Consider the following 144,179-nt stretch of genomic DNA (forward strand, 5'->3'; position numbering starts at 1 on the left):
CAAATAAAACATTTTCAAGCATAAAAACATATATTAAGTTAAAGTTCTCTGGGTGTCATAGAAAAGAGATACAATTTCAAGGGGAAAAAGAACAATGTAACATTTCTAAAGAAGAGCTTGTTCCTGACACTTTAAAATGGGCAGTAAATGTTCTATCACTGTCAGCATTTCTGTTATATTGGACACATTTTAAAAATTATTTAATAGGTTATTTTTTAATGTTTTTTTATTTATTTCTGAGAGAGAGAGAGGCAGTGTGAGCAGGGGAGGGTAAGAGAGAGAGGGAAGTACAGAATCTGAGCTGTCAGCTTAGAGCCTGACGAAGGGTTCAAACCCACGAACCATGAGATCATGAGCTGAGCCGAAGGCGGATGCTTAACCGACTAAGCCACCCAGGCGCCCCTTACAGGCTAATTTTTTTTTTAATGTTTTATTTATTTCTAGGAGAGAGAGAGAGACAGCGTGAGCAGGGGAGGGTCAGAGAGAGAGGGAGTCACAGACTGAAACAGGCTCCAGGCTCTGAGCTGGCAGTCAGCACAGAGCCCGACGCGGGGCTCGAACCCACGAACCACGAGATCATGACCTAAGCGAAAGTCGGACGCTTAACCGACTAAGCCACCCAGGCGGCCCATAACAGGCTAATTTTTAAATATCACTTTTATAAGATATAGAAATCATATCTGTTAACAATTATAACTATTTAACCTTAAGGTGCAAAATACGTGCTGCCAAGTTAAATATGTAAGGAGATACATAGTTTTTCAAAACCCTTATGGGAATATATGAGCAAAAGCTGTGACACCTACTGGTCTAGAGAAAAGTGTTGGGAGTGCTGGCGGGGGAAGGAGCCATGTTTGGAATCAGGCAGAGGAGCCTTGGTAAAATTGCCAGCATCACCCAACATTTAGAGTTAAGCTATGAAGTACCTGGCACAGAGCCAGCCAGTGCTCCCTTCCTTCCACCAGGTCCTGCCATGTGCCATGAGTGTGTGAGGCACTGGGCATACTATAGGGCTTCGACACCAGTCCCCACTTGCACAGAGCTTACATTCTGGTGGACATACCTGTATTTGATCTTCTGCTTCTGTGTGGGTACGTGCTTGCTGCATTCCTTTCCTTTGTAAATTTTTTATGTTTGTTAATTTTGAGAGGGAGGGAGGGGCAGAGAAAGAGGGAGAGACAGAGAGAGAGAGAGAGAGAGAGAGAGAGAGAGAATCCCAAGCAGGCTCCAAGCTGCAAGCATAGAGCCTGACTCAGGGCTCGATCCCACACCTGTGAGATTGTGTCTTGAGCTGAAATCAAGAGTCAGATGCTGAACGGAGTGAGCCACCCAACTGCCCAAGCTTGCTGCTTGTCTAAAGAGTCTCTTAATGGTCTTATCTCAGGCAGCTTTTAGGAGCTGTATTGATAAAGAAATGACTCATTTTTTTATATTCTAGAAGGGATCTTTCTAGATTCCATTGTTCTTATTAGAATAGTCACCTCGGAAGCATACAGTTATTTTAGCAATGGGGCCACTACTCAAAAGTCTTTAGGCCTCTGCTGTGGGATTGACTTCAAAGCATACAGCACAATCTTCTGAACATCCTTAATACTTATAAATATTTATCTTTCGGGGGGGGGAGGGAGCACCTGGGTGGCTTAGTCAGTTGAATATCTGACTCTTAGTTTCAACTTGGGTCATGATCTCATGGTTGTGGGATTGAGCCCCGAGTTGGGCTCCATGCTGAGTGTGAAGCCTGCTTGGGATTCTCTCTCTTTCTACCTGTGCCCTTCCCCCTGTCCGAAAGTAAACACATTTAAAATATATATATATATTTGTCCTTGAAATACAAATTTGCTGTTTGGGGGAACAGAAGTTATTCACACAAAGGTCTGGTGACCACAGTAGGTGGTCAGAATGGGGCAGGAATATTTTATGTGACTAACTCTAGGAGGGCATCAAGCAGGCAGTCTGGGCTTTCTCGTGGTAAAGAAGAGTCAAGAGGTGCTGTTTGTTCCCTTTGCACCCAGCCTGAAGGGAAAATCCCACCCATGTCAGGGCCACTAGACTGTGAAGTCGCTTGAAGACTATGGTTTCAAACTTTAGGGAGAGAGCTTCCTGAGCTGTAGGAAGCCTGTGGCACCTGCTACCTTACGGCTGCTGATCCTGCCGCAGCAACCCCACTCCAGGCCATGCCCCTGGGGCCTGCAGCTAGCAGCCTGAGGGCAGACATAGCTGTCTCAAAGGGCCAGGACTGAGGGAGCAAGGCTGGGCCAGTGTGAGGGCACCATGTGGGTAGAGGAAGTGCACAAAAGCCTTGTCTGAATTGTGTTGGGGTATTTATTGGGTCTGTCTGTGAGGCCTGACCATCCAGGTATTAATCACTGTCCACTGAGAAAATGAGTCCAGTGAGGGCAGAGGGCATGGAATATAAGATGGTGAGGCCAGGCAAGGATTGCAGAACCTGGCATGTGTATGGCCATCTGTCTGTCCACTTTGCCTATCATATCTATCACTTACACGTGGCCACAGAGCACTAATAAAATCTCTGTATGGATCCTATAAGGGTCCTCAGTTCTCAAAGGAAAACTATTTTTTAAGTATAAACTTGAACTGTATTTTACTACTTCCTTATTCTTATGCAGTGTTTCTTTGGTATTTTACTTAGCAGACACCAGTTCGTCCCTGTGCCCAGAACTGAACGAGGTGCTGTGGAAGACATTGTCTCAGTCCTTAGGCAACTTGAATCTCCTAGGGAAGATATGCGTACATGCTGTAGAGTAATGGCCAGCAGATTTCAAATGTCAGCTCTACCTAATTGGTGATTTCATGGAATATTTCATCAAATCTAAGACACTGTCAACTTTAAGATGTTGTTTTACGTGCTTTTGGGAAAGAAAAATATGCTGCCAATGAAATTGTGAATGACTGCTTTCTTTTTATTGAGAAATTTTATACTTCTTGAAAGATTCTTTTTGGACTTGCTTAGACATAGTGTTTTTTTTAACATGTATTACTCTCGTTCACTCATAAAGTAGAACATAAGAGAAATAAACTGGCTTTGGTTTTTCCAAGCTTCTTCACATTCAGGGTACTGCTCATCTGAAGTATCTTTGACCTGCTGTGGTCAGTGTGTGTGTTTCTCACGCAGTGCACTTCTGTTCCCTATGCCAATGGAGAGTGTTGGTGAGGCAATATTCCTTCGAGTGCTCTTGACTTTTCTCCCAAATCTCTGGCTCCTATTGTGCAAATTGATGTGCATATAATGACAACCACAGCGCAAGTGCCACCTGGCAACAGTGACCGTAAGACACATATCAATTTCCAAGGCACCGATAAAAATACACTGTAGGCTCAAAAGATGGATTCTGAGACTCAGTCAAAAAGACTGCCATGATTGGCTACCCATGTCTGCCCTGGGAATGGTGCCGGCACTGGTGCTACATTCTTGTCATTAAGCAGTAATTTGCAGAACTGGATAGTGGAGTTCTCTGTGAGCTAACAGGACCAGGAAAGCATTATGCATGAAGTAGTTCTAAAAAGGTGTGATTTCAGGGTGCCTGGGGGCTCAGTCAGTTAAGAGTCCAACTTCAGCTCAGGTCATGGTCTCGTGCTCCGTGAATTCAAGCCCTACGTTGGGCTCTGTGCTGACAGCTCGGTCTGGAGCCTGCTTCGAATTCGGTGTCTCCTCTTTCTGCCCTTCCCCTGCTCACACTCTGTCTCATTCTCAAAAATAAATAAATATTTTTGGGGGGCACCTGGGTGGCTCAGTCGGTTAAGCGTTCGACTTCATTTCAGATAACAATCTCATGGTTTGTGGGTTCAAGCCCTGCATCAGGCTCTGTGCTGAGAGCTAGCTCAGAGCCTGGAGCCTGTTTCAGATTCTGTATCTCCCTCTCTCTGACCCTCCCCTGCTCACACTGTCTCTCTCTCTCTCTCAAACATAAAACATTAAAAAATTTTTTTAATTAAAAAAATAAATATTTTTTAAAATTAAAAAAAATAATAATTTAAAAAATTAAAAAATGTTTTTAAGGTGAGATTTTGCCTGGACAAAAGCAGACCACTTCCAGAGAGGGAAGAGCGCAATATAGGAGTGCAATTCTCGAAGGAATACCCTCAAGAGGGTAAATAAGCATGTCATGTGGAGGGGATGGTGGAGGGATCCCAGGCTTTGGTGGGGTTTGGTTAGGGAACTGTGGGATATAAAAGGCATGAGTTTTTGTTTTAGGAACAAATTAGTGTGTTTCACTTGTAGAAACATACTAATGGTTCTCATATTTCTATAACTTTTCTTTCTTTTCTTACTATAGGTCCTGATGTTTTTAGCTCAAAGAGCCTTGCCCTTCAAGCCCAGAAAAAAATCCTGAGCAAAATAGCCAGCAAAACCGTGGCAAACATGTTGATCGATGACACCAGCAGTGAGATCTTTGATGAGCTCTACAAAGTCACCAGAGAGCACACCCACAGCAAGAAGGAAGCCCACAAGATTATGAAAGACTTGATCAAGGTGGCAATCAAAATCGGAATCCTCTACCGGCACAACCAGTTCAGCCAGGAGGAGGTTGTTATTGTGGAGAAGCTCAGGAAGAAGCTGAACCAGACGGCCATGACCATCGTCAGCTTCTATGAGGTGGAATACACCTTTGACAGGAACGTGCTCTCCAGGCTCCTGAATGAGTGCAAGGACCTGGTACACGAACTGGTACAGCGACACCTGACACCCAGGACCCATGGGCGCATCAACCACGTTTTCAACCACTTTGCCGACGTGGAGTTCCTCTCTACCCTTTATAGTCTGGATGGAGACTGTAGGCCCAACCTCAAGAGAATTTGTGAAGGAATCAATAAATTGCTAGATGAGAAAGTCCTCTGAATTCCTTCTCTCCTCCTGGACTTTGCTGAGTTCCAGTTACAGCACCCAATGTGGTCCAGGTTAGAGAAGAGAAACCTGGAAACCCTTGTCGAAGACGCTCATGTTCTGTCCTATTCGCCCATCTGATATTGATGCCAGATTGCATTCAGGTGTGTTTATCCCCTGAGCTCACTGACAGGTCTGTTCTTCACATCCCTTGGTTTGCCAGCCCAAAGGACATTTCATCTGTTCTAAGCAGAAGGCTGCCATGCTCCTCAAGGTGAGCTCACTTCATCTTGGTGGAGTGGAAGGAGCCCTGGACCAGGAGTTGCAGGACGTGGATTTGGTTCCCAGCTTCACCAGTGCGACCAACCTCGGGATCCTGGAACCACAATGTCCTCCTGCCTACCTCCCAGGACTACTGTGAGGTTCAAATGAGACAATGTGTGTTCACGCTTTTGAAAACTCTAATGTAAGCTTTTATTATTTTCTCTCTGGGGTGTGAGAGGGATCAACCTGGATCTAGACTACTAAGCAGCAGAGAAGAAAAGAATAATAGTATCTAATAGGCCGGGTTTACAGTCTGTCCGTAGATGTGCTGCTTCAAACACGGCTGAATACAAAGGTGTGAAGAAGTGTAGCTGCAAATTGGAAAAATGTTTTCCAAGAGCTGTGTTTTTTAGGTCTTAGATGCAGGTGTATGATCCTGCAGAGGGAATCTTTCCAGTGGGGTGGGAGTGTGGAGAGTTTCCCACTCATAACGCAGGAGCAGGAAAGTGTGCTCCCTGTGAGACCAGCCTGAGGTGTGGGAGGGTTTATCCCAGCAGCACAGGAGAGCTGGGCAGAACGAACCCCTATCCATCTCTCTTGGCCTTTCACAGTCACATTGTGCTGTTTTCTTTGGTTCGTTAATAAACTGAAACTACCCTTCAAACAAGAGGTTTCGGAGTTGTGATTCAAAAATAAAATACCTTGGAGTTAGAGGCAGTGCTAAGAATAATTGAGGGACACCTGGGTGGCTCAGTCAGTTAAGAATCAGACTCTTTATTTTGGCTCAGGTCATGATTGCAGGGTGTTGAGATCGAGCCTGGCATTGGGCTCCATCATAAGATTCTCTTTCCCTCCTCCTCCCTCTCTGCCTTTCTTCTGTGCACGCTCGCTCACACACTTGTGCACATGCTCTCCCTCTCAATCTCTCTCTCTCTCTCAAAAAAAAAAAATGGGATTGAAAGGAAGACAATGAAGAGCGAGAGCTCTGCACTGAGACCCTGAGGAGCAGTGTGGGAGGCAGGAAGGGTGGGGTGCAGGCAGCTTGCTCATGGACACATGACCAACCGCCTTCTCTGAGCATCTCCCAGCCTCACTTTCACACTGTGGCTTCTGACATATTTTTATCAATCCTTAACAAACATCAGGACAGTGTATTTACTGCCTTCTCGTGTTGTCTGCAGGGCACCACATTAGGAAACTTGCTCTCCCTGCATCACCTCCCATGCTGCTCTGCTTCTTATACCTGATGATACTATGAAAGACCATATTAGCTCAGCCCTTGACTAATCCTATCCAGACATGGTTTGTGGGAGGGTGTGAAACGGCAGCCTGTGAACCTACAGTGGCCATTCAGCCTCAACCGGCTCCTGTGTCAACATCAGTGCAAACCATCAGTTAAGTTCTTCAGCTACCAGTACTCAACATTAGTTCATAGGAAGGGTGTCCGGTAGGGAATAGGGAACAGTTAAGTCAGCCCCCAGCCCCTCCTTGCAGACCTGAGGACTGACCAATGATGCCCTGTGCACATCCAGGCTGGAGAAGTCGTTGGTCTTTCTGGCAGTGGAAGCCACCAGCGGCAGGGTCCTGCCTTCCCACCTACCCACTAGGCAGCAAGCAGCCCAGGGGTAGCTGAATTTTCACATACAGGGTTTTCAGTGCCTGCCTTGGTGCACTTGTCTGATTGAGGGCTGCCCTCTAGTTTGAGGGATGGCCCTAGAAGCAAATCCTTTTCTCACTAAGTAGGTGGACCCACCAGGGAGTTCAGACCCACAAGGAATGTGTGGAACTATCTTCTGTTATCTGAGACACAGCAAGGAAGAAGGCAAGGTCCCCAGGTTCCCCCCACTCAGCCGGTCTTTAGCATACATTAGTATCTCACAGTCCACAAGCCCCTAAGGAAACTGAGTCCTCCTTGTTCTCATCACAGAAGGATCAGCACTTACACCAGCACGTATCGGCAGATGCAAAAGCAGAGTGTAGACCAAAACGTGTCCTACTACCCTGAACCGAGGCAGCCAAAGGGCTCTCTACTGCACGCCCAGCTGCGTGTCTCTCAAGCTTATCAACGAGGGATGGGTGGGGGGTGCCCTGGGCTACCCAGGACAAGTAACCGCACACCTCTAAAAATAGCCAAAACCAATCCCGTGTGTACATTTTAAACATACCACTGGCGTATAAACTCAAGTGATTATCGAGTTTCATCAACCAGCTGAACGCTTACAAATTTCAGATACTTTACATAACGATCTGGTGACCAAAAAAGAATAGGCGGCATTATTAGTTTATCTTGAGGACTCTAACCACATCACTCTGTGGCCCTGAAAGGCTGTTTGGGCTGAAAAGAAAATACGAAGGACACAGGCAAATGCTAGATGCTTTCAAAAATGGGACTCTGTACATGTGCACTTGTGCTCAGAACTCTACAAAATCTGCAATAATGAGAACACACAAAAGCAAAGTGAGAATATCTGCATTTAGGTGACACCAAAAAGAAAAATGATTATCAAGAGAAGCAATAATATAAAATCACTCAGTTGATCAAGCCCCACACAAAGAGCAGAGAGCAATGCCTGGCTCAGCAAATCAAAGACAGAGAGAGCACTCATTCTTTAAGAGGGGAGGGAGGCAGGAGCAGCCTGTCTCAGTTATCTGGAAACATCCCTAGGTCTTCAGCCATCTGTGAGCACTCAGCTCTGTCCCCTGGGAGGACGGCAGACTTATGCTGTAATCCCCAGCCCACCCCTGGTTATGTGGCCTTCTTCATGCATCTGAGCCCTGCAGAAACACATTTCCTGCCGGCTGCGCCTGCTGTGTGTCTGTGCTGCCCTTCCTCCCTGTGTTTGCATCTGTGAGTCTTGACACCCTCTGCAACTCCAGGTCTCTGCTCAGTGACAAATCAAAATGAAAAACTTCTCCATCTGTGCTTCTCCTCCGACTCCCATCTCCCCCATCTGTACATTTTTCACAAACAGATCAGTACATTTGCTGGCTACTCAATGAACGTCTTACATCCATTTACATTTTAAAAAGAAAGAGCACACATCAGGCTCGCATGTCCTCTGCCCCATTTTCACTGGGGGTTGTTTTGGGTTTTTTTGATTCATCACAGTCTCAGGTGTCAAGAGCAAAACTGATTGGTGAAAATTCTAGGTCAGCCAGCTTTGACTGTGGAGACACTGCATTATCAGGAGCTGTCCATTAATGGACTGGGATGTTGACAGCAGAGTCATGAATCAGATGGCATTGAAAGAGAGGGTCCCCAAGGCCCTCCCAACTCAGAATTGGGTAGCCACTTTCCCTTGTTTAGTCTGGCTGTAGTGGGGGGCACCACCAACCAGGCCCACCCTCTTGCTCTTTCTTTAGAAGGAGGCCTTTTTTGTTAGGGGGAAGACCTTTCTACAACCCTGTACTTCAAAATGGCACCTAGGAATCCCTGAGAGTTCTGGTGGCGTTGGGGGAGCATGGAAAGGAGGGTGGTATCCAGGTAAAGAGAAAAGCTCTCCCATGGGTTCTAGAGAGAGTTTGGGATTTTTTTTTCATTCTGACAACTTAAAAAAAATTAAATCAATATAAGTACCTTCTGAATCTTGTAGGGATGAAACTTTATAGCTGGGTGATGCCACCTAGGCTCAGGGTCTGAGTTTTCCTGTGTTTACATTGTCTTTCATGCTGAATGATCAACTCAAGTGAAATAATTTAACTGAATGTATTTCTTTTTTTATTCTTTTTAATATGTATTTATTTTTGAAAGAAAGAGCATGAGTGGGAGAGGAACAGAGGTAAGGGGGGCATCTGAAGTGGGCTCTGTGTTGACAGCAGAGAGCCCAAAGCAGGGCTCGAACTCAAAAACTACGAGATCATGACCTGAGCCGAAGTCAGATGCTTAATTGACTGAGCCACCCTGATGCCCCTAACTGAATATATTTCTGCAACTAGGTGGATCTCTAAGTCTTCAGGTCCATGGTTCTCAATTTTGAGAAATGTTAGACAACATGTGAAAGTGTAGGCTTGCAGAGAATGAATGTCACCCTGCCCTTGATGGTGCGCAATGGGTGCGGGATGAGCCAGTGTCTGGGGGACACACAGACCTGCTGCAAAAAGAGGTGGACTCCCATATGCCCTGTCTGCCCTTTGGAACTGGCCAGGACAATCCACCAGATATAAACCAAAGAAATGACCAACCCATTCTGGCAATCCTAATAATGAAACTCAAAGGTACAAGAGAAGCCATCACCAGACACACCAGGAACTGCTCCTTCCAAGGAAGGGAACAGAAGGGAAAGCCTTGCAAAGAAGAGAAGTCGCTTGTGTTTACTCACACGCTATCCCAGTTCTAGATTACCTAGAGTGAAGAATCCCAGGCGTCAAGAGTATGTGCTCTCAGGAGCTAATTCCTTGGCTGAACTTAAGTAAAAGGAACATGGCACTCAGGTACTGGTGGCATCGAATCCCCCCACCCCCGAAGGAGGAAGAACAATCCAGGGTAAGCATTCTTTCACAATGTACCCCCAGCACCCCCTCAGTGCTGCTGCTAAGCTATCATTTGCCTCCCTTGTCCTTCCTTTGCAGAGCTGGGGCAGGTCTCTACAGAGTAGGGGTCCTGGCCACCCACCCAGGCAGCCAGAGCTTGGGCAGCTGGGCCCCCCAGACTGTGGTATAAAGCTCCTCCTTGCCAACTGCCAAAGCCCTTCTGGACCAGTTCCTAGTACAAGAGAGTCTAGGGTTTGGCTCCCAAGGAGGGGGCTGGATGGATGCCAGAGCTTGGCACAGAGCAAATGCTGGACACTAGCCGGGGAGCAGCAATTCGTTATGTTGTGGAGGGAGAAAAGCACTTTTCCAGGCTCTGTCACTTGGGAGGAGGAGCCTGTGAACTGGTCCCCTCTGTGTGACTGGGCTCCTTCTACCTCCCAGAGCTGTGTTTCTCTGAGGAGAGGGTCTTATTCCTTCAGTGGTGGCATGGGGCTGCCCCCAATTTGTGATTCAGAAACAACTACAACTTGATTTTAAACTAGATGGTAGGTTTGGTTTTGGGAAGATAGGTGTTTTGGGGGTTTTCCGTGGCTTTCACAGACAGTACAAAGCACAGAACATGGGATAAGCCATGAGTCGGAAGGTTTAGTCTCAGTTCACTAGCTTACCTGGTGATTTCCTTGTACTTCACCTCTCTTGGGCTGTAAATGCAGACAGAGTTTGCACAAGATCTCCAAGAATCCTTCTAGTTCCATATTTCTGTGTTCTGAACATCACAGGAGAGAAGCTCTGGGCACTTCTTCCTTGTAGGGTTCTTAGAAGGGAGACTATTCATTAGTCAAATAACTGAGAAATAACTCCTTGATGATCCACTTCAGGACTTTTGATCATATATCTAAGTTCATGATTTCAGAGGGAAAAGCTTTAAGCTAGAAAATGCAGGGTAAAATGAAGACTCCATAAGGACCAGAGAACAGAGCCATGTGGGCCCAGTAGAAAGCCAGTCACCAGCTTAGCTGCAGCCCCCTGGCATGCAATGTCAGGACCAACCCTCTTTCGAGATACACATCTCAAATTGAGATGTATCAGACTCAGCAATGTATCTCTGTAGAGATAACAGAGTAATAAGCAACGTCGTCAATAAGTCATTACTGATTTCAGTCAAATGTCTTAGGGAATTATCAGTATTTTAAACTAAATTAAGATTAAAATCATTATTTTAATTTTAAAGTATATTAGGAGAGCCATCCCCCCAAGAATTAGACTATGGAGTTCTCAGACCTTTTCTTCCCTCCATTTATGTGGGAAACACACTGTGTCACTGACATAACATGATCTTTATTTGTATATACAAATCTTTAATGTGTGTCTTTAGAGAGTATATTCCATGTACCTCAGTGTAATGAACTTTTCCTTTACACAGCTTTATTGAGAAATAATTCATAAAACATCCTATTCACCCATTTGGAGTACACAATTCAATGGATTGGCACATATTCACAGATATGTACAACCATAACCATACTTACTCTTTTTTTTTTTTACAAATAGTTTATTGTCAAGTTGGTTTCCATATAACACCCAGTGCTCATCCCCACAAGTGCCCCCCTCCATGCCCATCTCCCCCCTCTCCCCCCAACACCCATCAGTCCTCAGTTTGTTCTCCAGAGGGGCTGCACCAGTTTACATTCCCACCAACAGTGTAGTAGGGTGCCCGTTTCTCCACATCCTCGCCAGCATCTAGAGTCTTCTGATTTACTCATTTTAGCCACTCTGACTGGCATCATGTGGTATCTCAGTATAACCACACTTACTCTTAGAACATTTTCACCTCCTCAGAATGAAACCTGGTACTCTTTAGCCATCACCTCCCTCCCCTACTCAGGCCTTACGAGCAATATAAAATTTGCTCTTCCCCTGCCAAAATTTCACAATAATAATTTCTCAAATGCAATACAGTCATAGAATCAGAGCAAGCACATCCCAATGGCATCATCACTAAGACTCATTGTGCTGAACTAGGTTGAGCCCCAAGCATCATTGGTGGTGTTCCCGTGAGAATAAGCATCAGCAGCCTTTTGACAGGTGGCCTCTGTGGGGAGGTGGGTCTGGCTAAGCGTGAGCACAGCAGGCTGACTGTGAGAGACACCTAAAGTTGGCAGCTCTCTCATCATTTTGTGTTGGGAGCCATTTCTGAATTCATAAGTTGAGGAAGAAACTCCTTGTGAGGTTAAGGTAAGTTGCACAGACTCTTACGGTTAGATGGTGACTGATATCCACCCCCACCCAATTGTTTCTGCTTGAGTACCGACCCCCAAGGCACCTTGCTGATTGGTATTAAGAGTGACTCATTCTGGCCTTGATATGCTGATTGCGCTTTGTGAAGGAACTTCTTTTGTGGTTATGGGTGCAACATTGCGTTCCTGAAAGACTTGTTTTTCTTAATACCTCCCAATAATCGATAAACAGGCTATTGACCCCTACTCACAAAGAACTAACTTTTGCCTTTACTATGCTAATGCCACCTCTGGGCTGTTCCCCTTACCCTTTTGTATATCAATGTTCTGGAGAATCTTTACTAATCAAAGGATTTATCATTAAAATGCCACTTCTGGGCTGTTCCCCATACACCTATGCATATCAATTTTCTGGGAAGTTTTTACTGATAAAAGGATTTATCATCAGAATGCCACTTCTGTGCCATCCCCTAAACACTAAATCATAAAGTAAAGTTGAGTCTCAGTGCGGAGAGGCCTGGCTGGTGCCCAGAATCTCGTGTGTCTCTCATCCCTCCCTCACCAACACTGCCCATCCTTCAGGGACCCCCGGACCTGGCTGGAGCTGGACTCCGGCAATTTTGCTGCCCCATCACTGGATGCAGAAGCCACATGCTGGGGTAATAGAAGGAGCTAAGTATCACGTGGGGCAGAGGTCCTCAAAGTGTGGACCATAAGCCACCTGCATCAGAATTCCAGGGGACAGGAAATGGTTCCTTTAAAAATGCGCAGTCCTTGGGGCGCCTGGGTGGCTTAGTCGGTTAAGCGTCCGACTNATGATCTTTAAATACATAAAGTTTGCTGACCCCAGTGTAAAGGGCTCAACTTGAAATCCATTGCATCTCTATGCTTCTCAGAGGATGTCATTGTTTTTACCTCCTGCCTCTTTCAGCTTTGAAACTGAGTCCATCACATTCTCCCTTTGTGTCCATGAGATCCCCCTGGACCCTTGTTCTTCTCGTGTATTCCATCACCCTAGGCCCATCACAAGCCCTGTCCTCACCAGTTGCCCGAAGGACAGCTGTTTTCACTGCAGTGGACACCATCAGTTAGCTCCAATGCCGAGAGCCAAGGGAACCATGGGGAAGGTGGCATGAGGTGGCCCATGCTGTCCTGGCCATGCTGTGAGTTTCATATTTGCCATCTTTTTTCTTTTCTTCATCTCTCAATTAATGAAGTACCTTCTAAGGTGACTCTCTGAAAATTTCCTCCTAAGGAAAACGACCTGGGAGGCTGGTCTGGACATAGAATTTCCAGAATTATATAGGTGCAGTTGCTTCAGGAAGAATAAGAGTCCCTTGGGGGCATGTTAAAGATGCATCCTCTGCTAGGCTCCTCTTGGGCCCTTTTCTTTCCAAGGTCCCCTCTCCAGTAATGTAGGATGGCCTGGAAACACCAGTAAGGGGCAGGGTTACTCCTGGAACCAGGGGCTAAAGGGAGCAGAAAGACCTGCCTTTCTTTCAGCTAGTGGAGAAATAAATGACCTTAAAGTCAAACATGGGCTCAGACCAGCCATGCATGGGACTCCCAGACAGGAAGGAATAAAAGAGCCAGGACACACAGACACAGGGGAGAGGCTCCCAGGCACATGGGCGTTTGGTCCCACGTGATTGAAGCTGATCAGGGTGAACCAACCCTTTCAGTGTTCTCTATCCAGATTCTCTTGTACCAGAGGGGAGCTGGTTTTTTGCCAGAGAAAAAAAGATGGAGTTTTCCTTTCAGAAAGGGAGTCTATAGCCAATGAAGCAGAAAAATGAATGAGGGGGCTCCAGATGTGGTGTGGGGATGAGCAATGACAGGCCTCCCCAAAGATCCATGTACCCCTCACTCTGGGGCCACTAGTACAGGGCAGGACCAAGGTGCTGGTGTACCAGACCTTTCCTGGCTGGGGTTGAGTAGGTTAAGCCCCTTGAATTGCATTTTCTTAGATAGATGGAGGCCACTTCCCTCATCATTTATCTGTCAGGGGCAGAGAGTTTAAAGTGTGTTTCCCTCTTGCTTCTCCACACCATGGCAGCCAAATTCACTTTTTTCCCTCATTTCTTTACTGTGGAAAAATAAACAAAACATAAAATTTACCATCTTTACCATTTTTAAGTGTACAGTTCAGTGATATTAAGTATAATCACACTGCTGGACAACCATCACCCCAATCCATCTACAGAATGCTTTTCATCTTGTAAAGCTGAGACTTTATACCCATTAAACAATAGCTCCCCATTCCTTCTCCCCCTGGCCCTTGGCAACCACCATTCTACTTTCTGTCTCTTTGATGTTGACTAAGTATCTCATATAAATGGAATCGTACAGTATTTGTTTTTTTGTGACTTCTTTCACTTACCATAGTGTCCTCAAGATGCATCCATGTTGTAGCATATATTAGAATTTTCTTCTCTTTTAAGGCTGAATATTACATTGTATATCTATATACCACAAATTGCTTATCTGTTCATCCACCCATGGACACTCAGTTGCTTTCACATTTTAGCTACTGTGAATAATGGTGCTATGAACATGGGTACAAATAGTTCTTTGAGACCTGCTTTCAATTATTTTGGATTTACCCAAAAGTGTAATTGCTGGATCTTATGGTAATTCTATTTTTAATCTTTTTGAAGAACTATCATTCTGTTTTCCATAGCCACTGTACCATTTTACATTCCCACCAACAGTGCACAAGGGTTACAATTTCTCCATATCCTCACCAACATTTGTTATTTACAGGGAGCTAGGGGGGGTGTTGATAGTAGCCTTTTTAATGGGTATGAGAGGGTTTTGACTTGCATTTTCTTTTTTCTTTTTTTTAAAAAATTTTTAATGCTTATTCATTTTTGAGAGACATAGCATGGGCAGGGGAGGAACAGAGAGAGAGGGAGACACAGAATCTGAAGTAGGCTCCAAGCTCTGAGCTGTGAGCACAGAGCTCAACCCAGGGCTCGAACTCACAAACTTTGAGATCATGACCTGAGCCTAAGTCAGACACTCAACTGACTGAGCCACCCAGGTGCCCCTTGATTTGCATTTTCTTAGTGACTAGTGATGTTGAGCATCTTTCATGTGCTTATTGGCCATTTGTACACCTTTGAAGAAATGTCTATTCAAGTTCTTTGCACATTTTTGAATTGGGTTGACTTTGCTATTATTGTTTTCTAGGAATTCTCTACATATTCTGGATATTAATCTCTTACCAAATGATTTGCGAGTATTTTCTCTGTGTTGGCCCTGTTGGTAGTGTTTTTGATGCACAATTTTTTTTGTAAATTTCATGAAATCCAGTTGTCTAGTTCATCTTTTGTTGCCTGTGCCTTTGGTGTCATAGGCCATTCATCATTGCCCAATAAAATGTCTTGAAGTTTTTGCCCTATGCTTTGTCCAAGAATTTTATAGTTTTAGGTCTTACATTTAGGTCTTTGACCATTTTGAGTTATTTTTATTAGCACTTTATTGCAGTCTTTCTGCAGTCTTTCACCTCCTTAATTCCTATTCTTTTTTTTTTTTTTTGATGCTACTGTAAACAACGTTGTTTCCATAATTTCCTTTTCAGATTGTTCCCTGTTAGTGCATAGAAATACAACTATGATTTCATCCATATGTAGAATATAGGGGAAGGAAAAAAAAAGGGAGTGAACCAAAAGATACTTTTTCTTTTATGTTTGTTTGTTTAGAGAGAGAGAGAGAGAGAGAGCGCGCACGAGCAGGAGAAGGGCAAAGACAGAGGGAGAGAGAGAGGGAGAGAGAATTCCAAGCAGGTTGCCCTGTTAGAGCCGAATGTGGGGCTCAAACTCACAGACCATGAGATCATGACATAAACAGAAACCAAGGGATGCTTAACTGACTCAGCCACCCAGTGCCCCAAGATACTCTTAACTACAGAGAGCAAACTCAGTTTTATGAGGTTGCTGGAGAAAAGGTGGGCAGGGGTTGGGTTAAATACGTGATCGGTTTTAAGGAGGGCACTTGTGATGAGCACTGGGTATTATATGTAAGTAATGAATCACTACCTGATTCTATCTGAAACCCATTTTGTCACACATGTTAACTAATTAGAATTTAAATAAAAACTGGAAATCAAAATGAAAGAGAGAGAGAGAGAGAAAGACAGAAAGACGGAAGAAGGAAGGAAGGAAGGAAGGAAGGAAGGAAGGAAGGAAGGAAGGAAGGAAAGAGAGGAAGAGGGGAAGAGAGGAAGGAAGGCAGACAGGCAACTGACTTTTGTGTGTTGACTTTGTATCCTGCTACTTTGCTGAATTCATCTATAAGTTCTAACAGGTTCGTGTGTATGTGTTGTAGAATCTTTAGGGTAGCTGCTACTTACTAAGAGCTGAAAAATTTACCAAAATTAACCATTCAAGCCTTCCCCTGGAATTTCAAGATAGTCTTATTCAATAGACTCCAGGGTTCTAAAATAGGTCAGACAGATTCTTCCAGTGTACTTGTTGTCTAGCTGAGGAGACAGATTGTCAGTGCTTCCTGCTCCTCCACCTGCCCAGCAACCTCAATGGCACATTGACTCTTGGGTCTCCTGCCTATTCACCCCATGCACTATCATGCCTATATATATATGACCTCCAGCTCTCAGGCTTCACCTGCATGGACATTAAGAATACTGATGAGGCTGTGAATTCTGCTCAGCAATGAATCTCCTGAATTCATCAGTCCAGGACAACCAAAGACCCACCTCTTCAAATCTAACTTCTCCTCCTCCTCACCTTTTAGCAATCAGTAATCTTTTCACTCCCCCCCTCCCCCACAGAGAGAGACAGAGAGTGGGGCAGGGGTAGAGGGAGACAGAATCTTAAGCAGGCTCCATGCTTAGTACAGAGCCTGACAAAGGGCTCTATCTTACCACCATGAGATCATGACCTAAGCCAAAATCAAGAATCAGTCACTCAACCAACTGAAACACCCAGGTGCCCCACCTTTTCACATTTTTGCCCAATTTTCTATCAATGTAATCAAAATGCCAAGAGAAGGAGAGAGATCTTCATGCCGTATGTATATGCATACTCATGTATGGGAAACAAGCACCTTCTTTTCAAATTCCCAAAACCAGAGGAAAAAAAATTTTTGCTTCCATTTTTTAAAGTCCAATCCAGTTGGCAAATTTCCCAAAATTCTCTAAGTTAGACAAAAGAATGCTTAAAAGATTCTTGGTGGATGTTGAGCTTTCCAAGAGCGTGAACAAGAAAAACCAGTCCATGAGCACACATGCTTGGTGCCTCCGAGCCTGGAGCAGGTCTTCTGCCCATTACTAGCGGAAGGAAGAAGTGGTGACACTTCACTTCCCACCTCTCATCCCACTGCCTCTCACCCTGAACGATACAGGTCTCATTGGTGGACTAATTAATGCCAGGTTGATGTGAGGGGAGACTGCAGCTTGACGGGGCTGCTGAAACCAGGCCTTTGTAGGGAATGGATTCCTCCTGACTCCCCTCCCCCACATCGTAAATGCCAGGAAGAAAAGACCCACAGGGGAGTGAGTGACCCTCTTGGTTGTGGCTGGCCAATTCCTCACTTGCCTGCAAGTTCCCAGAGGAAATGCAAACAAATCAGACCACACTTGGCTGCTGGCCAATGAATCTTTGAACTTCTTCAATAAAGTCTTTAAAACTTTGGTTCTGACCCAAATCTTTTGCTGCAGCATAAAAACTGCTAGGGCTCAAGTCTCTCTGTTTAGGGAAACAGTGTGTCTGTGGCATTTGAATAAGGGTGTTTATCTCAGAGATGGTTCCTTGAGTTCCACCAGGTTCTATAAAAAAACTCACTGTGCCTCACTTGCAGTCTTCGAACCTTCCTGAATATTTGGTGTGTTTCCCTCCCCCCCTTACCTGTTGGGTGTGTTTTACTTGTGACCGTTCCTAACTCCGTCCTCTTCCTATATAACCCCCATTTATGCTTTGTAAAAGGGCCCAGACCTTGTTGAATTTCCAATGAAAACAGGAAGAGAGAAAAAATCTCCAGCAGAGGGCAATGAAAAGGTATTGATAGCTGGTATTCACTATCCAAAGTGGGCCTTGAACTATACTGTTACAAAAAAATAAATATAAAGAAATGGTGAGATATACGATATAGTGTGTTTCTTTTATGATAAAGTGAACATTAGATTTTTTTTTCAATCCCCCTTAGTTGCTGCTTACTTCCGCAGCAGATAAGATGGCAGAGCCAAATGTCCTGCCCTTATAAACAGCAGTCTCAGGAGGAGAGAGAACCAAGTTTTCCAGACTGAGGCATTCCTCTTAGCCCCAGGTTTTCTCCAAAGCAATACCCTTTGCTACCTCCACTTCCATACCTTCCTGGAAATAATACGGAGTCCACTTGGAGCCTTTGAGAGGAAGTCTGGAGGAAGGGAGCTGCCAGCAAACCACTAAGCAGTGATGTTTTAACTTCCATCACCAATCTACCTACACAACATGGACATTCAAACAGCAGCCAAACCCTCCCCACTGGGTCCCGAGTACTAGGCTTGAATCACCTCAGCCTGAAATCTGCCTGCGCCAAACCTGCAGAATATCTGGGAATCAACGGCATCAAGTTCTTCCAGAGAATCTCAAGCAGCTGGGAAAGGAAAGCAGGAGAGAATTCCAGACTCCAGGAAAGAAGAATCACAGATCACACCGTAGGCCTATGTTTTAAGAAAACTGGAATGATCAATAACTGTTAACCTATTTCCATAATTGTTCTCTTTTCTTAAAAAAATTTAACATTTATTTATTTTTGAGAGAGAGAGAGAGACAGATGGTAAGCAGGGGAGGAGCAGAGAGAGAGAGACATAGAACCCGAAGCAGGCTCCAGGCTCTGAGCTGTCAGCACAGAGCCCAACATGGGGCTCGAACTCACAAACCATGAGATCATGACCCGAGCCGGAGTCAGACACTTAACTGACTGAGCCACCCAGGCGCCCCCATAATTGTGCTCTTAATTAACACCTTTGTAGAGTCAAGCTCAAACTGTTCATTTTCACCTGAATAACTTTTAGTGACAATTGATGGAAATCAACTCCATTTCAGAATTAATTTTCTCTTAAGGCACACTTCCAGATGTGTCACAGGGCATTAAGTGTCGTAAAATAGTATTTTCTGTTATTCTTTTTTTTAAAGAACTATTTTTTTATGTTTACTTATTTGTTTCAAGAGAAAGAGAGGGAGGGGCAGAGAGACAGGAAAAGAGAGAATCCCAAGCAGGATCCATGCTGCCAGTGCAGAGCCTGATGTGGGGCTTGAACCCATGAACCGTGAGACCGTGACCTGAGCCAAAATCAAGAGTCGAACGCTTAATGGACTGAGCCACCTAAGCTGCCCTTTGTTATTCTTAAAAATGTCAGTATAAATGTATACATACATAAATGTGCTTAGGACAGCACCAAATCATTTATAACACTGTACAGCATTAACTAGAGAAAAAGAGGCTCTAAAGAAAGAGGCTTGCTTCCCTATTAGGCATCCTTCCTTTTCGGACTAGTGGCAATACACATGTCATCTCCTCCCCACCAAACAGGCTTACTTTAGCCACCCATAAAACAATTTCATATTCTTTCATAATATTTGTGGATTAAATGTGATACTTGGCCTCGTTTTGTTCAATTTTCATGTTCTTCTTACCGTTATATTTATATATTTACATGGAAACTTCTAAAATTGGCCAGAACTCTGTTGGAGCAAATTCTGAGAGCAGATGAAATAACATATTCATAGATTATTTATGATGCTGTAACTTTCTAAAGTGCTATGAAATCAACTCCTCATATGAAGATAATATTGCTAGTGCTGGTATTTATGGCAAGTCATAAATGAATGTGTGGGATGCCTATTTTGGGTAATGGCAGCTTTTAGGGCTTTAGAAGAGTCCTTCACTGTAGTCACTTTGTTTGACATTATTCTTTCCTCTGAGGAATTTCTGGATGGCTGTTTAAGAGGAGGCTGACCCTGGTGGGAGGCCACCAGGGCTGCATATATAAGTGGGTGCAGTCACTGTCACTTGCCTGGGTAAAGAGTGGTTTCTTAGGTTGTAGCGTGTCCCATCTTGGGCCGCCTTGACTCTCACACATCGATGGCGGGAATGTAAAATGGTGCAACCACTGTGGGAAACAGTGTGGTAGTTCCTCAAAAAGTTCAACAGGGAGTTACCTCATGACCCAGCAATTCCACTCCTAGATATATACCCAAATGTATTCTCATAAATATCTGTTCACAAATGTTCATAGTAGCATTATTCATAACAGCCAAAATGTGGAAACAATCCAAATGTTTATCAACTGGAGATGATAAACAAATGCAGTATATCCATACAGAGGGATACTATCTGGCCATAAGAAGGAATGTAGTAGTGTCAAATGCTACAACATGAATGAACCTTGGATACATTAAGCTAAGTGAAAGAAGCCAGACGGGACACCTGGATGGTTCAGTCAGTGGAGCGTCTGACTCTTGATTTCAGCTCAGGTCATGATCTCACAGTTCATGGGTTTGAGCCCCATGAACTACAGAATGCAACTGATGATGACTGCAGGAAATTTTAAGAAAGAAATAAATCTTTTAATGCATTCTTCAGGAAAATACCTGTGACATCTTTTGGGGACAGAAATGGCTAAGAAATGTGAATATGTTACAACAAAAAAAAATTCTGCTTATGTTAATCTTTTAATAATCATATAATCAAGAAATTAACTTTTGCTTTGATATAAACATTTATATTTTTCCAAAAATTTATTGGAGAAACTTTTTATTTTATTAATTCACCAATATAATCAGCCAATTTATTGATCAATGAGTATGTCAAAAATTTTATAATTTAAATTATATATAAAGCACTCATTCACTTTCAAAAGGATCTTAGTTTCCACTATAAATTACATGGTCACCCTACTTAGAAATAATCTAGAACAGGGCACCTGTGTGGTTCAGTCAGTTAAGCATCCAACTCTTCTTTTTTTTTTTTTTTTAATGTTTTTATTGATTTCTGAGAGAGAGAGAGAGAGAGAGAGAGAGAGAGGCAGCATGAGCAAGGGACGGCCAGAAAGAGAGGGTGATACAGAATCCGAAGCAGGCTGCAGGCTCTGAGCTAGCTGTCAGCACAGAGCCTGATGCGGGGCTCGAACCCATGAACAGTGAGATCATGACCTGAGCTGAAGTCAGACACCCAACCGACTAGGCCACCCAGGCACCCCAAGCATCCAACTCTTGATTTTGGCTCAGGTCATGACCTCACAGTTCATGAGGTTTGAACCCTGCATCTGGTTCTGTGCTGACAGCATGGAGCCTGGTTGGGATTCTCTCTCCTCTCTGCCCCTCCTCTGTTTCTCTTCTTGCTCTCGCTCTCAAAAATAATAAACTAAAAAAATAATAATCCAGAGTAACAGGTAACAGCTCCTTTGTACCCTGAGGACCAAGACACTATACTCTCTAACTGGGAGAAGGTCCCTTCTGAACATCTTGCAGGCTCCTACAGATACCTATGTCCACACCCTCACTGCACTCTGCCACCCAGATAGTTCCCCAAATCGAGAATTCCCCAAGGACAAGGACCCGATCTCATTCTCCAGGACCTAGCACCATGACCGACCTATAAAAGAAAGGAAGGAAAAAAGGGAAGAAAGATCACCACTTTTTGTCAATGGTATTCTCTGTTCCTGCAGCCCCAGTCCTTCAGGGATAATGTCGCTAGAAAACGTGAGGCGGGAGAACCGTGATAAGCCTGGCATGATGATCGGGCTTGCCCCCTCTTCTCTGCGCTTCTGGGACTGGCAGCTATGGCCTCCTGGACCAGCCAGTAAAGCCTCACATTAGGCCTCAGTCAGCTGGCCCATCCCCAGTGTCCCCAGACATAAACCGCCTGAACTCTGGTCCTGCGGCCCTGGGCTTGCTCCCAGCACCGCAGACAGGAGCTGGCGGTCTGCTGATTCTACACGACACTGTGCTGGGCTGAGGAATTATACTAAGAGGGTCCTCCTCAAACCATGAGAGACTCTTGAACGGTGAGAACAAACTGAGGACTGATGGGTATGGGGAAAGGGGGGAGATGGGCATGGAGGGGGGCACTTGTGGGGATGAGCACTGGGTGTTATATGGAAACCAACTTGACAATAAACTATTTGTAAAAAAAAAAAAAAAGTTGATGTGGCTGAAATAATTTTTAAAAAGATCTTTCACATATATAAATAAAATAGTTAACTTCAAACATGTTTATATAATTAAATAATTATATATGTACCTCTGTGTGTATCTGTATATGTACACTGGATTAACCTGCTTATCATGTATTTTCGGTGGTGACTGTTTTCCAATACAAAACAATAAAAACAGTATCAGTCATCAATGGTTAACTTGTTGAAAATGGCTTTCCTCTGGCTTTATAATTACCTGCTTCAATTAAAGAAAATAATCACAGCATTATTTAATTTACTGACCTAATTGTCAAATTAAAATAAAAACAAATTACTGTCATTTCTTCATTGTCTTTGGACTAGGTGGGCTTTGAACATTCAGAATGGCTTTAAATCTGGAAGTAATCAAAAAAAAGAAAAAGCAAAGTATGTCTCTCTCAAGATAAAATCCCTCCCTGTGACAGGCTTGTCAATCTGCTCAAACAAGTTCTGGCACCCTCTAACTGGCACAACTCCCAAGGGGCCAGCTGCTCCTCACCAAAGCCACAAGGTGTAGAAGAAAAAAAGGAAAAAGGAAATAAGAAAATAGGCAGAGGACATTCAAGGGCAGTCATAAAATCCCTAAAGTCCTAAATCTATTGCAAGGTATCTTTGTGACCTCAGGCAAGTCACTTCAGCTCTCTGAGCCTCAGTTTCTTCATCAGTAAAATAGGAGATTAACTACATAATACTGTTTGCAATGTGACCCAGTGATGCTCAATAAATGTTACCTTGCTGTTGTGATGGCAAATTACTTTTCCTTGGAGGTCTTTTGGATTTAACTGGGGTTAGACAGTCACTGTGGATAGGAGATAAATCATATGACGAGGTAAAGCTGAGAGGTACTTGCAGTCTACAAGCTAGGAATCCCCTAATGTGAAGGAGGTTATTGTCAACTACATACTACTTAAGACAGAGGGGACAAATAGACTTAATTTTGAGTGGCAACTCAGGTTAACTAGTAGTAGATGCCTAAAGTGCTATGGTAGGAAGGATTCTGAAGCTGAGTCTTGAGTCGAGGGGCAGAAGCAATAGATTGCAACATCTGTCCTGATCTTAGAAAAGGGAGGGCAGGTGCCATTCCTGATCTTCTGTGCACAAAGGACCCACCTGCAACAACTCTGTACTTAACTTCAACACAAGCAACTCAGACAAGTAATAGTACTTCTTAAACCAAGATTTTAGTTGAGAATCACTTTGTTTAAAAAATGTAGGTGTCTAACACAGAAAACTGCCAGGACTGTTAAGATCCATGGCATCACAGGGGCAACTCTTGAGGGATGTCCTACTTCACTGACTTAGGCCCTTGAAATCCAAAAGAAGAGGGTGGGAGGGGCGACTCTGTTGGAGAGTCCGTGAACTGACATTTTCATTTAGAAGTTCAATGTCCACAGAAACAATAACCCTCTCGCCTGCCCACCCTCCCCAGACAAATCAGGACAGACAAATCAGCAGTTCAAAGTCTGCAGTATTCTCCCACAAGAACATTCCCAAATACCACTCCCAGGACTGTAGAGAGCTCTGCCTGGGGCTGCTCCAGGCAGAGGCTGAGGCTGGTGCCCTCCCGGCCTGTACGGCTGTGTCTGCGGACAAGTCTTCAGAGGCTTCACAATGATGGCAAGATTTAAGATCCTCTTCTATTCCACTCCACTTTCTTAACCAGTACTTAGCAGCCACAGTAAGGGGCTCTTCCTCTTAATGCTAATGACATCCCCTGTTGGTAGGAACACGATCTTTAATAACCTGGCCAAACCTAAAACACACACAGGAGTGTTCTGGTTCCATGTCTACACAGAGTGAAATGTGCTTCTTCCTTCCAAATTCTATAGTGAATTTGATCAAATGCCTCAGGAATTCTTAGAATAGGGTAGGAACGTGTCCTTCATAAAATTAAAACCTAATTAAGGTACTACTTCTGACCAAGAACAACAAGGGCTAGATTTACCCTCCTGCCTTAGATAACTGGGAAACTGGAGAGATTCTATGAAATCATGATTTTTAAGCATTGAAAACCAGCCAGGACAAGAATGATTTCCCAGAGAGAAGGGAGGTATGAATAAGGCAAGCCCAGTGATTGTCCCAACTTACTGCCTAGAGGCAGTTTCCAGGGCACAGGATAGGGAAGGAGAAGCCCTAAGAGATCAGCAAGGCCAAGATGGCTAGAATTTGGGATGGAAATAGTTTTTTACCAGCCAAAGTGCCCTCATGAGAAAGGTAGTATCCTCAGAAGGGTGTTGCCTTAATGGGGATAAATCAACTCTAAAGAACTGCTCTGTACTCAACCTAATGTAACTTAAAGGCAAGTAAAGGGGTGCCTGGGTGGCTCAGTCGATTGAGTGACTGACTCTTGATTTCAGCTCAGGTCATGATCCCAGGGTCCTGGGATACAGCCGTGTGTGGGACTCCACGCTGGGCATGGACCCTGCTTAAGATTCTCTCTTTACCTCTGCCCCTCCCGCTCTCTAAAATAAAAAAAATTTTTTTAAATCTTAAAAGCAAGTGTTGAAAGGATCAAACTGATTCCAAGCAACTTTGTACCAGAACACACTCCAACACTATTTAAAAGAACAAAGTAAAATCTGGCACCCAACAAGGTAAAATTCACAATGGCATCTAGTAAAACATTACCAGGCACGCAAAAAGGCAGGAAAATACGACTGATAACCAGGAGAAAATGCAATCGGTAGAAACAAAGAGGGGAGCCTGGGTGTTTCAGTCATTTGAGCGTCTGACTCTTATTTCAGCTCAGGTTGTGACCTTAGGATTGTGGGATTGAGCCCCATATCAGGCTCCACGCAGAGCATGGAGGCTGCTTAAGATTCTCATTCTAGCTCCCTCTGCCCCTCACAGTCACAGACTATGAGTCTGGAGTTCTCTCTTCATCCAGAGAATCTAACATCTGGGAGGAGACAAGAACCACAAACAGGGTCTTTGTCTCTGTATTTATTGAGCTCACAAGATATTACCCACATGCTGAACGTGAAGAAAACAAGATCTTACACATGTGGTGAACATGAAGAAAACAATCAGACAATAATCATTAACTTGTGTGTGTGAGAAGCAAAGTGTCTGGGGGTTAAGTGGAGTTTGTGATACTGGTGTCAGAGGGAAAGTACTTTCCTGCAGGTGATATAACAAGTTACTCATGATCCCGTTACAATATCTCGATAGCTAACCTCAGGCATTTTTGCCCCATGGTGACAGCTTTCCGCCCTAAGCTTTTTCCTAATCTATTTATGTGAGTAGAACCTATTTTCCCACACCCCCACTATTTTTTTATTTTAGAGAAAGAAAGAGACATGACAAAAATGCCAGAATAAGCCAACAAGGACATGACAACAGCCATTAAAAATATACTCTGGGTTGAAAAAAATACAAAAAACATGACCATGGTGAAGAAATTGAAGATATAAAAAAAATCCAGTGGAACTTCTGAAGATTCAAAAATATTATACATGAATTGAAGAACACATTAATAGTAGTTTAGACAAAGATGAATTAGACATAGGAAGGAGAATCAGTAATCAAATTCTTCCAGAAGTGGAGGAAAATTCTCCATTTTAAGATTTAATTCTCTCTGAATTGCCATTAAAGTTTAAGAATAATGGATTTAATATCAGAAGTAGCAGCAAGCAAGGGATAAAATAATCACTGTTTTTTCTAGATTTGGCCTTTATAAGGCTATAAATTGAGATCTTAGTTGAAAGTTAGATCCAAGGCAGAGCTGTCCAACAGAAACATAATGTAATCACATACAAAGCTTAAATTTTCTCATAGCCACATTAAAAATAAACAGGTAAAATTAATTTTGATAATTATTTGGTCTCATATATCTAAAATACAATTTCAATATGCTTAATATGTAATAATATTTTACTTTTGCACAAAATCTTTGAAATCCACTATTTATACTTAAAACACATCTCAATTCTGACTGGCCACATTTCAAGAACAGCCAGATGCAGATATACATGAGGCAAAGTCCAAAAGGATTCTGAGCACAGGAAGTTCTGTCCCCATGGAACTGGGGTGCTTCACCCACATGGAAGTCCATCAATCCTACTTAAGAGTTTTTCTAGAATTTAATCTCCAGACACCCTGCCTCTCCTTTTTCCCTTCCCAGAGGTAGGTGAATAGGGCTGAAAGTTCCAACTTGGGTCTTGCTGGTGAGCAACCCTGACCTGAGGCTCTGTAGGGATGCCACTGTAAGTCACTTCATGAGCATGGACTCAGATGTGCTCAGAAAGGCTTTTTATGAATAACAAAAGACACTTATCACTTCTGTAGATAAAGACTGGTCCAATATTTGGGTCCAAATCACTTCGTTTTTCCCATAGCTCACCATAACTCTTCAGTTTAACCCCAGCAACTATTCATCAGTCAACTAAGATGAAAAAATAAATTCTTAACTTCGATCTATCAGGTCTTATACCTTGATCACCAGTGGGGACCAGCTTGTTGCAGTCACTGGTTTTGACCTTATTCATTGAATTATATAGTGGCAATTCAGACCAAACACCTTTCCCTAAGAATGTATCACACCTTGCTTCTGTTACTTCCTACTTGTCACACAATATAAAGCAATTAAACGGATTTCCAAGTACTTTTCTCTCACTGAAATACAAAAAAAAAAAAAAATCTCTGGGCTCTAGTCTCCATCCATTTAGCACATGTCCTGCCAGACCTCATTAGGGAAAAACTTCTAAGGTCAGCTATTTAGTAGTATTGGCAGTATGCTTTAGGGAAGGAAAAGTACTCATCCACTTAGGAAAATAGTTTAAAATAACTAAAGAAAATTGATTCCTCTCTTGGAAAGAAGCCCACAATCTAGCTGCAACCACTTAAAAGAACTCACTACATTTGCAGCATTACAGAAGCTCTAGGAAACTCATGGTGTTTGACATCATCTGTCTTTCCCCTATGCCCAGGCCCATCCTTCCTGTATCCAGCTCACAATCTTTAAGTTCTCAGGGTTCTCTGGACCCTCCTGTCTTGGATCCATGCATCTACCATAAAGTTTCTCGCATGATGCATATGAAACACATTTCCTCTTAAGTAATTCTGCTTGCTGCTGCTTTATTCACACCTGATCTTTCCCCACTTTCCTGATGCTGTTGGCCTTATGAATGTATAGCTGTCCCTCCCATTATCAAAGTGCTCACTCTTCCGAAGAAACATGTAATACTAGCTTAGCTAGTAAATCTGCCTTCTCACATTCATTAGCTCTCTATCTTTAACTTCACTAGTCAAATGTTGACTGCTTTCTGTCCTCTAAAACCAGTTCTTTTAGATCATGAAAACTTCATGAACATCTGCCATTAACACAGAAAGGTCCTCCTCCTCCAAGTCATAGTATCTGTCTGTAATCACACTGTATCTGCAGAGAGATCTCTTAAATGGCATGGCAACTTCTCATAGGACTAACCTTCAGGCTGGTAAAGGTCTCATCAAGCAGTCATGCTTCCTCGCTTCCACCTGGTAGAAACTGGAACAAGCTATTTTCACCAGAACCCCTTTCTGCTCACTTATATCTAGAAACTAGAACTGATCACTTTTCTTTACTTCTAGGAGAGCCACACGATTGCTAAAGTCATTCTCTGGATATTACCCGGTCTCAGATTATTTACTTTGAAGGGACAAGTCTTTTTAGACATTCATTCAGTAAGCTGAGTCCCTATTACTGAGTGTCTATTACACATCAGGCAAAGAAACATAGGATAGAATATATGCATGGTTCTTAACCATAAAAAGCTCACAGTCTTTCATTATGCACACACATAAATAAGTAACTTTCATATAATCGTTAACCCTGACCACCAGGTTTGGCAGCAGGCCATCCCTCCCTTTAAGAGTCCCTTCTTGTCAATTACTGCAGTGGGTGTGCATTTAAACCTCCTTTACCATCAGTGTCCCAAAGATGGGGCTTCAAGTCTCAGAACTTTTTGCCTGCCACATTTTATAGCCAATAGTAGGCATAATCTGTGAGACTTAAATGGCATTTCTGATCTAGTTTTGTGTTTTAGGATACACACATAGAGATAGAGACTCAGAGCATTTGGTCACTAGGTCACTATTCAACTTACTGTGTTTCTTGCATCTTGAGGTGGCTGTAAGGAGAGGGCATCCTGGAAAAAAAGCACTTCTCTGAATGCTCTGGTCAGGCTAGGATACAAGCAGGGGGTGTGGACACACACCTGAGAATGAATCCATGCTCTAACCTGTATGAAGCCCACAAAGTTCTCACAGAATGTCACACAGCAACAGCAGTATCTTTACTTTTAACCAGTGAGGCCAGATTCGTTTCGGCAGTGAGTAAATCACTCTTTTCATCCCATTCCAGTTGCTTCTGCTCCTTTTCACTAACACTAACAAATTACTGAATAGTACAACTTATTAGCTGTTTAGATAATAAAGAATATACACACCAAAGAACAATATAGATCATTTTGTATTTATTACATATTTAGCTGAATTTTTTTTCAAATTACAGAATTCAACTCCAAAATAAAGTCATTAGTGCCTCTTAGGCTGTTATTCTCACTTGCATTTTTCCCTCCTAAAATTTTAATGCAGCAAAACACCTTAAAGATATGTGAATAGGTTCAGTGCACTTTCAGTGGCTCACAATTATGACACAAAGACCACATTCATCCATAAAAAAGACAAGGAACTCAGTATTTTACAATATTACTGACATGAAACAAAATAAAGGAAAAAAAATACAATACTGCATTTTCAGCACAACTGTTTTTGGTAGAGGATAGCAGGTTACTGTTTAAATGGTGCTCCTCTGCACAGCACATGCTGTGTGGACACGCTTGGCACATTAGCACTAGGTAAATGCTTCCACCTGCCCTCTCTTCAGAAGGACCCTTCCTCAGGGCCCCACTTTCCCCCGAGCCCCATCTGCCCGCCTCCACAGGGACTACTCTGGTGGGAGCCTGATCCTTCTTCCTTCACCTGCTCTTAAGGCTTTGTGTCTGCCCTTTACCCTCCCGCAGAGTCACACCTGCCGCCACCTGCACTCTCAGTGAAGGTGCCTGGCACAGAACTCACACGCTGGGCATCCCCACCACAGCTCTACTTCCGATGCTGCCCCTTCACTTGACTAAACCATGACCGTAAGGGAAAGAGGATCATCTGCCCACAAAAATCATGCTCCCTACTTTACAGTCACGTCTTCCTGCAATGCAAAAAGGGTTGGTGATGCCTGGTTTAGAACATAAAGCACTGAATTAACTTAGGCAGAGCATATCCAGCTCTAAAGTTCTTTAAAATTTACTCTTTCCTACTGTTGTTTTTAAAACAATAAAAATTTTAAAAATTGTAAACATTCTACTAAATGTTTCAGTGGAAACTCCGTTACTCTACTTTTTATTTAGTGAGTTCAGAAAGAACAAAAGTGACACTATGTTCCCTTTGACAGACTAAACTGATACTCCGGGCCCTAACCTACATTATACATCTCCCACCATCAGACAGCTCTGTTGGCCAAGCCATGTCTTTCATGACAACTGCTGCTGCTATTCACGAACAGCCTGTTAACAAAGAAGCAGAGTAGCCCACTGCAATCTCCTAAACAGTCATCCATCTGCTTGCTGGGCATCTTACACCCACCACTCCATACTCAGCCTAGCCTTGCTGATCATGCACACACACAGAGGTAAGTACACACAAAAAAATTGGAGCACCTCCTTTGCCACACACTGTATTTCTCTACAAAGTGAGAAGGTACTTCCTAATTCTTTGTCAGAGTAACAGCAGAATCGGGTTGGAGGAGAGGGGTGCTGTTCACAGAGGTAGAAATCAAGAAGCTGGTAAGTCTGGCCACCAGTGTCCATCACACCCCAGATAGTTCATTCCCTTCACCATGACCCTGCTGGGAGCATGAAGATGAATCTGACCTTCTATTCAAAAGGAGAAACCTACTCAGGAAACTCTAGTCACTTATCAATGCTTTCATAGCAAGGTTTTACAGCATGTTACTAAAAACATGAAATTAACAAGAAGTGACATTTTAAAAAATGAGTAACTTTAAAATTAATTTTTAAAAATAGTGCTTTTGTTTTTATGGAGAAAAATGCTAGACACAAAAAACTAATAAAACCTATTAGCTCTAGGAAATCCCTTTAGTATCTTCCTCAGTTATGATTAATGAGATAATTTAAACCAGAATTCCACACCTAGGTGATAAACAGTACAATTAACCAGAGTATTAACTGCAATGACTTAAAACTGCATTACCTGAACAGTCTCCACGGTGAAGTATCAGAAAAAGTGAAATAATAAATATTTTCCACAGCACCATAAGATTTTATAAAATACTTACTATTTCAGTTTTTAACTTTAACACACAATCTCAAGATTGTAGTCCATCATTCATATTAGGCCTAACCTCTTTTTACTGACAAGAATTCTGACGTAGGCCATAAAGGCACAATTATAACATGAAAATGATGTATCTTACTGAAGAACCTATATGGTATACTTAATCAGTCACTGCTTTGGTTGTATCCATTAAGTATTAGCAGATTCAAAAGCCAGGAAAGATAGTTTTGCCATTTACACTCACAAAATTTAGTCTGTCAAAAGGACCTAAATGGTAACTAAGATATTTGCCGTAACTAAACGGTTCTCTTATATCTGTTTGTTTTAGTACTCTGTGCTCTTATGGGCTGTGTTTCTATATGACAACACTTTGTAAATGGCTCTGGGTTTTTAAAATAAGAATACAGTGATTCATTTTGAATTTAAAAAATAAATTCAAGTGGAAAACAGACAAATTCTGTAGCCAAATTACCTGCAATTGTGTGTAACAAGTTATCTACAACAAAAACTATATCACAAATCGAATCCCCCCAAAATCCAGCATGCTCATGGATCTCCTGAACTGTTAGTGTGTGCTGTGCCAATTTATTTCAACACTGATCCAAGCAAAACATAATTGAAAGTAATGACTTCCCTATCAAAAAGCTTACTCTGCATTCCAAAGCCAAATACAAATTAGGTTTGGGATGATCAATGCCATGTCTCCTCCCCCCAACCCCTCCACTAATGCAGAGAACAGAGACTTGGCTTTACTACAAATCAGCTAGCAGTAGAGTAAATTTGCTATAAAATTATTTATAACAAAATAAATATTTTCAGTCCCTCTACACTAAGTGACATATAAATCATTAGCAGTTTATAACATTAGTTCCTGTCACTTTTGTGGGACACAAACATACTGTACAATCCTGAGTAAAATGTTAAGGATACAGTTTCTTAGGGATCTCTCTTGATCAGGATTCATAAGGAAAACACATAAAACCACAGCTTGCAATAATCCCCGTTTTCATTAGAAGTACCATGAGTTCTTTTTACTTTGGTAAAGTAAGTTTAGCTATGTAAACCATTTATTTGGATGGAGTAAAATAAAAGCAGAGCTTCTGCTAGGATCCCTCCATCACCTTTTGACACTGATACAGTAAATAGTCAGGAAGAGTAGAGCAAGAGGATCGGAACCATAGGGCTAATACATCACCATAAACTCGAAAATGCACCAAGCAGGGAATGGATGGGAGCAGCTGACAGGCCAAAAGCCCTTCGTGGCCTACGAGAAAACAAAAATTAAAAATTCTTTAAGACAAAAGGACTTAAACAGACATTTCTACAAAAAGATAGACAAATGACCAAGAAGCACATGAAAAGATATTCAACATCACTGATCAGTAAGGAAATGGAAATTAAAATCACAAGGAGCTACTACTATGAGATACACACACACCCACACCCACACCCACACTCATATACATAAAACAACTGTTGATGAGAATGTGGAGAAATTGGAACCTTTGGGCACTGCTGGTAGGAATGTAAATGGTGTAGACGCTGGGGAAAACAATATGGCAGTTTCTCTAAAAATTAATTAAAAATTACCAAATGATCCAGAAAGTCTACTTCTGGGTATATAACCAAAAGAACTGAAAGGCAGGGACTCAAACACAGGTACGTGTACACCCACACTCACAGCATCATTTTTCACAATAGCCAAAAGGTGGAAGCAACCCAAGTGTTCATCAACAGATGAACTGATAAACAAAATGTGGTACATTCATATAAGGAATAGTATTCAGGCTGCAAAAGGAAGGAAATTTTGACATATGCTACACATGAATGAACCTTGAAGAAATAAGCTAGTCAAAAAAGGACAAATATTGCATGACTCTGCTTATATGAGGTCCCTACAGTAGTTGAATTCAGAGAGACAGAAACCAGAATGGTGGTTATCAGGAGCTGGGGAGGGAGGGGGGATGAAGAGTTAGTGTTTAAAGGGCACTGAGTTTCAGTTAGGCAAGAGGAAAAGAGTCCTGGAAGTGATGGTGGCAATGGCTGCACAACAACACGGATGTACTTAAAGCCAATAAACTATACAGTTAAAACTGGGTTAAAATGGTAGATTTTGTTACATTTTACCACACAAAAAATTCTTCAATAAAGTCTGAACAACACACTCACTTGAAAGATATTCATAACAGGAAATAATAGCTCTAAGAAATCTGATACTTGTGAAAGTTGATTTGTGTTCTGACTGTGAGAAAGCCCCCATAAACACAACTCTACGAACCTATAATTTCAACAACATGAAGTCTTAGTTTTTGTTGCAGGGTCTTTAGGGCAGAAGGCAGAGCAGCTTGAGATTCTGACATTTTTACATTTTGCTTCACATCATTTGCGAAGGATAACCAGAGTTTGCCAAAGTTTTCAGTTGAGATTTTCAATGGTCTGAAAATAATTTTTAAAATTAGATATGTCCAAAAGAATGAAATTAATTCTAAACAAATACATTTCCAATGACTCATGGGATAAAACATAATCATTGTAAATCTGAGTCCCACAAAATTTATTTTAAAATTGACTATGATTAGAATTAGAATGCTTACCATCAACCTCTGAACGGAGGAAATACTAAAAGAAGATTTTATTAAAGCGTAAATGTCTTTCCAATAAGTCACTCAATTCTTTTTGTGAGCATTAGTGATTTCAGTAAAATTTTACCAAGCTATAAAAAATTTTACCAAGTAATTTCATGAATCACTCAAATATAAAACTTTCTTTCATGTATATTTTGAATTTAGGGACAACAAGACACTATCAACATTATGTATAGACTATGATTATGAAGATCTGGCACCTTATATAAGTTAGACTAAGAAAAGGATTTTAATAAATGTATTTTTTTTAATATTTTTTACTTATTTCTAGGAGAGAGAGAGACAGCGTGAGCAGGGGAGGGTCAGAGAGAGAGGGAGACACAGACTCTGAAATAGGCTCCAGGCTCTGAGCTGGTAGTCAGCACAGAGCCCGACGCGGGGCTCGAACCCACGAACTGCGAGATCATGACCCAAGCGAAAGTCGGACGCTTAACCGACTAAGCCACCCAGGCACCCCAATAAATGTATTTTTAAAAATGGTTCATGAGACTGAGATCAGATAGTTAGCACTGGGTCTCTGAGGGTGGAATTACAGGGAACTTTTATATTCTACTTATACTCTGCCATAGCATTTGAAGTTTTGTAATAATTATGCATTGATTTTATAATTGGGAAATATTTTTAAAAGATACATAGAATTTTACTACTACACACACAGAAGAACTGTTAATTATACACACTGTGCTTCTTCAGGTTACTAATGCTCACCATGGGATATATCTTTATAGTAAGAGAGTGTAAGTTTTTGGAAGGCTGGATTCTATGTTATACAGCACCAAGACCATAAAAACTCTGATGGACTGAGAGACATGTTCCTACTAAAAGATTTTAAAGAGTCGGCAAAAATTACAGCAGTGTAACACAAGTAAATGTTTGAAGGTTAAAAATCTTACATATATTCATTGGCATTCTGCATTTTTGGTTCAGGCAGCCTTCATTTAAAAAAAATACTTGAATATAATACAATATATTCATAAAACTAAATGAGACTAGAAAAGTAAAGAAGTTGTTTTCAATTATTTTGGTAACATGGCTTAGTGCCTAGTATAATGCTAAGTTCTGTATCTCTAATGAAAGTTTAATAACTGAGTAATTTTCTTGCAGATCTCTAAAGCTTAATAGACTTTATGAAAGAATTAATCAAATAAGTGAAATATAAATGAGAGAAACTTTAAAAGCTTTAAAAAAAAAAAAAGCCACCCAGAATCTTTGAAGTTACTTCAAGTTAAACATTAATATTACTTTCTCTCAGAAGTTTTCCAGAATTACTAATCAACCCCAATCTAAATCAGGTCCCATATTATAATCACTCATTGTACCATTTACTTTCTCTTCACAGTACAATTCAAAATTACATATGCATTTATGTGATTCTTCAATGTCTCTTCCCTAGACTGGACTCTCCCTAAAGGTAGGGACTGTATCTATCTTTGAATTATTATACTCCCTGGTGCCAAGCAGAGTGCTTCTGTCCAGAGAAAAGGCCTAATAAATATTTGCTGAATGAGTAACTTGAATTAACATTCCAGAAAATATTTACCTAATGAAATCTAATAGTGATAAGTTTACAGAAAATTCAAGCTGAACAGAATGAGTATCCATCATTTGATAATTTATAAAACCAGAAAGATTCCCTTCTGTAAAAGGTTTCTCCATCTGCACACTATATTGAAAGGTTTTGATGCTTTCTGTTTCTATTACAGGCAAGCAGCATCCAGGTTGCTCAGTGATCTGTAAATAAAAGTAATAAAAGTATTGAGGAAAAGATCAATACAGACTATTATATGAATACGAATTTTCTATTTAACTGAAGTGATACAAAAGCATACTATTCTGAGATGTTAGTAACAACCACAGTATAAAAATGACTGACAACTTCACTTGAGAAAAATTCACTAGCACAGATAATCAAGAAATAGTATACATGTAAAGGTTATGTGACAAATTACAGTGAAAATCTCTGTATAATTAACAATAACAAAAAGGTTATTAAACGTGTGTCTTTTGGTTCTCAATCCTGGCTAGCACCAGATCTTAAAACGAGGAGAGTTAAAAAACAAAAACAAAAACAAAAAACACCCAAAACACACACACACACACACACACACACACACACACACACGTCTTCTTTTCTCAACTACAGTATACCCTTACTCAATCTATGGGGGGTAGAGCCCAATTAACTGGATTGGACTTTGTTCTGTTTTGTTTTTTTAAGTTCCATCGGTGGTCCTAAGGTACACTTAAGAGTCATAACTTCTGCCCTGATCAGTGGCTCAGGTAATATCCCATTCAACACATTTTAGCTCATAGAAAAAATTGGTCAGTCTTGTGAATAACTATCTACTGGACAGATCTCATAACTCCAGCAAGGTCACCTATACAATAACGTAATTAGACATATTTCCAGAAATCAAAACAGCAATTCTCTAGGGAAGAAACAGAACTGATGCCCAAGCACTTAACATAAATCAATAAAATAAAAAGGCAGCAGACTGTGTACAATATTATCCTTCAATATTCTTACTCTTTCATGTTCTGCTTTGTTAAAATGAGAACTTTGTTTCAGTGTTTATGGCAAGAATGAAGAATGAAAGAATTCTTCATTCATTCCGTTCTGTGAGACATTTAAAGAGAGCAAAAAACACAAAATACACACTGAAAATAATAACACACTGACACCTACTTTGTGCTAGGTACTGCTATAAGCATTTTTACAGATATTAACTCATTTACTCCTCACAGTAACAGGCAGACACTATTAATATCTTCATTTTAAATGTGAGGAAACTGAAAGCCACAAAGCAGTTACATAACCTGATCGTGTAACACAGCTAATAAGTAGCAAAAGAAGGATTCAAAGCCAAGCATTCGGAGTCAAGAGCCTACATTCTTAACTACTGTGCTCTGTCAAAACTCACTTTACATTTATGCCCTTCCCCAGTATAGCTGGAAAATCTTTATTATGTGCCCTTGTCTCTTTTGAATAATTCGTCCCTACTCAAAATAATAAAAAAACCTGTCACACCTTTGGGTCTTTTTGCTAAAGAGGAAACGATGTTGATGAAATTTATAAACCATCAGAAGAACGAAGAACAGAAACACTAAATAAGCATTATCCCTTCAAGGCAGAAATAAGGAACCATTCGTTGTCTTACCTTGAAATTTTCTGCAGGTGAAATTTCTAAGTTAGCACTTTTCAATTCCAAACCACTCTTATTAGAAACTGACCAGACCACCAGTAAACAGTCATCTTTCCAAATTTTGTAGGAAGACACTGATATGGTTTCATTATCACAGACCTCCACAAGATCTGAATGCATGTGTTCAGAAGTTTCTTCCAACAAAGAAGAAGCTAAAGAGATTTCATTAGCAACTGAGGCTGCAGTGGATGGAGGAGAGTGAAGACCTTCCATATCATCAGTGAACAAAGAAGGTGTAGACTGCGTGCAACTGGAGAGTTTCTCAACCGAGGGCAGTTCTGTGAGTGACTCAGAATCTAAAAGTTCTGAGTTGAGAGAAAACTTATTTAATTCTTTGTCTCCTCTATCCTGCAAAGTATCCAAATAATAATCATCTTCATAAGTCATATCTGACGAAGAGCTAAAGTAAGAACAGGGCATATTCTGAGCACTGGTTGTTTCTCCACTTTTGGTTTCCTTGACTTTTGATTTCCTTCTGAACTTGTGAGATACGGTATCTGCTTTTCCTAGCTGCAAAAATAAAACATAATAACAATATCTAAAAAACCCATTCTACCAGTCATGAGTTTTAAACATTTTTCTATAATTTCAAATGAGCAATTTACTAATTTCTCAAGAGTCTGTGTATAAAGCATAGATTAACAAAAGAATCAGAGATGAATAAAATGTTAAAACCTAAAATTATGACAGTTACCTCACTTTGAACTATTAGCTAAATCTTATTTCTCATTAAATATACATAACATCAAAAAAAGAAAGTCAAAAAGTCATTGGTGAACAATTCTAAAAACTTGTTCAATTTCAGAATGCTAGAGTACAGAATTGCACAAATTAAGAACAGTGAGAAACCTAGCCGTTATTTGAGATTCCAGAGTTGTCCTGTAGAAGAGAAGATATCTTCATACACAGATGGCTCAAACTCTGTTCAGTGGTCTATGATAAGATTTCATGGCCCACAAGTCAAAAAAAAAGAGAAGAAAAACAGATTTTCCCTCAAGAACCAACTGGCAGTCACTGACACACCTACATCAGGCAAGAAATGACTAGTGATGTCTGCCACAGATTCCAGCGATGGGAATGGCAAATTTGCCATCCTTGAGCCAATACTCCTGGGGAGTGGTCTGCAAATCTATGTAAGAAGAGTGGAGTGGTAGCTCACAATTCTCCTTGCCTCCCAAAGTTGTCTAGAATCAGGGAGGCAGACTGACACTACTCTAAATCCACATCTCCATCCTCCTGGGGGCTTTCACACAGTGAGGCCGCCCTTCACATGATTCCAGCTAAGCAGAATTCTAGTCCCTCTGTCATACCCTCTCACTCCCTCAAGTCCCAACATCTCTTCCAGCTTTCAGCAGATATCTCCTATCTTTCGATTCAGAAGTCATCAAAGAGGAACTAAAATTCTACTAACACAAAAAATGAATATGAGTGGGTGGGTGAAGGACTTCCATTTCCAAGTAACCATGGGACTTGAATTAGACGTATATTATTACACTGTTCAATATCAAGTCACTGATGTTCTGAGGTTTTTTATTTGTTTTTTTCTCCTTTCTGTGCTTCATTCTGGGTAGTTTCTATAACTTTGTCTCCATGTTTAATTTTTTTTTCCTATACTGTCTATTCTGCTATTTATCAGAAGCTACAGAAGCCACAGGACACTAGAGTGACATCTTGGTTAATGTTAATATTTAAAGAAAAGAAACAGTTAACCTAGAATTTGTTATCCCAGAGAAAAGGAGTTTTAAAAATAAAGGTAGAAGAGGGGTGCCTGGGTGGCTCAGCTGGTTAGATGTCTGATTCTTGGTTTCGGCTCAGGTCATGATCTCACAACTTGTGGGTCCAGCCCCATGTCGGGCTCTGCACTGGCAGCTCGGGAGCCTGCTTGGGATTCTGTCTTTCTCTCTCTCTCTATCCTTCCCCTACTCGTGTGCGCTCTCTCTCTCAAAAATAAATAAACACTTAAAAAATCAAAGTAAAAGAGAGAATAAAATCAAGAAACAGACTCTTGGCTATAAAGAACAAACTGAGGGTTGCTGGAGGGGAGGTGGAGAGAGGGTAGTGGGTTAAATAAGTGATGGGCATAAAGGAAGGCTCTTGTTGTAATGAGCACCAGGTGTTGTAGGCCAACAGTGAATCACTAAATTCTACACCTGAAACTAATATTACTCTATATGTTAACTAAATTTAAATAAAAACTTAAAAAATAATAAAAATGAAGACAAAATAAAAAGCAACGATGAAGAAAAACAAAAAGCCTTGATCCTTAGAGTGAATTATGTTAAAAAATTAATGCAAAAAGGAGTTAGCATACCTTAAGCGGAAAAACATCCTACTGAAATTTCTGATTTCAAGGCCACCACAAAAAAAACCTGATAATGAATTTGTCACACTAAATGTTCTCTTGAGAAAGACTGTTTAGCTGAAAGCTTTGCACATTGTTCAAAGGGCAGGAATCCTTCAACATCAGCTATGGGGCTCACAATTCAGGGTTCCATAAGCCTGGGTGCACTGTGACCACAGAGAACTTGCCCCTTCAGTGCCAGGCATTCACTGGTACCCTTACCACAGCCAATTGGAACATCTCCAAGACCCAAGATAAGTCATTTTGCTGAACTGCAAATGCTGACTGAGACAGCATTAAGACACATTACTTATTTATAACTTTCAGGTTGAATTTTTTTTTCTGAGGAGGGGATCTCAAGTCTGATAGAAATAGGGGCTGAAAAGAGAGGAAAAAACAGGCAAAGAGTATTATAGGGATGGAAGAAAAATTCCACCAGGGGAGAGGGAGGATGAAAAAACTGGGATGATGTAAAACTGAAGAAAATCTAGCTCTAATCACTATTTTGTACCAGGCAGGTCCATCAGTCCACCAAATGGAAAATTACATGGAATTCTCAGACGCTCAAAAACAGCACCTATCCTTCATTCCAATTTTTCATTGCTTTCCTATGATAATAATATATCAGCATAAAAAGTTTTGAAACCCATCATAATCATAATGCCTGAGTATAATTTTCATCTTGTGTAATTCCTTTCAGTCTCAATACATTTTTTTCTTCTTAACAGTTATAAACAAAGTATAAGTAGATCTTTATATTCTTTTTTGCTTAACATATCACATGTATTCTTTATTTTACAAGGAAGTATTTATCATTTTTAATTGCTAAGTAATATTCTGAGCTTATACAATTTATGTGCCCATCTTCCTACTGTTAGACATCTAAATTGATTCCTCTCTTCTACTATTAAAAAATACCATTTTGAGAAGTACTTTTCCCAAAGACATATCAATACTGTTGAACTATTGTTATTGACAATACTTCCCACTGAGAACTGTCCTATCCACCCATGGGAGTAATACCCATGGTCATATTTGTAACTTTATTCGGACCCTGACCCTTGCTCCAGCTGACGGGACTACAGAGAACACCTGACTCAAGCTAAGCCAATTAGAATTTCTCTTTCAGGAATATATAAAGTGTGTCACTGGTGGCTCTGGAGCTGGGGAAGCCATTCCCATTGTGCATATAGATGACAGCCAAGAGCTTTCATAGAGCCAGGTTTTTTTTACAAGACAGGAACAAAAATTCTCAGAGGAATATAACAGACTACTTACCAAATTGATTGCACTTTCTGATCCTAGCCCGACAAATAATGATGATGCCAGCAGCTGTTTTTCTTTCTCCTCTTTAGATTGGGTAAGGACTTGAGACTGATCCTTTTTAATTATAGTTTGGTCTACACTCTCCATTATTATATTCTCTTGAGGAACAGGTGGAGCTTCAGTTTCATCCCCAGTTTTGCCTTCCTTCTTGGGAAGATAGCCCTCTTTCCCCCACAATTTCTTTACACCTTCCAGCTTCAAACTATTTGTCCTAAGGAGATTAATAATGAAATCAAATCAACTTAAATGCTAAAGAGTTACTTTTTTGAGACATTTTTAAAAACAATGCATTGCCATGACCTCTTAAAAACAGCTTTCATATGGGGCGCCTGGGTGGCTAAGTCGGTTAAGGGTCCAACTTTCGCTTAGGTCATGATCTCGCGATTCGTGGGTTCGAGCCCCGCGTTGGGCTCTGTGCTGCCAGCTCAGAGCCTGGAGCCTATTTCAGAGTCTGTGTCTCCCTCTCTCTCTGACCCTCCCCTGCTCACGCTGTCTCTCTCTCTCTCTCTCTCCTAGAAATAAATAAAAATATTTTTTAAAAAAACCCAACAACAACAAAAAACAGCTTTCATATTATATTCTCTATGTCAGGAAGTAAACCCTAGATCCCATGATGTTATTTTAGTTTCATCCAATGTCCCCACACCCTCCAGCTAAAGGATTTAAGGCAACACAACTCTAGACTTAGTTAAAAATTTCAGATCATTTAATCTTCACTTAATTGCTTGAATAAGTTGTCCAAAACCACTACAAATTAGCTCCACTGACTTTTCAAAAAATACCTTTAAGTCAGAAATGACTTTTTAAGTTTCTTGGCTATAACCACCCAATAAATTCTTTAAATAAAATCCTGTTGAAAGCAAAAACAAAAAAAGCAAAAAAAAAACACCCCAGAAAAACCCCAAATCATTCAAATCCACTCATAGGATTTAATCTAAAAAGTTTTCTTAATGTGAACACTAGCTACATATTCAGCTATTATAAATGTAATTTTATTAAAATGAAATGAGGTCTGATCTATAAAAGAAAAAAGATTTTTTTGAAAAAGCATGAAGATTATGTCTTTTAAACTGGAGATGAAGAACTTGAAACTGTGATTAGAATTTGGACTCACCTACTATTGTCCCAAAAGTTATTACATCTGTGACTCGTACTGACTAAGATAATCGCCAAGTACAGGCTGAAACAGCCAAAGATAACCTTTATTGTTTTCGTATAAGAACTCTGTCTCCTTTGCTCTTGGCTCATTTAAGCGTCCCTATCACGGCCCAAAATAGCATTTTAAAATTTGTACTACAAAATAGATCATAAAATGAATCTAAAAGAAAACCTCAGAATTATCTGTACAAGTTATTATTCTCTTCTAATTTGTTGGACTCATGATCAATTTGATTTTCTATACTATGCCAAAAACAGACAGGTGGTTACACTTCATACTGAGTGAATAACTAATACTATTAAATACCAATTGGCTGAAAGAAAATTTGAGTGTTAATAAAGAATGCCCTATAAGGAATCTGTCCAATCCTCCTCAGTGAATTTCACTGCTAAATGCTCCTTTTACGAATACCTTCATTTCTCCCTTTCATGTACCAAAAAAGCCTTCTAAAAAGTATTTTTAAAATAAAACTGTTATTTATCCACCAGACCTCTTAGAAGAAAACTGGTTGTCTCTGCAAGAGCAGACCCAAAAGTGGTCATGGGAACCACTAAAATTAACCCCAGCATCTCTAGGATGCTCAACAACAAGAACTCAAAGGGATTCATAAACGACCACAGTGTTTCTGTAACCCTGTTTATCAAAAAATATCCGTTAATTAATAAGAAAAATGGGCAACACACCCCAAGTTTTACTAATAACTTACTTAAATATCAGTTTAACAACAACAGCAACAAAAAGCCAGTGTGGCAGACACTGGGTTGTTCCATCCAGATCATCCTTCCATAAAGGACTTGGTGCCCGAACTGTTGGCAGTACGATGATGCTCTTCAGGATTGCCTCAGATGGAAAGAGCCACCTCACCTGAGATCACATCCCTTCCCAGGAAAGCCCACACCCAGTGATTGTTGGACAGAAGTCCTGGCCAGAGTCCTGACCACCCATTTGGGTCTAACTCAGGTCAACTATGAAGAAGGACCACTCTAACTTCAGAGCTCCCCATGGCGTCAATGGAGGCTGCTGTTAGCACTGCATTGCATCTTAACCTCCTTCTCTGCTCAAACCTGCTTCTTTCTCCTTCCTTCCACAGGTGTTGATCACAAAGGCACGGCCTTAATATTATGCATGCTAAACTCCATCATGGAATGCACTTCCCAGGGAATCCAATTCACAACAACAGATGAAATAGAAGAGGAAAAATAAGCCTAAAAGGAGTTTCAAACTACTTTAAAGATTTTCTTGCATATTTCATTTGCATATATGCCTATTATCAACATAAACTTTCTCTGTCATGCATTACATATTAAAAGTCTAAAAAGTAGGAAAAATGAATAAAAGCACAAAATGTGCTTTTTTATATGAAACCTACTGAAAAAGAATTGTTTTAAACACGTGTCATCTTTGCCTGGATTTTAACAATAATATAATTCATGATATTATGTAGTATATATACCTTTGTATTGTTTTAATCAGATCATTCAAACAAAGATGTAAATTCTGGCCAAGCAACCTTCAAAAGATTAGGGATACACTTTAACTCAACTCTAGAAATTCCCATTTGAGATAGACCCCAAATAGGGGTTAAGGTAAGAAATTCTAAACTGGGCTTGCTAGTTCTTTATTCTCAGTTTGCCAGAGATTGCATAAGAATGAGGGCACTTGGGATGAGCACTGGGTGTTATATGGAAACCAACTTGACAATAAACTATTAAAAAAAAAAAAAAGAAAGAAAGTAAGCAAGCACTCTTAAAAGTCCTCTTATACTGGGGCACCTGGGTGGCTCAATCAGCTGAGAGTCTGATTCTGGCTCAGGTCACAATCTCACAGTTCGTGAGCTGGAGCCCCACATCAGGCTCTGTGTGCTGACAGTGCCTGCTTCAGATTCTGTGTCTCCCTCTTTCTCTGCCCCTCCCCTGCTTGTGCTCTTTCCCTCTTTCTCTCAAAAATAAAAACATTAAAAAATAAAATAAAAGTTCTCTTGTACAATATCACACCTTAAAAGCAATAAATAGGAACAACTGAAACAAAAGCCTACGGACAATTTAGCTTTCAGGAATCCTTCTACATTTAAAGGTATTTAAATACTCCTCTAATGTTCTCAGTTTTAACAAGTAAGGAACTTACTCTTTCAGCCCAGTCTCTGCACTATTCCCAGATACATCTGAACCAAGAGAAATGCCAGCAGGAGACTGTCGTCCAGTGAAGCCAGATGAAGAAAAGGAAAGTCCATATGGTTCAAAATTAAGAACTAGAATTTTAAAACAATAACAGAAGTTCATATTAAAAACAAAGCAAAAGTTAGGGGGGAAAAAAGGAGATGTTATCAAAATTACCAGTCACTACTCAAATAAAATAATGGAAGACTAGAATCCAATGACAATTTTTTTAACTGGAAGGGGTGCAGGAGATGATCTAATCTAGTAATAATAAAAATGATATGATTTGTTGAAGGCCTACTACAGTCTTCACACTATTAGTTGATAAAAGACAGTGCTTCGTTTTATCTTTTCCCCTCCCTTAGAAGCTAATCTAGGAATTTCCAATTAGGAAAGACAACTGATAGACCAGGTCTACTGAAAAGTTGCTGCTCCCAGACAAAAATGTTTAATGAGCTATGAATGAAGAGTTTGCCACGTTTTTGCTTAACAAGATGCTCTTGGGCACATCCCTATACCAAATGGACTAATGGACCCCCCCCCAAAGTGAAATCTCCCCTTAACCGACAAAGAACAAGGTTTATTCAGATTCGGCTTCTTTTGACTCTGTATACCCAAATGAATTCAATCAGAGCCATAAAAATTCATACTGATATTGTGGTGGAGCAGATGCCAATATCCATTTTCCTCTTCTTTCTAAGTAATAGAACCCTGGATTCTTAGCTAGGCACCTGGCCACCCAGAAAGAAATAACATTTCCAGACTCCTTTGCCATGAACTTGAGTTCTGGCCAATGAAATTATGCATACATTCTGAGCACAACTTCTGGGAGTAATCTTCCTGGGGAAAAAAATAAAAACATCTTTCTTCTCTCCCTTCCTCCTTTACATTCATGAAGCCATCATCAATGCTAGGCTGCCTGCTTCTGGAATTTCTTTAAGGAAAAGAGCAGTAATCTTCTGTCTTGTATAAGGCCCTATATTGTTTTGTTTTCTAATATGCTATGTGGCTATACCTAATCCTAACTGGCATATATATCATTATGGACTATCTGGATTATACCATAAAGGACCTCCTTAAATCATAAAAAAAGTGCCTTATAAAATATAAATGTTAACTTCTGTAATTATTAGTTTCATTTTACAAATACATACACTGTGGCAGAGTTTGCCATGAACTTAACCAGGATTACAAAAACAGGAAAAACGATAGAGCCAGATAAGAAATCAAATACTCTGGTTCCAGAGCTCCCCTCTCAAGTATTATAATGTCTCCTGCAAAGGAAACAACACTTAATCCAAAGAGAACTACATAAATTTTTGTTAGCAAATGAATGATATAGAAGAGAAATCAATACGCAATGGAAAAAAATAATGGGCTAATTAATAATCAGAAGAACTGAGTTCTTGACGTGCATCAGCTATTAATTGGGTGCATGAACTTGGCCTTAATTTCTTTGTCTGTAAGGTGAAGGGTTCAGGCTAGATCAGCAGTCTCCAAATGCTGATTTGATAACCAGGATCAAGCTGACTTTGTAGAATCTCCCACAGACTTTTTCATCCATACAGCCAAGCTTTTAGAGATTCAGATACAAAAGATACAAGAATAGGGCTAAAAATCTGTATCATTTTTTAAAACTCTTTGTGACTCTGATTCATAACCATGTTTGGAAACCACTTGTCTAAACATTCCAAGGTCCTTCTCAGCTAGAAAATCCTCTCCTTTTAAGCTTTTCAGGGGTGCCTGGGTAGCTCAGTCAGTTAAGCGTCCAACTCTTGGTTTCAGCTCAGGTTATGATCTTGCATTTCGTGAGTTCAAACCCCACATCAGGCTCTGTGCTGACAGTGCAGAGCCTGCTTGGGATTCTGTTTCTCCCTCTCTCTGCCCTTTCCCTCCTCACTCTGTCTCTCTCAAAACAAATAAATAAACTTAAAAAAATTAAGCTTTTCAATCACCAAATTTAATTTTCTGTCCCACTTTGACCTCTTTTTAATAGCATATGTGATAGCCAGTTATCCATCCAGCCTCTGCATTAACAAAGTAACACTGAAGAGCTCAAACAATGTTTCCTATGCACAAGTAAAAGCAGAGTTTAAGCCAAAGATCAAGAAAAGATAGAGTTTAAACAAAAGAGCAGAAAGAATTCAAAATCAGAGGTAGAGTTTAAGAGTAAAGAGAAAAAACTAAGCATAGAAGGGGGCAGCATCTGGAAAAGAGATAAAATTCCAAACCTGAGACAACAGAATTAAACATTGTCATCCAAGAAAGGCCCGAAAAGGCTCAAGGTTGAGAATGAACTTCAAGCCACATTATTTTCATTCTTTAGTGAAAATTTCCCAAGATCTTTAGAGATTAATAACAGGAAAGGCCAAAGAGTTTTAAAAGTTCACTAGATGTACAAGAGCTCATGTGCATATGGGAAGCAAGAGGAAAATGACAGGATGCAGAGTCAGGAGAAGGAAGTAGATGACTGAATTGCAACTTACACTTTTCTGGTATCATTTTAAGATTAACCATTTAACTGTACTCATATGCCTACCACAGAGCCTTGAAGGACTTGACAAAATCATTAGATGATGAATGGGGAGAAAAAGAGCTTTCAGCATTGAACTTTTCAGTTTTAACATTCTGAACTCCTACAAAGATAATGGTCTCCCTTTATGCATATAAATACTTCCCATCTACCATCCAAACACCTCAATCATTTCCTCTTTACCAAAATGATGACAGGCATCTTCCCTTGACAGACTACATTTCTAAAATGTGAAGTTATTCTTTCCTTTCTTAGATGTTTCTCACTTCACTGATCAGATATTTTGTTGCAGGAAGCACTGAAACACATTTAAGATATGTAAGACTGCTCAGAATGAAAATGAAACTCACTGGTCCACAGTAACGAGATTTCTTTTCTCAACCTCTCTGTAGATATGCTCCTGTGAATATCTATCAGCCCTCTGTCTAGCACAGTGACCCAACATGATAATTCCATCTTCAAGTTCTTTCAAAGTTCCAGAATGACTATCTTAGGCCCTTATGTATATGAAGCCTATGACTTTGGGAATACCCCTAGGCTAACTTTTTTTTCTGGGTATCCAAAGACCTAGGCAGAATAAACAAGTCACAAGCAGATTTAAAGAGGGATAATCAAAGTAAATATCCTCAATTATTTACATTACATAACTATAATATGAACTGCATTTAAAAAAAAAAAATGATGTCCCTACAATTTAGCTTGTTACAGACCCATGGAAAATTACCTTTCTCCTGAGAAAGCTTTTCCTCCTGCCGCTGGTGGTGAGGTTTGTAAGGTGCTGCCCCCTGACTGAGTTCTTCAGCCACAAAACCATCCAGAAAAGATAAGGAAGCATCTACCTGTATTAAAGTGAAGCAAAAATTAGAAATTTAAAAAATTTACCCTAAACAGCAGACTGTACATTCACATAACTAATTTCAATCCATATGTCCTAAAAATAATTTTTAAGTGAAAAACAGAACTTCAGTTCTAAAAATGCTACCAGTGCTAACCACCTCTCTAGCTTTCTAAAACATCTATATTCAAATCACTCAGCTAAGAAGGTAACAGTGTAAGTCATCTGCAGCTATAATTAATAATAATAATAATAATTTCACTCCACTGCAGAATAAACTTTTGAGCACCCAGTATGTTAGAGCATCATGTTAGATGCTATGATAGAGACAAAGAGAGACAGTTCCTGCCCTCATGAGACTTTAACCTACTAGAGAAGACATCTACCCTATGAGCTACAGTGTTAGTTTGCTGCTAGGGCCTAAAACCAAGGTGCTGGCAAAGCTGATCCTTCAGGAGGCTCCAAGGGAGAATAAGTTCCTTCTCCCTTCTAGCTTCTAAAGGCACCATCATTCCCTGGCTTGTGGCCCCATCACTCTAATCTCTACGTCTGTTGTTAGCTGGCTTTCTACTGACTCTTTGCTTACTTTTATAAGAACTCTTGTGATCATGCCTTCTTGGACAATCCAAAATAATCTCCCTGTCAAAAATTCCTTAATTTAAACACATCTGCCAAGTTCTTATTACCATGTAAGGTAACAAATACACAGGCAGCAGGGATTAAAGTATGCACATCTTGGGGGAGGCCACTTTTCAGACCCCTGACAGTGCCTTTATCTATCCTATTCTTTTCTACCTGAAAATACCTTTTCACAAATCTATGGAAAATTAATTTCAGCAGGAATAGAAAGGTATGAGAGAATGAATAAATGAAAAGAAATAGAGCTAAAGAAAGAGTAAGGGGAAAAGGATAAAAGAAAAAAATGAGGAAAGAAGAATGAGATGTACACAAAAAGATATAGCAGTGGTGGCCTCAGAAACCACAAATTTACTTCTCCTGGTTTAGCCAAGTGTATGCAAACAGCTCCAATAGTTAGAAGAGAAGATGAATATCAAATACTTAAGTGGCATGTCACACTCTAAATTTGGGAAGGTTTGATTTCAGTAAGATTCTTACAAAATGAAGCTATGTCATCTTCATTATCTTTCACTGGAAGAAAGAGGAAAAAGAGTTACTTCCTAGTTGCATTCCACCTATAGCTTATTTAGGGGAGCCTGAGTGCCTCAGTTGGTTAAGCATCTGATTCTTGGTTTCAGGTCAGGCCATGATCTTACAGTTTGTGCGTCTGAACCCCGCATCAGGCACAGCACTGACATCCCTGGGGTGGCTTGGGATTCTCTCTCCCTCTCTCTGCCCCTCCACCACTCTCTCTCTCTCTCTCTTTCCTTCTCTTTCTCTCAAAATAAATAAATAAGCTTTAAAAAAATACTATGTATAGCCTATTTATTCACCATTTCAATGAACATCTCCGGACTGCCTACCAAATGTGAAAGCAATGTGTCTGCCCATGAGGAGCTTTTGAAAGAACTAAAGAACAAAGAGGTTTAAAATGAAAACAAGTCATGAAAATCCAAGTGAAAATCCCATGAAAATCCATGGGAATCATGAAATTCCCAAGAATTAGTGGGAATGCTGCTCCTCCTCTCCTCCTTCTCAACTATATGACATCTAGCAAATAAAAATTTGTAAAAATCTGGCTTCCTTTTGGCAATTTCCTAACTTACACCAGTCTGGAGAAGAGATCAGTACATATTCAGAGAGTGAGTAGTAATTGAGCCCATTAGGTTAAAAAGACTAGTGGCTGAAAGTTAGGTGGGAGAAGGAACTGTGGTTGATCAGGTTCCAACGTGGTAAAGAGGTTAGACACTAGGTGGACAAAATGCAACAGAGAACTATTTTTTACATTCTCAAAGATAACAAAATAATAAAACGGCATATTATGGAAGTTCAAAGGAGATTTAAAAATTTAATTCTTTTTTTTTTAAGTGTATTTATTTTGAGAGAGACAGAGACAGTGCAGGTGGGGAGGTGCAGAGGGAGAAAGGGAGAAAGAGAATGCCACGGAGGCTCCACACTGCCAGCACAGAGCCTGACACCTGACGTGAGACTTGAAACTACGAAGCCATGAGATCATGACCTGAGCCAAAAGCAAGAATGCGATGATCAACCAACCGACCCACCCAGGTGACCTCCCCAAAATTTAATTCTTGAACTACCATCTATTAAAAGAGACTGCCACTGGATATAAATTGCTTCAGTGCAGTTCTCTGGAAGAGATACTGCTCAATTCCCGGCTCTTTAGGATCACTACTGAACTGAAGCTCTCAAGTTCTCTCGTATGATGTGAGAAAAACTTCAATCTTTACCTATAGTGTTACAGAAAGTATACTTTGATATATTCCTGATACATCATAATGGTAAGAATTATTATGTTTAGAGACCACGCAGTTTTTGCAAAGATAAAATACAGACGCCTTACCACCATGTCTTCACAGCTCTTATCAACTGGAAGCAAGCTCTTCATAAGTTCCACATTCTCACGTAAGTGTTTTAATTCAAACGCATGCTGTCTCATACAAGTATCCAAAGATACGGTGAATTCCTGGATTAATCTCTCAACTATGTTAGAAGAGTGTGCTCGGGGAGTCAACTTGGTAACAGCTGCAAGTAACCAGGCTTTTGTTTCTGAAGAAACCGAGTCATTCATAAGTAACTTGTAGAGCTTGGTTATAATTTCCTCTGGCGTTTCCTTATCTAAGAGGTAGGAATACTCCCCTAACACCTATGAGTAAAACAAAGAGACTATTCATATAGAAATATCAAGTCACACAGCAAATCGTACTTGGAAATCCAAAGAAAGTAGCTACTGCTGGAGTGAATTTAATCTAGATTTAAACATATTCTCATGGTGAAGAAATTATTAGATAAAGATAAAATTGTATATTTTAGGGTCAAAATTATACCAAGAATTAGAACTCAATACCAAAAGATTTTCCACATCTTTATCATTCACAATATATGCAGCAGCATACCTTTAAAAGCGAGCTTTCTTCTGAACTTCCAGTTCGGTTGTTGTTTTTTATAAACACTTCCACATTCTGTTACCTACTCTGCAATTAGCATTGAAACCAGTGGTTCTCACATGCTTGCATGCATGAGAGTCACCTAAGGTGTTTCATTTCTAGGTTCTACCCCCAGATATTGTGAGTGAGTGTGTCTACGGTCAGGATCTACAGTGCACATTTTGAACTGGCATCAGCTGATTCTATGATCCACGGAAGAAACTCTAAGGAATGCTGACCTTTGTTACATATCCTTTTTCTTATATCTAACTTATTTAGGTAGTACCTAATCCTACTGGCCTAAAAATTATTAATAAACTGATAATTCATGTAGTGTGAGATCTTTTCTAAGTGCTATTTGGCGTGTTTTCATGTCTTTGATGTAACACTGGTACCAGCAGGAAAAAAATGGAGGGAGGTGAAGTGATAGGCAAGGGAAACTTTATAGCTAGTGACAACAAAAGGAGGAAAAATTAAGAGAAATAAATAAATCCAATCCTTAAAGTAGCAAGATAATTTTTTGAGTGGTTTAATAAGATGAAAGATATCTCTAGAAAAGCTGGTAATCTAAAACCCAGTTCAAAACTTTTGGAGGGCAGTGTTGCCTGGATGGCGCAGTTGGCTGAGCATCCAACTCTTGATTTCAGCTCAGGTCGTGATCATAGGGTCAGGAGATCAAGCCTTGCATCAGGCTCTGCACTGGTGTGGAACCTGCCTGGGATTCTCTCTCTCCCTCTGCCCCCTCCCTGTTCTCTTTCTCTCTAAAATAAATAATAATAATAATAATAATAATAATGGGAAAACAGAGTAGGTGCATTTTCCCTATTTCTCCCATTAAATAAACCTAAAATCTTTGATGTTATATATAAAACACGCCAAAAAAGACACAAATAGGTGGAGAAAAGAAGGCCAATTGCTAAGGACCTCGGGATAGTACAGTGAGTTATCTGCTGCCTCATATACTCCAGACTGAGTAGTAGAGAGACAGCAACCTGGAAACAGCCATGGGCACAGACAGAACATCCCAAGGAAAGCCTGCCCTCTAGACAAAGAGCCAGAAAGACAAAAAGCTTTTATTTTTTTATTTTTTTAATGTTTATGTATTTATTTTGAGAGAGAGAGAGAGCAAGCAAGGAAGGGATAGAGAGAAAGAGAAAGGGAGAGCCTAGTGCAGAGCCTGATGCAGGGATCAATCTCACGACCCTGGGATCATGACCAGAGCCAAAATCAAGAGTCAGACACTTAACTGACTGNGGTGTGGAACCTGCCTGGGATTCTCTCTCTCCCTCTGCCCCCTCCCTGTTCTCTTTCTCTCTAAAATAAATAATAATAATAATAATAATAATAATGGGAAAACAGAGTAGGTGCATTTTCCCTATTTCTCCCATTAAATAAACCTAAAATCTTTGATGTTATATATAAAACACGCCAAAAAAGACACAAATAGGTGGAGAAAAGAAGGCCAATTGCTAAGGACCTCGGGATAGTACAGTGAGTTATCTGCTGCCTCATATACTCCAGACTGAGTAGTAGAGAGACAGCAACCTGGAAACAGCCATGGGCACAGACAGAACATCCCAAGGAAAGCCTGCCCTCTAGACAAAGAGCCAGAAAGACAAAAAGCTTTTATTTTTTTATTTTTTTAATGTTTATGTATTTATTTTGAGAGAGAGAGAGAGCAAGCAAGGAAGGGATAGAGAGAAAGAGAAAGGGAGAGCCTAGTGCAGAGCCTGATGCAGGGATCAATCTCACGACCCTGGGATCATGACCAGAGCCAAAATCAAGAGTCAGACACTTAACTGACTGAGCCACACAGGTGCCCCAGGAAGACAGAAAACTTTTAGACAATAACCCTGCTGATCCAGCTAAGCACCACATAGGAAAAAAAACACAGACTCACCCACACCAGCAAAGGCTGAGCGGAGAGCCAAGACTTCCACCCCTACCAGGCTGTAAGAGGCACCCCAATTCCCTCAGAACTGAGAAGACTCAGTAGAGAGCCAGGACTTGCATCCCCACCAAGCTGTCGAGAGGCCTACTCCTCTGCAGTGTCCATAAAGACCACATATGAAGCCTGTACTTTATACCCTCTACCCGGGTATCAAGAGGGACTCTTCCGCCCCTCCACTGGGGTGGTGTCACAAGCCCACTGCAGAGTCAGGATTTTCACCACTGCTCAGCCACTGCAGGACCATCCCTCCACCGTGTCAGCGGAAGCCACACAGAGATCTCAACACCTGTGTCACAACACCATTACCGAAAGAATCCAATCAACATTTACCAAACACACCAACAACAGCAGAATATCCACTCTTTTCGAGCACTCACAGAACATATAATAAGACATATCTTAGGCCATAAAACAAACCTCAACAAACTTAACAGAACTAAATTCACAGAGTATTTCCTCTGATGACAATGGCAAACTATAAGTCAGTAACAGGAAAGATAACAGAAAATTTTCTAAACACTTAAAAACTAAACAATACTCTTGTACACAATTTTTAAACAGAAAGAAGAATATTCCTGACTCATTTTATGACACTATTATTAGTTTGATATCAAAACCAAAACAATAGAGTAGAAAAAAAAAATCTCATGAATTCTTAACAAGGTCTCAATAAATCTATTGAAAAAATCCTAGATTAGTAAGTGAGTTCAGCAAGATTGCAGTGTGTTAAAATCAAACTACAAAAATCTATTGTATTTGAATAAACTAGCAACAAACATGTGGGAACCAAAATTAAAAGTACAATATATTTACTACTGCTCTAAAGAAATTGAAATGCTTAAGTATAAATCTAACAAAACCTGCAGAGAATCTGTACGTTGTAGAAAGAAATAAAAGCGCTATAAATATATGGAGTGACATGCTAAATTCATGGAAGGAAAAAAAATGAATAGCTGCCAAATACAACAACCCATTTAGGAAAAGTTATCAATTCTAAAACCACTGATGAAAGATAGTTAAGGAGGGGCACTTGGGTGGCTCAGTTTGCTAAGCATCCGACTTCACTCAGGTTGTAATCTCACAGTTCATGGGTTTGAGCCCCGCATCAGGCTCTGTGCTGGCAGTCTGCGTTGGTGGTATAGTGGTGAGCATAGCTGCGTTCCAGGCTCTGTGCTGGCAGCTCAGAGCCTGAAGCCTGTTTCAGATTCTGTGTCTCCCTCTGTCTCTGCACCTCCCCCGCTCATGTTCTGTCTGTCTCAAAAATAAATAAACACTAAAAAAAGTTAAAAAAAAAAAAAAAGAAAGTTAAGGAAAAGACGTTCACACATAGCCCCTTAGAATCACCTCACAGATTAGCCATAAATTACTAAGAAAGGGCATCTTTACAATGGAAGAGAGAGATCTGAAGGTCATCATCTTAACTAAACAAAGAAACCTAAAATCACTAGTAATTGGAGGAACTGATATTATATGTGTCCTGATGATACAGTAGGAAGTACATAACATTGCTGATATAATATTCTTCCTAAAAATGTTTAACCAAACCAGAAATAAGGAGTCAAATTCAGAATGCTGGACATTCTACATGTCAACAGTATTCATCCAAAAAACTGGTATCATGAAAACAAAAAGAAAGTGAGGATACAGAATATATAGAATAAAAGGCTAAAAAGAGAACTAAATGCAATTTGTGATCCCTGACTGGATCCAGGATTGGTAGTAGTAGAAAAATAGCCATAACAGACATTTTTTGGACAACTGGATAAATGTGAACATGGACTATAAGATATTATAAAGAAATAATGTGGTTTTTTTTAATATCACTATCAATATAAGTGATATTAATGAATTAATGTTACATTTCTTAGGTCTAATAATGGTTCTATGACAGAACAATGTCATTCTTAGAAGATTCACATTGAATTATTTTTGGAGGGTCATGATGTCTGCAATTTATAGGTAGATCTAGATCTAGATGTAGATATAGTAAAGCAAAGGTGGTTACAAATATTAACAGGGAATCTAAATGAAAAGTATAGAGGTATTTATTATACCAGTTTCAACTTTCCTGCGGATGAGAAAAAAAATTCTTAAATAAAAGTCTGGGTAAAATTTAAGTTAACATGCTAACATTTGGTAAAACTATAAAATATTAAAATATGCATACCCTACAATCCTGCAGTTGTACTTCACCAAAGCTCCCCCTACAGAAACATTCACCCATATACACAACAAAAAATACAAACAGGTGATGGTATGTAGGCAATTACATATGATTATGTGCCAGAAGATGTGACCTTCATCTTGCAATGGATGATCTCTTTGCTGGCTTTGATGAAGCAAGGAGGCATGTTGGGAGGCCCACATGCAAGAAACTGAGGGCAGCTCTAGGAACTAAGGGTAGCCTACAGTCAACAGTCTGAACTTCAAACCCTCAGTCGTACAACTGCAAGAAACAGATTTCTTCTAACAACCACACGAGCTTGGAAGTGGATCCTTCACCAGTCAAGTTTCAGATGAAACAGCAGCTCCAGCCAACACCTGACTGCAACCCTACGCAGAGAACCCAGCTAAGCCACGTCTCAACTCCTGACCCACAGAAACTGTGAAATAATAAATTTATGTTGTTTGAAGCACTAAGTCTGTGGTAATACACAGCAACGAAAAACTAATATGACACAGATGCATGAGTATTCAAATACTCTAACATAGATTCACAGAGAAAATACAATAAATGTATTGTAGACCCAGACAGATACCTAACCAGGTGTCTATACTACACATACCAGACAAGTGAGATGAAAGGGAGAATGAATAGACAGGTAGATAGTTAAGTGACAAACTAGCCAATGAGAAAGAACATGGACAGCTAAAGGAGTTAGAACAGAACTGAATGATTTCTGAAGGAAATATATTGCTAGAACTGGGTTTTATGAAAAAAGCAACATTATAAATACTTATGATCTAATGTACTTTGCTCACCCAACTCATAACTTGAAGAAATTTCTGTGGATAGAACACATTTTCCGCATCTAGTAAAGTGAGATAAGACTGAACTGCATAGAGCCTTAATTGTTGATCTTCTGTTTCATCATCAAAACCTACAAAGAAATTGATATATCATTTTAACTTTCATTAAAAACTCTAATGACTCTGTAATAAAAACATTTAATTTTGAAATCTTCCCTGAATGCAGTAACTTACTAACCTTCTGCTAGCAGTCTCAGAAAGTTATTGGGAATATCAGGATGCATGACGTCTCCTCCCACTGAAAACACAGCATTCATTGTCTGAATAAACCACGCATTATCCGGGGCATATGTGTCCACAGTGTTAAGACCAAGTACACTTCCAAACGTCACTTACTAAAATTACCTTTTCTGCATCAATCTTTTAAAGAATAACCCCCAACCCATCCTACTTATGTATTTTTACTTTTAACCTCTGCCAATTAATTGTGCTACACTCCAGTTTTATGTAGAATAGGTGCTCAGTAAAAAAGCTTATTTAATAAGCTTAATAAACTAAGTTCTTGTTGCTTCATCTAGCACCATGCTTTGTACACACTAAGCATCCAATAAATAAGCGTGAAAAAATTTAAAGAAATGTTCCAGTTGCCTAAGGACAAATAACGGGAAGTGACATACACTTCAAGAGGCTAAATGTGATGTGTATACTTAAACAAGCTATTTAATCTTTTTTCTAACCTGTTCTTCTTCAGTTCTAAAATTCTATCATTCTGCTGACCAGAGTTATGTGTGGCACTAGGTAACAGAAAACTATACTTAAGCAACTTCCAAGATGTCTGACTGGATTAATATTGTACATTTATTCTTCCTTTGATTTAAATAACAGACATCTTTAAAGAATAGAATATCTTTGTGACCTGTAAAGTTCTCTGACTTTAGAAAGCAAATGTGAAGAAAAGTGACATGTGAATGGCATTCCTAACTATCTTACTGGGACAATTTCCAGTATAAACAACAGCATAAAGGATAAATTTTAGAACGCTGATCCCTACTCCCAAGGACCCCCTGCAAAACAACAAGAACTTTTACCAGAAAAAAACTAATTATGAAATAATATCAAAGATAAGGAGGCAATGAAAAAGGAATCAGGCAGAGGTTCCTGTGTCTTTCTGCTCATAACACTGATCAACTGAATGAAAAGAACCAGGCGGGAAAAGCCATCCACTAAGAAGCCTACACAAATTCCTGTTTTTGACAAGAAAGGCCTGAATATCAGGTATGGGAAAAGTTATTGTGTGTCTCTGAACTCAACTTGCAAGTGACCACATCTAAACCAATCATTCTAATGTCACTATGTAACTGGGGTGCCTGGGTGGCTCGGTCTTAGGTTCAGCACCCAACTTGGGCTTAGGTCATGATCTCACAGCTCATGAGCTCGAGCCATGCATCAGGCTCTATGCTGAGAGATCAGAGCCTGGAGCCTACTTCAGATTCTGTATCTCCCTCCCTCTGAACCTTCCCTGCTTGCAGTCTCTCTCTCAAAAATGAATAAACATTAAAAAAATTTTTTTAAGTCACTATGTAACAAAAGGTATTTCACGACTTATGGTCCAAACAAAGGATATTTCTCAGCGAGCTCAGCTATTTTGCCAACCAAATTGACGATGATATACTCTTCTTTGCTCTGTTGTAAATATTCAAGCATTTTCTGGACAATCACTGTTATATTCTGTGCATTAGTAATTCTGTAAAGAAGTTCCAGAGTCTATTTAAGAGAAATAAAAACACCATTATAAAACTTTATGTATGATAATTCCAGTAAACACAGCAATATATAGGTTTATAATACCATTGATTCTCCCATTTTATACAGATCAACTGGGCAGTCAGTTAATAAGTGCTGAAGAAATGCACATTTTTTTTTAGAAATGCACATTTTAACTAAACAGAACTTAAGAAAGGTAGAATCTACTGTCAAAAAAATGAATTATGATCAGTTTTATTGATACCAGTAATAATTGTAATGTGACTACTTCTACATGAGAGGCCATGTAAAGACTAAAAAATTAAAAGGTTTATAATCTATTTTCTAAGTGCTGATGCATAGGGGCACATGTACCCCAATGTTCATAGCAGCACTCTCAATAACAGCCAAAACATGGAAAGAGCCTAAGTGTCTATCAATGGGCGAATGGATAAAAATGTAACAGCTTCTTAAACCTGTATCACTTATGCCTGTATGTGTGTCTATACACACATATATACACAAATGAAAATCCAGTCTTACAAACTATATTTTCCACACTACTCAAACAATAGAAAATAGCCCTTGAAAGGGTTTGTCAGCTGAGGGCAAGTGGCCTCTACTGGATGAACAAAGGTTGGGGGCTCAAGTGCTTCAAAGCCTTTAGCAAGGCCTCTGTTCAGAATCTCAGGCAGCAAGGAAAAACCATGTTATAGCTGCTTTGTCAGTGCTCAGGAATATTCCTCTTGGTTCCTCTTAAAGGAAGACCAGTACCAGAGCAAGCTCCCATCTGTGCTTTCTGAGGCCCTACTTAAGGTTCTAAAAATATCGTTAATGCCTAGAAATCAATATGAGACCAATAGCAGGACTGAGAAAGTATCATTTACTAGTATTTTAGGATCAACAACATTAACTGCAAGAGAATTTCCTCATAGCCTACTTGTCAAACTTGTTCAAAATATCTTTAGGGTTCTTTGTAATTGAAAAATTACGAATTACAAAATATTTGCCAGGATTTCAAGTACAAAAGGTAACTGTTTTAGTTCATTCTTAACTCCATTTTAAAATCTATAAATACATAGGTTCCCCCATTAATAGCTTTCAGTTTATATAGCTGTTTCAGACATGCTCCCTGTAGACTCTAAACTATATGTTATATATTTTTAGATAATTACACCAAATTTATTTCCTACTCTAAGACCATGCAATTTAGCATTTCCAGGATTGCATGAGACAGAGTATTAGGAACTGCATGGCTCAAGAGAGGACTTTTATGTTAGTTCCTTCTTGCCTTCTTTCTCCCTGTGAGAAAGAAAATTCCCAGGCAAATGGGAATCCCAGTATGAAACAACAGGTCACTCCACATCCACGACCAAAGTTCTTCTATGTAACTACTCACAGAGGTTAGACACAATAGCAGCATTCAAAGAGACAGTACTGTAGTGCCTTCCTGGAGTATCACTGATACTACTTTCCCCCAAGAATTCAAACTACTTTTCTCACAGCAGGTAACAGACAAAACAGATCAGACTTGATAATTTCAAAAGACGTTTATTTTCCCTTTGACTCTCATTTTTAAATAAGGGCCAATACTTAAAAACCTCAATAAGAAAACTGTACCTAAGTCAACTCTGTTCAATTTATAGTGTAGCCAACCACATAAAGAAAACGCATGTTCTGTATCTGTTCAAAGTGGAAGAGCCAAATAATTACTGTTATTGTCCTTTGGTGCCTTCTCATTCTTCTATGACGCCTACACATAGAAAGTAGGCCAACTACAAACGTCCCAGACTTGAGGTAACAATTTTCAGAAGATTTAAAAATATAAACACAAAAAGAAAAAACATATGTATATGATAATTTCTCAAAAACACTTTTGTTTCAAAAATAGTACCTTTTAAATTCAAAATTTATACCTTTCTTTCAGAATTATAATTGTTTAATGAAGTAGTATCCTTCCCATAAGCTACTTTTAACTCAATGCTTTTAAGTAATTCAGATGTCCAATAAATTATCTTTATTTTTAAAATAAAAAATAAAAACATTCATTCTTCCTAACTAGGTCCCATGTACCATTTTATTTATTTCTAAATATAATTAATTGTCAAATTAGCTTCCATATAATACCTAGTGCTCATTCCAACAAGTGCCCTCCTCAATGCCTATCGCCTCCATATATCATTTTAAATGAAGGCACAGAGTGATTTGTTTACATGAAAATTAACAGAAACACATATATAGGCACCCAAGTGGTCAGTGAAGCAATTCTAAGAAGTTCAAATCATTTGGGGGTTATTTTTATTAACTCTTTCACTACTTCTACATATTTAATAAGGAATGCATTAGCCCACTTTACAGATGTTGAGAAGAGTATGAAAAAATATTATTCATCATAAATTACGTCTTGGGGCGCCTGGGTGGCTTAGTCGGTTAAGCGTCCGACTTTCGCTTAGGTCATGATCTCGCGGTTCGTGGGTTCGAGCCCCGCATCGGGCTCTGTGCTGACTGCCAGCTCGGAGCCTGGAGCCTATTTCAGAGTCTGTGTCTCCCCCTCTCTCTGACCCTCCCCTGCTCATGCTGTCTCTCTCTCTCCTAGAAATAAATTTAAAAAAATAAAATAAAATAAATAAATAAATAAATTACATCTTAAATTACATTAACAGAAAGATCTGGAAATAGAATTCAGGTCTCTTCTTGGACCGAAAAACATATTAATGAATCCATACAGGTAACTGAACCTAACTCCTCTAACTCATAGGTTAAAAACATTTGTGAAGATATGGACACAGGGCTTTTTAGAAAAGCTCCTTAAACTTTACTAGAAAGAATAAAATACACTCAAAAGTTAAAATACACGTGTGTGTGTGTGTGTCACACACACACACACACACAGTCTACTACTTTCCTCTCTCCATAATACTAAACAGAAGTTTAAAAACTATAACACTTCACGTACACTATTCAAAGTACCAGTTTACCTCTCTTTTAATAATGGGATCAGGATGGTCTAAGCATTCAATTATGGTCATCTGGTGCTGAAGAGCCAGAGTGGGATCCTGCTGGATAACATAGGTAAGAGCCTTCAGCCCTAGAAACAAAGATTACGTTGTACAAAGTGACTTGAAACAAATATCCAGCAAATTTCAAGAGCTCTTTGTAATATCTGCCAAAATTACCTAATCATCTTACCTAAGTATTTGAGATTTATTTTAGGTGACAGAACAAATTTTCCAATGCACTTGGCAGCCTTCTCAAGTAATTCTGATTTAGGATAAATAGAATAAACTGTATGCACACATTCAAAGAGAATAGCTAAAGAAAGAAAATATAAAAATGTCAGGGATCATGTTAAGGCATAATAAAAGAACTTACTTGTGTAGAGCTTAGAACAAAACAAGCTAATTAGAAGGTCAGTTTTAGTAAAAAATTATTTACAGAAAATGTTCAAAGATAGGAACTTTGCTGTTTTCAGGCTTACACAGTTNTACCATAATATATATATATATTAATAGCTAGAAATGATGCATTCATTCATGCAACAAGTATTTACTGAACACCTCCTATGTGCCAGGCATTGTTCTAATAGTATGGATACAGCAGTGAACAAAAAAGATAAAAACCCCTGCCCTTAAGGAGCTCACATTCTAATGGACACATAAGTAATATATTCATTGTTCTTATATAAACAGGTGTTTCCAACACTGCTTGAATGCTTCAAAATTTGTTCTCAGGCAGTTTCTACCATCTATACATAGAAACTATATACGTAGTTTATATCAATGTAATCATTTTAGGATGCTCTAGCATTCATTTCAAAGTAGGGCCACTTCATAAAAATCCTCAAGTCACTTCTTTAAAAGAAACCTCAAGGAACACTGAACAATCTATACAACATTTTGATAGTGTTCAAATTTGATTTTCTAATACAAAGATTGGATAACTATGATAATGATCAAAATAGACACTAAATTTTTTTTCAAACTCTTTAAAAGAGCCTGAGTCAAGGAGCCTGAGCTTTGTGATGGTAAACAAAGAAGAACGAGCGGTATCAAGTCCTGCATGTGCCATGGAAGCACAGTATAAGTGAGGCACAGACTCAGCGGACTTAACAGTCCTACAAGTTGAGGTATCAGGTGTCCTTGACAGAACCATTTCTTCTCTTTCCTAAAGCTTAAAACAAAACAATCGGATACTTTGTTGTGTCCAACATAGATCTTGAGTATTCAACCAGCTAGGTTTTCTACTGTTAGGTTGCCTATCAACTGATTCACACATAATCTTTGTATAAAAAACTTTATAAAAACTTTTTCTATAGAAGGAGAAAGAGAGAAAATAAATCAGAAATACAAATTTCTCTTTAGGAAGGGGACTGACTTTAAAAGAAAACCTACAAAGATAGTTAATTGAACCTAGAAAGATACTCTGTAAATTCAGATGTTATGCTGTAAAATGTCCTTATTCTGGCCATGAAAAAAGTTAACTTTATGACTTCATGAACTAAACAAAAAGAGGCTTAGTCAAGTGACTGACCAACTAAGGCAGGAACGGATAAACTACCACTAAATCCATCCCTTGACCTATTTTTGCAAGCCTGTGAACTAAGAACAATTTTTACTTTTTTTTTTGAGATATAATTGACATATAACATTATATGAGTCTCAGGTGTACAATTCCATTTTTTAAAGGTCGTAGAAAAACAAAGTAACAAAGGAGAATTTATGACAGAAACCTGTATTACCTACAAAGCCTAAAATATTTACTACCTGGCCCCCTTTTCAGAAAGTGTTTGGGGCGCCTGGGTGGCTCGGTCAGTTGAGCGTCCAACTTCGACTCAGGTCATGACCTCACAGTTTGTGGGTTTGAGCCCCGCGTCGGGCTCTGTGCTGACAGCCAGCTCAGAGCCTGGAGCCTGTTTCAGATTCTGTGTCTCCCTCTCTCTCTGACCCTCCCCTGCTCATGCTGTCTCCCCCTCTCTCTTAGAAATAAATTTGAGGGGCACCTGGGTGGCTTAGTCGGTTAAGCGTCCGACTTTCGCTTAGGTCATGATCTCGCGGTTCGTGGGTTCGAGCCCCGCATCGGGCTCTGTGCTGACTGCCAGCTCAGAGCCTGGAGCCTGTTTCAGTCTGTGACTCCCTCTCTCTCTGACCCTCCCCTGCTCACGCTGTCTCTCTCTCTCTCCTAGAAATAAATAAAACATTAATAAAAAATAAAACCACCTTTGGAGGTTTCTTAAAAAAAAAAAAGAAAAGAAAGTGTTTGCCAAACCCAGAACTAATAGACCAGTCCTAAGTAAGATTAAAAACATGATGATCCATCTTCTGTCCTGACAGTTTCCTTTACAGATTCCTGCCATTCAGAACTCTCCTGCTATCAAACTGTGTTGCTACAAAAGCTTCTCATTACCCATCCAAAATCCAAACTTTTATTTAGATGCTCATAAACTAGTAAAAGTAAAATTAATAGCTGATAAATTGCACTTATGAACTTAGTGCATAAATGAGCTAAAAATGAATTTAATAGATTTTTAAATAACTTCTCCACTATAGCTAAATCCCTTTATTCCCCAACTCTCCAAAAATCTGAGTTTAAGTCCATAAATGAAACAGCAGCCACCCTGGTGTCTCCCCTATGCAGTGGCTTAAAAAAAAAAAAAAAGAAAAAAAGTACTTCTGAGGATTTCTAAACATAAAAGCACAATGCGAAATTTTGTTTTCTCTTCAAGAGGAATTCAGGTCTTAATCAAAATATCAAGTAAAAGTTACCAAATAAAAAATTAATAATATATCAACATTTGTGATACTGTGGTTTTATCATAGGTATTTGGGGTTGGGTTATATACAAAACTTGAAGACATTTCACTGACACCTTATCCTTCAAACTAGACTTTTCTTTCATATTAAATAAGTTAAGTATATATTGACACCACTCTGACAGGGAAATGTAGGTACCACCCTATGGGGGTGAAAGTCCCAGTTCTCCATCTGCTTCCTTTGACACCTGGAGGAGATTCTCGGTCCTTCTGGGTGGGGGGTGGGAGCAACTGCTGATACTATCCTGCCTCGGAAAGGAAGGGGCACCTCATTGCCTCTCCTTACATGGCCTCCACTGACACTGATGGGGTGGCCTGGGTCTCCCTGACCAGTGGTTAAAGCTCCAACTCTTTCTAGGCTTCCCCTAACACCACCCCAGCAAAGAGGGGAGAGGTACTTCATTAACTCCCTATTCCTAGGTATGTGAAATCCAGGCTTCTCACATCACCTCCACAGACAGTGTAAGCGAGATATGCCCCACTCCCGACACCTGGCAGGGATGAAATTCTGGCTCTCCTCTTGGGCTTCTCCACCATGAGCCCAGCAGAAGCAGTGAGAATCTGGTTACACCCTGGTGAGGGTGGAAATCCTGGCTCTCCACTCAGTCTTTTCTGACATGAGTGAGTCCATAATTTATTACGTGTGATGCTTGGCTGGAAGAGAGAGGCTACCGTCTAAAAGTTTTCTACCTTGCTAGCTTGCCCTTTTCTTGTCAGTCCTTTGGCTAGACAGCAGCATTTCTGTTTGCAAGTGCTGGCGTTTCCAGGTTACTGGCTCTCCAGTACCCAGTGCAGGAAATAGAAGGCAAAAAGAAAACCCAGGGCACTCACCGTGCGTTCCTCGCATCCCAAGGTCCTAACCAGTCCATTTTCATTTCTCCACCTTTCAGAGTCTTATGTTAATTTTATATATAGCGTCCATTAAGTGGGAAAAACAGGGAAACACACTTCTATGTATTTTTGATGGTTCTGTCCCTTGTACTCCATTTTCTATAATTCTCCAAATTTACGAAATAGCTTACTACAAATGTTACTCTCATCTTATCAGTACCCTGCCCAAAAATCTTCCGTATCTCTGGATTTATACAGTATAAAGCCCAAACTCATTTGACTACCACAAGAGGACCTCTGCACTATGGCCTTTCCACTGCTCCCACTATAACTGTCCATGCAGACTGGTAAGCCAATCTTCTCTTTTTATAACCCCACTTTTTAATATCCCCACTTCTGCACCTTTTCTCATGTTCCCTCCACCTAGAACCCTCTTCTAGCTATCTGTAACCTACCTACCTGTCAGGGTCCCAATATATCAATAAACGTTTATGTGTGTCCTCAGGTCCACTGTGATCTCTACCACCACTGGAATCCTGTAACATTTATTCCCTGTACCATCCCTTAGTATTCTGCTTTATACTGGTATAATCCTTTCAAAAATAAGCTAGTTCTCCCATTATACCATAAATTCCTTGAAGGCAAAGATTATAAATTTTACACTCCTCATATCCTCTATTATCATTTTGTACAATGCCTGGCACATAACAGTACTCAATAAATGTCTCTGATGAGATTTTGTCTTAACACTAAGGTTAGTTAAAATAATGGGATTTTCATAAAAATATGATTTAGGAACTATAAAGGCTAAAATCCAATCAGATAACTGATAAAAGTAAAGTAGTTTTTCTCTTCCTTCAATTCAACTAAAACGTATTACTCATTGATTAACCTAGTGCCAGACAGTGGGATAGACACAGTCTCTTCCCTTATGAAGTTCGTAATTTAAAATTCACATTCTTAAGCAATAAAATATTCATGTTAGCATTACTAGAGAACATTCTACCTTTGATAAAATCACTCAAAGTTATAAACTGTATCAATACAAATATGGAGGGGAAGCCTAACAATGGAAAGATTAATAAAGGAAATAAATAAAACAGAAACTGTAAGGTTTCCATGGCAAGGTAAAACACTGGACTGACAGCCTACAAAGAAACGAATTATTGGTGTTGGTCCCAGAAATGTTAATAAGGGAAAGGTGCCCTAGTGGAGAACATTAAAAAATATTTCCTCAGGTATACAGTACTCTCCAAATGAAAAGGAACAGATAACCGTGGTTATCTCCAAGAAGGGGAACTGGGTGGTAGGTGGTAAGGGTAAAAGGGACACTTACTGTTCACTGTATACCTTTTTGTACCTTTTGAATTTTGAACCATGTGCATATATTACCTATTCAAAAAAATAAAAAAATTAAAGCTGAAATGTCAATTACAAAAAAAAAATTGTCCAAGAAAAAGAAAATCAGATCCTTAACTGATTCTAAACAGATTTCCTTGAGAGTCTTTCAAACTCTTATCCTGCACACTAATTATATCTCAAGCAAAACTTTAACTTTGCTGGCTGCAAAGACTCTGACACTCCTCTGGGTCTTCTGACGGCTAGGAGCCAAACAACCCATGTCAGGAAGGATCATCCTTATCTCTGGCCTGACTCCTCTCAGTACACAGCAGGATCCTACATACTATCAACCGCTCATTACACTATACACTTATAAGGGCAGGGACTGTGTCTATCTTATTCTCCTTTTAATCTCACATACTTATCATGGAGAAATACACAAATCCATCAACTCTTCCCTCAATCTGTACCTAGTTTACAAAGCAAGTTTTTGTTTTGTAAGCCTTCAATAAATACTGGTTGAACAACTGAATAAACCACTTTTACTGCCTTAATTACCATTTATACATGCAAAACATAAATCTATCCTCCAAAATTTACCATCTCAATTCACTATCATGTGCATTGTCATCCCTGTATAAGTCTCATACATGCAATTCTTTCTCCTTATTCCCAACTCCATCTTCGTCAAACACTTTTCTTACAGTTAAACTACTACAATTTCTGCCCTCCAGTCCATCCCACATTTCTACAATCATTGTTCTTAAAGATTCAGTTTACCACTGTCTAAAAAAAAAAGGATAGTCTTTATCCCCTACTTCACAGTATTTTACCAGATAAAGGAATGACCTCTCATTTGAGTTAATCTCTCAGTGCCTCTTCTTTTTCTCTATAGCATGCAAAATTCAAACTATTTTTACTTTGCCTCTGAATATTTCCAAATACTTCATTGTCTTTACTGAGCTTTTTCAAACTAATCAACAAACTAACAGTTCCTCCCTCTCGCTATTAAGATTGGAAGTTATTTGGTAACTTTTCTCAGTCCTCTCCCCTCTCCCCCAAATTACTCATCTCCTATCACTAAATTACTTTAAAATTGTACATAACATATAACTACTGTCTCCTCACAGAGCAATATGTTGTTATTCCATATATGTATCCTATATGTTTTGTCTATATCCTATCCTTCCTTCAGTTCTCTTCTTAAACCTTCCTTGTTCTCCCTCTCATTTAAGACTAACTGCTATATTCTCCCATAGCTGCTATATTCTTTCATACAAAGGAGTAACTCTCCTTTGTAACATTTACACCACCTGTGCCTTTCCATTTATCATCTATATAGTCTGTGAGATCAATGATAAGTGTTTTATTCACAGCTGTATTACTTATACAGGTTATCTTCACAGTCAATTAGATGTTTCATGAATATTTTCAATAGAAAGATAATTTCTCTTAAAATATTTTAAAAAGAGAGATAATTTTAATAATGAATTTAGATCAACATATAAAATAATGCCATTATTTCTATTAGTTATCTAATGCTTGCACTGAAAAATAATAACCCAAAGAACCACCTTAAAAATTAACATAAAATTCTATTGGAATTTATAGTATTCTAACACACATTTTGCTATCATGCTGAAAAACACCGTCAATCATTAGAGTAACATTTATGTATGTTACCTACCATATGTGACATTGTGATTTAACTCGGCTCTTCGTAAGGATTCATCAAGAACATCATACATTAATTCACTTGTCCTGTTTAAAAGATATTTTATTTGCAGTAGAATTACAGTATTATAACTCAATAAAACAGTTTTTCAAACGTCTCTCTCTTTAAAACTGAGGATCTACAGAAAAGAAGTGAAAAAAATTCATTTTATGAAGTTATGGAAATTTCACTTCTTCAAGATTCCATGTGCTCTTTTTCATGAGTTTAATTTCTGCTTTATCAAAGTTGACTTGTCAATGGAGAGATATACATAAGTCAATCAACTCTTTACCTGTACCTAGTATACGAATCAGGTTTTTGTTTGGCTAAACACACTACCTATTATAATTTTATTTGCATTAAAATATTTCTGCCTGTTTCAACTTACTACAGTAATATCTCACACATCCAGATTATACCAGACGATTTTTAACCAAATAGTTTTTTAAAAGTATTCAAACGCTACTCTTGATTTGAGCAGCACCAGGTTTTCTGGAGGAAAGTTTAACTTCCATTTATGCTAGCTATAAAGAAATTATCTTTTGTAAAACAGGTTTATACCATTCTTATGTCTTTATGGTCACTGATTACAGTTATGGGAGCTGGGTTTAAGTAGATACTGTAAAAAAATGCAGTGCCTGGAAGGAAGGAAGGAAGGAAGGAAGGAAGGAAGGAAGGAAGGAAGGAAGGAAAAAGAAAGAAAGAGCTTTGTAAAGCACTCTGTCTTGAAATCTAGAAAAGTCGTCTCCAAGAGGCTTGTGTGAAACAATGGCTTCTCAACTGGCATTTCTGTCTCTCTTTTACAAATTCAAAAAGCAACAATAGAAAAAAAAAAAAAAACTACCATCAACACAGAACACACACAGTAGTCTTGCAGAGAAACTACACTGTAAAACAAACAAAAGGATCAAAATAACCTGGGGCCATACAAATGACATTAGATGTATGTTACATCTTTTTCAGAAAATGTTTTTCTAAATATACAGCTAGAAAATTTTAATTTCAAGTGTATGAACTTTTATTCTGTCTTGAATGAAGTATAACAATCCTGTGAGAATCCAGAACCATATTCTAAAATCCCTCATTTTATTGTGTAAGCACTTTTTCCAGACAATACCACATAGCAGACATTACAACCCGTCCCCCAAATTCGGTAATACGACACCTAGATTACAGTCTAGTTTCTCAATTTTAAAAGCTGATGTCTGGCGTAAGAGTCATGATTAACCACATAAAAATATAGAAATGTGTGCAGACATGATCAAGCCAAACAGGAAAAACCTAAGAAGAATGCTATAAAACACAAGGAAATATCCAAACAGGAGATATAAAAGAATATAAATATAAGACTTTTCCACTAAATTAACTCTTTTAATTAAATACATTAGAATCCTGTGCTCTCTTCAGCAGCATGGATACTAAATACATTAGAATCCTGTTATAAAATACCATTTTTACTTTGCCACATTGGACTAACCATGTCTTAAGAAATACAAGATTTGTGTTAACATAAAATCTCAGAGTTGGGACAACAAAGGAGAAGATATTCTAATGTTCCCCAACACCATAAGAGTTCCACTCTTTACTCATTTCCTTGAGCCGAATTCTATTCAACTGAGCTCTCTGGAGGTAAGCTCTCCCATTGTATATGTTCTTTGTAACTTTGTATGTATTCCCCAAATTCATTCATAAAGGAAAGAAGGAAGATAATGAGTTAATGAATTTAGTAAAGTCACTAAAAGCCTCCAAAGTTACTTCACGAAAATATATTGTCACTGGACCTTTTTAGACTCGTGAGGTCTGGATGCATTACTATGAAATTTGTGATTTTAAAACAGAATTCCAGTGCACTCCCAACTAGAGCTATGCCATAGGGTAGGCTGGATTATATAAAATAAAATTAGGGCAAACATTTCTAATGTGTGCATCTACTCCCATCACCTCCAGTTTTTTGACCTAGGAATTTAGAGTCAGAAACACAGAAAAAACGACATAGCAATATCAAAAGTGATACAGTCCAACTAGCTCTCATCAGGAGTTCACAGGCAGAAGGACATTGACATGACACTGACAAGGCATCACCGGGAGCCACAGCCTAGAAGACAATCCCATTGTAAAGCTGGGCTAAAGAATTACAAGGTACCCTACTGCATAGAAGAAAACCAGATATCATAAAGTCAGAACACTGACTAGCAAATATTTTCTTAAGACAGAAAAACATCAAGGTCTCAAGCCATGGTCCTTGCTCTCAAGTGAACTAAAATCTAGTTGGACTTGTCCTTGCACAGTTCAGAAAAAAAAAAAAGTAGTATGTGTGCATATATGCAATATATACATAGAAAGAGAAAGAACAGTAAGACAAATGAAAATCATTGATGACCCTAGGTAAAAGTTATAAGGAAGCTTCTTGATCTACTCTTGAAACTTTCTGGGAAGTTTAAAAACCATGACAAAACAAGGGCACCTGGGTGGCTCAGTCAGTTAAGCATCTGACTTCAGCTCAGGTCATGATCTCACGGTTCATGAGTTCAAGCCCCATCTTGGGCTCTGTGCTGAAAGCTCAAAGCCTGAAGCCTTCTTTGGATTCTTTGTCTCCCTCTCTCTCTCTGCCTCTCCCCCACTCGCACTCTGCCTCTCTCTTTCAAAAAATAAACATAAAAAAAGAAAAACTATGACAAAATAAGAAGTTACAAGAAATATACATTATCGAAAAGACACCCATAAAAAGTTTAATATAAAGCATTAGCTAAAAGAGTAATTAAGACAAATGAATTAAGATGAAACACTCACATCCAACTAGAGCAAGAGTCAGCAAACTATTGTCTCCAGGCCTATCCTGGTTAGATGTTTGTTTATGTATGGCTGCAGGCTAAGCATGGTTTTTACATTTTTAAATGGGGAAAAAAATAAAAAGAATAATATTTCATGACACAAAGATTATATGAAATTCAAGTTTTAATGTTCATAAAAAATTTTTTTTGGAATACAGTAGTGTTCATTCATTACATATTATCTATGACTGTTTTAAGTTATACAACAGCGGGCTTCAACAGACAACATACAGCCCACAAAGCATCAAATATTTATTATCTGGCCCTTCACAGAAGTTTCCAAACCCCTAAATTAGAATGTTTAAGAAGGCTTCAGGAAAGACATGAAGCTTCAGAGGCACCTTTCCCTAGGAGAAGGATTAGATAAGCAGAGAGCCAGAATGATCCCAGCAACCTATTTTATATTTCTTACAGTGATTTATTTATCATTATTAAGCCAATTAAACATTGGGAGAATCTGACTTATGAAATTTCCAGGTGACAGGCTATCAGGGTATCAAGTTTGCTTAGAATAGTTTACCTTTGATCGTCTTTTCCTAGAAGTCCTAGTATTCTCAAGAGCTGGATTTGCAACCATGGTGCTGGCACACTATGGTAATTGAAATCTACTGGGAGCTTTCCTCCAACTACTTGCTTCAAAATTGTTACAAAACTCCCCGTCAAGTCTTTATATCCAGATGAATTCTCCTATACCCAAAAAACAAAACAAAACTTTCTATTAATAATAATCTCTTTAACAAATATAAGATAGACGTAGTTGAAGTGCCATACAGAATCTAACTTAGTACATGTTAACTTAGGAGTTGCATGTTCATATTTAATAAAACAGTACTTTAGGGGCACCTGGGTGGCTCAGCTGGTTAAGCATCTGACTTAAGCTCAGGTTATGATCTTGTGGTTCACAAGTTTGAGCCCCGTGTCGGACTCTGTACTGACAGTTCAGAGCCTGGAGCCTGCTTTGAATTCTGTGTCTCCTTCTCTCTCTGCCCCTCCCCCGCTTGCACTTGGTCTCTGTCTCTGTCTCTCTCAAAAATAAAAACATTTAGAAAATTTTTTAGATAAAAATAAAATAATCTGTTTAATTTCTTCCATGACAAAACTACTCTGGCTACTTGATCCAAAGTTGAATCATCCCCCAAAAAGCTTCCACCATTTGCTATTTGTCTCCACACAGTCTTAATCACATTTCGTAAGTTCTTATAATTACATCTTATACAGAACTTTTGTTAGACAATACCAGCAATTAAATCAAAAAGTGAAAAGAGAGGTGCCTGGGTGGCTCAATTAGTTAAGCATCCAATTCTTGATTTCACCTCAGGTTATAATCCCAAAATCATGGGATCAAGCCCCATTCTGGGCTCCATGCTGAGCATGGAACCTGATTGGGATTCTCTCTCTCTCCCTCTACCCCTCTTCCCTGCTCACTCGCTCACTCTCTCTCTCTAAAAGAAAAAATATATATCTTTTTAAAAAATAAATTAAAATCTTAATAAATCAATAAATAATTTTTCCAAAATCTTCATAGTATAGAGAAATAGGTAAGTTAGTAGAAACAGTAATCTGTTCTTTCCCTTAAACTATATTTTTCCCTATTCTTTTCTCCTTATTCCTCACATCCTTTCCCTCACTACCCATCTCTCTCTCTCTCTCTCTCTCTCATACACACAATCAATACACCAATGTGATCATTTCTACTGTCTGCATTGTATTTCATTTCCTTAGCACATGTGAATATTGGCCCCATTTTTGGCTAATATAACCCTATCTTTAAACCACACATTGAATTAGCAAGTGTCCATTAGGTGGCTAATCAAGAACTACTAGTGAAGTACTGCCACATTAGTTACCTTATGCACAGTTTCAAACTGCAATTTAAGACCAAAAATAGGGGCGCCTGGGTGGCTCAGTTGGTGAAGTGTGGGACTCTTGATTTGGGCTCAGGTCATGATCTCATGGTCGAGTCCCATGTCAGGCTCTGCACTGACAGTGCAGAGGAATTCTTTCTCTCCCTCTATCTGCCATTCTCCCACATGCACTTTCTCTCTCTCTCAAATAATTAAAATATTAAAAATAAATAAGGGGCGCCTGGGTGGCTCAGTTGGTGAAGTGTGGGACTCTTGATTTGGGCTCAGGTCATGATCTCATGGTCGAGTCCCATGTCAGGCTCTGCACTGACAGTGCAGAGGAATTCTTTCTCTCCCTCTATCTGCCATTCTCCCACATGCACTTTCTCTCTCTCTCAAATAATTAAAATATTAAAAATAAATAAATAAATAAAATAAAAATAAATAAATGTGTTCTCGGTAGAAGAGCACAGGGCATAGTCAAGACTAATCAAACCTCCCCAAATCAGTGCATCTGCCTTTTAAAAATTAATTAACCCTATTGTATTTTAACATACCTGTGTTTCTGAGTGAGTGTACTTAGATTATCTATCTGACTAATCTCTTAGACTGGGGAATTTAAATACACATTCCTCAGAGTAAACATTAGAATCTTCATTGTAATTTTTATTTCACTATCAAGGACACATTTTTCGAAGAGAAATATTAGCTCTTTCAGAGTTTAGTACACGTTAGAGGAAAAATAAGATTTCATATCAAGTATCTATTTATACCAAATCTATTTTGGAGCACAATGCATAAAAATGAAGACAACCTTTAGATCTGTACCTATAAACTGAATTCAGTAACATATTCCATTTTGTTTTGTGATACTCATCATGAAGTATCTCACATGAAATATAAAGGGTTTCAGGCAAAGCACTGGGGCTCAATTAGTATAAACTCATATCACCATGCAGAGAATGTCCCCTTTCTCATCTGACACAGTATCAATATAAAGCACAACCTCCACCAGCTCTCCTCATTTCAATAAGCTCTTATGCCTCTTATGAAGTCGTATAAAAGAAAGTCACTGCTTAAAAAATCACCCATCTGCAAATTTCAATCATCTTCCATAGCTACCATTTTCCCATGCTTCTTTAGTAACACAAAACACTTAGGGATTAAAAAAAAAAAAAAGACTAATTCTGTAATGTGCCTATAACTCATGTTATCAACAACTTGCAAAAATTACTATTAAAAAGTCCATAAAAACTTAACATGTTAATTAAACATTTTACTGAAAAATGTGAGTTCTTTTTATTCCATAACTACATTTTTCTAATGGCAACTAGTCAGTATCTCCTGAAATTTCCAACGTACCTTAATCATCCTAAAGTATATGTGCAAAGAAGCAGCCATGACCCCAACATCTCTGTCACAAAGTGCTTTCCGAAACTTAATATGGATATGCTGTACTTGATTAGGAGCAATGAGATGGAATTTATATAATGCCAGAACAGCTTTTCTTCGTATAATCTCCCTAAAGAGAAAAAATAAAATCTAAACAAACCATCTGAATCAACAGGCATTTAGCTTGAAAAGATTATACAAAAGATTTCAAAATATCAGCTATTACCTTAATATAAAAAGAAAGAAAGAATTATACACTTATTGTTAATGTCTATATTCTAATCCGCCAGACTATAAAGAGTAGTCATCTCCAGGGGCAAGACCTAAAAAAGACTTTAACTGCCCATGTTATATACTTCTTTAGTTACAGAATTTTTGGTAACAAGTATGTATTACTTTTGAAACCAGAACAAACAAGAAAGATAAATAAATTCCTTAATTCCCTAATTCCATTTTTTGAAAGCCATCTCTCTAGAAACTGGGAAAAGAATCAACAGTTTAAACCTGTAAGAAGTAACTCTGGCCAGTAATCTTATACAGTATCTTTATCAATATTGATATTAAAACATTAATATGTACTATAACATTTTTATAATATTTTTATTTTGCTTTATTATAATATTATTTCATTAATATTTTATTTAAAAAATTAATAAAATCCATTAACATTCTACCCTTAAATATTTCTTCTTTTGTACCATGGGCAAGCATACTCCAAATACTTTGGAGAGCCAGGGCAATAGAGGAAGACTCACATTAATAATGTTACTCCTCCCCTTTTCCAGCTCACGTTTCAGAAATGTCATTACAATGAAGAAGAAAGTATACTTTAGTCTTACACTTAATTTTGAATAGATAATATCTAGCACACAAGAAACAAAATAACAAGTCACTATCCTATGTTCATAATTTAATTTCCAAGTTAGTATATTCCTTGTTATTCTCACTCATGCCTATTTCTAAATGTATTTGCAGGGTATGCTGGCAGTGCTCATAACAGAAGCAAATGTCACAAAACTAAAGTATTTACTATTAGGGTTTCTTAATATATATTTCTGTTAACTAAATCATAAAATCTCAAAACTGAAATTATTCGGTCCAATCTCCTGTGTTCCAATCAAGAATACTTTTTATGGGGCACCTGGGTGGCTTAGTGAGTTAAGCATCCAACTCTTGATTTTGGCTCAGGTCACAATCTCACGGTTTTGTGAATTTGAGCCCCACATCGGGCTCCATGCTGACAATGCAGAGACTGCTTGGGATTCTCTCTCCCTCTCTCTCTGCCCCTCTGTGACTTGTGTTCTCTTGTCTCTCCCAAATAAATAAATAAACTTAAAAAAAAAAAAAGAGAGAGAATACCTTTTAGAAAATTCCTAACAAATGTCCTCCAGCTTCTGCTACATCCCATTAACAAGCAACTCACTACCTTCCTAAGCAAACTATGCCCTGATGGAAAATTATTTTTATACAGAAAAAAAAAGTAGATTAACAATAGATTTGCCAGTAGTATTAATACCATGGTGACTGTAAACTACATCTCAATGTATTGCTATTGAGTGTTAACTAATATCAGTTCTAAGAGAGAGTAGGTAAATGAGGTGAGATAAAAGAAAACAAATCCTGAATAGGTTCAGGAATCCCTGGCCCTGGCCCTATGTGGTGGTACTAACAAAAGACATCAAGAGAACTGGATTGGGGCTCTAGGTCTGGCATGGTGAAACTCAAAAGTCAAGTCCAAGCCACATCTTCTTTGTGATATCTACCGGCCTACCTATAGCTCTGACCCAAATTCTTCAGCATGGAGTTAGTTATGGCCATAAATACAGAAGCAGAGCTTCAAAAAGTCTAACTGGCAGAAGACAGGAGACGCCAGGATTTGAAATCAGAGTACATGGGAAGCAATAAGGAAAAAATTCAGTTCTCAGAAGGATTTCAAACAAAGGGTCAGTAAGTACAATTACCACAAAACAGTAGGAGTATGGAAAAATTACATAAAAATAATGCTGTGCTATGATCAGATCAACCTGTAATTATCTAACTAAAACTAGTATTTTATTTCCAGTAATTAATTGTTTATGTCTATCATTTGTTCTGAAGACAGATTTGACATAAACAAAACATTAAAACAAGTCTGAAAAACCTATGAAGTTATTCCATAATTCTTAGTAAAAGCTATCATTTTAGCTAGAAGTTTTGTGGTCAAATATTTCTTTTTTTAATTTTTATTTTNTCCTAACTCTAAAGGTTATAAAGTTAAGGGGCTTGTCAAAAACAAAACAAAAACAAAATAACACAATAAAACAAAATTATTAATGAAAAGGTAGGTCAAGCTCAAGCTGAGGGATGCTGGAGGGAACCTGGGTAGGGGTATGGGCTAAATGGGTGCCAGGCATTAAGGAGGTCACTTGGGGTGAGCACCAGGTATTATATGTAAGTGATAAATCACTAAATCCTACTCCTGAAACCAATACTACACTATATGTTAACTAAGTTGAATTAAAATTAAATCTTGGAGGAAAAAAAAAAGTCAAGCTGATAAGGAGAGAGTTAAGGAAGTTTCCTTACAATGTAAGATTAGCAAAATACTACAAGGTAAGGTTTATTGAATATATTTTGCTATAAAACAGAATCTAAATAGTACAGTTTTGCCATGAAAGCATCCCCCGTACACTGAAGCTCTGCATTCACAGCACTTGAACCACTGCCAAATTTTTTCCATTATTTCACTTTATCCTCAAAACAACATGTTTCAACCAACCCCACACAGTCAAAGGAAAAACAGGACCACTGCTGGTTAGTGGTAGAACTGGGAGAAAAGCCACAGATTCCTAACACTGAACTTCACTGCCTCTTGGTTTAACTTTAGAAAGCTGCCTAACATTTTCCCAAACCCACATAAAATGAGGGACGATGCTATCAGGGATTTCTGCATTGGATGTGGCAGGCAAAATCTATCCTCTACCCTGGCAGCATTAAGTTAAAGTTATAATAAATTGTTTAGTATAAAGTTTTGTTTTGAAACATATAGTATAGACACATATCCAAAAGGAATTTACTTACTTAGAATGCTGGAGTTTATCTTCAATTAATGGGAGAACAGCTGGAATCATTTCTCGAGGGAATATCTGGCTGACGACAGTAAGTGCCATGCATACCTCTACCAGGTTAGTGCTCTGCAAGTCCTGACATAATCAGTAAGCAAACAAAACATTCAGTGCACGTTTTGAAACGAGGGTGAGTTCAACACTGCAATGGTCCTACATACTTTATAGTTTTCTACTAACTTTATAACCAATGTGTACATTCAGGTTTACCTCGGGAATATCCCTGTTTCATTTCAGTTAAGAGAGTCAATTAGATACATGTAGCCAAAAAGCAACTGATCCAAAAGAAAACGGTATTTCTGTTCTGACACTGACCCAAAGTAGTCTCCTTTACTACAGCATTTAAAACTTTTCTAAACTAACAACAAAACAGGTCTTTGAATTTTTTTCTTATTAATCATGAGTACAAGTTTAAAAGGAAATAATTCTAGATTGCATACAATGCCTGTGTTCATATATACTTATATAGGCACAAAGTTTATAAATCATTCAAATAGAACCTAAAAAATACATTTTGGAAAGTCTGGAAAAAATTAAGCTACTACTAACCTTAATAGAGTACGTAACTTAAAATTTAGAAAGTACCCCTTATACATTCACATACACAGAGTCACACATCCAGATACACATGGAAGAGCTCAACAATTTGATTACACTTCATTCCTAATTTTGATAAAAAGTTTAACAGGAAAGAACACCGTGTGGATTACACTGTATTTTTATTAACTGTAACTTTCAGTTACCCAATTATACCCTATTCTCCTTAAAAATGTTTTTTAGAATTTGAAAGACTTCAATTATTCAGTTTATATCTATATCCTTTTAGAACAGATCCTGAAAAAAAGACAACAGTCAGAAAAGTACATCTGACTAAAGGTCTGGAGACCTGCCTGATTGCTGGCTTGCTTGCTTTTTTTTTAAGTAGGTGCCACACCTAGCATGGAGCCAACACTGGGCTTGAACTCACAATCCTGAGATCAAGACCTGAGCTGAGATCAAGAGTCAGATCCTTAACCCACTGAGCCACTCAGGTACCCCCTAGAGATCTGCTTTTAAATTAAACAGTAAGAGCGGCAGAAACAACTACTTTCTACTTTAACACAGTGTTTGGTGAAGTTCTACTATTAGCCTCATTTTACAAACTCAGAAACAGATCTAAATGATCTTTCTAAGCCCATTCTGTAAGCCTCCCTTCTTCCAAAAATGTCTAACTCAATATGATAGAGGTGAAATGTCAGAAGCCTGCAGGAATAACTTAAGACTTCATATTAACCAACATATAATACAGTACCTTTACAACTGTATTCACAAGGAGAAGCAACAGTTCATGATTTTCATGTAGAAATAAAGAAACAGCCAAATAACCTATAAAATTTGAGGGGAAAAGTCTCATTATTACCTGTCAAAAATGACTTTTCCCAGGAAAAGTTAAACAAAGCAATAATATATTCCAAAATTTAAGTGTCAAACATAACAGCCATAGGTAACTATAAAAACAGATTGCAAAATATGAAGTTCAAAAACTTCAGGAAGATTTCAGGTGTTCTTTATCCTGAAATCTTTCAGAATTTTGTATTTCACAGGATATCCCTGAAATGAAAAAGAGGATATATTTACCAACTTTAAAGTCTAATAAATGACATTAGAAATATATGCCTTCTATCTTCTGTACATATCACTACACAATCAATTAAAACATTACATTTTCTATCCTATAGCCAAAGATAACTATATAAAGACTAATAGCAACTACAGTTACTAGTGAGTTACTATTTCTTATTATTGAATAAGCTACCTATACCAATCCATATGATGAAAATCACATATGAAGCCAACGCCATACCCTATTTTCTTATTTAAAGATACACTATTGAAGGAATAACAGTTGTTGAGGAAAGAAACGTTGTCTACAACATTAAATGTACTTGTTGATTTAAATAAGCATTTTTATTTCAGTAATATTAAAACAAAAAAGTACATCTTAGGATTAAGTAAATACATTAATACTATGACAAACACCATGTATATGGAGTGTCATGGATACTCCATGTCATTTTTTTGACACTCTTCAGACTGATAACATTTGTTAGTTAGTGTGGGTCAGTACATTACAAGCCTCACCTCTTTCAATCCTCATAACTCTATGAAGTAGGTATGAGTATCCTCAAAAGAGTAATATGGACCAAAAAAGGGTAAATCCCCAAAGTCTATAGCTATTACATGGTGAAGCCAGCACTCAAACCCAGGCAGGAGGAGTTAGTTCATGTTTTAACCCCTATGATGTCCTGTCTCTCCACAGTCTATCCTGAGGCCCTATTCCCTACACCTATCCTCACTGTGTTTCATTTTCTTCAATTCTTTCAGCTCTTTCATTAGGGATTCTAATGTTAACTGTCCCCATCATGTCTGTGTCTGCTGGGAATCATGGGGAACTGTAAGAAATTACCTAATCTCACAACCAAGAGTAGGGTATGACCCACTGCAACATCACTAAAGGTCAGATGAACAGAGCAAGAGAGAGAAAAAACAACTAAGTAGGGGCAAGAAAGGAGAAAACCCTAGAAGGCATTTAACGAGATTAGGTCTTATCTGACTGCTTAGAACTCGTGATCAGCTGAGGTATATCACTCACACCCAAGCCACCAAGATCAAGGTATAAGAAAATGAACAAATTCAGGGGCACCTGGGTGGCTCAGTCAGTTAAGCCTCTGACTTCGGCTCAGGTCATGATCTCACGGTTCGTGGGTTTGAGCCCTGCATCGGGCTCTGTGCTGACAGGCAGCTCAGAGCCTGGAGCGTGTTTCAGATTCTGTATCTCCCTCTCTCTCTGACCCTCCCCTGCTCAAGGTGTCTGTCTGTCTGTCTCTCTCCCTCTCAGAAATAAATAAAACATTAAAAAAATTAAAAATTAAAAAAAAAAGAAGAACAAATTCAAAGACCATATCAAGGAAACCTTAATTCTATGCATTACAAAGAATATCCTAACCATTGTAACAAACAGGAAACAGGGGAAAAAATACTTAATGATTCAAAAAATGAAAAGGTTCCAAAAGCAAAGAATAATGACTAGATTATGGAGTATGTTTGATATGAAAGAGTGATATATAGGGTAAGAATACAGGCTTTGACTCACAGAAACTTGGGGGTTTACATTCTGGCTCCACCATCTATTAGCTGTATGACCTTGGACAAGTAACTTAACCTTTCTGAGCTTCAGTTTTCACCTATCTCACAAGATAAAGCACCCAACATAATGCCTAACTTAATGGGTACTGAAATTCATTTATTCAACAGTAAGAAGGCTGGAGCACCTGAGTAGTTCACTCAGTTAAGTGACCGACACTGGATTTTGGCTCAGGTCATGTTCTCATGGTTTGTGAGTTCGAGCCCAGAGTCAGGCTCTGCATTGACAGCATAGAGCCTACTTGGAATTCTCTCCCTCTTTCTCTTGGCCCCTCCCTCTCTCTTTCTCTCAAAAATAGATAAACACTAAAAAAATAATAATAGGGGCACTTGGGTGGCTAAGTCAGCTTAGTCAGCTAAGCATCTGACTTCGGCTCAGATCATAATCTTGTGGTCTGTGAGTTTGAGCCCCACATCAGGCTCTATGCTGACAGCTCACAGCCTGGAGTCTGCTTAGGATTCTGTGTCTTCCTCTCTCTCTGCCCTTCCCCCATTCACACTATCTCTCTCACTCTCAAAAATAAATAAACATTAAAAAATAATAATACGTAAATGAATATAAGGCATCTCCATCAGAGAAAGCACCAAAGCTAATCTTAGAAATCTCAGGAGAGTTTGAAAAGGCAATAATACCACAGTGAAGACATAGAGAAGGTTTAAATGATATCTTTAAAAAAAAAACTTACACTCACTAGCACACATAAAATCCCTACAGGAATAAGTCCCTCTAGTTGGCAATAAAATGCTTCCCTAAGATCTTGAATCTCCATAAAAATGATTCTGAGCTCTCTGCTAAAATAAGCTCCCAGAACTATGAATAATACATGTACAAGGTTATTCACTGCAACATTATTTAAAAGAGCAAAAAATAAAAGATAACTCATATGTCCAATAGGGAGAGACCTGGCTGAAAAAACGATAGCCTATCCATCCATCCAATGAAAATTATGCAACTGTATAAGAGTACGAAGATGTCAAAATAAGGTATATTAACAATCTATATAGCATAGTATCATTTGTGTAAGAGAGAGTGTATGAGTGTGTACCCATGCATTTGTTTGTTTTGCAAAAAGAAACAATGGAAAGATTAATTACAAACTAATGAAAATGGTTACCTAGTGGAGTAAGGAGCAAACTAGGTAAGAGGGACTAGAAACTGAAAGTGAGACTTGTTTGATTATACCTTTTTATAAGGTCTTAACTTTTGAACTTTATATATTTTTAAAAATAAAATTAAACTGAAAGTTTAAAAAATTATATGAAAGTTTAAGAAGCACAATACAGCAATAGTTGTACAAAATTACAGCAACAACCACCTAATATTGACTGAACCTCCTTGCCTTTGGGGATCTTATAATTAGTTTAAGAGCTAAGACATTAATATACAAAAAGACACCACCATAAGATGAGATGGTAAAAGCCACCTGAAAGAATAAGAGTTAAAACTTGATTTGGAATATGAAAAGGGAGAGACAGGATGACAGAGGGTACTCCCTTGGAGGGAAGAATATAATAAATCTAGAAGAGTGGAATGAGTTTCAATAAGTAGAATACTGGATACACCTAGTCTCAGAATCTTTAGCAAAATATCTCCCTTCCCTGTCCCATCATCTGACAGCACAGATATTTGTGAAGAATGCTGATCCTTGACAACATGACACTATCAACTCCTCTGAATAAAGAACATGTTGTCCTCCTATATCACTCTAAAGTGCTTCCTTCTTGGATTTTGACATACAGCTGAACCTACATGAATATTTAAAAGATACTTCCTAATAGCCCTAAAGGTTGATTAAAGAGACAAACATTTTTAAAAGATACCTCTAATCCTCACAGCTAACATTCGTGAAACTGAGAAAAGGATATTTAAGATTATTCAAGTCAATTTCAGTTTTTATTCTATAAAGAAACATTTCTGATCATTAAACTGATAGTGTTAGACAGACTTCAAAATCAGCTTTGTTGAGGTATAATTTACACACAAGAAAACTCACCCATTTTAAGTGTACAGTTTAATGGATTTTGGCAAGTATATATGCTCATCTAACTATCACAAAAACAGGCAATTTTTAATCTTCGCCATAACTCCAAAATGCTACAAATCAATAAGACTGATTTCATGTATAGGCTTTGAGTTTTTGAAGTGTTCCCTTTTAAAGCTTTGGAAATTACAAGGCAATGTTCTGAAAACACACTATATACTTGCCATCATTCATTTTACATAGTAGCTGGAACTTTAAGGCAAACATTAACTATTAAAATCTTAAACACATACATACCTACTCTTTTCTCTAAAAGGTTTCCTTGTTGTGCCAACTTGATTGCATGTATGTAGCCAAAGGAAGCATCGTATCCAAGCATTTCACAATATATAAGTCTCACCATACATTCCTTCATCATTTTCTGAAAAGCAAAACATCCAGTAACTGTATAAACAAATAGAATGTTTTGATTTTTTTTATCATGTTGCAATCATTTCACAGAGGAATCTTTAATCCTAGCACTGAAGAAATAACATATACGTATATAATAAATTCATAACCTGAAGTCACACTTTATAAATAAAAGTTGCTCCAAAACTTAGCTTACCAACAATACTGATTTTAGCAAAATTATTTCAACATTTTGTTAGTGGCAATATATAAAATAAATCAACTGTAGCTATTTCTAATTCTAGGTGTACCCGTGTAAAATTTGGTTATAATGTGAGACACATGGTCCTCAGACAAAATTTCACCCATGGTAATATGACTTGGTTTCTAGAATGGATCATATCATCTTAATATACTTTGTCCAATGAAGACATCCATAAAATTCCCATAAGTTGGTAATAATTTGTAGAGAAAATAATTTTTATATTTGAAAAACAAATTGCACCTGAACTTTATCAGAATTGTTTTGCTGTACATAATATGCAGTAGCTTGTTTTATAGGCATTCTTTTTTTTTTTTTAATGTTTGTTTACCAATTTTGAGAGAGAGAGAAACAGAATACGAGCAGGGGAAGGAAAGAAAGAGAGACACACACAGAATCCGAAGCAGGCTCCAGGCTCTGAGCTGTCAGCACAGAGTCTGACATGGGGCTCGAACCCATGGACCAGGAGACCATGATCTGAGCTGAAGTCGGACACTCAATGAGTGAGCCATCCAGGTGCCCCTATAGGAATTCTTTCTAAACAATTCTGCTATGAGGAACTGAAGGGCATGATATCATTAATGGTATATAGCATTTCTAACATTTAATTTTTTAACTGGGTCTTTCAATATTTATAACACGAGCTAACAAACTGTTTTAGGATTCTATACATTTGTTTTATTAGTAAAATAATATTTGCATTCTCAATATTTATAGCAAATTTTAATCATAAATAAAAAATATAAATAAAATGTGTTTCAAAATAAGCTCACAGACTATTTTAATACCTAAAAATTAATTAGGGTTGGTATATTACAGGATTATTAAATCACAAAACACTTCAAAAACAGTAACATAAATATTTTAAGATAAGGACATTAATACTCAATATTTCATTCATATTCTATATATGTATATATTTATACATGTAACTATGAAGAGTTTTATTTTTTATTTTTTTTTAATATGAAGAGTTTTAAATGAAACCATGGGAAAATCCTTGGAGAGTAAGATTTAATTCAGGTCACTTGTGTTTAAAGTAATAGAAGTTTGGGGCGCCTGGGTGGCTCAGTCAGTTAAGCGTCCGACTTCGGCTAAGGTCATGATCTCACGGTTCGTGGGTTCCAGCCCCACGTAGGGCTCTGTGCCTGCTTCCAATTCTGTGTCTCCCTCTCTCTCTGACCCTCCCCTGCTCACATTGTCTCTCTCTCTCTCAGAAATAAATAAAACATTAAAAAAAAAAATAAAGTAATAAAAGTTAAATTCATTAGTATATTAAAACTACTAAAAACTGAAAAAATAAGCTTAAAAGTTACTGGAAGTTCCTCTTCAAAGGCTTTCACATCAATTAGGGGTGAAAGTATTCATCTAATCCATTAAGTATCATCCCTGGTTTTGTAACATTTTATCTCAGTCTTTCAAAGATCATTATGAGCTGTATTTAATCAAAATTGTATTGCATACATTATTATTCTCTTAGTTTAGGAGAATAAAGTCCATTCCTTAATACAGAACTTTCTCTTCTTTTTTTTTCTTTTTTTTTTTTTTTTTACAATTTCTCTACACAGTGTATCTCAGGGACAGTCTATAAAGCATGCCCAGAGCTGGATGGCCATAATTATTATAAAATATTCCTTCAAAACTCTGGCTCTCTAACTTTTACCTATTTATCTTATTTCTGTCCACACGAGGTGTACCAATTACAGAAAATGGAAATCAAACAAAGTAAAAGGAGAGAAACCATACCTGCTTAACATCTATCAAGTATCATGAAAATAATGACAATGATTTCATACATACACACATATATACTATCTATACACCCACATATATACATTTATATACACAAATAAATCAGATTAACTGTGCTTTGAGTTTCATTTGTCCACATATTACCATGATCATAAAAGGAAACACGTACATTCTCCTAGACTTTAAGTGTTATTCACATACAAGATAATGTGTTCTTACAAAATGATCACCCCAATATTTTTCTAGAAGAGGAAGAAAACTCCCAAGTGACTTACACACAGAAGGCACTCACTAAATATTTGCTGAATAATGGTACCTGGAAAAAAATCTCATTATATGAAACTGCATGATAATTAAAAGGAAAAAAAACGTTAGGTCTTATTCTAAATATGTAGGGACAGTGACCTGCATATAGCGGCTACTCATTACTAGCTGCTGAATGAATGCTGCTTAAAAAATCAAAGTATATGGAACTTTAGTTTTAAAAAAACTGGAATTTGATTTAGCTGTTGTGCAATATACTGTGTTACAGCAAGAAAACCATTTTTCTACTTTGTTTACCTACATCCCAAGATCTATAATAATAAAATGAAAGATCTATAGTATACCGACTAAGGACTGAAAATATTACTTTTAATGATATATGGTAACCTTTTCCCAGTGTACAACATTAAAACATTAAGATCAGCACCAGGGTCCCACGAGTATTGCCACATTCATGTAATTACCATCATGTTGGCATTGAATTGGCATCAGTCAAGAAAGTCTTGCTCCAGTGCAGCCAGTCACTAACAAAAAGTTCAAGCTAATGTCTGACTTGCTACCATCCCATAACTGATTGGGACTATGATAAATTACATTTTAGCAACTTATCAATGAGATGCCATGATAGGGTCCATAGTGGACCAGGTTTCAAATATAAAATGTGCGAGCACTGACTCTGCAAACTCACCAGTGTTGTAGCAGGAGCAGAAACAGTTGCTTTCAGGTTACTCAGTTCCTGCTGGATTAGTTTCTCTTCCTCCTGAAAAAGTGAAACTATTTAAATGCATAAATAACTGGCTTTTTAAACTATAACAATATTTCTTAAAAGGAAAAATATGGGATGCCTGGGTGGCTCAGTCGGTTAAGTGTCCAACTTTGGCTCAGGTCATGATCTCCCGGTTCGTGGGTTCAAGCCCCGCGTCGGGCTCTGTGCTGACAGCTCGGAGCCTGGAGCCTGTCTTCGGATTCTGTGTCTCCCTCTCTCTCTGACTCTCCCCTGCTCATGCTGTCTCTATCTCTCTCTCAAAAATAAAAAAAAAAAAATTTAAAAAATTTTTTAAAAAAGGAAAAATATAATTTATAACATTTGCAATAAAAAATAAACATTATTTTAGAGGACAATTATAAGTGTTTAAAATTTGTCTAACAGCATATCTCCAAACCTTGGAATCATTCCTAGAAAGAATAATTCACCATCCCTCTTTCCTTCACTTAATTAATGTCTCCTAAGGACAGTTTAGCAGAAAATGTTTGGTTTGGTTTGGTTTCAGTTAAAGGTGGAGAGAAAGAAGAAAAGAAAATTTTCATGTACTGGTCCAGGATAAGGTTCTCACACCTTCCTTTTATTTATTGTTTTAAACGTGTATTTTTTTTTAATTTTTTTAATGTTTTATTTATTTCTAGGAGAGAGAGAGAGAGAGAGAGAGAGACAGCGTGAGCAGGGGAGGGTCAGAGAGAGAGGGAGACACAGAATCCGAAGCAGGCTCCAGGCTCTGAGCTGGCAGTCAGCACAGAGCCCAACGCGGGGCTCGAACCCACGAACCGCGAGATCATGACCTAAGCGAAAGTTGGACGCTAAACCGACTAAGCCACCCAGGCGCCCCTAAATGTGTATTATTGAGAGACAGAGAGAGACAGGGCATGAGCACAGGAGGGGCAGGGAGAGGGGGAGACAGAAAATCTGAAGCGGGCTCCAGGCTTTGAGCTGTCACCACAGAGCCTAACACGGGGCTCAAACTCACAAACTGCAAGATCGTGACCTGAGCCGAAGTTGGATGCCCAACTGACTGAACCACCCAGGTGTCCCTCACACCTTCCCTTTAAAAGTAAAAAGTCTTGGGGTGCCTGGGTGGCTCAGTCAGTGGAGCATGTGACTCTTGATCTCAGGGTTCTGAGTTCGAGCTCCATGCTGGGTGTAGAGATAACTTAAAAATAAAAAATCCTGGGGCAGCTGCATGGCTCAGTCGGTTGAGTGTCCAACTCTTGATTTCAGCTTAGGTCATGGTCCCAGGGTTGGGACTGAGCCTCGTGTCGGGCTCCATGCTGACCATGGAACCTGCTTAAGATTCTCTCTCTCTCCCTCTGCCTCTCTTCCCTGCACACTCTCTCTCTAAAATAAGAAAAAAAAATTAATAAATATATAAAAATCTTAATAAATAAAAGTCTTCATAGAATAGAGAAATAGGGTAAGAAGGCAGAAACAGAAATCAGTCTTTTTCCCCTAAACTATATCCTTCCTTATTCTTTTCTCCTTATTCCTCTCACCCTTTCCCTCACTTCCCATCTGTCTCTCATATACACAGTAAATACACCAATGTGATCATTTCTACTGTCTGCATTGTATTTCATCTCCTTAGCACACTTGAATATTGGCCCCATTTTTGGCTAACATAACACTATCTTTAAACCACACATTGAATTAGCAAGTGTCCATTAGGTGGCTAATCAAGAACTACTAGTGAAGTACTGCCACATTAGCTACCTTATGCACAGTTTCAAACTGCAATTTAAGACCAAAAATAGGGGCGCCTGGGTGGCTCAGTTGGTGAAGTGTGGGACTCTTGATTTTGGCTCAGGTCATGATCTCATGGTTTGTGAGATCTGAAATCACAGAGCCTGCTTAGGATTCTCTCTCTCTCTCTCTCTCTCTCTCTGCCTCTTACCCTACTCACCTGCTCTCCCACTCTCTCTCAAAAATAAACATTAGAGGCGCCTGGGTGGCTCAGCTGGTTAAGCATCCAACTCTTGATTTTGGCTCAGGTCATGATCACAGTTCATGAAATCGAGCCCCATATCAGGCTCTGCACAAAGCATGGAGCCTGCTTGGGATCCTCTCCCTCTCTCTCTCTCCTCTCCTACTCATGGACTCTCTCTTTCAAAATAAGTAAATAAACTTTAAAAAATATTTGTTAAAAGACCAAAAATATTTTTTTAGATTTCACTCAGAATCTCACAGAAATTAATAAAAAACAAAATTTTAAACCAATAAGAAATCCATAAATAATGATTTCTGACTGTGAAGCAGAAATATAGCATCCAGTAGAGTATCATCCAGTTCAGTTTAAAAAGAATGTTCTAAACCCTCAGGGCACTTTGAAGAAAATCCTCTCTGTCATTTCTTTTCTCCCGGCACTTATACGTCATTGTAAATTGCTTTACTTGTCTTTTTTTTTTTTTTTAATGTTTATTTATTTTGAGAGAGAGAATGAGTGACTGTGCAGGCACTCAAGTGTGCACAAGTGACGGAGGGGCAGAGAGGGAGAGAGAGAATCCCAAGCAGGCTCCAGGCTCTGTGCTGTATGATTCGTAACTGACTGAGCCACCCAGGCACCCCTTACTTATACTTATCTTAAGCCCCAAATGAATGATCAATTCCTTGGGGAAGAGAAAATCTGACTTGCTCTTTTTCCTCGGTGTCTAACACATAACCTCTCCCACAAGTATCTTCAACAAATTACGACATAATCTACAATTTCTTTTTAAGATATAAATTCCTTGAGCTTGGAATCAGTATCTTACACAATCCCTTCAACTACCAAAAGTCTGTGGAAACGTAATACTTTCCATTATAACTGTTCATTTTCAAAGCTCATCGGAGGCTGAGACAATAAATTAGACTTTGAGGGAGAATTATGCTTTTTCTCTGCACACCCCGTTGGTCTAACCTAAGAACCTCAACCTCCCCAAAAATATTCAACAACAGGTTCAGATGGCAGTGTCTGTTCCGGAGTGTGACGTCCAGCAGTTGAAAGAACTGGAGGGAAGAACCTTTAAAGAAACTTTGTAGAAGGCAAATAATGTTGACACTTCCATCGCACTAGGTATTTTCATTCGCTTGACGTCTCACTGAATTCTCGAAACAATCTATGAGATGCGTATTGGTACTTTCCCACTTCAACGTTCGGGAAACACATGAGGGCTCAAAGATTAAAGAGATCTGCTCCAGGTAGTAATGACTCAGTATCAGGATCAACTGTGGAAACTCGGCCTCCCAGTTGTCAGTCCCGGAAGGAAAATGAAGCCTCCAGACAGACGCAGGGACAGGCTGACACCACGCAGTCCATAAGCCCCGCCGGAGGGCCGGCCGGGGAGGCGCCCCGCGGGACTAGGGCCTCCCAATGCCAGGGCCTCCCCCGGGTCCCCTGACCTCCCCGCCCGCCGAGTACGTACGTGCTTGGAAGTGAGCGCGGTGATGCCGCGGACAAGGTTGCCCAGCCGCGAGGAGAAGGACGCCTTGACTCCCGCTGACCCGCCAACCGACTGGTTCTGCAAGAAGAGTCCCGGCAGCGCCGTCAGCGTCTTTTCCACTATGTCGCTCATCGCCGCCGCAGCCGCCACCACCCGCGATCCGGTCGCCGCCCGGCTTCATGCCCGGCCCCTGCCCAGGCTCCGGCCCGGCCTCCGTAGACACTTCCTGTTTGTTTGAAAAAGAAATCTTTATTCGCGTCCAGAGTGGACAAGCACAGTGTCGTTCCCGACAGAGGCCGCCTGAGGGCGCGACAGTCCAGTCCACAGGGGCGAGGCGGCTCTCCCAACTTGGACGAGCCGGGTGAAGTCCTGCGGAGGAAGTGAAAGACCAGACTATCCGGTTTCGATGGCAACCCTTGAGTCTCACCCTTGAGTCCTCTTGAGGTAGCCGCTGGGGCTGGTCCCTCTCACGCTTCGTCCTGCAAGGTCCCCTTTCCCTTTAGCTGCCTCCCCGCGGCGTGAGGCGCAAGACCGCGTCGAGAGGTGCGCGTTCCTGGCCCCCATTTGGCCTCCGCTCCCTGTCAGCCCACGTCCCTGCACGGCAGCAGCCCTGACGGTGCTGGTGGTGTCGCATGACGGACGACTGTCCTGCGCATTCCTTCCGCCAGGGTCGGCGCCCGGCGCGCCGGGGTCTCGCGGTCACTGCCGCTTCCCGTTCACCCCTCTTCTCCGCGGATGTGGGGAGACAGCCGGGAGGGGAAGTGGTCGCGCAGCCACCCCCGCCCCCGGCCGAGTCCGACTCCGCAGTCTCAGCTGGAAGGTCTCCCTCCTGGAGCGGCCTCCCCAGGCTGGGCAGACAAGGGAGGGTGTTCCTGCCCTACCCTGTCACAGCCCCCCGTTCTTTTTCATTTGACAAGTCATCACGGTTCTCACTGCATAAAAATCTCCGCTGGAGCGCATATTCTAGCTCTTGATGTTACCCCGGTTTCTACCTAGAACTCAATCTAGTACGGTGGTTCTCAAAAATGTGCCCTGGTGTCTTCTGTGGGCCTCTGACCCCCTTCCAGGGGATCCACGAAGTCAAAACCGTATGCCTAATATTTAAATGTTGTTTGCTCTGTTAGCTCTCATCCTCTAGGGAGTATACAGAGAAGTTTTCAAGAGGATAGTTGACTTAAAAGCTCTGTTGTCTGGTGAAACATGTGCTTGAGTATTCCTCTGTTTTCTAGAATCTGCTAAGGTGTAGGATATAAATATGTGCGTTTACAAAGATTAACTCAGTCCGTAGTGCTTCTAGTGTGTTCTTACAAGCCATCTTCCTTTATACTTAATTTCTGTAACCTCATCAATCGTCCTTTTAATGGTCTTTGAAATCCCTAAATTGTCCTTGTACCTGTGTGGAAACACAAGAAAAAAAAGTTTATTTTCTCAGGGAGCCTAGGTGGCTCAGTTCGTTGAGCATCCGACTCTTGATTTTGGCTCAGGTCACGATCCCAGAGTAGTGGGCTGAAACCCCAGGTCAGGCTCTGTGCTGAGTGGGGCACCTGATTAAAATTATCTCCCTCTGCCCCTCTCCCCTGCTCTCTATCTCAAAAAAAAAAAAATTTCATTTTGTCGACTTGTTTTCTAAGAATAGTTTTTAATTTATTGAAAAGTTTTCTAAATGTTTAAATTTTATTTAAAACTTTTACTTTGAGAATTTAATATTTTATTCTAAAATAAAATTTTGTTTATACCCTTTTTTTAACTTTAGGTCCTCTCATTGGCTTACAAAAGGGAGATTAGAAGACTTCCTTTTTCAATCTTCCCACATCTAAGGATGCTGAAAAAGATGATACTGACATCGATATCAGAGGATTCTCTGACTCAGGTAAAGGGAAGAATCTGAGTGAAACTGTAAATAAGAAAGGAAAAGGCAAAATTGAATATTTTAAACATGATAGTCTCTTTAAAAGCCAAAAGAGTTTTTATTACCACTTTTCAAAATAGAAATGAAAGAAACCCTGAAACATCTTACAAGTTAAATTATTGTGTTGCACTGGCTAGAAAGGGGCATACAATAACTGAGAGACTAATAAAACCTGTACATTATTGAGGTGCCTGCTAGGTGAAAAATCAGTCAAAGAAATCATGGCCAAGCAACTTTCCAAAAATGCAGTAGTTCACCAAATTAGAACTTGAGCTGCAAACATGAAGACAGAGATAACATCTCATTTGCAGAACTCTACTGCCTTTGAGATGGACAAAAATTACAGAATTACAGATGTAGCTCAACTTGTTGCTTTGCGTGAATATATCCAGTGTCAGAACCAACTAACACTTGAAGATCTTTTACATAAATGCTTAGCAGAAAACACAAGAGGTGCTAAAATAGAGCATTGACCAATTTTTAAAATCTCATAATTTTTCCTGGAACTACTGTGCTGATATTTGCACTAATAGTAAGAAAGGAATACTGGGCAAAACTGCTGGCACTTTGGTGCAAATCAAGGTGGAGTCTCCAAACTGTCCTCTTCACCACCACATACTCGCATTGGGGGCGGGGGGGGGAGGGGAGAGGGCAGGGAGTCAATTTACCTCAGAATATCTAATGAAGCAATAAGAGTTTTTAATTTTATTAAAGCTCGACCTTTCAGTACAGTTCTTTTAAATATTGTGTGCGACATTTCAGTACAGTTCATTTTAAATCTGAGTGAGCTTATGCCCCATTTCTCGTGAGCTCCAGCCCTGCTTCGGGTAAAAACAGGAGCCTCAGATGAGGATGTCCACATCCTAATCCTTGGAACTGGTAAATGTTGTGTAGTGAAACATATGCAGGTGTGATTAGGTTAAAGATTTTGAGATAAAGAGATTACCCTGGATTATCCCAGTGAGGCCTAAATCCCTTCACAAAAGTCCTTATCCAAGAGAAGCACAGGGAGATTCTAATGCCAGCACATACAAAAGAGCAGTTGAAGGAAAGATAGGGGAAGAGATTGGAAGGAGGGGGCCATAAATTAAGGAATGCTAGCAGCCACCAGCGTCTGCAAGAGGCAAGGAGAGAATTTTCCTCTAGAGCCTCCAGAGGGAACGCTTCTCTGCCCACACCTTGAATTCAGCCCAGCGAAACTGATGTTGAACTTCTGATTCCAGAACTGTAAAAGAATTACATTTCTGTTGTTTTGAGCAGCTGGGTTTGTAGTAATTTGTTAGACCAGCCTCAGGAAATGAATACAACCCCAAAGCAACAGAATCCAGCTGGTCTGATGTTAAGCCTGACAGTGAAGAGACTTGCAGAACTGTGAAACAGTGCCACTCTCGTCACTAATTTTTTTGTTTTGAATATACACATGGCTGTCATTTTTAAAAAATGTTTTTAACATATAATGGGCCCATTTTTTGCTAAGACTAATAGCTTAAAATTTTCTCAGTTTTACTTTTTAATTTAGTAAATATCTATAGATATAATCCATATAAACAAAAGCTTTTGGAGGTCTTTGACAACTTTCAAAGCGTGTGAGGAAGTCCTAAAATTTTGAAAACTCTCTAGTACATGGTAGGTACTCAATTATTTGTTGAAATAATTATTGTATTTATTATTCAGTCACATCACTTGATGTATGAGTATAGGCCAATGAACAGCAAAAGAGTTTAGGGATAGAATGAATGGTTGCAAGAGAAGAAGAAGGAAGAGTCCTTAGAAAAGAGAAAATTTTGATAAAAAGACAAAATTATCTCCCACTGACCAGATTCTGAAGAAAAAGTTGCTGGAGGAACTTCCAGAGCTCTCTACCCAGTGTGTGACCCATGCACAAAGATCATTGAATCCCACCAATTCCTACCATTCCTTCTCTAAGTTCCAACTTGCAAAGCTAAAAGTTGATAATAGACGTAAGAAACAAATGTCAAGAGCCCAGAAATGAAATTCCTGGTAGGAAAAGCTATAGAGGTGTATAGCAGGACTTGCTAAGATTTAGAATTATAGGGTGGGAGAATTGGAAGAAACTTTGGATGTCATCCACGTATCCAATCACCTAATATTACAGAAAGGATACTGATATTTAGGCTGTGGAAGCCACTTGGCTAAAGTCACACAACCCTAGGGATAGGACTGAAATTGCAGCCCTAAATCTGGACTTGGAGCTTGGAGCATGTTCCCCATACTTTCCTGGCATTCACAGTGAAGAGGTCACCTGTGGCTTCCTACTCTGAGACCCTGGCTCCACGTCCTGCCATGAAATGAAGGGGGTATGGATGTTCTCTTTTAAACATGTAATTTTAGACTGTCTGTTTTTTCTGTAAATATGGGCTCTTCTGTCTCCTTCTCCTATCTCTACCTCTGTTCCAGGTAATTTCACTCAGAATGACAGGGACTGAACCTATTAAATTAAACCCTCTAGAAGTGGATTTCCTCTGTTTCTCCTTTTAGTCAGGGAGGAAGGTGGCTGCCATTGAGCTGAAAATAGGGCCGAGAAGTGACTCAGTACATTTTAAGGAGGTACAGTGGTCCTAAGACTGCAATGGGGCTAACTAGTTTATGCCTCACAAGAGTATCAGCAGCCCCATCACAAACTTTCCAAGCAGGACTCTCTCACGTGGAACTGTATATCCATGTGTGAAAGGGTAATAAATATGGTGTGTGTGGTTTCTTTTTTTTTTAAGGGGTAATAAATGTTTTTCTTCTGCATTTCTTCAGCTTCCTTTTTAAAAACTTTTATTTTGAATAGACATTAAATTCCCTCCATTCAAAACGCAAAATGCGCAAAACATTATGCTGAGAAAAATCTTCTTTCCTTCCCATCTCCCAGCTGCCCCCTTCCCTCCCCTAGAAACAACTGCTACCATCTATTTCTTCAGAAATATTTGATACATAAACATTAGCTCTCACTTTAAAAGCCTTAGATTCCACCCTATGCCCATGGACAATTCAACCCACTTCTTTTCAAGATGTATCTCTAGGGAATCATTCCTTCATGTAAACTTTTCCCAAAAAAGTTCTGCCTTCATTTCATGGGACTATTCAAGACAAACAACAGTTGTTCATGCTCACTTACTGCAAGATTGTAACTCTGCTCCTGGAATGAGCCTTGGAACCCCATGAAAGGGGAGTTCCAAGGACACACAAATATCCTTGCCTCCAAGGATCTCACCTGTGCCAGACTCTCCCCTAGGATCCCAGGCATCCATCCTAGTCCCAACCCCCAACTTCTAAACTCCATTTAGCTCTCTTCATCCCTTTGCTCTTGAGTTTAACATTTGGCATTGTTTTCCCTGAAAAGACTTCATCAGCCCTCCCAATAATTCTGATTTCCCACTTTAGCTAAATTGCCTCCATTTACCCCTAATAACACAGTTAATTCATCTCCCACTTGCTCCATTTCTCTTGCCACCATCTCTGTCCTGGATTATTACAAAAATCTTCTAATTAATCACTCACTATCACCAATTCCTTTGCCTTTCAGCCAACCCTTTAGAGAGAGCTTTCTATCTCAGAAATCTGATTATGTTATTCTCAGTTCAGACTAGTCTGGTGAATAAAATGCAAACTGCTTACAAGAGGGATGTAGGCCTTGATAGCTTTCTCATTGCCCACCTCTCTAGCCTTTTCTCCTACTAGGCTTAGGTTAGCGTTTTTTGTTTTAGCGATATCCGGCAGCCAACAGTTCCCTGAATATGTCACGCTTTTAACTCCTTGTGTTTTGCACATGCTGACTGCCTGGAGTACTCTTCCGCTCTTAACTAGAATGTTTCTATTTTTCCTTTAAAACAGAACTCAGGCAGTCACTTCCCCCATGAGGCCTTCCTTGCTGCATGTTTATACAACCTCTACTAAAACTGAATTGAAACGATTTATATGTCTCTTTCCTCTGTTAGAACCAAACCCTCAGAGATAGGAGCATGTTTTTCTTATTCTCAGTTCTAGCACAGAATCTATATGTATTTTCATGGGAAGATACTGATATGAGTGAGGAAAACAGGTTATAAAACATGTGTGTGGTTTGAGTCTGTCTTTGCCAAAATATATGTCAATCTCACATTTATCACAATTTGTAAATATGAAATTATTTGCCAGATTTATTTAATGTCTTTCTCCCTCACTAGACTGAATACTCCTTGAGTCCAAGGATCCAGTGTTCACCACCATTTGCCCAGCGCCTGGCACAATGCCTGACACTTAATAAGTACTCATTTTACATTTCATAAATGAAGAGTGTGTGAGAGGAAAGGGTGAGCATAGCAAAATATCTGCACATATGAACACCCAGATGTTAAAGGTGGTTGCCTAGGATGGTGAAATTATGATTACTCTATGTTTTTCTTTATACTTTTTGGTATTTACTGAATTTTTTAAAATGATAACAATTTTATAATCATAAGGAAAATTAAAACCATTTTCAGAAGGAAGCAAGGAACTAGGATCTCAGAGGTCTATTCAGGTCCCAACTCTACCTTCTCTGTCAGGGGAGACTAAATGGGTTTGGGGTGCCTGAGTAGCTCAGTTGGTTAAGTGTCCAACTGTTGGTTTCATCTCAGGTCGTGATCTCACTGTTGACGGGTTTGAGCCCCACAGTGGGCTCTGCACTGGAAGTACAGAGCCTGCTTGGGATTTTCTCTCTCTCCCTCTCTCTCTGCCCTTCCCCTGCTTGTGTTCTCTCTCTCTCTCTCTCTCTTCCTCAAAATAAAAAAATAAACAAAAAAAATTTTAAAATAAAATAAATGGGTTTGCCTTAGAGCTAGAACAAGTGGGAGCTGAAAATGTCAGGGATTAAAGCAGAACCAGAGAAAGAATTATTAGGGAAGAAGGGATGCTAGGAGAACATCTGGTTATTTGTTCCCCACTGCTGACAATGATCTGTGGGAATATAAAGAAGTACCCATTGATGACCATCTGCACTATCACCAATCCTGATATTTCTCCCAAAGTCTAAACATTTCATTTGTCCCAGCATTTACCAGCGTTTCTCAACTGGTTAATAGATACTCATTGTAAAAGGTATTCTTTGGCTAAATTCATTGGAAAATGCTGCATGCTTGTACTCTACAGCCCTGCTCTTAGAGATGTGCAAGGTATCTTGGCATATTCATGACCCTGTGAAGTCCTATAATAAAGAATCCTATTTAATTTTTTTAACTCAACATTTCCCAAACATTTGTAAAATATGAAACAGATTTTTTTTACAAAACAACATTCTAGCATCTCATAGATAACTGCTTGATAAACACAATTTTATCTAACATAAAAATGGATTTCAGGCCAGGACTTCTCTCATGATGAAGGAAGGAGATAAGAAAATCCTCTCAATAGAAAACAAGTATATGGGGGCGCCTGGGTGGCTCAGTTGGTTGGGCATCTGACTTCAGCTCAGGTCATGATCTCACAGTTTGTGGGTTCGAGCCTCACGTCGGGCTCTGTACTGACAGCTTGGAGCCTGCTTTGGATTCTGTGTCTCATTCTCTCTGTCCCCTTCCTCACTTGTGCTCTGTCTTTCTCTGTCTTTCAAAAATAAATAAATGTAAACAAAATCTTAAAAAAAAAAAGAAAAGTATATGGCAAAATTATCAAAAATATCCTTTTCAGTGCTTTAGAAATCACTCAGATGGACACAACAAATTGAGAAGTGTCAATTCATTAAAAAGTACCACACATCAGATAGGAATACCATGTCTGTGTTGTTTTTCCCTGGGGCAATTCCTCCAGGCTCCACTGCCCAGTAAGTTTGATTGGTACTGTGATCTATCAGGGTAGAGCAAGTCATGAAATCTTTCAGCTCTATTGCTGGAGAGAACTCATTTAGTTTGGACATAAATGTGAAAAATCCAGTGGTATCTGCTAGCCTGAGGCTGCAGTCCTGACTAGGGTAAGCAATGGATCAAGGATTAGCCAGTAATTTTAAAAAGAGATCAAGAAATAGACAGTCATAGATAGTGGCTCTCCATCCATCCCTAACCAACCAGAGGCTACATGTACACACAAACTATACACAAGAACTGTTGGAAAGTAAAAGCAGATGTGAAAACTGCCTAAAATGTGAAAGTTCTCTCCAAGCCACACATATATCAAATAACAGAGAATGGAAGTCTTACTGGCTCTGTGGTTTGAGCACAACCTCTGATCAATCCATGGCTGACCACTAGGCTGTGCAGATACAGAATGACCCCTCAAAAGCCAGAGGTAAAGGTGAGGGAGATATCTACAGGTTTAGTCCAGGCAAGTTACTAAACAAACAAAGGAAAAAACCGCAACAACTATCACTAGGGGTAAAAATCAGAAACCAGATTTGCTACAGAATTTTATCTGAAATGCCCAGCTTTCCTGGAGGCCTCACAATCCAGACTTCAAGTTATATTACAAAACTATAGTGATCAAAAGAGCATGGTACTGGCACAAAAATAGGCACGTAGATCAATAGAACCCAATAGAAAACTCAGAAATGAACCTATAACTACATAGACAGTTAATCTTCAACGAAGCAGAAAATAACATCCAACGGGAAAAAGCCAGTCTCTTCAACAAATGGTGTTGGGAAAAAACTGGACAGTAACATGCAAAAAATGAAACTGGACCACTTTCTTACATCATACACAAGCATAAATTCAAAATGGATTAAATACCTAAATGTGAGACCTGAAACCATTAAAATCCTAGAGGAGAACACAGGCAGCAACCTTCTGGACATCATTCATAGCAACTTCTTACTAGATATGTCTCTTGAGGCTGGGGGAAAAAAGCAAAAATAAACTATTGGAACTTCATCAAAATAAAAAGCTTCTGCACAGCAAAGAAAACAATCAATAAAACTAAAAAGCAATCTATGGAATGGGAGAAGATATTTTCAAATAACATATCTGATAAAGGGTTAGTATCCAAAATCTATAAAGAGGGCACCTGGGTGGCTCAGTTGGTTAAGCATCCAACTTCGGCTCAGGTCATGATCTCACAGTTGGTGGGTTTGAGCCCTGCGTCGGGCTCTGTGCTGACAGCTAGCTCAGAGCCTGGAGCCTGTTTCAGATTCTGTGTCTCCCTCTCTCTCTGACCCTCCCCTGCTCATGCTCTCTCTCTCAGAAATAAATAAAAACATTTTTAAAAAAAGCAAAAAACAAACAAAATCTATAAAGATCTTCTAAAACTCAACACTCAAAAAATGAATAATCCAATTTAAAAATGGACAGGAGACATGAATAGACAATTTTCCAAAGAAGACATACAGATGGCAATAGACACATGAAAAGATGCTCAACATCACTCATTAACAGGGAAATATAAATTCAAACTGCAATGAGATATCACCTAACATCTGTCAGAATGGGTAAAATCAGGGTGCCTGGGTGGCACAGTCAGTTAAGCGTCTGACTTCAGCTCAGGTCATGATCTCACAGTTTGTGGGTTTGAGCCTCACGTCGGGCTTTGGACTGACAGCTCAGATCCTGGAGCCTACTTCAGATTTTGTGTCTCCTCTCTCTGACCCTCCCTCATTTGTGTGTGCGCTCTCTCTCTCTCTCTCTCTCTCTCTCTCTCTCTCNTAGATAAACTTAAAAAAAAAAAAAAGAATTCCTAAAATCAACAGCACAAGAAACAACAGGTGTTGTCAAGGATATTAAGAAAGCCCCTCCTGCGCTGCTGATGGGAATGCAATCTGGTGCAGCGAGTCTGGAAAACAGTATGGAGGTTCCTTAAAAAGTTAAAATAGAATCACCCTATGATTCAGCCAATTGCCTCCTAGGTATTTACACAAAATACAAAAATACTAATACAAAGGGATACATGCACCCCAATGTTTATACCATCATATCTACAGTAGCCAACATATGGAAACAGCCCAAGTGCCCTCTGTGCTGATGAATGTATAAAGAAGATGTGGTGCTTATAAACAATGGAATATTACTCATCCATAAAAAGAATGAAATCTTAAGAAAAAAAAAAAGAATGAAATCTTGCCATTTGCAATTAGCTGAATGGAGCAAAAGAGTATTATGCTAAGTGAAATAAGTCAGTCAGAGAGAGACAAATACCATATGATTTTACTCATAGGGGCAATTTAAGAAACAAAATAAATGAGGGACACTTGGGTGGCCGGTTAAGTGTCCAACTTCAGCTCAGGTCATGATCTGACGGTTTGGGAATTCGAGCCCCACGTCAGGCTCTGTGCTGACAGCTTGGAGCCTGGAGCCTGCTTCAGATCCTCTGTCCCCTTCTCTTTCTGCCCCTCCCCTGCTATGCTCACCTGTTCTCTATCTCAAAAGTAAATAAACATTAAGAAACATTTGCTTAATAAATAAAAAAAGAAACAAAACAAATGAGCATAGGGAAAAAAAGAAAGAGAGAGGCAAACCAAGAAACAGACTCTTAACTATTATAGAGAATAAACTGATGGCTACCAGCAGGGAGGTGGGTGGGAGGATGGGTGAGATAGGTGGTAAGTATTAAGGTGTGCACCTGTGATGAGCACCACATGTTGTTTAGAAGTGTTAAATCACTAAATTGTGTACATGAAACTAATATTACACAATATGCTAACTAACTGGAATTTAAATTAAAGCTTAAAAAAATAAAATGCCCAGCTTTCAACAACAAAATTATTAGAATTTCAAAGAAGAAGGAAACTATGACCTATACTCATGAAAAAAAAAAAAAAAGGAGTAATAGAAACTGTCTCTGAGTGGGCCTGCATGTTGGATTTAGCAAAGATTTTTAAAGCAGCTATTATGCATATGTTCAAAGAACTCAAGGAAATCATGTTTAAGTAATTAAAAGAATATATGACAACAGTGACTTAAGTAGATAACTCAGCAAAAAAGACATAATCTATTTTTAAAAAGAGAACCAAATATAAATTCCTTTTTTTTAAAGGTTTATTTATTTTTGAGAGAGAGAGAGAAAGAACAGAGGAGGGGCAGAGAGAGAGGGAGACACAGAATCTGAAGCGGCTCCAGGCTCTGAGTTGTCAGCACAGAGCCTGACACGGGACTCGAACTCTGGATCTGAACCAAGAGATTTTGATCTGAGCCAAAGTCAGACGCTTAACTGACTAAGCCACCCAGGTGCCCCGATTTTCTTTTTAATATTTATTTATTTTGAGAGAGAGAAAAAGAGCACACAGCAGGGAGGAGCAGAGAGAGAAGGAAAGAGAGAATCCCAGGCAGGCTTCTTGCTGTCAGCGCAGATCGGACCTGGGGCTCAATCCTATAGACCATGAAATCATGACCTGAGCTGAAACCAAGAGTTGGGCGCTTAACTGACTGAGCTACCCAGGTGCCGCTATGGTCAACTGATTTTCAGTGAAGTAGCCAAGATAGTTCAATGGAGAAAGGACAATCTTTTCAACAAATGATGCTGGTACAATTTGATATCCATATGCAAAGAAAGTTAACCTAGACTTTTACATCATACCATCCCCCAAAAATTAGCTCAAAAGGGATCCTAGACCTAAATGTAAATGTAAAACTAAAAATTTTGGAGGAAAATATAGGATAAATTCTTCATAACCTTGGGCTAGGCAGACTTCTTAGGTATGACCTCAAAAAATTAATAAACTGGGCTTCATCAAAGTGACAACTTTTGAGCTTCAATAGAAACTCTTAGTAAGTTCAAAAGATAAGACATAGACTGAAAGAAAAATATAAATTATATATCTGGTAAAGGAGTTGTATCCAAAATACACAGAGAACATATAACTTAGCAATGAGAAGACTAACAATCCAATTTAAAAATGAGGAAATGTACGTTTCACCAAAGAGGATATATGGATGGCTAAAAAGTGCTTGAAAAGACACTCAACCTTATTAGTCACTAGGGGAATTCAAATTAAAACCACAACAAGATACCATTACACACCCACTAGGGCCATAATCAAAGAGACAGACAATACCAAGTGTTGAAGAGGATGTGGGAAATCTTTATATATTGCTTTTGGAACGTAAAATGGAAAAGCCACATTATAAAACAACTTGGTAGTTTTTTAAAAAGGTAAACAAATTTGCCATATGTCCTGGAAACTCTACTACTAGGTATTTACCGAAGAGAAATGAAAATATATGTTCACACAAAGATTTGTACATAAATGTTCATAGCAGTTTGTTTATTCATAATAACCAAAAGCTGGAAACAACCCAGACATCCATCAACTGATGAATGGACAAGCAAAATAGTATGTCCACATAATAGACTATTTTTCAGCTATAAAATGGAATGAAGCACTGATACATGCTACAACATGGATGAAACTTGAAAACATTATGCCAACTGAAAGAAGATCGTTATAAAATGTGCATTTATATGATATGATCAGAAAAGGCAAATCTTCAAAGACAGAAATCAGGTAGCTGCCCAAAAATTGGAGGTGAAATTGACTGCAAATACTCATGAGGGAACTTCACGGGGTTTTGAAAGTGTTCTAAACCATGACTGTAACAGTGATTGCGCAGCACTGTAAATTTACTAAAAATCATTGGCTGTACACCTACAGCGTGTGAATTTTATAATATGTAAATCATATTTCAATAAAACTATAAAGTTGTTAAATGAATTTTAGAAATGCTTGTCTGTTACTGATTGACAGTTTGCTACAGGATCTTTCTGGGACTTAATGACCAGCGATGCATGCAAAAATGAAAAGAGAAAGAATTTGTTTGGAAAACTTAATACATTGATGAGGGTTACCAGAGAAAAATTCTCAAGGGAGAAGGTTTTGGGAGTAACCAGAAGTTGTTCAGGAAACACTCCAGGCTGAGAGGCAAGGCCTAGAAAAGGAGACATTCTGGGTAGAGTGCTGGATACTGCAATGGTGGGGATTTACGCCACTTTAAAGGACACAGTTCCACCGTCATACACAAGGGGGCACCAGAGGAGCAAGCCCCAGTTGTGACTGCAGCCATTCCCAACCCCTGAAGGCAGGGCACTTCCCGGGTTCATTTAAAAAAACTGACCCAGGTTCTTCAGAAACCAGGACTCTCAATTTCCTTTTATTTTCTTTCTTGTGAGGAAGAGGGAATTTGCCTGAAGGTGGCTTCCTTTTAAGTCTGAAAATGTGAGAGGAAGAGCCAAGAGAGGCCCTATGACTCTCTCCAGGGGAGAGGCAGCAGTTACAGCCAAAAGAAACTGCCCTAAGAGGAGCTTTTTCAGAATGACACATGCTATTTTCTTCCTCTCCCTCTGTGACTCAGATTCACATTTCACACAGACCTTTGCCTGTGTTTTCTTTCCTCTGCCTTGACCACTAGCCAGCAGACTGTGTCCACAGTATTTTCCCACTCCTGCTCTCCTGTCTGAACCAACCTGGTAAAAACTTAGCTGGAAGAGATCTGTTGTTTACCAGGTAAACTCCTCTACAATTTGCAATGAAAATCTCTATTTAAGAGAGTACTCCACAGCCCAGCTTATATCTAACCTATTCAAATCATAGTCCATAAAACAAAATTCTAATCCATATCATGTATTTGGACAATCCAGTGGAGCTTACTTGTAAAAATATTTGACCTATGATACTTTCTTTTCCCCCAAAGAACTTGAGAAGTAAGTAAAGGCAAAAACAGAGCCCCTTCTATAGTTGGTGAGTATTTTCCAACAGACACTTGTTTTAAAACTCCAGTTCCCAGGAAATCTTTATAAAGACTTTTCCCAGTAGTCTACTGGATTCCAGACAAGAAATAGAGATAGACTTTAGATTCGATAAGCAGGGATCTTCTCAGAAGGAAACCATGGGAACTTTCTCAATATTCAAGTGGGCCTTGGTCCAGAGTATTGTCAAAAACGATCAAGGGTTCAGGAATGAATCTAGTTACAGGAAACAAAAGTAGCATATCAAATAAATGAGAGTATGTTGAGGCCTGAGGCCATAGTAATGTACTAATGAAAGTCAAATCTTTAAAAATACAATACCTAGATCATATGACAGAATTAATTACGTCAATTGTTCTTTCGTAGTGCTAAGAGCAAGATGTTCAAAGGGAATTGTTACTGGGGGAAGCCATTTTCTACCTCTCCCAGGTCCATAAAATAGAAACTTCCACTTCTTCAAAATTGTGGAGACCATTTGCCTTTCTGCTTATCCCCTCCCAGTTCTCCCCAAGGAGGGAGTGACTTACCTGACTGGGGCTCTGGGGAAGGAACTGAGCATGTTCAGTGCACCCACCCCTACCTCCCCAGGAGGTCTAGGGTAGAATATTGGGAAGTGTGGTTGTACACCCTGACAGTGGCTCCTCCACTTTGGCCTTACCGCCATCAGCTAACTCTTTCCTCTCAATATGTCTGATTCATGTGTCTGTTTCTCAAAAGGTTCTGAACACAGAGAGGGTAAGAGCCTCCAAATCAAGACTTCAAGTAGCTTTGTCACTGAAAAGTTTGAAAACCAGTGAACAACTCAAAGAAATGACTCTAGCATTTCTAAATTTACCATATGCACTGGAGCAAGAGGTGAGCTCCCCAGTCACAAAGGGAGGCCACCTCTCCCGGAAGAGTGCAGCTTGAGAGCCTTGCACATGGGACAGTGAAGAATGAACACACAACTTCCCAAGAGCCTGTTGTCTGGAGACCAGCATCACTGCTGGATTCACTCATGTCTAAAGTGTGAAGTGGTGGCAAGAGCCCCAAATTAGGACCTAGAACACTTGGGTTAAAATGCCAGCTCTTATCAAATGTGTAGCCTTTACCATTTTTGAGCCTCAGTTGCCTTATTTGTAAATGAGCATGAATATCATCCCCTCCTAACATGTAGGGTTACTGTGAGAATCACATTACATCATGCATATGAATGTTACATCACATAAACTGGAAAGTAAAATAGAAATATAAGATAGTGTGAAAAAAATGGTGAGGAGAAGGTACTTGGAAGATATTTTGAGGTGGAAAAGCTGGATATTTTCTATATTCTCCTCCAGATCCACTCTCAAATCTGATTCATGTTCTGGAGGCTGAACTTTCTTAGCATCAACGGGCTCACTCACCTGTTGACTGCCGGTTGAGTTTCATGGAGGGGGAGCTAAAACGGAGGGAGGGAGGACATGTGACTGCCTGGATTAGATGCTCTGGTGTCCTCTCTGCTGGGTCTCTTCAGGTTGGAGGGCACAGCTCAAGCCAAACTGCCTTTTCCACAGTTTTCCCCCAGACCAGCAACACCAGGGAATGTGTGAAAAATACAGATACTCTAGTCCTACCCCAAACCTACCAAAGTGGAAACTCCTGGGTAAGGCCCAGTAATCTATGTTTTCACAAGCTCTGCAGGAGATTCCAATGCATACAGAACCACTGCTGTAACTACTCTACTCCCTTTCCTTTGCATGCAGCTGCTAACCTTGGGATGCTGTCCAATCCCTTTTGCTTCCCCCCAAACCCTGTTTACCTTAGTAAATAGTTCGTTCATTATAGTCTCCTCAAGTTACTCATTTTGAGCATGCCATTGTTTCTGTTTGGTAAACTAAGAAGTGATGTAACATCCTTGTGAGACTTATGACTAAATCTGAGGTTTTTGTGTGGGCTTGGGCTGTTATGTTGGTTTCTACCAAGGGCTTTAGTCTGAAGAGGGAAAATGCTAAAATAAGTTGCTACTTACAAAAAGAAGCTGCTGGTATTTCTTTCCTTTGGCTAAGGCCAAAGCTGTAGTGAGCTAAATTCATACTATCTATTTTTCATTTCACATGAAAGTTGAATGGGCCAAGATATAACATTCAAGCAGCTATAGAAAATAAGCAAGTTCAAAGGGTCAGTCTAGAGTGTGTAATGCCAAAAACAGAGAGAGCTTTTTCTAGGTGTTTGTTTCCTTGGGTCTCTTGTCACAGGACTCTCCTTATTTCCAGGGTGTAAATCTGAGACAGAAATATCAACAGAGATCAGCAAGGAGCCTAGAGTAAATCTCAGAAGCCCCACTCCAGCAAGTCATTTCCTTCTGCAAAAAGCCCACAGTCAGGGGAAGAAAGAGTCTTCGGGAAAACTCAGCCCAATGTGCTAACTAACCCAGGTTCTTCTTGCCTTTGCAGACTGAGTATATTGCTTTTGACTATAAAAGAAGAAACTGGTTTTCAAAATGGCATCTCTTATTTATACCTTATGATTTATTAATTTAACCACCAGTAAGAACTGGACCCTGAAAAATGATGAGACAGGCTAAGTTTGTCTTCAATTTTTTTCTTTAATCCACTTTTTAAAAAACTTTTTAAATTATTTTTTTATTTTTGAGAGAGAGAGAATGAGCGTCAGTGGGGAAGGGGCAAAGAGAGAGGGAGACACAGAATCTGAAGCAGTCTCCAAGCTCTGAGCCGTCAGCACAGAACCCAACACAGAGCTTGAATTCAAGAACTGTGAGATCATGACCTGAGTCGAAGTTGGATGCTTAACCGACTGAGCCACCTAGGTGCCCCTTTAATCCACTTTTTAAAAACAATTCTCCACCTACTCTCCCCACCCCAAGATCCATGGTATCTTCAAGCTGTAACCTGTCCCATTTTATAGCCCACCACTTGAACAACCTTTCCAGGTTTTCCCCTTTTTGAACTTTCCCAGAGCACACTGAGAATTTAAAGGAATAGGGTCCTATCCCTCAGGGCCTATTGCTGATGTAAATATCTAATTAACCCTGGGGGGTTACTTACTTACTAGTAATAACTTATTGCTAGTAACTCTCCTGCCCAATGAAGCCCACTAGAGAAAATCACCTCAAGGAAGAAAGCCTTGCAACCTATTAGCTGTGTGACCTTGAGAAAATTACAAAGAAAGATACAAAGAGTCATAGATTCTTGGGACTGAAAGGGACCAGTACATCAATATATATTCTAACACATTACCAAAGTATTATCTACCTTCCATTTAATTTTGTACTGAAAATAGAAAATGGTGAAAATTTTCCACTTATTGAGTGCCTCTTAATGGGCCATCGCCTATTTGAGACATGTTGTATACATTGTCAGTAATCCTATAAGTAACCCAGCAAGATACTTAGCAGTAGACCCAGTTTACCACTGTGGAAATGACTCAATAGAGTGACATAGTTAGTTCCAAGAAAGTTCCCAGAAGTCAGTCTTCATTCCATCTGACTGTGTGATCTCCTGAAAGATCCCATTCTAACCCTGCAATTGAAGCACCCTTTATGAGCTAAATTCTGTCTTCCTCTACCTCCCACCCATCACCTCCAAGTCCTACCCCTCTGGGTATAACAAGCAAAACTGGCTTCCTCTTCCACGTGCAACTTTTTCAGATATTTGAAGATTCCAAACTACTCTGACCATCCTGAAAATATTCAACCTTTCCCCCTATGAAGGAAGTCTCTTTACTATCCTACTGATTCCCCTTCAGTTGGTCTATGTCCCATAAATCAACAACAACAAGCTGAATTTTAATATATATACAGAAAACTGCACAAATTATAAGTATACAGTGCAATTGATCTTTACAAAGTAAGTGTTCCATCCTGGATGGAGAAACAGAAGCATTACCAGATCCCTGGAAGCCCATGCTGTCCCGTCTCTGCCTCCTCCAGAGGGGACCACCATCCTGACCTTTAAACATACATGATATAGAAAGCAGACAGTCTGCATCCTTTTGTGTCCGGCTTCCTTTGCTCAACATTGTATAAGTTCCCTGTCATATCGTGTCATATCGTGGAGCTACCGTTGATTCATTCTCATTGCTTTCTGTGTACTTTTCTTTTTTGTGTGTGATGCAACTTTTTAATTATTATTATCATTTTTACTGAAGTATAATTGACCTACACTGTTTTATTAGTTTCAGGTGTATGACATTAGTGATTCGACAATTCCATACATTACTCAGATTCTCACCATAATAAGTGTAGTTACCATCTGTCACAATACAAAGTTATTACAATATTATTGACAATCCCTATGCTGTACTTTTCATCCTCGTGATTTATTTATTTTATAACTGGAAGTTTGTACTTCACCTATTTTGTCCATCCCTCCACCCCCTCTCTAGCAGCCACTGGTTTGGACTCTTTACTTATAAGTCTGCTTCTATTATTTGTTTGCTTGTTTCAGTTCCAATTACAAGTGAAATTATGTGGTGTTTGTCTTTCTCTGTCTGACATTTCATTTAGCATAATACCCTCTAGACCCATCCATATTGTAGCAAATGGCAAGATTTCATTATTTTTTTATGGCTAAGTAATATTTCATTGTATATGTATAATGTTGTATACCACAACTTCTTTATCCATTCGTGTATCAGTGGACACTTAGGTTGCTTCCATATCTTGACTATTGTGAATAATACTGCAAGAAATATAAGGATGAACATATCTTTTCAAATTAGTGTTTTCATTTTCTTTGGGTAAATACTCAACTGTGGAATTACCACCTCATTTTGTATTTCTATTTTTAATTTTTTGAAGACCCTCCATACTATTTTCCACAGTGTCTGCCCCAATTCTCATTCCCACCAATAGAGCACAAGTGTTCTCTTTTCTCCACAAGCTTGCCAACACTTCTCTTTTATCTTTTTGATACTAGCTATTCTGACTATGGGAGGTGATGCTTTCTGTGTAATTGTTTTAATGTGTTAAAAAATATATATGTAACATAAAATTTACCATCTTAACCAGTTTCAAATGTACAGCTCAGCAGTATTAAGTACATTCACGATGTTGTGTAACCATCACCACCATCCATCTCCAGAACTTTCTCATCTTTCTGAACTGAAACTCAGTCCCTATTAAACAATGACTCCCCATCTACCCTTCCCTCAGCATGTGGCAACCACCATTCTACTTACTGTCTCTGTGAATCTGACTAGGTATCTCATATAAGTGAAATCATACAGTATTTGTCCCTTTGTGACTGGCTTATTTCACTTAGCATGATGTCCTCAAATTTTATCCAGGTTGTAGCATGTGTCAGAATTTCCTTCCCTTTTAAAACTAAACAATATTCCTTTGTATACATATACCACATTTTGTTTATTCTGTGTGATTTTTAAAGCAGGTTGTCTTATAGGGTACACAGTATCTCTGGTGAGTCTAGTGCAAGCAGGTCCTTTGCACGGCTGCACCACTTCACTCCCACACTCATTTTTACTTGCTTCTGAGTCTGCTCTCCTCTGGACAGTGTATTCCTTGTGCCTTATCCATCTTTGCTTCCCCAGCACCTAACTCTTAGTAGAAATTCAGTGAATGGGGCGCCTCAGTGACTCAGTTGATAAAGCATCTGACTCTTTGTTTCAGCTCAGGTCATGAGCTCACGGTTTGTGAGACTGAGCACCTTATTGGGGCAGGCTCAGTGCTGTCAGCATGGAGCCTGCTTGGGATTCTCTCTCTTCCTCTCTTTCCTTCCTCTGCTTGCAAGCTCTCTCTCTCTCTCTCTCTCAAAACATTTTTTAAAAAATAAAGAAAAAAAGAAATTCAGTGCACAAAATCTGTTAATAAACAAATGAATGGAAGTAGAACAGTCCCATGAAGTCCCTCCTCTTTACATCTCTAAGCCTCAGTTTCTTCACTCTTAAAATGAAGGATTTGAAACTATGGATTTCCCAAGTTTTGCCTACCTTAACATCTCTGATTTTATAACAGACTTGCACTTAACAAAACGCTTCTGTGACCTATTCCCAAGGTTTGGCTAGCACAAACAATAACAGTAACTTTTAAAACCGCATTTATGTGTTTTAGTTTATGTAATTTCAGTGTATCCCCTTGGTAATCCTGTTAGGTAATGTGAGAATTTAAGGCTCTGTGAAAGAGGATTCTGGACAAGGAGACAAACTTGCCAAGTGGGTTGTTAAGGCAGTTTGTATTAGTGAGAAGTTTGCCAACCTTATTTCTTTCATTTTACATGTGAGCTGACTAGCTACCTGGAGTGTGTGTGTTGTGGGGGTAGAGCGAGGTGGGGGCAGGGCACAGTAAGTGTAGCTGCAATTCCTAGCCCAGTCACTAGGTGGCCCCTTAACTGCACCCAGAGGGAACAGATGAAGAAAACCACTCCAGCCTCAGCGCCAGGATGGTCCCAAAATGTCAGTAAACCGATTTAGGCTTTTTTCTTGGAGCCTTTCCAGAAAGGTTAGGAGGCCTTGAATATTCTGATATACACTATGACTGGCATTAGACTTAAAGCGCTATTTACTCTGTTCCTGGATAAGTTAAAATCTGACCATAATAACCTTAACCTCCATCTTGTTACTTCTGGATCTCATTCTCTCTCTCTCCTCTCCTTCTTCTCCCTTATCCATTAGAATTAGAAGAAAGACACAAAGCCGAATTTTGATGGGACTATGGTTGAAACACACTGACTTAAAAAGTCTCAAGTGACAGTAAGTTTACAGATGAATCAAAAGCTCTTCAGCTGGATTTTTTTTTTAAGATTTTATTTTTAAGTAATGTAACACTCAATGTGGGGCTCAAACTCACAAACCCGAAATCAAGAGTTGCACATTCTACCAACTGAGCCCGCCAGGTGCCCCTCCAGCTGGAATTGTTTTTTGGTGTGTGTTTTATTTATTTCTGAGAGAGAGAGACAGCATGAACAGGGAAGGGTCAGAGAGAGAGGGAGACACAGAATCTGAAACAGACTCCAGGCTCTGAGCTAGCTGTCAGTACAGAGCCCGATGTGAGGCTCAAACCCACCAACTGTGAGATCATGACCTGAGCCAATGTCAAACGCTTAACCAACTGAGCCACCCAGGTGCCCCTCCAGCTGGAATTTTTAAAGGAGACTAAGCTTACTGCCTAATGAAAGAGAACACTCTCACACATATTTTAAGAACATTTGGAAACTTCTGTGTCAGATCAGATCAAAATCCACACAAATAAATAAATAGTCTCTCCTTGACCATTGCTACTAATAATGTGGTGTGTATGTCTCCAGGAATTTTTTTCCAAAGTACATACTAGCATATTTCTTCTTTATAAAAAAGAAAACTAACACTTTCAAATTACCTTTAGAAGTTTATTATAAAGACTAATGATTAAATCATGACACCTGTTTACCTTACTCCACATTCTCTTCTCTTCATCGAACATCCATGGGTTTTGGTAAAGCTGTGTTCAATTACTTCCTATCTTATGTTTCAAAAATAGTATTAATTTATTCTGGCCTCCTTCTGAATTCTTAAGTGTTTTTGGCATATCTGCTACAAAGGTATTTTTGCCAGTTCCTATCAATTTTTTTTGTTATTCTTTCAAATTTGCAAATTTGATTACTGAAGCTAGGTGATACTTTTTAGGTTGATTTGCAACTTTTGAAACATAGTGCTCTATTATATTATTGTAAGCATTCTTTAATATTAGTGATGCCCCAGTGGGTTAAAAGCAGACAAAAAAAACTAGAGACTAAATAAATAATAAATAGCTGTTTTGGAGACCAACTTCAGAGAACAACTACAACCAATACATTAACGTTGTGTAAGGATAAAATGAAATGCCCTAAGTGAAAGCCCTTTACTTTTAAAATAAAATAATAATAAAATAATAATACAAATGTATGCCATGCAAATGTAATATTTGAATTGCCTTCAAGTGGAAATCAACACCTGCTGAAATAATGTCTTCTTAGGATTTACCAAATGCCTGGGGTCAAATATCTAAAGAAAGAGCTTGCAGACACATAGCTACCATCATTTCTTTTTTTTTTTTTTATTTTTTTAATGTTTTATTTATTTCTAGGAGAGAGAGAGAGAGAGAGACAGCATGAGCAGGAGAGGGTCAGAGAGAGAAGGAGTCACAGACTCTGAAACAGGCTCCAGGCTCTGAGCTGGCAGTCAGCACAGAGCCCGACGCAGGGCTCGAACCCAGAACCCCGAGATCATGATCTAAGCGAAAGTCGGACACTTAACCGACTAAGCCACCCAGGCGCCCCTAGATACCATCATTTCTTAAACTAGTTGAATACTCTACATTGTTTTCTCACTAATATTCTGGCTACCATTGTGACTTAGCACATTTTTTTACAGAAGGTATTTTTTTTTACAGTAGCCTTGAGATTCCAACAAATATCAAGGGACATAAATCAGCACGAAGCCTTCAAAGTGGCTGGTCTGGCAAGACAGAGCCAGTGTAATGTGGCTTTTCTATTAGCTTGGCTATAAAGTTGGCTATTAACTTAGCACTTAATTGGATCCTCCTACAGAGGAATCATGAGAGCATTCAATCCTGGAGGCTAGAGAACGTGTTGTACCTGTTGAATAGTGTTTAAGGTACTTTAAAACTCTGGTAATTGAGTAATGACTAAACACCACTTTATTATATCGGACTTTTAGAGGTGATAGGCATGGTCTGCCTACATAGAATTGTGTCTAAAGAACGACATCTGAATCCTAGCTCCACCATTTACAAACTGTGTGACTTTAGTCATATATTTTAGCCTTCATGAGCTTCAGTTTTTTCACTTGTATAATGTAGGTAACAATAGCTGCCCTTCTTCCCTTCGTGGAATTGTAAGAATTAAGTCAGACAGGGGCGCCTGGGTGGCTTAGTCGGTTAAGTGTCCGACTTTCGCTTAGGTCATGATCTCACGGTTCGTGGGTTCGAGCCCCACGTCGGGCTCTGTGCTGACTGCCAGCTCAGAGCCTGGAGCCTGTTTCAGAGTCTGTGACTCCTTCTCTCTCTGACCCTCTCCTGCTCACGCTGTTTCTCTCTCTCTCTCTCTCTCTCTCTCCTAGAAATAAATAAAACATTAAAAAAAATTAAAAAAAAAAAAGAATTAAGTCAGACAATGCACAGACAAGAGCTCTGGGGACTTAAGCACTCTACATGCATTAGTTACAATGACCAAATGCAACCATCATATTGTACCAATGAGGAAGCTGAGGCTCAGGGAAGCTAAATGATTTGGCTAAGGATCTGTGGTGGCAGAATCAGATCTAGAACACAGATTTCCAAGGCCCCTTTTCTTTGCAGTGTATCAATCAATGCTGTTTTGTGGCATTTTATATAAAGTAAGGTCTCCACCCATGACTCATTTACATACCATTTGTTAGCCAGCTATAAAAGGTCATTAAAATTTAACTTCAAGTTTCTTAGAAGCTAGATTCAATTACTGTGTATGTGTAGATGCATTGCCTGCCTAACTTTCAGCTAAAACTATAGCTAGGTTAGACCCTGAAGGGAAAAGATTTTTGTTTTTATTTCGCATGTCAGTGCTTGGCTAAAACTTCTGTTTTCTAAGAGATTCACATGAGATCATCTAAACTCTAAATCTAATTATGAGGAAGAATCTACAAAACAAGCTCAAACGTTGTATGAAAGCTGAAACTTTCATTGTACTTCCATAGTCTCCTAGTATATATTTCAAACCCAGAATTTTAACATGAAGAGGACCAGTTGTAGCCTCAAATATACTTTACTGTAATATTATTTTTGTCTCAATAGGTTCATTCATCGATAACATGTCTGTGAAAATAACATTACATCTAAAGGAACATTTTTTTAAATAAGGCTATTCCAAGTTTTCCCTTATACTTAAAATTGACGATGAAATTGGACTAAATAATGTCTAAAATTTATGACTCTAAGCTCCTAAGATCTAGAATTCAGAATTATAGGAACAAACTAGATTCATATTTATTTTTCCATCTATAGTTGCGTAGAGCTAGTTTCTTTTCCACAGAAAAAATAAATACAGGCACGTCCAAACTTGGGGACTTATTAAGGAATGTCTGTCTCTCAAAGACTTTGTGAGTTTACAGAGGCTTAATTTTACACTGTCCTATGATGGAGGATGTGTAGAATTTGTATCTCAAGATCTGGGCCCAGGTCCTGGCTGATTTTGAGCAAGATATTAAGCCTCTCTAAATCTGTTTTCTAATCTTTTAAATGTGGTTGTTTCACCAGTATGCCCAGAACTTATAAGATTTTAAAAGACTGGGGCAGGGGGGACGCCCGGCTGTCTCAGTTAGTTAAGCAACCAACTTCAGCTTGGGTCATGATTTCACAGTTTGTGAGTTCCAACCCTGCATTGGGGTCTCTGTAGTCAGTGCAGAGCCCACTTATGATCCTCTGTCTCCCTCTCTGCCCCTCCCCCACTTTGCACATTCTCTCTCTCAAAAAGAAACATTAAAGAATATTTTTTTAAAAAACAAAAAATAAAACAACAACAAAAAAGATTGGGGGAAGGGTTGGCTGGCAGCTGAAGAATCTAGAAAAGCTGTTATTTCAAAGCTAGAGAGCACTTCAGTCTAGAAAGCGGTAAAACTTGACTAGTCATTGTTGTCACTTTTGTTCTGGTGAGATGATCTAACTGAGCCCTTTACAAAAAGTAAAATTCATAGCCTCCCTGGATGGTGGAGTGCACTTTGAGGAAATCTAAACACAAACGTTCTCAGAGAAGAATTTAGCTAGGCATTCTTATTGGGAACACAACTGTTAGCTTCTAAGCCTGTGCTTACCTCTGCCTGCTTTGTCACTTGTGAGGTGGAGGCAATGTCTCCTTTCTTTTCATACAAATCTCAGTGGCTTGGGGCAGCCCTGTTGCTTGTGCCTGGGGAAATGTGAATTCTTGCCAGAGAGGGTGTGATTCACAAACCCGAGGTGAGGTCGAGGTCCAGGCCCTGGAGATGACAAGGGTGTTCACATCTAGAAAGTGAGGACAGTGAAACTTACTTTGGAATGTGGCTGTGGGAATTAACTAGCTAATGGGTGTAAGCCTTTTGGCACTTAAGGTACTTGTTAAATGTTAGCTATTTTGAGTATGCCCAGTATTGATTCCCTAAATCCTACCATGGCCTCTTCTTCTGGCAGACATCACGGGAGATGGCAGGAAGCAGAGCAGCACTCAGTGGGCAGCCCTACACGGGTGCTGGCCTGTCTGGTCAAACCCTACCGCTGGGACATGCAGCTGCACACCTTGGGCAGGGCTCTGGGTGGCAACTGGACAGGATTCACAGCAGTGAGACCAAAAGCAGACTGCATACCTCACGAGCTCCCAGACCTGGCCCAGGGAGATATGTGACCTGCATGTAGTTCAGCAGAAATGCAGGCAGGGGACACACATTTGGTCCCCAGTTTAGATAGGCTTGCATTCACTAATTGAAGCTTCAAATGGAAGAGATGCAGCAACACAAGACAAAGGGACACTGCTGCCAGGGAGCATACCCAGGACAGTGCTATCTTGATGCTCTCTGATTGTTTTAACCTCCAGGAAATATTCTGCCCTTTAAGTAAATGACAGCTAGGGTGGGGGCATGAAGACTCTGCTGAGTGCCATCTTTCAAGGGTTTAACAAATCTGAGTCGTGGGGCAATTGGGGTAGTGAGAGCACATGGAAATTTCTTCTGATTGCTCATATAAAGCAATAGTGAGCAAGGTGAACTGCAGAGTAAAAGGGGGGAGCAGGTGTGAACAAGCTGTCTAGGGGAGCAGGCAATGCAATGGAATAGCCAAGAAACATGGTGGGGGGATGGGGGCTACAGGGTGTCCATGATTTTGAATTTCAAAGGGGTCTAGTCATCATGGTTGTGTGTTTCTCTCCAGTGTTCTAAGGTGTGAAGTCAGTAGAACTAATTATAATTAGCTCTACTAATTTTATACTAATATAATTAAGGTTTTGCCAGATAAATATATGAAAGTAGAGAGGGTAAAGACACTAGGGATATGTGCAAGGTCTGTGAATGGAACCTGAGCAAGGAGGGAAATAAGGACACAGTGGAGGTAAGGGGTGATGAAGAAGGGTATCAGGGTCAATGGATCATGGGTCCTAGTGGGGTTGAGGATGTTGTTGTTGTTGCTGTTGCTGTTGTTTTAAGGTTTACTTATTTATTTTAAGAGAGAGAGAGAGAGCCAAGGAGGGGCAGAGAGAGAGAGAGACAGAGACAGAGAATCTGGAGCAGGCTCTGCACTGTCAGCACAGAGCCCAACATAGGAACCATGAGATCATGACCTGAGCTTAAATCAAGAGTCAGGAGCTCAACCAACTGAGCCACCCAGGTGCCCCAGGTTGAGGACATTCCTTAAGCAAATTTTGGCATTACAAATCTCTTTTTTTCCCCCAGGTGTTTACCAGTAAGATATTTCTTTCCTATCTTCTCATGTTACCTTCCCACTTTTTGTGTATTCCCACTTTTTGTTCTTCTTCTTTCCACAGTTTAAATAGCAAGTTCATAAGGGGTTGCTATTTGCTCTGCTGAGGAAGAGTGCATATTCTTGTACTTCTGGCAAAGAAGGAGTTAAATGGTGTTATCCGGATTTGGTTTAGAGATAGGATTATGCTGATGTCCTTTATTTTTCTCCTTAATTTACAAAGAGCTCGCTTATCTCAGACATTCTGGTGCTTTGTTGGAATTTTCTAAATAATACAACCTACTATAGAGCAATTTTTTGGGAGAGCTGCAATCTGACCCTTAAATTGGGGCAGGATTCTATCAAAACAGAGCCCTCCTGGCTAGAGCCTCTGCTCAGATTCCTAACAGGAACACACTTCTCATCAGAATGGCTGTAGGAGATCAGATGACAGGCAGTTCTATCAGTTTGTTGTGCTGGTCTTTCACTTACCTGAAAACGATCTTAAAATGATTGCTTTCCAAATGCAGTGACACAGCAGTCTGTTTTCTAGAGACCTTACATTCAATAAACTCCTTGCTCTTGAATGTTTGCCCTGGCAATTCTGGAGGTGTTTTAAAGTAAAATGAGCAGTTCACAAAGGCACTGAAAGGACAGAGAATAATAGAATCTGTAAGATTTGAGGATCATGAAAAGTGAAAATGACCCACTGATATGTTCACCCCACCTGCCTTGCTAGAGACGACCTCAAACTGTATTCATGTTCCTCTTTCTGCCTCCACATGGGACTGCAGCAAAGCTATTCCAGAAAGAGCTTCCTGCCCACTTGGAAATAGGTCTAATGCTATCAATGTTTTAGGGGTTTTTAAAAGTTGATCTTATATTTATCTTTAAGCAGATTTACTCTTCCACACTTTTATTCATTCTTCTATTGACTATTAAGGGATATTCCTAATTTAGAAAGTAATTCACTCCTCATTGCTGTTACAGACATTCCTAAGTTTTAAAGAGATTCTGTTACCACGGGAAAGTTAATCATGATAATCTAGAGCTTAAGTCTTGACTTTTGGGTTTTACTTTGTGAAAAGCACAGGTTTTTTTGTTTTTTGTTTTTGTCAAGTGACTTGAATTCTCCCTAAATTCAACCCTTCACCTTTCCTGGCACTGTGGAATGGTGGAGAAATAGAGCTGAAGTCAGAAGCCTCAAATCCCAACTCTGCTATTATAACCTACCTCAATCACTGTTTATGTTATTCTTAATCTATAGTCCCTATTTTCTCACCTATAAAATGTGAAGAAGCATGCTTATGCCCCCAGATAAATCAGGTAACAAGTGTAAGAATCACTTCTGAAATGCTAAAACATTGTAAAAGTATATCTGTTTTTAGGGTTTATTCCCAAATGCACTATGTTAGCTTGTTTGGGGTCTCCTTGGGTCCCTATCCTTCCCCACTCTCCTTGTTTTTGCCCAAATTTCCCTCTCCTTTCCCTAAAGTCCCCCAGCTGCCCTCCATGGAATGTTACTGGAGCAGAAATCTCAGAGGCTACACAAAAGCTAAAAATACAGCCAAGAAAGAAATTGATACCAGTGTACAGAGACCTTCTTCCTGCTAAACATATTCCTTAAAGGGTGCTGTGAGACTGGGCAAAGGAGGGGAGAGAAAGGAAAAAGCAGATGGGGATGGCAATGATGAGAGCAGGGGAGGGGAGAAGGAAGAGTAAAGGAGGCAGGAAAGAATTCACTGGAAAAGAAGGATTCCAGAATTCATACCACCCCCAAGCCTCTGAACCTGGTTGGGAAAGGAGGGGAAAAGGACAGTATAATTCCAACAAAACATGAAAGTATATGAAAGGGAGTTTGTACGGAAAAGAGCAAAGTAAGCACAAGAATAAAATTCTTTTCAGGAAGAGGAGTATCAGATTGCACTGCAGGTAGGCACTGTGATCAAGTTATGACACAGTGTAAACTTCTGAGAATAGTTTAGTAAGAATAGTTGATTCCTACAGCCAGTTATTGGGAGGAAAGTGCAAAATCACTGTTAATATTTGTACCGCAGGTAAAATTATTTTATGGCCGATAACATAAAGAAAAAAGATTTGCTTAAAATGTGGTCGGGACTCATGCTCTTACACTCTGTTCATGTGATAGAGAGAATATGGGAGATGAACTCGGAGGAACGCACATTCTCATATACGTGCTTTCCTTCCCCAAGGAATCAAGTGGTAGTCTGCAATAACTTAGAAGTAGGCATTTTAGATGGACACCAGGTATGGGAATTGGAAGAATGAAGGCATTGGAGGAAGAATCACCACTAAGGCATAAGCTAGGATTCACTGAGGGAATAGGGTAGCCTAGAGGGAGCAGCAATCCTATTAGGGACTAGATTCTTTCTAGTGAAATTTCTTGAGCAGGAAAACTGCTAACACCTAGGCTACCTTGTAATTAAAGGAAGCTACCCTGTAATTAAACAAGTCCATTTGCACACCTAGGTTCTCATGGAAACGTCACTACGCAATCTTCAATCTCTTCCGACATGTGGTATAAAAGGTTCTTGGAGCCTGGGTAAAGACAGTAGCAGACCATATTATGTCTTGGTCTTCCACCCCCACAAGACTATTTCAGAAACTAATATTAAAGTAACAACCAGGATAGTGAGCTAAGGTTGGGAGAATTATATCCTGTACCTCCAAACTCCTCAGGAAACAAAACCACAGAGGTAAACTATTTCTGTTTCACATTGCAAAAGTACCCCATGACTCATTCCATTTTTTTTCTTAATTGGTCCTTCTCTTTCTGATCACATCCTTCTCATCTCAGGCAAACCTAATCTTTGTTAGCACATCGGTAAGCATGAATATCGATTTCCTATATAATGTTGTTTTGAGATTCGCCAAGTTAAGTTAACTCCTACTTTGGCTGCTCTGAAATCAGCCACGTTATGCAAAATTGAATGTAGATGCTTTATGTACAGGCTGAGCAAGGTGCCAGTGAAAAGAAGATCTCTTTTGTTGGCTGGGGAGACTAGACTTTCTTTCCCAGCTGCCAGGCCTCTAGCAGCTTTCACGACCATAGGCTCTCTGCTTATGCTCTGTGGACAGCAAAAAGAGAAAACAAAAAAACTCCAGGCTACCCCATTGTCCTCAAATCTAGGACTTACTTGATGACTTCTGAGATCTGGCCTCACTTGTAGGCTTAGAATCCTAAAGCTATGGCTTCTACCTTCACATCTATCCAAAGAAGATAAGCAAAATTCATGACTCCATTTTACTAGGTCATTATGTAAGGGAAAGCACAGAGGGAGAACTAAAATCTTTTGCCTTGAAAGCAAAATGCTTCAGCTTCCACTTCAATGAGACTGAGCAGAAAACATCTCTCATAGCTACCTGCCAGATACCTATCTTCCTTATAACAAAGGAAGGTAGGAACAGAACTTTTGTATAAATGAGGAATATTCTGGTTCTTGGGATGGGAAAGCAAACTTAGAAGAGTCAGTATTGTACATATAAATACTAAAATATTGAAAAACGAGTATATAGTACCCTTCCATGTTATGGAGCTAAGAGAGGTTTATCTTTTTGTTTGTTTGGGAAAATTAAAGAATACCAACTTATATTTTGTGTACATATCAATTACCAAATAATATGCCCTAAGTATAGTCCATCATATTTCCCTTGATCTTTGAAATAGGCAGGTAGGGTTCATTTTCAGGACCTCCCCTTAGCACAAATGTTCTCTCAGCATTGTATCTACCCTTCATTACTTGACTCTTATCTTTTTGCTCTTAATTTAATAGATTTACCATTTAGCTGTTCCTGGTTCTTTTATTATAAAAGAAACTTGGAAGAATAAAAGGCATACAAAAGAAGTGCATTGTTTTAAAATAATGCACAGTAATAACAATAAAGATCATAACTTTCAGTCAATGAAAACACTTCTTTTCCCTTTCCAAACATATAGAGATAAAACACATACAACAGCAACAAAAAAATTAAGTATATAGACAAGTTCAAAAGCCAGAGAAGGAAGTCTCTGGATGCCAAAATGGAAGTAGAAACTAAAAGCCATAACAGGAAGCAAGACAGCAGTAAGGCAGCCTGTTCGTTAGGTGCCTTAGTATGAATCAGAAAATGGAGTACCCTCTGAGTAGATTCACCCTTATGGGGTCAGGACTTGATGAATGGAACTCAAGGATGGATGCTCCTTTGACCCCAACACACCCCCTTGCCCAAGTGCCCTTGTATAGGACATGCATGGTACACAAGTGTACCTAGGGACCCTGATAAGTGGGAGCAGAGCTATATCACTTAGAAGGGTTTTGACGTTGGAAATCAGTCTTAGGGGCTAAGGGATAGAGTTTAAATGCACATTATAAGGAAAGGACACCAAGTCTAAAGTCCACAAAAGACAGGAGGCTGATTGTACATGCTTACTCATAATAATAGCCAAGAGGAGGAAGCAACCCAAGTTTCCATTGATGGATGAATGAATAAACAAAATGTGACATATACATACAATATAATGTTATTTGTCCTTAAAAAGGAAGAGAATTCTGACATCTGATAACATGGACAAACCTTGAAGACATTCTAGTAAGTGAAATAAGCCAGTCACAAAAGACAATACTCTATGATTCCACTTACATGAGGTACCTAAAATAGTCGAATTCCTAGAGCTAAACAGTAAAATGGTAGTTCCCAAGGACTATGGGGCAGAGAGGAATGGAGAGTTATTGTATAATGGGGATGGAATTTCACTTTGGGAAGATGAAAGTTTTGGAGATGAATGGTGGTGATGTTTGCACAAAAATGTGAACATATGTAATGCCACTGAACTATACATGAAAATAGTTAAGATGGTAAAATTTTAAAGTATGTAGATTTAACTTTTTAAATAAAATTATTTTAAAATATGGGCACCTGGGTGGTTCAGTTGGTTAAGCCTCCAACTTCGGCTCAGCTCACGATCTCACAGTTCGTGGGTTCGAGCCCCGCGTCGGGCTCTGTGCTGACAGCTAGCTCAGAGCCTGGAGCCTGTTTCAGATTCTGTGTCTCCCTCTCTCTCTGACCCTCCCTGTTTACACTGTCTCTCTCTCCCAGAAATAATTAAAAATATTTTTTAAAAATTAAAATAAAATAAAATAAATACAGGCTTTAGGGGCATCTGGGTGGCTCAGTTGGTTAAGCATCTGACTTAAGTTCAAGTCATGATCTCCCAGTTCCTGAGTTTGAGCCTGCGTCTGGCTCTGTGCTGACAGTTCATAGCCTGGAGCCTGCTTCAGAGTCTGTCTCTCTCTCTCTCTCTCTGCCCCTCCCCTGCTCATGCTCTGCCTCTCTCTCTCTCTCAAAGATAAATAATAAACATTTTAAAAAACTGATAAAATAAATACAGACTTTAAAAGTAAGATCATGATATGAAAAAAAGAACAACAGGGAGCTGAAACCAAAGTCAGGAGCCACAAAGGGCTGCCCTTGAAGTAGAAGAGTAGGTACTGTGGGCTCTGTCAGAAGTAGCAAGGAATCTTGCTGTCAGCTGGGCCATGAATCAAAAGAAATCAGAACCCAGACCTGTGCCACTCATGGATATAAAGTTTAAGTTCATATTACCTGCCAGTTATAAGAAACATAAGTAGAAAAACACACATACAGAGAAATTCATTGGGAGACAAATAGGCAGAGCACTATGGCATTGACATTTTAGACACAACACCGAAACCATGATCCAGGAAAGAAACAATTGATAAGCTGGGCTTCATTAAAATGAAAAACTTGTGCTCTGTACAGGACAATATCAGTATCTTAGGAGATAGCTGTACCCTCATGTTTATTGGAGCATTGCTCACAATAGCCAGGACATGGAAACAACCTAAGTGTCCATCAACAAATGAGTGGATTAAAAAAAATTGATAAAGAAAATATTACACACACACACACACACACACACACACACACACACACACACAGAGGAATATTATTCAGCCATAAAAAAGAAGGAAATCTTGTCATTTGAGACAACATGAATGGACCTTGAAGGCCTTAAGCTAAGTGAAATAAACCAGACAGGGAAAGACAAATACTAGATGTGATCTCACTTATATGTGGAATCTTTTTAAAAAATGCCAAACTCTTTGAAACAGAGGATAGAATGGTGGTTGCTAGGGGATAGGGGATGGGAGAAATGAGGAGATATTGGTCAAAAAGTACAAACTTCCAGTTATAAGAGAAATAAGTTCTGGGAAATCTAATATTCAGCATGGTAACTATAGTTAACAATAATATATACTTAAAAGTTGCAAAGAGAATAATAGATCTTAAATGTTTTCAGCACCAAAAAAGAAAAATGTAATTATGTGAAGTGATGAATGTGTTATCTAACTTTATTTTAATCATTTCACAATATATACATTTATCAAACATCATGTTGTACACCTTAAGCTTACACAATGTTATATATCAATTATATCTCAATATTGCTGGAAAAAATATAAACACTATAAAGACTGACCTTCAATTAAAAGAAAAATAGAAAGACAATGTCAAGAGTATGAGAAAATAAGCCACAGTCTAGAAGAAAATATTTGCAAAAGACACATCTGGTAAAGGAATTTATCCAAAAATATGCAAGGAACACTTAAAACCGAACAGTAAGAAAATGAAAAATATGAATAAAAAATGGACTAAAGATCTGAACAGATACCTCAGGAAACAACAGATATAGATGGCAAGTAAACATATGAAAACATGCTAAACAATACGTCATTAAGGAGTTGCAAATTAAAATAACAATGAGAGTACTGCATACCTATTAGAATGGGCAAAATCCAAAACACTGACACCAAATGCCAGCAAGGATATGGAGCAACAGGAACTCTTTCTTAGTCATTGCTGATGGGAGTGCAAAATGGTACAACCATTTTAAAAGACAATTTGGCAGTTTCTTGCAAAACTAAATATACTCTTACCATATGATCCAGCAATCGCACTTCTTAGTATCTACCCAAAAGAGTTGAAAGCCTGTCCACACAGAAGCCTATACACTCAAATGTTTATAGCAGCTTTATTCATAACTCCCAAAACTTGAAGGAACCAAGATGTCCCTCAGTAGGTGAGGGATAATACACTGTGATACAATCATGCAATGAAATGTTTTTCAGTTAAAAAAAAAAAAGAGCTACCAAGCCAAAAAGACATGGATAACCTTAAATGATATTACAAAATGAAGGAAGCCAATCCAAAAGGCTACATAAATATAATCCAGCTATATAACATTCTAGAAAAGAGAAAACTATGGAGACAGTAAAAAGATCAATGGTTGCCAGGGGTTAGGAAAGAGGAAGAGATGAATGGCAGAGAACAGGATTTTTAGGACAGTGAAACTTTTCAGTTTGGTGTAGCAATGGTGAATACATTTCATACATTTGCCAAAGCTCATAGAATGTACAACACCAAGAGTTAAACTTAATGTAAACTATGGTCTTTGGGTGATAGGGGGATTCATAGATTGTAACAAAATACACCATTATGATGTGGGATGTCAATAGTAGAGGAAATTGTGGGTGTGGGGACAAGGGATACATGGGAACTCTCTGTACTTTCCACTGTAAATTGAAAATCCTCTAAAATTTTTTTTTATTCAGTAAGGTCACAGGATACAAAATCAGTATACAGAAATCCATTGCATTTCTATACATGATTAATGAAGTAGCAAAAAGAGAAATTAAAAAACTAATACCATTTTCAATTATACCAAAAATAATAAACTTAACCAAGGAGGTGAAAGACTTGTACTCTGAAAACTATAAAAAACTATAAAACTTTGATGAAAGGAATTGAAGATGACACAAATAGAAAGATATTTCTTGCTCATGGATGCAAAGAACAGATATTGTTAAAATGTCCTACACAAAGTAATCTACAGATTTAATGCAATCCCTATCAAAATACCAATAGCATTTTTCATAGAACTAGAACAAATAATCCTAAAATTTGCATGGAATCACAAAAGGCGTTAATAACCAAAGCAATCTTGAAAAAGAAGAATAAAACTGGATATATCACAATCCCAGATTTCAAGAAATACCACAAAACTATAGTAATCAAAACAGTATGGCACTGGCACAAAAATAAACACATGGGTCAATGGAATAGAATAGAGAGCCAAGAAATAAACCCACAATTATATGGTCAATTAATCTTCAACAAAGGAAGCAAGAATATGCAACGGGAGAAAAGACAGTCTCTTCAACAAGTGGTGTTGGGAAAACTGGACAACAACATGCATAAGGATGAAACTAGACCCACCTTCTCATACCATACACAAAAAATAAACTCTAAATGGTGAAAGACATAAATGTGAGACCTGAAACCATAAAAATCTAGAAGAGAGCATAGGTAGTAATGGCTCAGATATTGGCCATGGCAACATTTTTCTAGATATATCTCCTGAAGCAAGGTGGGAAAGGCAAAAATAAACTATTGGGACGACATCAAAATAAAGACTTCTGCACAGGGAAGCAAACAATCAACAAAACTAAAAAACAGCCTACTGAATGGGAGATGATATTTGCAAATGATATATCCAATAAAGAATTTGTATCCAAAATATATAAAGAACTTATAAAACTTAACACCAAATAACAAATAATCCAATTTCAAAATCAGCAGAAGACATGAAGAGATATTTGTTCCAAAGAAGACATACAAATGTCCAACAAAAACATGAAACGTTGCTCAACATCACAATGAGGGGAGCCTGGGTGGCTCAGTCAGGTTAAGAAGCCAACTTTAGCTCAGGTCATGATCTCCAGCTTGTGAGTTCGAGCCCCACATCCGGTTCTGTGCTGACAGCTCAGAGCTTGGAGCTGCTCTAGATTCTGTGTCTCCCTCCCTCTCTCTGCCCCTCCCTGCTCATGCTCTGTATCTCTTTCCTTCAAAAATAAATAAACATTTAAAAAAATGTTTAAAAACACGAGGCGATAACAACCTCACACTTGTCAGAATGCCTAAAATCAAATCCACAAGAAACAAGTGTTGGTGAAGCTGTGGAGAAAAAGGAACCTTTGTGCACTGTTGGGGGAAACACAAACTGGCACAGACACTGAGGAAAACAGTACGGAGATTCCTCAAAAACTTAAAAATAGAATTTACCATATGATCCAGTAATTCTACTACTGGGTATTTACCTAAAGATTATGAAAAAACTAATTCAAAAAGATGTATGCACCCCTATATTATTGCAGCATCATTTAAAGTAGCCAAATTATGGAAGCAGCCCAAGTGTCCATCAGTCGCTGAATGAATAAAGATGTGGTATGCAGGCATCTGGGTGGCTAAGTAGGTTAAGCATCCAAGTTTGGCTCAGGTCATGATCTCGCTTCTGAATCTGTTTCCCACTCTCTCTGCCTCTCCCCCGCTCATGTTCTGTTTCTCTCTCTCTCTCAAAAAATAAATAAACATTAAAAAATGTTTTTAAAGAAGATGTGATATATATACACAATGGAATGTTGCAAATAATACATGATTTCACAAATACGTGGAATTTAACAAACAAAGAAAAAAAAAGAGAGATAAACCAAAAACAGGCTCTTATCTATAGAGAACAAACTGGTGGTTACCAGAGGGGAGGTGGATAGGAGGATGGGTGAAATAGGTGAAGGGAATTAAGAGTGTACTTATCTTGATGAGCAGTGAGTGATGTAGAATATAATGTTGAATCACTATATTTTACACACTAACAGAACACTGTATGTTAACTACATGGAAATTAAATTTTAAATAAATAAATAAATAAGTTTCTTTGGGGAAAAAAAGGAATATGAAAACACTAATTCAAAAAATCATATGCACTCTTATGTTTATTGCGGCATTATTTAGAATAGCCAGATTATGGAAGCAACCCAATTTCTATCAGTAGATGAATGTATATACAACAGAAAATTACTCAGACATAAAAAAAGAATAAAATCTTGCCATTTGCAACAACAAGGGTTGGTGTAGAGGATATTATGCTAAGTGAAATAAGTCAAAGAAAGACAAATACCATATGATCTCACTCATATGTGGAATTTAAGAAACAAAACAAATGAACACAAAACAAGTGAACAAAGAAAAAAAGAGACATATCAAAACACACTCTTAACTATATGGAACCACCTGATGGTTATCAGAGGTGGGTAGGTGGAGGGTTGGCTGAAATAGGTGAAGAGGATTAAGAGTACACTTATGATGAGCACTGAGTAATGCATAGAATTGTTGAATCACTATAGTGTATACCTTAAATTAATATAACACTGTGTGTTAACTATAATGGAATTTAAATTAAAACTTTTTTTAAAAACTTACAATATCACCTCACACCAGTCAGAATGGCTGAAACCAAAAACACAAGAAACAATGGGTGTTGGTGAGGATGTGGGGAAGAGGGTACCCTTTTGCACTATTGGTGGGATGCAAATTGGTGCAGCCACTCTGGAAAATAGTATGGAAGTTCCTCAAAAAGTTAAAAATAGAAATACCAAATGATCCAGCAACTGCACTACTAGGTATTCACTCAAAGAATACAAAAATACAAACTCTCGTTTGTTTGTTTGTTTGTTTTGTTTGTTTTTGAGAGAGAGACAGAGTGCGAGCAGGGGAGGGGCAGAGAGAGAGGGAGACACAGAATCTGAAGCAGGCTCCAGGCTCCAGGCTCCAGGCTCCAGGCTCCAGGCTCCAAGCTCCAAGCTCCAGGCTGACAGTATAGAGGCCAATCCAGGGTTCAGACTCACAAACCATGAGATCATGACCTAAGCTAAAATCAAACATTTAACCAACTGAACTACCCAGATGCCCCCAAAAATACTAATTCAAAGGGATACATGTACTCCAATGTTTATAACAGCAATATCTACGAGCCCAAGTGTCCATTGACTGATGAAAGGATAAAAAAGATGTGTGATTATATATACATGTATACACACACACACACACACACACACACACCCTGGAATATTACTCAGCCATAAAAAAGAATGAAATATTGCTATTTGCAATGATATAGAGGGAGCTAGAGAGTATTATGCTAAGTGAAATAAGTCAGAAAAAGACAAATACTAAATGATTGTACTCGTGTGTTGAATTTAAGAAACAAAACAAATGAACAATGGGGAAAAAAGAGAGAGAAAGGAATTGTATGGGAGCATTGAATCACTATATTGTACATCTGAATTATAAAGCACGGATAGAATTAGAAAAGCTCTAGTATTCAGCCTAATGAAAGAGTTGATACAGGTAAAGTTCATCAATGAATGAAACCACTAAATAGAAGATTGTTGGAGAATGTTGCAATGAAGGACTCAGACTGTCACCATCTGAACCTACTGATCAGCATCACAAGTAATGACACAGACATGCTAGTTTCCAAATGTGACACAATATGGCATCAACTCAGAAGTATTTTCGTCAAAAACATTGAGCCTGAGGGGCGCTTGGGTGGCTCAGTCAGTTGAGGGGCCGACTTTGGCTCAGGTCATGATCTCATGGTTCGTGGGTTCAAGCCCCGTGTCAGCTCTATGCTGACGGCTAGCTCAGAGCCTGGAGCCTGTTTCAGATTCTGTGTCTCCCTCTCTCTCTGACCCTTCCCTGCTCACACTGCCTCTCTCTCTCAGAAATAAATAAAACATCTAAAAAAAATTTTTAAGAAAGAAATATTGAGCCTGAGACTCTAACATTGCCTCTCTCAGCCTGGTTTCCAATGACAGGAAAATGGAGTAGAGGAATAAGTTAGATGATCCCATAAGAAAGCAGACAAATTCAGAATGTGGGACATTCCACAAGATGACTCAACTAATTTATTCCTTAATTCAACATCACATTAAAAAACAACAGCGGAGGACTATACTAGATCAGTATTCTCACCAGAGATGATTTTGCCATCAGGGGGACATTTAACAATGTCTAGAGACATTTTTGATTGTCTGAATGTGAGAATTGCTACTAGAATTGGAGTACAGGCCAAGGATGCTGCTAAACATCCTATAATGCAGAGGACAGCCCACGCATGTAAGAATCATCTGTTCTAAAATGTCAATAGAGCCACTGCTAAAAAACTCTGTGCTAGAGGAAATTGAAAAGACACAACAATATAATTTGTGTGTAGGTCTTATTTGGGTCCTGATTTAAAGAAACCCAAACCACAAAAAGACATTTTTGAGACCATGAGGGAAATTTGAAAATAGATTGGGTATTAGATGATACTGAAGAATTATTGTTGAGTATGATATTGGTATTGTATATGGTATGTAAGTATCTATAATTTTCAGAGATGCATATCAATGTATGTAGGGATAAAATGGTATGATGTCTAGGATCTTCATTAAAATATATCACCCCAAGGGCGCCTGGGTGTTCAGTCAGTTAAGCGTCTGACTTTGTTTCATGTCATGATCTCACGGTTCATAGTTTGAGCTTCATGTCAGGCTCTATGCTGACAGGTCAGAGCCTAGAGCCTGCTTCAGATTCTGTCTCCCTCTCTCTCTGCCCCTCCCCTGCTCTCTCTCTCATTCTCTCCCTCTCTCTCTCTCTCTCAAAAACAAAAACAATATAAAATTTTTTAATAAAATAAAATAAAAATAAAATATTTCAGCCAAAAAAAAATAGGTTACTTACTACTGTTGACAAAATACTGGTAAGTCTAGAATAGAATCTTGGTAATGGCTTTGTGAGAATTCCCTATATATGTGTGTACATTTGATAAAACTTTTCATTTAAACACAAAGAATATTCTTCAGAAAGAAGGATTTAACCCAGCAGGAAAAAAAGAACAGGCAAGAAACAATGAATGTTGTTCATGGAGGAATCCTATTGGACTGTGAGAACCTTCTGTTCAGATTGGAACGCTCATGGTAAGAAACTGGTGTCCAGACAGATCCTCAGGTGAGCTGCATCGTGGCCAGGCATTTTCAATCGTAGTTCAGTGAGAAGAAACAAGGTCTCCCTGCTCACCAAAACATACTCTATCTGAAAAAACATATATATTTTAGTCGGTTCATTCTAGTTCAGAAGCTATGGTTATACATATTTGATAAAGAACAAGATTTTTCTCACTTCATTTTTGTAGTTGAGGCTTTTGAGAAATTGGAACACTATAAAAATTTTTAGTATGAGGAAACCACTGAGCTAACAAGGACGGAATCTTCTAGAGTGTCTCATTTCTCTATATTTTCAAAGAGACTATAAATTTTTTTACATCTCAATTAATTTGATGACTGTACCTCACAGAATATTAGGGACAAGATGATTATCTATTTGTGTTTTTCCCTCGCTTGTTATTGTGCAGGGTCCAGACACCTATGAACTCATTAGTGTGGGTACATTGATGGGTGTGTTTCTCATGATTGGTAGTGACACTGGTGGAAAGTCAAAGCCATACTTTCACTGGCCAAATGGAATCCTACTGTCTGCTGGAAAGCAGCTATGGAAAATATCATTCACTTGTATTGCATGACAGAGGTATGGATCACAGCATGAGTGACTTTCAGTGATTAATGGGCTGGGTCATCCACCCCCAAACGATACATCCAAGTTCTATATCCTGGTACCTGTGAATGCAACCTTATTTGAAATAGGGTCTTTGCAGATGTAATCAAGTCAAGAATCTTGAGGTAAGATCATTCTAGATTTAGGATGAGCCCTAAATCCTATGCTGTGTCCTTTAAAGAGAAAAGAGAAGGAGATTAAAGACAAAAGCAAGACAGCCATGTGAAGATGAAAGCAGAGACTGGTGTTATGCAGCTACAAGCCACGGAACACCAAGGATTGCTAGCCCCCACCAGAAGATAAGAGTGAGACTTGGAATGAATTCTCTCTCAGAAACTCTAGGAGGAACCAATCCTCTGAAAACCTTCATTTTGGACTTTTGGCCCCAAGACTGTGAGAGGTAAATTTCTGTTGTTTTAAGCCACCCAGTTTGTGCTAATTTTATGAAGGTGCAGGAAACTAAAACACTTGATATGGGGTAGATTCTCACAGAAATAACCTGATGAATTAGGGGCACCTGGGTGGCTTAGTCGGTTAAGCATCCAACTTTAGCTCAGGTCATGATCTCATGATTCTTGGGTTGGAGTACCATGTCCGTCTCTGTGTTGACAGCTCAGAGCCTGGAGCCTGCTTTGGATTCTGTGTCTCCCTTCTCTCTGCCCCTTTCCACTCACACTCTATCTCTCTTTCAAAAATAAACATTAAAAATTTTTTTAATTAAAAAACAAAATCAAGAAAAAAGAACAATCATTCTGGGGCGCCTGGGTGGCTTAGTCGGTTAAGCGTCCGACTTTCGCTTAGGTCATGATCTCACAGTTCGTGGGTTCAAGCCCCGCGTCGGGCTCTGTGCTGACTGCCAGCTCAGAGCCTGGAGCCTGTTTCAGTCTGTGACTCCCTATCTCTCTGACCCTCCCCTGCTCACGCTGTCTCTCTCTCTCCTAGAAATAAATAAAACATTAAAAAAAATTTTTAAAAAAAAGAACAATCATTAAAAAAGAAAGAACCTGATGAATTAAAACAAAGGATTCAGAGTCTCAGATAGTTTCTATTTAGTCATTCATTTGTTCATTTCCTCATTCATTCATCCATTTATTATGTATTTGGCTCTAAAACATACACGGGGACTTTTAAATTCATTGACACATTCTAATCCAGAGTACATTTGGTTACTGCTAGCTTTTTGAATGGGGGAAAGTTTATTATAGATATTTTGTACTTCACTTTGAAAGAGCTGTTATCTTCTGGATTCTTGTAAGTTACCTTTGCATTCTGCCTAACATTTGGCTAACAAAAGGCAATAACAAGAAGTAAAATAAGCCTTTTCTGTTTTCTCATAATTTCATCTAAGGCTACAAAGTTGAAAATAAAGGGCAATAAATACTCCTACATTGGGAGGATAGGTGCTAGATATATTTTTGCAGGATTTACAAAAAGATAAAACCGTTATCACACATAATCTACCTATGAGAAAAGAAACTTGCCAGAAAAGGAGTCATTGAAAGGGATTTATAGAAACAAAGGGTGTTGAGATTTTTCCTCTTGGGAACACTCTTTATAGCTGTGCTACATGTACATTGCACAACTACAGGGGGCACCATTCACCTCACAGTCATCAGAGATTTATAGAGTGTTATAATGATTTTCCAGCAGATGGCAGTAAAGTATCTTGAGGAGTAATGTCCTTTTTCTAATTCACACAAGGTCATATAGGCTAATGAAGGCTCTGCTCTTTTTCCTTCTCCCCCACACTCTCCCTCAAGCCAAGTATACAGAATTCTAAGAGAATCTTCACAGATACTGGGATAGCCTGCAGCAGGAGAGACCAGCATCTCATTCCTTGAATGAAACCTGACTGAGTTACAGAAACACTTGGGCTTACCTCAGGCTACTTACTATCAGAGCAGAGTTTGGGAGACCTGAGAGAGCTTGATAAGGAACCCAGGAGTCTTAGGCCTAACCCCTGTTCTTGTGTGGAAAAGTCTGAAGACAGGAGACTGGCTAGAACTACCATGACAACAAGACAAGGAGAGGGGAATCAGAGCTGGTTATGCTGCACTTCCACCACAACCACTTGGCATGGCAAGAGTGCATGAATTCCTTGAGCCAAATGGACACCCTAGCTACAGGTAACCAGGTGTGAACTGCCTGAATGAACTTTGTCTGAAGAAACTGACCACTGAGACAGCTGCCTCCATCCTCCCATCCCCTGCTCCTAATCCCCACCCTCCCCTGATGTACAACTAGAGACAGAGAAGGTGAGGGGAGATCACCAAAGGTTACCCAGAGAAAAAATTACCTTTGATATAGATAGTGTGTGGAAGCCCACCATAGGTTTGCTAAAGAACCCATAAAAGTGCTGTACAGAGGAGAGACATCTGATCACAGAGGGCATTCCACAGCTAAGAGAAAACTATAAATAGTACCAGCCTTAACCCATTTACCTGTCACCCATTTATCCCTACCTACCCTGGAAGAGCCAGAAGCTGCAAAAAAGCAGAAGGGGAAAGGAAAGTAAAAATAAACCATATTCTGCCTTCTTTTCCTCAATGTGGGCTCTCAATTCAACAATCAAGCCTAAAGAATTATTACTCACTGTATAACCTTTTGTTCTGTCTGAAGAGAACCTAGACTTTTATTTGGTGGTCTCCTCTTCCCCATGTAATTCATTTGCATTAGGGACAGCTAAACATCCTAACAACAATAGCCTACTCTCCACCCCAGCACTAGTTCTTATACTCTGACAACTATTTAACATTGTTCAAAGACATTTTTGAAGATCTAAATAAATGGAAAGACATCTCACATTCATGGATCAGAAGGCTTAATATTGTTAAAAGAAAGCACTTCTCCTCAATTGATCTACATATTAAACATGATTCCTGTCAAAATCCAAGATTACTTTTTTGTAGAAATTAATAAGTTGATTCTAAATTTCATACAGAAATGTAAGGATACCAGAATTACCAAAATAATCTTAAAGAGGAACAAAGTTAGAGGACTCACACTCTGATTTCAAATTTTACTACAAAGCTATAGTACTCAAGACAGTGTGGTATTGGTATAAGAATAGGTATATAGGGGGTTTGTGGGTGGCTCAGTCTGACTTCAGCTCTGGTCATGAAATCATGGTTCACAAGTTCGAGCCACGCATCAGGCTCTGTGCTGACACCTTGGAGCCTGGATCTACTTCAGATTCTGTGTCTCCCTCCCTCGCTGCCCCTCCCCTGCTCATGCTCTCTCTCTCTCTTTCTCTCTCTCTCTCTCTCTCAAAAATAAAATAAAAACATTTTTAAAAATTAAAAAGAAAAGAATAGGTATATAGATCAGTGGGGTAGAATTGAAAGCCCAGGAATAAACTCTCACATTTACAGCCAATTGATTTTCTACAGGATGCCAAGACAATCCAATTGGAAAAGAACAGTCTCTTCAACAAATGATGTCAGGACAATTGTATATTCATATGCAAAGAATGAAATTGGATCCCTTCCTCACACCATATACAAAAATTAGTTTAAAATGGATCAGGGACACAATTACAAGAGCTAAAATTATAAAATTCTTAGAAAAAAACATAGCAGTAAATCTTCATGACCTCGGATTTGGCAATGGTGCTTTAGATATGACACCAAAGCACACAGTCCAAAGGAAAAAATAAATAAATTGGGCTTCTCAAGATTAAAAACTTTTGTGCCTCAAAGAATATCATCAAGAAAGTGTAAAGACAACCCACAAAATGGGGCAAAATGTTTGCAAATTACGTATTTAATAAAGGACTTGTGTCAAATATAAAAAGAACTCCTAAAACTTAAAAAGAAAACAACCCAACTTAAAAATGGGCAAATGATATAAACATTTCTCCATAGAAGACATAATGGTCCACAAACACATGAAAAGATGCTCAATATCGTTAGTTATATAGAAATGCAATTTGCATATGGAAATACAAATCAAAACCACAATGAAATACCGCTTCAAAAAATAGCCACTAGGATGACTATAATGAGTATAATTTTAAAAAGACAGATGATAATTATTGATGAGGATGAAGAGAAATTGGAACCTTTATACATTGCTGGTGAGAACATAACATAGTGCAGACATTTTAGAAAACAGTCTGGCAGTTCTTCAAAAGATTAAGCATAGAATTATCACACAACCCAGAAATTCTGCTCCTATGTATATACCCAAAAGAAATGAAAAATATGTCCACATGAAAACTCATACACAAATGCTCATATCAGCATTATATGTAATAACCAAAAAGCAGAAACAACCCAACTGTTCATTAACTGAATGAATAGGTAAGTAAAATGTGACAATGCATACAATGGAATATTAGTCAATCATAAAAAGGGGTGAAGTATTGATATATGCTACAACATGAATGAACCTTGAAAACATTATGCTATATGAAGGAAGCCAGTCAAATTATGATTCCATTTATATGAAATATCCAGAATAGGCTAATCTATAGAGACAGAAAGTAGGTCAGTGGTTGCCTAGGATTGGGGGCTGAGGGGGAAATGGGGAATGACTGCTAATGAGAACAGGGTTTTTAGCAGGTGATGAAACAAAAATGCTCTAAAACTGACCATGGTGATGGTTGGATAACTCTGTGAATATACTACTACTAAGAACCACTCAATTATTCACTTTAAATAGGTGAATTATGTTAATTTTATATACATAAAAATTATGTATGTTAATATATATAATCCCCTATATATATATAAATTTTTGTGTCCATCGCTAGAGATTGCAATTTAATTATATTGGAGCATTAAGATTTTTAAAAATTTCTCAGGTAATCCACATGTGCAGCAAAGCTTGAGAGCCACTGATCTGAACTTATCATGGTTAGTAACTTCCCAGAGATTGGTTTAGGCATGGACTTATGTACAACTCTTGACAAGAAGATATAAGAAGTTTGCTTGATGTTTCTGGGACAGCTTTCTATGAGAGTTAAAGGAAAATAAGCCTTCTCTTTTTTTGAGGATTATGTCTGGAATTGCAGCACATGTCTTGTAACCATGAAAGGAGTTAATCCAAGGACAAATCTGACATACTAAGGATGGCAGAAAAGAAATACATAAAAGAACCTGGGACCTTGACTACTTAATTCAGCTGCTGAGTTACACAATCCTTGAGTCACATGAATTCTGGACTTCTTATAATGTGAGATAGATTTTCTTATTTTTCAAATCCCTTTGAGTTGAGTTTTCTGTTACTTGCAGACCAGAGTATCCACACATACTGAGGAACATTTAAGGAGCAAGTGAAGACCAACCTACAAAAGAGAAGGAGAAGGAATGGGCAAAGAAGTAGATAGAAAACCAGGAGAATATAGTACCATAAAAGCCAAATACAAGAATAGTTTAAGGAGGAATAAATAATCAATAGTGTAAAGTATTTCAAAGCAGTTAAGATGAGGTTGAAAGTACTATGAACATGTAGGTTCACAGCCCTCTCGTGAGCTTTCCTGATATAATTCGAATTGGCTCCCATGTGCATGTAGAGGTCAGGGAAAGACCAAAGAAAGAAGCAGACCATTCCATCTTGGTAGGTGGCAATTTTAATAATAGGAAAGGGAACTTGTATATGAGACTTGTCTTGGGTGTGAGCAAGATAAATGAATTCCCACATGTATCCTCCAAATCTTAAACGTCTATAAGAGGGTCCTGGCTGGGCTCCGTCACATATACCATGCAGGTATACATCACATCTCTGTCCCAAGGCTATGCCCTTGGAGCAGCCTCTGGAAGTGGGAAAAGCAAAAACAGAACACACATTTCAAGGACAGAGAAGGACAGGAGAAGAAATGAGGAGCCTCTTAAGCATTCCAGTCCAGCTCACAGGTCAATCAATAGTCATGTCTTTTTTTTTTTTTTAATCACATTTCCCAACACTCCACCCTTTTTAAAATTTTAGGTTTATTTTGAGACAGAGACCATGTGTGCGCACGTGGGGGAGAGGCAGAGAGGGAGGGAGAGAGAGAATCCCTAGTTGTGGGGCTTGATCCCATGAACCGTGAGATCATTACCTGAGCCGAAGTCAAGAGTCAGAGGCTCAATGCACTGAGCCACCCAGGCACCCCTTCATAGTCTACCCTGTGACCAGCTCTTACAATTTCATATATCCCCCTCTTCTGTAATGGGCCCTGAATTGTCAGCAAGGGTTTTTATTAGCATGAAGGTAGCTCTTTTGGTGGCTATCTGGCTGCACTGGAGGCAGGTGGCATAGCAACAGTACAGGTACATGTAAGAGCAAACATAGGTTAAGACTATAATTTATAAAAATAATTGACAACTTTTTCTACAAGGAACCCCAGGATCCAGACCATAGATTTATTAAATCTCCTGGCTAGGGATTGGATCATTCACAACATTTGCTTGTGCTCTCATGTGATTTAATGAAGACGATACAATAGCGGACTCATCAGATATGAGCATATGACTTACTGTTTGGATAATGGCACAGGTGCTTCCTTGTGAGACAGTAATAATGTCTAAGGCCATTCTATTTGGAAGACAGCTTTTCTCAATTAGAGTCACTTCAGTGTTTAGTAGGGACAAGTTTTGTCAGCTCATTCAGGGCTTGCTGAGTGAATTTAGTAAGAGTTTCTGTGTGTGCTGTAATATCCTCCAGGCCTATGAGAGGAACAAACACAGTGGCCAAACTATCATAGTAGTGAAAAACTGTGTCTATTTGGCCTTGAGGAGAGTAAGTTTGGCAGCTTTGGAATCTTAGCTTGTTTGTACATGCCGTATAAATTGGCCAGGGGAGGCAGCATTGTCCAGCATGAGGAGATGGACTAAGGATAGGATATGCCAGATTAGGACCCGCATCTTCTCCAGTCTCTCAAAGTGTATATTCTACTTCAGGCATGGTGCATTTTAACAGCTGTAAGCTGGACTTGTTAAAATGCACCATGCTTGGGGCGCCTGGGTGGCTTAGTCGGTTAAGCGTCCGACTTTCGCTTAGGTCATGATCTCGCGGTTCGTGGATTCGGGCCCCGCGTCGGGCTCTGTGCTGACAGCCAGCTCAGAGCCTGGAGCCTGTTTCAGAGTCTGTGTCTCCCTCTCTCTCTGACCCTCCCCTGCTCACGCTGTCTCTCTCTCTCTCTCTCCTAGAAATAAATAAAACATAAAAAAAAAATAAAAATAAAAAAAATAAAATGCACCATGCCTGAAGTAGAACATACAGCTGTAAGCTGAACAGTGGGATCCCAGTAAAGATTGAGGAGCTCCCCATCACCCAAGGGTGTGATGTAACTCGCCAACTTTGGCCAGATGTCCCATTGCAAATTCCAGTAGCTAATTCCTTTCCCAGATGTGATGGAGCTTGGCGTTCTCAGCAGCATAGCAGTTGATCCATGTGAGAGTTGAGGCAATGGCTATTTTCCTGAGACTTCAATACCGTTTTTGTATTGGGTGTCTTGGCAGGGGTCTCCAGTCTGGCATTTGGGTAACAGCACCCCCTGATTGAAAATTTAAATTTATTAAACCTGGAACAGTACTTTAGTGGACCTGGCCAAGGTGGTTTTATCCATTAACAGTTTAATCTGTTGCTTTAATATGTATTTTTTATTTTTATTAACCCTGTCATTAATGGATTTTAGGGTAGATGAAACCTCTATTTAATGTTATGCTTTTTGCCAAATTTTGCATATCATCATGACCTTTGAAATGTGACCCCTGATCATTATCTATTTGATGAGGGTATTCATAGATAGTATTTTTTAATAACTTTTTAATTTTAATTCCAATATTGTTAACATACAATGTTATATTAGTTTCAAGTGTACAATATAGTGATTCAACAATTCTATACATTAGTCAGTGCTCTTCATGCTAAGTATACTCTTTAATCCCCCATCACCTATTTCACCTATACCCCTACCCACCCCCCCTCTGGTAACCAGCAGATTGTTCTCTATAGTTAAGAATCTGTTTCTTGGGGTGCCTAGGTGGCTCAATCAGTTAAGTATCCAACTCGATTTTAGCTCAGGTCGTGATCTCACAGTTCATGAGATTGAGCCCCAGGTCAGGCTCTACATGCTACAGTGCAGAGCCTGTTTGGATTTCTCGCTCCTTGCCTCTTTGCCTCTCTCTCTCTCAGAAATAAGTAAATAAACTTCAAAAGAAAAAAAGTCTGTTCCTTGGTTTGTCTCTTTATTTTTTTATCATTTGCTCATTTGTTTTGTTTTTTAAATTCTACATATGAATGAGATCATATGGTATTTGTCTTTCTCTGATTTATTTCACTTAGCATAATGCTCTGTAGCTCCATCCATGTGGTTGCAAATGGCAAGATTTCATTCATTTTATGGCTGAAAAATATTCATATATATGTATGTATATATACATATATATATACACCACATCTTCTTTATCCATTCATCTATCTATGGATACTTGGGCTGCTTTCATAATTTGGCTATTATAAATAATGCTGCAGTAAACATTGAGGAATCTTTAACGTTTTGGTATTTTGGGGCTAAATACTTAGCATTTCAATTACTGAATCATAGAATGGTTCTATGTTTAACTTTTTGAGGAACATCCATACTGTTTTCAGTAATGGCTATACCAGTTTGCATTCCCAACAACAATGTACGAGGTTTCCTTTTTCTACACATCCTTGCCAACACTTGCTGTTTCTTGTGTTTTTTATTTTAGCCATTCTGACAGATGTGAGGTGATATCTTATTATAGTTTTGATTTGCATTTCCTTGATGATAAGTGATATTAGACATCTTTCCATGTGTCTATTGGACATCTGGATGTCTTCTTTAGACAAACATCTCTTCATGTCTTCTGCCCATTTTTTAATTGGATTATTTTGTTTTGGGGTAGTGAGTTGTCCAAGTTCTTTATGTATTTTGCATACAAACCCTTTACCAGATATATCAGTTGTAAATATCTTCTCCCATTTAGTAGGTTGTCTTTTAGTTTTGTTGATTGTTTCCTTTGCTATGCAGAAGCTTTTTATTTTGATATAGTCCCAATGGTTTTTTTTGCTTTTATTCCCATTGCCTCTGAAGAAGTATGTAGAAAAATGTTCTTACAGTTGATGTCAGCAACATTACTACCAGTGCTCCCTTCAAGGATTTTTATGGTTTCACGTCTCACATCTTTAGTCTGTTATGAGTTTATTTTTGTGTCTGGTGACAGAAAATGGTCCAGTTTCATTCTTTTGCATGTGGCTGTCCAGTTTTCTGAACACCATTTGTTGAAGAGACTGTCTTTTTCCCATTGTATATTCATTTCCCCGTTGTCAAAAATTAATTGACCATATAGCTGCAGGTTTATTTCTCAGTTTTTTATTCTGTTCCATTGACTTATGTGTCTGTTTTTATGCCAGTACCATACTGTTTTGATTACTACAGGTTTTTAATATATCTTGAAGTCAAGGATTGTGATGCCTCCAGTTTTGTTTTTCTTTTTCGAGATTTCTTTGGCTATTCAGGGTCTTTTGTGGTTCCATACACGTTTTAAGACTGCTTGTTCTAGTTCTGTGAAAGATGCTGATGGTATTTTGACAGAGATTGAATTAGATGTATAGATTGCTTGGGTGATATAGACAGTTTAACAATATTTATTCATCTAATCCATGAGCATGGAATATCTTTCCTTTTTTGTGTGTGTGTCTTCTTCATTTCTTTTATCACTGTTTTCTAGTTTTCAAAGTATAGGCCTTTGATCTCTTTGGTTAAGTTTACTTCTAGGAATTTTATTATTTTTGGTGCAACTGTAAATGGGATTAATTTTTCTTTTTGCTAATTCATTTTTAGCACATAAAAATGCTACAGATTTCTGTACATTGATTTTGTATCCTGCGGCTTTACTAAATTCATTTATCAGTTTTTTGGTGGACTCTTTTAGTTTTTCCATATATGGTATCATGCTATCTGTGAATAGTGAAAGCTTTACTTCTTCCTTACCAATTTAGATGCCTTTGTTTCTTTTTGTTATCTAATTTCTGTGTCTAGGACTTCTAGTATTATGTTGAATAAAAGTGGTGTGAATGAATATAATCTTGTTCCTGAATTTAGGGGGAAAGCTCTCAGTTTTTTCCCATTGAGTATGTTAGCTGTGGGTTTTTAATAGATGGCTTTTATGATGTAGCGGTATGTTTCCTCTAACCCTACTTTGTTGAGGGTTTTTATCATGAATGGATGCAGAACTTTATCAAATGATTTTTCTGTGTATATTAAAATGATAATGTTGTTTTTATCCTTTCTCCTACTGATATGATGTATTATATTGATTATTTTTGCAAATATGGAACCACCCTTGCCTCCTGAGAATAAACCCCACTTGATCATGGTGTATGATTTTTTAAATTTAAGTATTGTTGGATTTGGTTTGCTAGTATTTCCTTCATTTCCTTTCTTCCTTCTTCTGGGTTAGGTTGTGTTTTTCTTTTTCTAGCTTCTTTAGGTGTAAGGTTAGGTTATTTGAGATTTTTCTTATTTCTTGAGGCAGACCTCTATTACTATAAATTTCCCTCTAGGAACTGCTTTTGCTGCATCCCAAGGATTTTAAAACACTGTGTTTCATTTTCATTTGTTTTCATGTAGTTTTTTAAAATTTCTTCTTTAATTTTTTTGGTTGACCCATTTATTGTTTGGTACCAAGTTATTTAACCACCATGTATTTGTTGGTCTTTCCAAATTTTTTCTTGTGGTTGATTTCCAGTTTCATAGCATTGTGGTCAGAAAAGATGCATGGTATGACTTTGATCTTCTTTAATTTATTGAGACTTGTTTTGTAGCCTAATATGTGATCTATTGTAGAGAATGTTCCACGTGCACTTGAAAAGAATATGTATTTTGTTGTTTTAGGATGGAATGTTCTTAATATATCTGTTATAGTCATCTGATTCAGTGCATCAATCAAAGCCACTATTTCCTTATTGATTTCCTGTTTGAATGATCTTTGATGTAAGTGGACTGTTATTGTATTACTATCACTCATTTCCTTTATGTTTGTTATTAATTATTTTATGTATTTGGGTGTTTCCATGTAGGGTGCATAAATTTGTACAATTGTTATATCTTCTTGTTGGATTGTCCCCTCTGTTATTATATAGTGTCCTTCTTTGTCTCTTGTTACAGTCTTTATTTTACAGTCTATTTTTTCTGATATAAGTATTACTACCCTGGTTTTCTTTTCATACCCATTTGCATGATAAATGCTTTTCCTTCCTCTCTCTTGTAATCTGCAGGTGTCTTTAGGTCTGAAATGAGCCTCTTGTTAGACAGCATATAGTTAGGTCTTGTTTTTTTATTCCATTTTGTCACCCATTGTCTTTTGATTGGAGCATTTCGTCCATTTACGTTCAAAGTAATTACTGATAGATATGTACTTACTGTCATTTTGTTAGTTGTTTTATGGTTGTTTTTGTAGTTTTTCTCTGCTTCTTTTCTTGCTCTCTTCTCTCACAAGTAGTTGGCTTTCTTTAGTGATTTACTTGGATTCCTTTCTTTTTATTTTTTGCAAATGTTTTACTGGTTTTTGATTTGTGGCTACCATTAGGTTTGTATATAACATCTAAACCTTCTGTACATAACAGTCTGTGTTAAGTTGATGGTCACTTACGAATCCATTCTTTCCTACTCTCTCCTCCTCCCAGGTTTTAGGTATACGATGTAATACTTTACATCTTTTTATTTTGTGAGTCTCTTAACTGATTTTTATAGATACACTTATTTTTACTGCTTTTGTCTTCTGGGTGAGGAGGCCTGCACCATTGGAACTGAGGCAGGTGTGACTGGGAAGGGTGGATCCACTGAAGCACAGTGGCAGGACTTGGTGAAAGCAAGTTAGGTAGTGAATGTTTCCAGAAGGTGGCCCTATGTTTATTCTAGGGTTGGAGGAAGAAAATGGCACATGCCAGCCCCTTGTTTCTGGAGGGGTCTCCTGGTGATCCCTACCTCTCCAGGCTATGCTCCAAAATGAGCAAATTTCTCTCCCTCCAGTCTCTGCCATGCGTTTTTCAAACTGCTGCTTCCAGGCTGTATCTCCATGGGCTGTTTCTTTAAGGCCAGAGATTCCACTCTCTAATGCCCTCCTGGCTCTGCCTGCTGATTTTTAAAATTCCAGGCTTTAAGTCTCACTTGTTGGAAGAACTCTCAAAATTCAGCCCCTCTTACTTTCAAAGCCAAATATTATGGGGATTTGTCCCCCCCATATGGGCTCCCTAGTGCGAAAGTCTGTTTTTTACCCTTCTCTGTGCCACCACCTTCCTATCCACCTTGGATGACCATGATCTATTTCTCTCCCAAACCATGTCTTCACCCTTCCTACCTTCCTTGATATAGCCTCTTCTCCCCTTAATTGTGGAATTTGTTCTGCCAGGCTTCATATTATTTTCTGAGTTATTTACACTGATGTGTTATCTAGTTGTATTCATGGGACAAGACAAGCTTAGGGTTCTCCTACTCCACCATCTTCCCAGCCTCTCTCCTCCATATATAGGATTTAATTTCTCTAATCTCCTAATGGTGTCAGCCTGGCTTGCATGAAAGCAGGAAGAAGCTTGGGTTAGGCCAGAATCAGTGTCCAAATAAACCAGAGCATATTTAGAACCTTCATTCAGAGGAAGAGTACCAATTCCTTACCAGTTGAGAACTCTGGTATATGAACCCACAGTCTTTTGGCAGTTGATTTGAGTGGTATTTAGAACACACAGAACAGGTTGTTATTGTACTAACCATGTTACTGTACTTCAAGAGCAATCCAGCACCCCTGGCAATATGTCATTTCATCTGAGCATTGTGATGGCCATTTTTTCTATGCACTCAATCTGTTGTATCTAAAGCTTGTACCCAAGCTGAAGCATAACCTTTCCTGATTACCAGGGGGTGTCAGTGCCTTATGAGTTGAGACATGGAAAGCAGTGAAGGCTGTTTTGGGACTCTTGCAGATTAACCCAAATGTCCTTAAGGGCTTATTCATAGGCCATAAGGACTTATTCATAATCATCCATCCTTTGGTTTTCTATTATCCAAGCCATAGAGTTAATCCTTTTAGAGTAGCCAGGCTGTCAGTGTAAAGGGTTAAGGCCAGGGTTCATGAGTGATCACCAGCCAGACTGCTTTGAGTTTAGCCCACTGTCTGTTGCATTGGCTACTGTGTGAGAGGCCCTATCTGGAGGAGCACTATGTACACTTTCAGGAGCTGTTGCTCTATGGGAATATATCAGATATTTGTCTCCTTCCACAACTGGGTCCAAAATCCTAGAGGTATTCTCCCATTCTGTTGTTTTTACTGTGGTGCCTACCCATACTTTTTGGGGTCACAGACATATTTAACTCAAATGTTAGCCCTACTTGGGAAATGCCCAGAGCTTTAATATGTTTCGTTAGTGTTTTTGTCTTCTCAAAGACCACTTGTTGTTTTAATCTCCAGTCCCATATGTGCCCTTTCTTTACCAAGAGGCATAAGGGATGGAAGCATTGTGCCAGGTGGGGAATAAAAGTGCTCTACCCTACTAAGGTTTGCCTTTATTTTACATTCTTATGGTTGGATAAACTTGCACCTTATCAATCACAGCTTTGGGAACAATATGAGTCTTACCCAACCAGTACCTAAGGCAAAACCTTATGGCAATACCTAGGCCTTGAATTTTCTATGGATCCATTGTTTATCCTCTTCCTCATAGATGCCCTAACAAAGCCCGCAAGGCATCCTGCAGCAGAAGTTAAGTCTTTTATGTTAACATTATATTATCAGTGTAATGGGTTCATCTTACCGATGTGGAAAAGGAGCACAGAGAGGTCTCCACCTACCATCTCATGACATATTGTAGAGCTTTGGAGGTGCTTTAGGGGAGTATGTGAAAGGTTTATCATTATCTCTCCCTCATGAAGGCAAATTGACCTTACTTACTTACCAAAAACATGTACTTGTCAGAGTTTTTTCTATGAATCTCCTAAGGGATGAAGAGCTTTCCTAGGAATATATGTGGGAAAAAAGTGTCAGACTAAAACAAAAATTGTCTGCAAATAACAAAAGATTTTTAAATGGCCATGGTTAAAGATCTGATAAGAGTTTTTTAATAAATCTGGTAAAGGTAAAAACTCGAAACTTTGTTTTGGGGGCACATAAAGAAAAACCTTTGTTTATCAAGGACAGACCAGCAATCCAAGAAAATTTTGTCTTTTTGACAGAAAAATCAAATTCTAATCTTACACCAATGTACTTCTAAAATTCCTTCCTTTCAATCTTAGTCCTGACCATGCATAAAATTCTTCTCTAAAGATTCCCCTTCACAAACCTTCTATAATTTTATTTTTTATTAAGATTTTGTCCTAAGTTTTTTCTCTCTAAAGAAGTCTCACTTCAGAACAAAATTATTTTCTTTTACCTCAACAAAAATATTTTTTCATTCTTCATACTTTTCTTATATAGTTCCTATCTTCCTGCATACAAAGTTGCTCCTCTTATTATTTTAGCAGTCTGTATTTTAAGGAGGAGTTTTCCTCCCTTTTCTTTTTTTTTAAATTCAGCCACTATGGATAATTTCTTGGCTATCTGCTGGTGTACTTACATTTTAAAGACATGATAAGATTTACAATAAAAAAAAAAGGATTTACACCTTCAAGAGACAGAAAGGATACAAGTTTTATCCTAAGTTTGGGGGGTAATTGCTATTTAAAATTTTCCCTTTAGGGATACCTGTCTGCCTCAGTCAGTTAAGTGTCTGACTCTTGATTTTGGCTTAGGTCATGATTTCACAGTTGTGAGGTCAAGTCCCATGTGGGGTTCCACAATGTTTGGGATTCTCTCCCTCTTTCTGTCCCACCCCCACTCATGCTCTCCCTCTCTCTCAAAATAAATAAATAAACATTTAAAAAAATAAATAGGGGTGCTTGGATGGCTCAGTCGGTTAAGCATCTGACTTCAGCTCAGGTCATGATCTCACAGTTAGTGAGTTTGAGCCCCATGTCAGGCTCTGTGCTAACAGCTCAGAGCCTGGAGCCTGCTTAGGCTTCTCTCTGCCCCTCCTACACTCATGCTCTGTCTCTCTCTGTCTCTCAAAAATGAGTAAATGTTAAAAAAAGTTTTAATAAATGAATAAATAAAATTTCTCTATGTACTAAGAGTTTTGAGAACATAGGCATTTTGTCTGTCTCCTCATCAATTACCATAATATATTTTTTTTTTCATTGTAAAGAGATTTTACCTCTTAGTGTCCTAATTAGGCTTTGTCACAAGTGCCTGGATCTGAATCTGTGGTATTTACTATCTTCCTAGCTTTGCAAAACAGCATACTAAGGTTCCTAAGTTTTTACCTTGCTCTCTCATCTTGTCTGCCAGCCCCAAAGCTATCAGCTTTTATGTCCTTTTCTAATCTTAGTTCATTTTTTAACTTCCAGACATGAGCTTCAGCCTCCAGCTGGGCATATGTGACCAGCCAAACTGCTTATAGTAGAGGCCAGCCCCTGGTGGCCACCCTGTGTATCCCTTCCTTGTCACAGCCTGCAATGTGCAGTGTCTCCAACAAGCATACTAGATGGGCTGGCATTTTCTGGGCATGTTTGTACTCATGAGGGGGTCTACCAGTATCAGACATATGAACCACCCTTGCTCACATAGAGGTCAACAGCCAACTTGGGATTTCTCCCATGGATGCTTCTTTTCCAAAGCTAGGGAAATTTAAGGGGTGCTTAATGAGCACCCCTCCCCACACAAGTTGGTCAATGGCCAACTTGGGATTTCCCCCACAAATGTGTCTTTCCTAAGGCTTATTTCTTTGGCCTCTTGGCTGGCTCACCAACTGTAGGTTTGTAGCCCTCTCAAGAAGGGTTTTCCTGGTGTAATTTGAAATTGCCTCCTGTATGCAGAAGGCAGGGAGAAACCAATGAAAGAAGCAGGCCACTCCGAGTTTGTAGGTGGTAATTTTTTTTTTTTTTTGTAGGTGGTAATTTTAATAATAGCGAAAGGAACTTACATACAAGGCTTGTCTTGGGCAGTAGCAAGATGAATGGATTCCTGCATTCACCTTCCAAATCCTAAAAGTTTATAAAGAAGCCCTAACTGGGCTCAGTCAGGTATACCATGCAGGTGTTTTCAACATCGCATCACCATCTCAAGGCTATGTCCTTGGAGCAGCCTCTGGGAGTGGGAAAGGCAAGCAGAACCCACATTCAAGGACAAGGGACAGGATAAGGGGCCTATAAATGCTTGATTCCAGCTCCCAGGTCAACTGGTGGTCACATCTTTTTGATTATGTTCCCAACAGAACCCAACTCATTTTGGCTTCTCTCCATTGTAGCAATATATTGGCATAGAAGACCTCTACACATAGGCCTACACCATCCAATACAGTATCTAGAAGCCATGAGTATCTCTTTAAATTAATTAAAATCAAATACAATTTAAAGTTCACATTCTCAGTAACATTAGCCAGATTCCAGTTACTCAGTAGCCACAGTATCAGGCAAATATAAAACATTTCCATCAACCTAGAGGGTATTATGCTGAGTGAAGTAGGTCAGATCCAGAAAAACAAATACCATATGATTTCACTTATATGTGGAATTAAAAAAAAAAAACACATAAAAAAGCAGAAACAGACCAGACCTACAAATATAGAGATCAAACTGGTGATTGCCAGAGGCAAGGATGGGGAGGATAGGCAAAATGGGTGAAGGGGGGATTGGGAGGTACAGGATTTTAGTTATGTAATGAATAAGTCACACAGATGAAAGGTACATCACAGGAAATATAGTCAATGGTATTGTAATAACATTCTGTGGTAACAGATGGAGGCCACACTTGTGAGCATACACAACAAATATAGGTGTCACTATGTTGTACACTTCAAGCTAATGTAACATTGTGTGTTGACTATACTTCAGGGTTTTTTTTTTTTTAATGGTGAAAAGGAAAAAAACATTAGCATCAGCACAAAAAGTTTTATTGGACAGCATTGATCTAAACAATTTGGAGCCTCCAACTCTTAGGCACATTTGGATCCCAAAGCCAAGTCGGTTTCTCCTTCTATTCACCTTTCTCTCTCCAAAGCCTGACTTGGGGGTGGGAATTTCTGTTCCATATCCTTTATTTTTCAGAGATAAACACAACTACAGTCACTCATTCTTTCTTTCTAAGCTAGATACTTTCCATTTGTCCTTCAGATCCACCTTCCACTTTTTTCCACCCTGCTCTGTATCCTAGGAGACAAATCAACAGCTTCCTTTCTTCTTTCTGATTGGGTTTGTCCAATCAGGCCAGCAGGATGTTAGAGGGAAGGAGGGGAGAGCCATCAGGATATTTACGTCAGTTGGTGACTCAGTTGGTTAAGCATCCAACTTCGGCTCAGGTCATGATCTCACAGTTTGTGGGTTCAGGCCCCCGTCAGGCTCTGTGCTGACAGCTAGCTCAGAGCCTGGAGCCTTCTTCAAATTCTGTGTCTCCCTCTCTCTCTGACCCTCCTCTGCTCATGCTGTCTCTATCTCTCTCTCTCAGAAATAAATAAAAACATTTAAAAAAATTTTTTTAAAGGATGTTTACGTCCTGCCCTAAAATATTGTTGTATATCAGATGTATCCCTCCATCAAGGTCTCAGTTCCATCAGGTTGCCTTCTTCATATATCCCTCTCTCTCCAGGATCCTTCTATCTCC

At 39.0% G+C, this 144,179-nt stretch overlaps 2 protein-coding genes across 2 annotated transcripts; one reads left to right on the top strand and one right to left on the bottom strand.

Moving 5' to 3' along the window:
• Window positions 1-2,381: 2,381 nt before the first annotated feature.
• TNFAIP8L3 (TNF alpha induced protein 8 like 3) lies at window positions 2,382-5,774 on the top strand. The gene is made up of 3 exons (XM_077764365.1): window positions 2,382-2,420; window positions 4,019-4,109; window positions 4,296-5,774. The coding sequence occupies exons 1-3, from the start codon at window positions 2,382-2,384 to the stop codon at window positions 4,856-4,858; spliced, it is 693 nt and encodes a 230-aa protein (XP_077620491.1). The 3' UTR covers window positions 4,859-5,774.
• A 22,652-nt stretch (window positions 5,775-28,426) lies between these two features.
• Window positions 28,427-87,334, bottom strand: AP4E1 (adaptor related protein complex 4 subunit epsilon 1). Its single transcript, XM_077764408.1, has 21 exons — window positions 87,113-87,334; window positions 83,631-83,702; window positions 80,572-80,695; window positions 76,401-76,474; window positions 75,066-75,187; window positions 71,976-72,135; window positions 69,290-69,456; window positions 65,912-65,985; window positions 59,433-59,555; window positions 59,222-59,331; window positions 56,125-56,264; window positions 54,739-54,851; window positions 54,513-54,631; window positions 48,997-49,299; window positions 46,407-46,521; window positions 43,118-43,241; window positions 39,787-40,045; window positions 36,123-36,677; window positions 34,505-34,695; window positions 32,598-32,755; window positions 28,427-31,583 (listed from the first exon to the last, which is right to left on the bottom strand). The coding sequence occupies exons 1-21, from the start codon at window positions 87,260-87,262 to the stop codon at window positions 31,423-31,425; spliced, it is 3,414 nt and encodes a 1,137-aa protein (XP_077620534.1). The 5' UTR covers window positions 87,263-87,334; the 3' UTR covers window positions 28,427-31,422.
• Between the last annotated feature and the right edge of the window lie 56,845 nt (window positions 87,335-144,179).

The sequence above is a fragment of the Crocuta crocuta genome, unplaced genomic scaffold (assembly GCF_008692635.1).
Source record: "Crocuta crocuta isolate KB4526 unplaced genomic scaffold, BGI_CrCroc_1.0 scaffold102, whole genome shotgun sequence".
In the NCBI taxonomy this organism is placed as follows: Eukaryota; Metazoa; Chordata; class Mammalia; order Carnivora; family Hyaenidae; genus Crocuta; species Crocuta crocuta.

Coding starts and splice junctions, on each gene's coding strand:
- TNFAIP8L3 (XM_077764365.1), top strand. CDS start 2,382: ATGAGTCCAGTGAGGGCAGAGGGCATGGAATATAAGATG. Junction 2,421..4,018: donor AGGGCATGGAATATAAGATG/GTGAGGCCAGGC, acceptor AATGTTTTTAAG/GTGAGATTTTGCCTGGACAA. Junction 4,110..4,295: donor GAAGGAATACCCTCAAGAGG/GTAAATAAGCAT, acceptor TTCTTACTATAG/GTCCTGATGTTTTTAGCTCA.
- AP4E1 (XM_077764408.1), bottom strand. CDS start 87,262: ATGAGCGACATAGTGGAAAAGACGCTGACGGCGCTGCCGGGACTCTTC. Junction 83,703..87,112: donor CCGCGCTCACTTCCAAGCAC/GTACGTACTCGG, acceptor TCACTTTTTCAG/GAGGAAGAGAAACTAATCCA. Junction 72,136..75,065: donor GATAAACTCCAGCATTCTAA/GTAAGTAAATTC, acceptor TTTTCTCTTTAG/GGAGATTATACGAAGAAAAG.